This window comes from Populus nigra, chromosome 3, assembly GCF_951802175.1.
Source record: "Populus nigra chromosome 3, ddPopNigr1.1, whole genome shotgun sequence".
NCBI lineage: Eukaryota > Viridiplantae > Streptophyta > Magnoliopsida > Malpighiales > Salicaceae > Populus > Populus nigra.
The window spans coordinates 17,851,057-17,971,865 of NC_084854.1; the positions used below are offsets into that span (position 1 = coordinate 17,851,057).

At 33.4% G+C, this 120,809-nt stretch overlaps 9 protein-coding genes, 1 long non-coding RNA gene and 1 pseudogene across 25 annotated transcripts; 8 read left to right on the plus strand and 3 right to left on the minus strand.

The window, feature by feature from the left end:
• Positions 1-12,099: 12,099 nt before the first annotated feature.
• LOC133689397 (glucomannan 4-beta-mannosyltransferase 9) lies at positions 12,100-17,325 on the plus strand. The gene is made up of 9 exons (XM_062109257.1): positions 12,100-13,099; positions 13,194-13,292; positions 13,435-13,687; positions 15,121-15,231; positions 15,366-15,502; positions 15,882-15,999; positions 16,130-16,325; positions 16,452-16,643; positions 16,741-17,325. The coding sequence occupies exons 1-9, from the start codon at positions 12,770-12,772 to the stop codon at positions 16,901-16,903; spliced, it is 1,599 nt and encodes a 532-aa protein (XP_061965241.1). The 5' UTR covers positions 12,100-12,769; the 3' UTR covers positions 16,904-17,325.
• A 6,443-nt stretch (positions 17,326-23,768) lies between these two features.
• LOC133689788 (enolase 2) lies at positions 23,769-28,068 on the plus strand. The gene is made up of 16 exons (XM_062109829.1): positions 23,769-23,978; positions 24,231-24,294; positions 24,410-24,474; positions 24,582-24,629; positions 24,733-24,819; positions 24,908-24,988; positions 25,544-25,645; positions 25,727-25,807; positions 26,157-26,231; positions 26,339-26,401; positions 26,507-26,584; positions 26,918-27,112; positions 27,269-27,319; positions 27,417-27,557; positions 27,654-27,710; positions 27,789-28,068. The coding sequence occupies exons 1-16, from the start codon at positions 23,910-23,912 to the stop codon at positions 27,867-27,869; spliced, it is 1,338 nt and encodes a 445-aa protein (XP_061965813.1). The 5' UTR covers positions 23,769-23,909; the 3' UTR covers positions 27,870-28,068.
• Positions 28,069-35,300: 7,232 nt separating this feature from the next.
• LOC133689610 (splicing factor U2af small subunit B-like) lies at positions 35,301-38,088 on the plus strand. Of its 5 annotated transcripts, none has more exons than XR_009841326.1 (6): positions 35,301-35,718; positions 35,831-35,912; positions 36,224-36,350; positions 36,441-36,879; positions 37,015-37,348; positions 37,773-38,088. XR_009841326.1 is itself a non-coding variant. In XM_062109533.1 (5 exons), exons 1-4 carry the CDS (start codon positions 35,389-35,391, stop codon positions 36,835-36,837), a joined length of 936 nt encoding a protein of 311 aa, XP_061965517.1. In that variant the 5' UTR covers positions 35,301-35,388; the 3' UTR covers positions 36,838-36,879; positions 37,015-38,088. The 5 variants fall into 5 exon arrangements, 3 of the variants coding, with proteins under 3 accessions (XP_061965517.1, XP_061965519.1, XP_061965518.1); XR_009841327.1 differs by having other exon boundaries at positions 37,015-37,048; XM_062109533.1 differs by having other exon boundaries at positions 37,015-38,088.
• A 4,788-nt stretch (positions 38,089-42,876) lies between these two features.
• LOC133690354 (histone deacetylase HDT1) lies at positions 42,877-45,820 on the minus strand. 2 transcript variants are annotated; one of them, XM_062110621.1, is made up of 10 exons: positions 45,662-45,820; positions 45,441-45,511; positions 45,150-45,361; positions 45,012-45,025; positions 44,868-44,915; positions 44,612-44,787; positions 43,842-43,949; positions 43,641-43,731; positions 43,194-43,317; positions 42,877-43,129 (listed from the first exon to the last, which is right to left on the minus strand). In XM_062110621.1, exons 1-10 carry the CDS (start codon positions 45,672-45,674, stop codon positions 43,069-43,071), a joined length of 918 nt encoding a protein of 305 aa, XP_061966605.1. In that variant the 5' UTR covers positions 45,675-45,820; the 3' UTR covers positions 42,877-43,068. The 2 variants fall into 2 exon arrangements, with proteins under 2 accessions (XP_061966605.1, XP_061966606.1); XM_062110622.1 differs by lacking the exon at positions 42,877-43,129 and having other exon boundaries at positions 43,258-43,317; positions 43,595-43,731.
• A 1,982-nt stretch (positions 45,821-47,802) lies between these two features.
• On the minus strand, positions 47,803-50,539 carry LOC133689609 (L10-interacting MYB domain-containing protein-like; annotated as a pseudogene).
• Positions 50,540-50,589: 50 nt separating this feature from the next.
• On the plus strand, positions 50,590-58,750 carry LOC133689608 (delta(14)-sterol reductase). Its single transcript, XM_062109532.1, has 13 exons — positions 50,590-50,788; positions 50,873-50,990; positions 51,078-51,148; positions 51,281-51,337; positions 52,202-52,293; positions 53,002-53,049; positions 53,421-53,541; positions 53,641-53,687; positions 55,493-55,574; positions 57,613-57,689; positions 57,792-57,911; positions 58,244-58,318; positions 58,410-58,750. The coding sequence occupies exons 1-13, from the start codon at positions 50,747-50,749 to the stop codon at positions 58,561-58,563; spliced, it is 1,104 nt and encodes a 367-aa protein (XP_061965516.1). The 5' UTR covers positions 50,590-50,746; the 3' UTR covers positions 58,564-58,750.
• A 5,866-nt stretch (positions 58,751-64,616) lies between these two features.
• LOC133689369 (DNA glycosylase/AP lyase ROS1) lies at positions 64,617-75,864 on the plus strand. Of its 6 annotated transcripts, none has more exons than XM_062109203.1 (20): positions 64,617-64,764; positions 65,224-65,748; positions 66,149-67,828; positions 67,935-68,345; positions 69,011-69,101; positions 69,197-70,577; positions 70,676-70,755; positions 70,964-71,048; positions 71,147-71,238; positions 71,315-71,383; positions 71,491-71,527; positions 71,623-71,705; positions 72,104-72,586; positions 72,869-72,905; positions 73,004-73,061; positions 74,053-74,192; positions 74,311-74,376; positions 74,467-74,581; positions 74,659-74,697; positions 75,529-75,864. In XM_062109203.1, exons 2-20 carry the CDS (start codon positions 65,373-65,375, stop codon positions 75,648-75,650), a joined length of 5,445 nt encoding a protein of 1,814 aa, XP_061965187.1. In that variant the 5' UTR covers positions 64,617-64,764; positions 65,224-65,372; the 3' UTR covers positions 75,651-75,864. The 6 variants fall into 6 exon arrangements, 5 of the variants coding, with proteins under 5 accessions (XP_061965187.1, XP_061965189.1, XP_061965191.1 ...); XM_062109205.1 differs by having other exon boundaries at positions 66,149-67,819; XM_062109204.1 differs by having other exon boundaries at positions 64,645-64,764; positions 65,246-65,748.
• On the minus strand, positions 69,780-76,493 carry LOC133689370 (uncharacterized). Of its 5 annotated transcripts, XR_009841304.1 has the most exons (7): positions 76,319-76,493; positions 76,053-76,218; positions 75,129-75,175; positions 70,956-73,857; positions 70,628-70,742; positions 70,034-70,190; positions 69,780-69,918 (listed from the first exon to the last, which is right to left on the minus strand). It is a non-coding gene; the product is annotated as an uncharacterized LOC133689370 (long non-coding RNA). The 5 variants fall into 5 exon arrangements; XR_009841305.1 differs by lacking the exon at positions 75,129-75,175; XR_009841302.1 differs by having other exon boundaries at positions 70,956-75,175.
• Positions 76,494-84,994: 8,501 nt separating this feature from the next.
• On the plus strand, positions 84,995-99,533 carry LOC133689366 (serine/threonine-protein kinase CTR1-like). 2 transcript variants are annotated; one of them, XM_062109199.1, is made up of 15 exons: positions 84,998-85,798; positions 86,510-86,811; positions 86,900-87,044; positions 87,273-87,376; positions 87,914-88,122; positions 95,138-95,437; positions 95,582-95,622; positions 96,337-96,405; positions 96,516-96,616; positions 96,763-96,847; positions 96,978-97,076; positions 97,831-97,899; positions 98,013-98,144; positions 98,971-99,065; positions 99,148-99,533. In XM_062109199.1, the coding sequence occupies exons 1-15, from the start codon at positions 85,193-85,195 to the stop codon at positions 99,254-99,256; spliced, it is 2,466 nt and encodes an 821-aa protein (XP_061965183.1). In that variant the 5' UTR covers positions 84,998-85,192; the 3' UTR covers positions 99,257-99,533. The 2 variants fall into 2 exon arrangements, with proteins under 2 accessions (XP_061965184.1, XP_061965183.1); XM_062109200.1 differs by lacking the exon at positions 99,148-99,533 and having other exon boundaries at positions 84,995-85,798; positions 98,869-98,986.
• Positions 99,534-102,742: 3,209 nt separating this feature from the next.
• On the plus strand, positions 102,743-105,603 carry LOC133690096 (heat stress transcription factor A-3). Its single transcript, XM_062110278.1, has 2 exons — positions 102,743-103,495; positions 104,341-105,603. The coding sequence occupies exons 1-2, from the start codon at positions 102,956-102,958 to the stop codon at positions 105,463-105,465; spliced, it is 1,665 nt and encodes a 554-aa protein (XP_061966262.1). The 5' UTR covers positions 102,743-102,955; the 3' UTR covers positions 105,466-105,603.
• A 3,228-nt stretch (positions 105,604-108,831) lies between these two features.
• LOC133688505 (uncharacterized) lies at positions 108,832-116,630 on the plus strand. Its single transcript, XM_062108004.1, has 7 exons — positions 108,832-109,576; positions 110,909-111,010; positions 111,336-111,593; positions 112,545-112,670; positions 112,736-113,203; positions 113,532-115,424; positions 116,203-116,630. Exons 1-7 carry the CDS (start codon positions 109,199-109,201, stop codon positions 116,227-116,229), a joined length of 3,252 nt encoding a protein of 1,083 aa, XP_061963988.1. The 5' UTR covers positions 108,832-109,198; the 3' UTR covers positions 116,230-116,630.
• Positions 116,631-120,809: the final 4,179 nt, after the last annotated feature.

Genomic DNA, 120,809 nt, shown 5'->3' on the forward strand with positions numbered 1-120,809 from the left:
AATTTAAAATGTGATTGAGGATCATCTTATGATAACTTTTAATATCTTCTTTTATTTATTTTTTGACTGTCACATTGCAATATTCATAATTTTCTAGAACTTCTATTTTTATCTTGGAAAGATCTCTTTTACATATTTGTCTTGAGCACTCCTTTCATCTTGGCTAGATAATAACTTCTCATTGCCATTTCTTTAATTTGCTTTTTTTTAATTATTGTTTTTGTCTGAACATGGCTGCTCCTAGCCATATTTCTCCTCTTGTACAACATCTCTTATGAGCTTCTGTGTTCTATAATTATAAGGAGACACTTAATATATTGAATTTTTATTCATTCATGTCTTATTTATCAAAAGGCTATCACAATCTTTTATATATAAAAAAACTTGAAAATCATAATAATACTAAATAAAAAAAATAAAATAGAAAAAACTATTCTTTTTACACACACACACCCACACAAAAAACCATAATAATATAAATAAATTAAGAAAAATATTTATTTCTTAAGAAAAAAAGCTTTTGCATCATATATCAACATAAGGAGTTCATCCATGTTGAGATATTAAAAAATGCGTGGTTGAGGCTTACAAATAATATCACTTTAAAAAAATTGGTAATTTATTTGTTATATTTGTAGTAAAAATAGGCACCTGTTATTAATAGCTCTTGTAAATAAAGGTTGTAGTGACCTAAGAAGAGTTTTGCCTACTCATGTTACCCTAGTGAATTGATTGTAACTGAAAAATAAAAGACCGAAAAAGGGACAAAAGATAACTTGGTATTACAAAATATACTAAAATGTTGTGGTAAAACACTATAATAATTCACAATAGTTGTTTTTGTTTTTGTTTTCACCCTTATTTCTTGTTTTAATTGTATTCTTTTATGCCCGAATTAATTACCAATTTATTAAAATTTATTACAGAAAAAAACAATTCAATAAAAGAAGACTAAAGTGTAAAACAAATAGAAATCTCATAGCCAAACTCAAATTCTCTAGAAAAGGTTATGTTTAGTCCACCTAATTTTCTTTTTCATACTCCTTAGCCCATTTTTGAAATTTTAATTTTAATTTAAAAGTTTATTTTCTTAACATTTCAATCCTTGAGTTAGAGAGATGGAAGATAAAGTCATCTAAAACGTTGTAAGAGAGAAAGTTGGTGGATGATTACTTTTTGGTGACGAAACTTGTCATTCTTGGTGTCAACGAGCTTCATTTGACGAAGAGATTTTAATGGTGGTGATTTTCCTATAAACATGCTTGAAAAAATAGATTGAGTTTCGTTTATATTTTTTATTTGGTTGATTTTCATTTTTTTTGAGTGATTTTAAGGTGTTTTGGTTGTTAAGTGGTTTATTGAGGTTTTTATAGTGTTTTGAGATTCTTTTAGGTGAAAATGATTTGAAAAATAGATTTTTAGGCCAAATCCTCTTAGTTTTCGAACGACCACAGTGGTGCATATATTTTAATAAGTAGCCTATTTAGTGACATGTCAGTTGTAATGGAAAGCAACCTATAAGGTCAAAATAAAAAGAATGCGGGTGTGGACCTTGGATTTTTCATTTAGACCATGCATGTGGACCTAGCCCATCAGCACTTGATTTTTTTTTTATCCCTTATCATTAATTATTTTTATTGGATTAGCTTTGTTTTTTAAATAATAAAATTATATAATTGTCAGGTTTCTCTCATTCCAGAGCCGACCAGTAGATTCTTATAGCGCCACCTTTTGTTATAGAATTAAATATTGTAATTTGAAGATTTTAAATTGATATGTATCATAATTTTGGGTATTTCATTTTGGATTTGTAATCATGTTTTAAAAATTATGCATATTAATATTTTGTAATCCTTTTTAAATTTAGTGTATCAATATTGAATTTTATATTATTTAAGATAAGATCCTAAAGATGACCTTATTCTAAATTTTAATCCCCATTAACCATTTAATGAAGTATGCTATATAAAATTATGTGTAAATCATTTCTATTCAAATTTCATGAAAATTAGATGTATGCTATCTTTCAGTTGTGTTGATGAGAGAAAAGTCCAAGATGATTGGACTTTGACTATAGTATTGACTTATGATATAAAAGAAATTGCTAATTACTTGGTACGCTCCTAGAATAGAAAAAACTATGTCAAAATGTCGAAATTTCAGTAGGGTACATGCAAAAAAAATCTTTGAGTTGTGTTGATGAGAGAAAAGTCCAAGATGATTGGACTTTGACTATAGTATTGACTTATGATATAAAAGAAATTGTCGATTACTTGGTATGCTCCTAGTATAGAAAAAACTATGTCGAAATTTTGGTAGGGTACATGCAAAAAAAAATCACCATGGGTTTTTGCATTACTTAAAGGTCATTGTTGTAGAAAAATAGTTTTTAAAAGTTAGGGATGTTACACCATTAAATTTAAATTTAAAAAATAAAAACTAAAAGGTCTCAGGATATATTATAGTCTACGAGGATATTCATTATGGTTTCATACAATATTTTCTTTCTTTTTTTGTCATTTTATTTTTCTTTGGTTACTTGTTTTTTTAACATGATTCTTTCACCTGTAATTTATCTAGAATTAAGCTTGATAGTTTGTTTTGGTTAACTTCAGAATCTTTTCTCTCAATGTTAATAAAAGGTTCTAGCATTAAATTAATGCTTGATTTGAAAAAATCAAATTCAATTTTATTGATTTGACATAATTAAAACTCTAGGGATTAAAATAGATGCTAAAACAAAATCCCAGCCTCTTTTTTCTTATCTTTTCTTTTTCTATTGTAGCTGAGGCACTTTTTTTCCCTATAATTTTTATTTTTTATTTTTACTCCTTGTTTTCTAACATATTTATATTTTAGTCTAAAAATTTATTTTGTTTATATTTTAATTCTTGAAATAGAGAGATAAGAGAGGGAATCGCTAGAAAAAAGAGAGAGAGAGAGAAAGTAATTGTTAGCCATGTTCTAAAGAACACAAAAAATCATTCATTGTATCATGAGTTCATTGATGTGTTTTTTTTTTAATTTTCTTTTCATTATGTTAAAAAAAAATAGATTAGTTTACTGAGATTTTAAAGTTGTGTTTTTAGTATTTTTGAATTAAAATAAATTAGAAATTATTTTTTTGTTTGAAAAACCTAGTGCATGATTTTTCCACCACTCTGGTCAAAATCTAAGAATATAGATTATATGTCATCTAACAAAGTAAAAGACTTTAAAAAAAATTAAAAAAAAATGAGGGGGATGACACGTTTTTAGTCCCTTAACATTAAAAAAAAAAAAAAAAGAGGTCTGACTTCCTTTTTTTATAGGTAAAGTATGCCGGCCCACAAGTGCTTTATTTATTATATTCACAAGTGCTTTTGTGTGCATTTCTTCGTAATATTTTTTTCTTTTTAATTTTTTATTTGATCACATTCCTACGCATACCTGCTATTTTTCTCTGGAGCTCGAGTAAATTAACTAAAAAGTCGAGACGTCCAAATGGAATGATTACGAAGTATAACTGAATTTGGAAAATAATAATTAGAGCGTGTTTGGCAGTGTGGTTGCGGGTGCTTTTCAAATAACTTTTCGTGCCAAAATACATGCCAACGATGTTTTTTCATTTTTTAAAAATCATTTTTGACATCAGCACATCAAAACGATCCAAAACGTACAAACCATATTAAATTTTAACAAAAAAAAAAACAAAAAGTTTTCAAATTTTTTGGGAACGCGGCCGCAGCCGCGTTCCCAAACGGTCCCTTAAATGATAGCTGGATCCAATTATAGGCCGATACAATGAAAATGTGGATTCTTACATTAACGCCCCAAGTCAAAATAAAACTGATTAAAATAATAAAAAGTCTACACGAAACGCCGCATTGATCATCATGAATACGGTTGCGCCCCCGAATGGCTACGGTTGAGCAGATCCTTTTATTATATGTCCTGCTGCGAGTTTCTCCACGTGGTATATATTGTTTATGTTTTAAATTATTTTTTTTTTCTGATCCTGTATGTAGACTTTAACGCACGCGGTACGTCGGCAGCTGCATCCAAAATTATTTTTTTTTACACTGAAAAAAAAAGAGAAATCTTTTCAGTGGTTAATAGATCGTTCTTCTTGTTTATATTTAATCAAATTAAATAAAATATCATAAAATAAACATTGTATATTTATATTTAATCAATTAATTTAATTTAAAAAAACATCTTTAAAAAAAATCTAATAAAAAACAACAAATAAAAAAATCTAAAATAACATTTGATGAAGCAGAAGCAAAAGGAGTTAAAAGAACAGAACTTAGAGAAGAAGGGCGTCAAGCAGCGCGAACACCTGTAGAGGAGCGAGTGGAACGAGAAAGAAAGAAACTTCCAGCATGAAATCGAGAAAGCCCTCTCTGAAAGCCCTTTCTTTCCGGCTTCAAGCCTTTCCTTCTTACTTCTTAGTCGAGTTCTATTAACATATACCCTCCTGCTTCAAGATCTAAACTTTCCTCCAGCTCAGGAGTAGGAGCGAGGACCTAACGATTTCTCTTTCTCTGAGGGACGCTTACAACGAGAACTCTGAATGAACACGGAGGAGCTCCGGTTCACCAGGGAGGAACTGCGCTGGTTAGAGGAGGAGACCGCGAATTCGGGCACACCAGCATAGCCTTTTGGCGTCTCTATGGCACCACATGAGAATGGCTCATGAAGAAGAAGATCTTATTTTTGTTAAGGGTCATTTTCAAAATCAGTGAAAAATCTTACATGAAGCAAATAAAAATAATAATGGAACCTGATCTTCAATTAAATAAATGCTAAATGATGAAATTAAAAAATATGAGTTAACAAAATATCATGAAGTGAGCATTTCATACTTATTTGTAATCAATTAAATTAAATGATATATCTTTAAAAAAATCTAAATTTAACAATGAACAATAAAAAAAAACCCAAGATAATTCGAGTGAATTTCTAAATCACTTAAACATCCTACAAGAAACAAATATAAAAATTAACAAAGCTCGATCTCCAATTGAATAAATGTTAAAGTCTAAAAAATCAAACAAACCCGAGTGAACCTCTTAAACCTAAGTTAATCTCTAAAACTCGAAATTTATGAAATTCTAAACCCAGACTCAATCAAGAAACTCAATTCCCAACCAATTGAATGTTGAAGGATGATATCGGGAAAAAAAATCAATTTAAAATAATTGTCAAAGTGAAAAAAATAGCAATCAAAAGAATGAGGATCAAATTTTATAGGAAAAAAAATACATAAGAAGGATGGAGTTGTAAGAAAAAATCAATCTAAAAAATTATCTCAAATCAAACAAATAGAAATAAAAAGAATGAGGACCAAACTTGAAAGATAAAAAAATTAAAGAGGGATGAAATTGAAACATAATTCTAAATTTATAAATTATTTCAAATAAAAAAATTAGTAATCAAAAGAATATATATCAAATCTAAAGGAATTACAAATTGAAGGATTGCTTTAAGAATTTAAAAGAACACACAGAAATCGAGGAGGTGAGAGGAAGAAAAAAAAAGCCACCAATAGATTGCGTTGAACTAGATGTCTGATGCCCACGCGTGCCGTCTTATCATGGAGGCGATGTTTAAACGATTCAAACATGCGTAACTTGAAGGGCACGAGGGCTGCTTGGGCGCTAATGCATGCACTGCAGATGTTAGTAGCTTCTTTTCAATTATAATACTTATGTTTACTGAATTACAAAATTTCTCCTAAACAAAATTGACAACAATAAAAAAAACTCCTAGACATAAGCTTAAGAAAAATCAACTTTTAAATGCATTTAAGTTATTTTACTTTTCATAAAATTAAAAATACAAATACGTCACTAAGCATTAGCTTTAAAATCTTTGATTTTAAAAGTATTTTATTCATTTTATTATGCATTGTAAATGTAAAAACACTAATTTATCTTCAATCAATATGAAAATGACCATTCAACCCTAGTGAGAAAACAATATTACCCCACTAACTAGCTATATGATTTGTTAAAAGAAGGGCAAAATCATCTTAACAAGCTATATGATTTCTTGTGACAATTTAGTTTTAATATTGTTAAAAGATCTAACACAACTTCAATAATTCAGGAATTAAAAAAATTCAATTAAACATTTTAAAATTATGATAACAAGTGAATACAACAGGGATAGAAAGAATCACCACCAATTTAATGCATTTCCTCTTTCATGAGTCGTATCATTTTCATATTATTTAAGTATGAAAACTAAGGCCCGTGACAAAAGTCCTCACATAATCTTTCCTCTCTTTTTTTTCTTTTTTTTTTTTATCTCAGTACTTGAGATATTTTTCCATATTTGGAACTCAATTTTTTTTTTTTTATTCTTTGGTGTTGCAGTTTTTTTGGGATTAAACTTTGTGTCTGCCTTGGCCAGGGGATCATGCCATGTCAGAATTTTTTTTTTCTCATTTGATATTCGGTTTGTTGAAATTAAATTAAATTTTATTAATTTAAAATAATTAAAATTATGAGGATAAAATTTTAAAAATATAAATATTCAGCACATTTTTATTGCCAAAATCAAAGACTAAAATGCATGAGCAGGAAAGGTTCATCCCTTTTATTTTTATCCCTCGATTTGATTATTTTTTTCAATATGATCCATTTAAATTGGCTTAATTTAGGATTTGTCTTGATAGTTTTTTGGGTCACCTTCATACTAAGATCTTGCAATGTCGAGGGAAGTTTTTGATGCTTGAATAATAATCAGTTTTGCAAAAAATAGAATAAAAATTGACCAGTTCAAAACAATTAAGTTTTAAAGGATCAAAATTAAAAACAGAACAAGTATAAATACTAGGATAAACGGGTAGGAAAAATAGGTTGGTGCCAGCTAGCTTGTAAAAAGCTTCCAATATCTTTAGATGGTGCCTAAGATGTCATACGACAATAAAAAAATTCCTTTAATTGTATCATTAGAATAGTCACGACATCTTCTTCTTATTAATGTGGCACATGGCAACGAGTGTGGGACGATTTATCACCAGCAATGTTTTTTTTTTTTTTTTTTTTCTATTTTTTCTATCCTCCACTGAAAACTTGTACTAGCCATCCAAATCTCAAAGTTGTCCTTTTATTTATTGACATTTCAAACTTGATCCTTATTTTTTTTATTTTTAATTTTTATTTTTGATTTTTTTATAAAATTTTGATTTATTTTTAATTTTATCCTTGAATCCAAGTTTGTGATGTGCTATTTTTTTTAATCTGATTCTCATTCTTTTAATTTTTTTTGTCCTTAAGTTAAACTGATTTTTCTTTTCAATTTCACGCTTCAATAAAAAAAATCAGTGTCCTCTAATTTATTTATTTTTCAATTTCAATTTCAATTTTTATTCTTTCAATTGATATTTTTTGGGGATCTTTTTGTATAATTGATTATTTTAATTTTTGTTTGAAAAGTTAACATGGATTGATATCATTGTTTTTTTACTTATTTTCTTTTTTAAAATTAGTTTTTTAAGAAAAATTAGGCTTTGTAAAAATATAACATTTTATGAGTAATGTTTGATGCAGTAGGAATTCCATACTTACAATAACTTTATAATTTTCTTTACAAAGTATTATTGTGATTTTATCTTTATTCTAGATTTATTAATCAAATATTTAATGAATATTAAAAATAAATAAATTTTTATTAATAAATTAAAAATATTTACTCACACAAAGACAATACCACGAGAAACCATCTAATCATCTACATGACATATATCCTACCATAAATAAGGTCAATACACTTAAGCCGACACTAAACTAGCCCGCTATTTGGCGTGAAGAGTTAAAATCTAACCGGAGTAATTCTACAATGAAAGTTTCTAGGAAAAAGTTAAGGGCTTGAAAGCTCGTTTTGACAAATAATGACCTCTTCAATGGAGATAAAGATGGTCGTTTGCTGAAATATTTAGCCCCCATGAGGTGTTAAAAGCGACGGCAGAAGTACATCGATCAAGATATTGACGAGTAATCAAATCAAAACCTATGATCTTGTTGGGTTCGAGGATTAGTTGTGGTACGTGTAAGCTGTCTGAACACCCTAAATTAAAAAAAAAAAAAAAACCTATGATCTTGTTTCGGACCAACACAAAGGAAAGATTGCATGGATATGGCCTAGAGTTGTGTAGCGTGACAGAAGCATGGCCTCATTCCTTGATAAGGCCATTCGTCTTTTTTCCAGTGACTCACCTTTGAAAGGAGGTCGTGAATTTGTTGATGGAAGAGTGGTTTTTCTTGCTCTTGTTGTTAAGCATGAGATCTTTTGATGCCTAAAGTGTCTGGTTCATCACACCATCTTGTCACAACATCCATGAGGTTTGAAATAGCTTGCCTATTTCTCACAATAAGGCCTATAGATTTGTTGAGCAAAAACAAATTACAGATCTAAACTCTAAATTTATAATTTATTATTTTGAAATAAAATCTAATGATACATGCCTTATAAAAATGTTTACGATGACTTTTATAGGTTAGAAAACCGATATAAACCAGGTAATAATATCATAATCCTAAAATATTAAAGAAAATAACTTAAAATCCGAAATAACACAAAAAACCCAGAAAAATAAAAAAAAACGTTGGCAAAACAAGATCTTCCTATCCTAATTTTTGAAATCCATGTAGTGGATGAACCCCCAAATTAACAGAGTTTTTCATTGAACTAAATCTCATGAATGTTCTACAAAATTTTTATCTCGATCTATGGTTAGATCAAAAGTTACAGTATCTTCTAGCCACTAGGAATCATCTTCTTCTTTTTTTAATTTTATTTCATTGATTCATAAAAATATAAGTTAGCCAAGATATTTATATAGTTTATTTAGAACAGATTCCAATTTATATGGGTCTGTAAAGTCCTAGTTCGGCGATTCAAAAATAGAAATAAGATCATTTCTTGCATTTTCAAAGTCACCGTGAGAAATCTTGCTACTCCGGACAGATGCGGAGGAGCTCACTGTTGATGGGCGACTAGTATGAGAATGAGCAGCCATCGTTAATTGCAGCATCGATATTCTTGATCTATAAAAGATACAAATTTGATGAGGGCAAGAGAAGTGGTGAGAAAACATTTGTGACGACCTGGTTCCAGTCGTTGTGCCTGGAGCTGGAAGTATTTATATTTTTATCTTGTCCAGTTTATTAGTTTATTTGTTGGAAAATAAATTTTTTAAAAGTAATTTCTTTGAAAAATAGAGTTTTAAAAAGTAATTTATTTTTTGATATTTGATAGTATCATAAAAAATAAATTGAAAAATATTTTCCGGTGTTTGGCTACTTTATGAAAAATGAGCTGAAAAATAAATTATTAATATTTTTTTCAAGTTTATTAAAATAATAAGAAAAAATTTTACAAATTAAAAGGTTGAATGAGAATAAAATAGAAAAAAAAAATTAATTTCATAAATTATCTTGAATAAAATAAATAACAATCAAAATAATAAAAATCAAATCTATCAGATAAAAAAGTTGAAAGATGATGAAATTAAAAAAATTATAATTTCATAAATTATTTCAAATAAAATAAATAACAATAAAAAAAATAAGGACCAAATCTTATAGATAAAAATTTCAATTAAGAAAATATTAAGAGAAAAGAAAATAAAAATAATAAAAATAAGAATTAAAGTTGGTATAAAAATAAAATTAAGTCAAATTCTAAGGAATGAAATTGAAAAAAAAAAAGATTCAAAACAAAATATATAACAATCAAAAGTTTGAAAATCAAATCTGATATAATCAATAAATAACATAATATTTTTAAAATTTTATAATTTCTATAAAGTATTTTTTATCAAAAATAAAATGAAAATATTTTCTGAAAACAAAGTCCATGAAAAAATTTAAAAAGTAATTTTCATAAAATCACAAAACAATGAACTTTAGTTTATTTTTTTAAAGTGAGAGAATAGGACCCACAACTTCCAGTTATAATATCCGGGTGAGAAAATCCATGATAAAAAGGGTGTTGTTTGGATTGAGGGAGAAGAAATTTACTCTGGGACGGTTGGTTTTTCCCTCTTTGTCATCATCTTCACCCATGATATCAAATATTGGTGAAGCATGTTTGGCATTCTTTTCTCCACACTGAGAGCTTGGGAAGAATCCTGGCAAGATTTTTGCACCGACAATGCAACCTAATCTCTAATCTAATCTCTAATGGGACAAAATTAAAGTGCTAAATATTTGTCAAAATCTTAAATTTAGTCTTTAAATTTTTAATTGTTATAAATTAATAACATTTTATTTTATTTTATGAAATCAAACAACGAAATATTCCCTTAATATCTCGAGGTCTTTATTTGTGGACAGAAAAAACAACCAACCAAGCTTAATTAAACCCATATTATTGCAATGTAAAAAGACTAAATTAAAGAAAAAATGATGTATCAAAACATAAATTAAAGAAAAAATATATAGTTTCAAGACATGGCCTTTTTTTATTTATTTAATGAAAAAGACCCACAATTACATGTCGGTAGGTAATTGGGGGCGTATAAACCTTTTGCTGAGGGCGATTTCCATGTATCTTCTCATTTCCGACTGAAATTGTGGAGTCTAATGAAACAGAGGTAAGCTGTTCTATATGCTCTGAAGGTAGAATAGAATGGATTCTGTTTTCAGACTGTATTTTCAGTAACTTGCCGTTCATTTCAATCTTAATTAATCCACTCGATCTCGTAAATAAATAAAATAAAATAGAAACAGTTGCGTAACGTGCAAATAGAAGATTACAGCCAACACATAGAACAACCGGCAGCCAAACATGCACACAAACATGACTTTAGATAGTACATTGACTATGAAGCTTGCACATGGACAGGTTTTGCTCTGCTTTAAAAAATAGAATATGACAAGTCACTATATGTTTTTTATTTTTATTTTTATTTTTATTTTTATTTTTAATAGTTATTGGTGCTCGTCCTACGTGGTATTATTTATTTGAATCAGTAAAGAAACCAATCATGTCAATGTAGATTAATTTGGAGATTTAAAAATTAAATTATCTTGATAATAATTATGAAAGGAATAATGGTAGTCTCCTTTCTCTCTCTTTCAAACTTAATTATTTCCCTTTTTTCTCTTTTAATTTGGTATTTTATGATAAAAATAGATGATTTCTTAATCTAGAAACTATAATATCATGTTCCTTCTTGTTGTGATGATTTCCAAAAAAAGATAAAAATAATAACGTTTATATTTCCAATTAAGAACATGAAATCAGAGAGGGCAAGTTTCCAGCGCATAGAAAATCGACAACCGTAATGCATCGATGAGCCTCGCGGTCTAGATGCTCCGTCCATTTCAATGCTATATTTTTCCATGTGAGGAAAAATCGGGTGACTAAAAGAATGAGGGACTGATCCACCTCCTAAATGATTAGATATTTTAACCCATAAGAGTTATAATTACATTGAAATCTATTTATTAAAAATAAAATCATGAACTGACCCGAGATCAGGTTGGCCCGATACTAAATTGATCTGGATATGACAAAAAACTGAGATGAGTAAAATTTTGATTGACCTGTGAATTGGGCGATCCGACAAAACTTAGCTAACTCGAGGTTTTTTTTTCAAACATGTTTTTTTTCCTAGCAACAGATCCATCTTTTTTATATATAATTTTTAGTTGATTATTAACTATTTTTAAAATTTACTATATAAATATTAAAAGAATGTTTTATTTAACTATATAAAAAAATTATATTTTTTCAATGTAGAATAAAAAATCTTTTTGGTTTAATTACTTCAGCTTAAAAGGATAACATACTAATATAGTATCTTTTCAATGTAAAATTAAAAAAAAATTAAATTTTATTATTTATAATATATCTAATCTATATTCATATAAATTATTTTTAAATTTTTTTATATAAAATATTTAAATATTTTTTTAAATTTTTTTGAAGAATTAACTGAAGTCAACCCATATAATCTGAAACTTGACTTCGTAGCGGGGTGAACCCGGCCAGGTCTGATAAGTATGCTGGAGGCTGCTAGCCGTTAGTTACTTCATTTTCACCCTGTTTTGTGTTTGCTTTAAATAAGCGGTGTAATTGTGGTTGAGGGGGGGAGGAGGACTATACCCTTTACAATGAGAAGTGATGAAAAGAATACAGAGGAGGGAAGTGATTTAAAAATAAAAAACAAAAACTGGGAAGAGAGAGAAATTCAGGGAGACCCTCTTATATAAACGGCATTATTCTGTTCCGTTTTTTCATGCTCTCTTCATTTATTTCTTCTCTCTGTTTCTAGATTTCTATTCGGGTTGTTTCTGCTTCTGTTTCTTGAAGCAGAAATACCTTTCCATTTTGCAAATTTTTATTTTTCTTTTTCTCTCTTCGGAGCAAAAACCACACACACGACAAATTTGTCTTTTCATTGTTCTCTGCTTCTTCCATCTTCTTCTTTCTTTTTTTTGGTGGATTGACAGCTCAAGAGGGTTTCTTCTTCTGGTTATCTTTGGTGGTTGTCTGTATAATAGGGTTTTTTCGAGCAGTGACTGACATCCCAGCTCTGTGTGTCCGTTGTTTAATTGTTGCGTATGCCAGAAGCAAAATCACAAACCCAAAAAAAGAAATATTCTCTCGCTTTTGTCAAAGGAGGTCCTTCGAGACACATTCAGATCTAGCTAGCTAGTGGGTTTCCTCAATAAAAACTGTTTATTCTAGCTTCGCATTTGTTAATCATCCTCTGTTTTTGTGCCCTTGTTAAATACATAATCATATATAGATCAAGAGTAGGCAACAAATGGAGAGGCTAACCTCAACACAAATGATTCCTGATGCATTTCAAGGTGCTAGAGATGACGTAACAATGCAATTTGCTATGATTTGGGGCCAGATCAAAGCACCATTGATAGTTCCTCTACTAAGGCTCGCGGTTGCCATTTGTTTGATCATGTCTTTGATGTTGTTCATTGAAAGGGTTTACATGGGCATCGTTATCGTGTTAGTTAAGCTTTTTGGTCGGAAACCAGATAGGCGATACAAATGGGAGCCCATGAAAGATGATGTTGAGGCGGGGACCTCAACTTATCCCATGGTTCTGGTTCAAATCCCAATGTACAACGAACGAGAGGTCCCTTTCTTTTTCCTCTTTCTTTATTAAGACTACAACCACTAGATTTGCATCATTAAACTTGTGTTTTCATAGTTTTTAATCCGTCTTGCAGGTTTATCAGCTTTCAATTGGAGCTGCATGTGGTCTTTCTTGGCCCTCAGACCGAATCATAATTCAAGTCCTCGATGATTCAACAGACCCAACAATCAAGGTAACAAACATGTAATATACCTATGTGACATTCATCTAGTGATCTTAAGAGGATTATTCTCTTTTAATCCCGTTTCCCAGCGTATTTGTGCACTTGGAATTAGAAAGGTGGAGAGTAAGAAATAAATTATGTCAAAATGCAGGACATGGTGGAGCTGGAGTGTCAGAGATGGGCGAGCAAAGGGATAAACATAAAGTATGAGATTAGAGATAGCAGAAATGGTTATAAATCAGGGGCATTGAAAGAAGGCATGAAACGAAGCTACGTGAAGAGTTGCGATTACGTTGCCATTTTTGACGCAGATTTCCAGCCTGAGCCTGATTTTTTACGGCGCACCATTCCCTTTCTAGTCCACAACCCAGAATTGGGTTTGGTCCAGACTCGTTGGAAATTCGGTAACCTCGCTTTAATCACTATTTTCTCCGACCTTAATTTGGCTGCCATTACTGTTGAATTAGGTGCTTAATTTTGGTTTCACTCTTCTCTAGAAATTGTCGGTGGGTCTTTTGTTTGGGTGCTGTGCTGCACTGCTGGGTCGTACCTCGTAGATCTAACACCATCTAATCCTTGATTGCCATCTGGATCCGACACGTGTTATGTGTGGCTCTGTGTATTTAGTTGGACCCACTTGCCAAACTGCTCCAACTGCGCTTTAAAAACATCTCAAATCTTTATTATACACTACCAGTATTAAAAAAAAAGATGAAAATTGACGTAGGATGTGTTTTTTTCAGTCTTTAAATGTGTTTTAAAATTATTTTTATTTTAAAAAATATTAAATTGATATTTTTTTAGTATTTTTTATGATTTTAATATATTAGTATTAAAAATTAATAAAATATTTTAATATGTTTTTTTAGCAGAAACTATTTTAAAAGTATTTGTCACGTAATCTCAATCGTCTCATTGCATTTCTGTGTTTTTTTAAAATAAAAAAACTTTATTTAATTAATTTTGTTGGCTATGTAAGGTGGGCCACCAGGGAGGGACATTTAATATTTCTAAATCAAATTTAACTGGCAAGTTGCGACAAAATTTAGGTTGGAATTTATGACGTTCAGGGAAACACATTTTTTGTGTTATGTTTTCCTCTCTTCAAATTTTGCTAGGTAGCGGTGCCCTTTAAAACACGTCATATCATAAATTGAAAGCATCCAAAAAAGATAAATGGTCCTCGACGATTAAATTTGTGTTCTTGATTCAACATGAAAAAAGAGAGGCTATTAATTGGTTTTCTAAGCTTTCCTAATTTTTTTATTTAAAATAAAAAAAATTATATTTTCAAATAATTTTAATGTATTTTTTAAAAGTATATTTTAAAAAATAATTATTACTACCAGCACCATTAGAACACATGCATGGTCTTGATTGTAAATGGACCGCCAAGGATGGCTGTCGGTCCACATAATATACGGCAATCTGAATGGATTTTCAGCAGCAGATGCTGCCTTTCAGCTTTTTGCTGCAAAAGCTGCCAATGTGTCTCGAACCAAGGATATGGTTCTTGGTCCTTGTAATATATGGACCCTTGATAAATCTAAAAGAGGAAGCGAGAGCATGGGCATGTTTGGCCGTTCCTGAATATCCCAAGGGGTATATCTGTCTGTCTAACATGCAAAACCAAAAACCCTCTTCTTAATATTCCTAACAGCTGCATGTGCAAACTTAATGGTGGACCTCATGCCCGTCACAATCTGTCTCTACTGACCGACACTCCACTTGATTTTGATGTTTTCTTGAGCAGTAAACAGAATGAGTTGTAATTATTTGCAAAATCTATGACAGCTATGTTGGTGACATGGAAATGGTTTTCTGTGCTGTTTTGCAGTGAATGCTGATGAGTGCTTGATGACAAGAATGCAAGAAATGTCACTGGATTACCATTTTACAGTTGAACAGGAAGTGGGCTCCTCCACGTATGCCTTCTTTGGCTTCAATGGTAAATCATATATACGTTACTGCAGTGGCATTGCTGATCAATGTAACAAAAAGCTTCATTGAAATTGAAGTTAAGCTGCATTTGGCATCAATTAGTTTGTTCTAATATGAAATATATCCTGCGTTATGCTGCAGGAACGGCAGGTGTATGGAGAATTGCTGCGCTTAATGAAGCTGGGGGGTGGAAGGACAGGACCACGGTGGAGGACATGGACCTAGCAGTCCGAGCTAGTCTCAAAGGCTGGGAATTCCTGTACCTTAGCAGTGTAAAGGTAATTTGTAAATTATGTATATAAAAAAAGTTGTTTGCATACATGAAGATTAATCCCTAGCTACCTATATATGCAAAGTGGTGCAAATTATAGAAGTTTACATCTAATTAACTTATTAAAATGACCAATGCTAGTTGTGTCTTGTTTGTCTTAAACAATAGTGGTGCTAGTTACTTGAATAGATTAACTTCTGAGTTCTGACACGCTCATGTGCTGAAAATCTTACAAAAGTTAATTTCATTTTCGAGGCACTTGTATGCATGTCTTATTATAAAATTTGAAAGATGCTTAAATGATTGTTTCATCTTAAAATATCATTAATTTCAAGTATAATAGTAAGTAAATTTAGCGTTCATAATTAATGCAATCTTGACTGCAGGTGAAAAATGAATTGCCCAGTACATTGAAAGCATATCGCTATCAACAGCACCGGTGGTCTTGTGGTCCTGCTAACCTTTTCAGAAAAATGTTAATGGAAATTATAACAAACAAGGCAAGTTAGATTTTTTTTTTTTTTTTTGGCTTCGATATTCTTTTGTAAGTAAGAGATTATGGAGGAAACAACTAATTAAGAGAAGTGATTTGCTAATATTTCATTTTTCGTCTACGTACTGAATATGCAGAAAGTGACATCGTGGAAGAAAGTGCACGTAATCTACAGCTTCTTCTTGGTTAGGAAGATCGTAGCTCACCTTGTTACATTTATCTTTTACTGTGTTGTGTTGCCGGCAACTGTTTTGGTGCCTGAAGTCGAGGTCCCTAAGTGGGGAGCTGTTTATATCCCTTCCATCATTACCATTCTAAATGCAGTTGGAACCCCAAGGTAGGTTATGTATTGCTTTTGTCTATCGGCTTTTCAAGGAGCATAAAATTTCTCAAACTGCAGATGTATCGCTAAAAACTTCTCTATGATATTTAATACACCATGTTATTGTTGTTTTTCTTGCAGGTCACTCCACTTACTGGTTTTCTGGATCCTCTTTGAGAATGTCATGTCACTGCATCGCACTAAGGCTACCTTCATTGGCTTGCTAGAGGCTGGTAGAGTGAATGAGTGGATTGTCACTGAGAAACTAGGGGATGCTCTCAAGAGTAAAGCTAACAAAGCCGCCAAGAAACCCCGATTTAGATTTGGAGAAAGGTATGCACATGTGTGTTAAATTTTCTTCTGTGAATATATAGCTAGCAAAGTTAGAACTATTTATGCGCTCATTCATAATTACTCTGAACGTTGACAGGCTCCATTTATTAGAGCTCGGGACTGGAGCTTACCTCTTCTTCTGCGGTTGCTATGATGTTGTCTTTGGGAAAAACCACTACTTCATATACCTTTATGCGCAAGCAATCGCCTTCTTTATCGTGGGGCTCGGCTGTGTCGGCACCTTTGTTCCCCGCTCTTAGTGTGTTCGTGAGGCTGGGCTAATATTCTTGGCCATCTGCCTGGGCTACTTGTTCAAAGTGAATTTTCCTGCTATTTAGCTTTGTATAAAAAGACGGAAGAAGGTCATTCTTTTAGGTTTCAAGCATAAAAATTAATCAGTCGAGTGGATATGATTCCATCCAAAGATTTAGTTTCCTTTTCCTGTGAATATCCAGAAATCAATTACGGAAATTAAAACACATAAATGTTGTTTTACGTACGTTGGCATAAGGAGCAACCCAAAGTCGTCGGCTTCTGGAAAGTAGATACAAGTTTCTGTTCATTTTTTAACGGGTTGTAATTGTGAGATTTTGTAGCTCTTTCGTCCTCCTCTTTTTTTTTGTCTTGTGTAAGTCGTCGTTGGCTTCGAGAGGGAATAAGCTGATAGAAATGGTGTTTCACAGTTGAATTCTTCGATACTTCTCACGCTCGATATCAATGCTTGCTTGCATAGATTAGTTGTTCTTCTGTTCATATATTTTCTTTTTCCTGCCGTCTGGTCATACAAACTGTTGGAAACAACTAATTATGTAGGGTAGTGAAGATTTGCCCTAATAAAAAGTAAAGGAAAAATAGCCACCGTTGCTAATGACGTTTATCTCTGTTATTTCTAATAGATGGGCTTGTAAACGAACCAAGCCGCGAGTTTACAAAATAATAATAATAAAAAAAAGATGTTAGGGGATGATGGGCCAAGCTCACTCCTATTTTTATTTTTTTTATTTTTTTTTACCTCAAGAATCTTTTTTTTAATTAAACAAGCTATATACTGGCTTCTACCCAAAACTTAATCACCGTAGTAATGATAGCTAGAAAATCTAAAAATTTATTTTTCTACTCCTTTTCACTTGAAACTTTTCAAAAAAAACATAAAAATCTCCATAAATCATCTATCAACCCAAAATCAATAATAAATAAATAAAAATTAACTGAATAAACAAAATATAAATTGAACCAATCTATTTTTCAAGCATGTTTATAGAAAAAAATCACTACTATTAAATTTTCCTCATAAAATGAAACTCATTGATACAAAAAAATTAAGTTTTGTTATTGAAAAGTGATTATTCATTAATTTTTTATTTTTTTTTGTTTTTAAGCGGTTTTCTCTCACATTTATTAAACGTGATGACCATGTTAAAAAAATAAAGTTTTAGATGAAAATTAAAATTGAAAAACTATAAAAACCGGGAGTAAGAGAAGGGAAATAAAACTAAATAGAACTTTTGTTGAATTAAGGAAAGTAAGGGAAAGGAAAGTAGAATTTGATATTACACTTTGGTCTTTTTGTTGAATTTTCTCTTTTCTTAACAAATTTTAATAAATTGATTATTAATTTAGATATTGAAGGTTGTGATTAAAAAAATTGAGGATAAAAATAAGTTTAGGCCTTGGAATAGTATCTAAAGGAGCCTTGCTTAATATAATATCTTTGCGTTGCCTCAAACAATTTTCAATGCGATTTTTTCGAGTTTCATTGTAATTTATCTTTTGAAATTTACTTCTATGAATTTATAGTTTTCAACTCTATGTTTTATTTTTCTTCATAATCTTTTTCTCTTGCATTATTTACTTTACAAACTTTTAATTTATTTAATTGTTTTCTTTACTATCAATTTAACTTTTTTTTTATATAGTTTTACTAGCTTTTTGTTTGATGTAAACTCTCCGTAATTTATTTATCTTAACCTTTATAATTCATCACTTGACTTGACGTGAACTCTTTATTTATTATTTAGTGTTTAAATTTAGGATAGTGTAATATTTTTTTATTTTAAATAGATAGTTTTTTAATAATAAATTATATCTTGAGTTTTGCTTCCCTATCAAATAATCTCAGTTCCGCCTTGATCATACCCTGTCCAAAATAATTATTCAGTATTATAAGTTTTTTTATTTGAACAATACAAATAATTTTTTATTTGAAAAATTAATTTTAGTTGATATTCCTTATTGTTAAACAAAGAAATTAAATTTAAAAGAAACTGTCAACCTAAGCGCATGCGCATGAAGGATGCATCATGCCATATAAAATTTATTAATAAACTAATTAAATGGCCTGTTTTTTTAATATTGCTGTTAAAAAAAGAAGGGGGGGGGGGGGGAGCACTCCCCTAAATCATGAAATTTAATATAGAGTACAATAATTAAAAAAAAAATCTAAAATTTTGCAAGAGTCAACCATTAAGCAAGCCATCACGCGAGGGGAAGATCATGACATCTATGCATTTGAAATATTAATAAAATAGCATGGATTGACTGTATATGTCGTGAATGGGTTATGCTGAGAGGATGATCATGCTATTTTATTTTACATGAGCTTCAAATAGTAACCCAACATAGTTTTTTATTTTCAAGAACATATATATATATATATATATATATATATATATATATATATATATATAGTGTGAGAGGTTAGTTGAGGCATATTAAAAAGAGAATAGAAATACTCTTATGTATAAATAAATGAAATTAACTGCTTAGTTTGTTTTCTTTCTAAGATATTCTAGTTTTAATATAGATAATAATCTTTGATCGTACGTGGTTTGTTTCAAGAAAAATATTTAATTTTTTAAATTTTTATATGCTTGTTTACTATTAAAAAAAATGATTAATGAAAAATGCTTCCAAATCAAAAATAATTTTGACTTGATTTTAAGAAAAATGTTTTTCTTTTATTTTTGACGAAAAACACTTTCTAAAAATTATTAAAAAAATATAAAATATCATATTATTTGTTGATTATATCAAATCTGGTCCTTGATATTTTCATTGTTATATATTTTATTTTGAAATATTTTTTTTCAATTTAATTTGATTTGATTTTTATATTAATTTGGGTTCTTGTTCTTTTATTATTATTTGCCTTTTTTTTTATTATTATTTTTAATTTAAATTTTTTATCTATAAAATTTGGTTCCTATTCTTTTGATTGTATTCATTTAATTTGAACTAAATTAAATAAATTTTGTATTTTAATTTTGATCCTTGTTTTTTTAATTACTATTTTTCAATCCTTTTCTATAATTAAAATTCTCTTTTCAATTTTATCCTTCAATATTTGATTGATTGGAAATTAAACTTCATGGTTTTTTCAAATAGAAAGCTTCGAAACTAATAATCCGGGTCATGTGTTTGAAAAGTTAATATGAGTTTTTTTATTTAAGAAAAAAAAGATTTATAATTCTCTTTATTTTTTATCAGGTTATTCTAATCTCATAATCTAAATCGCGGGTTTAATATGATATTCTAGGTTAGCTCAATCTTGATTATCAGGGTTGCATATTTGTCTTGTTAACTCGGGTTAACCATAACTGATTTTTTTATATTCTATTTTATTTTTCTGTATTTAATGGATTGTGAATTGAGATACATCGTTTGTTTCTTTTTGAAAAAAAAAACTTCTCATATTATTTTAATCACTTCTTTTTTAAAATTTAATCTATCTATTATCGTTTTTTTTTGTTTGATTGAAATAAACACAACTTGTCTGACTCAATCAAGTTTATAATCTAAATTGCATATTTTTTTTATAAAATAAAAATATTTACAACAACTAGATATTATTTTTTGTTAGAAAGAAATGGTCCAACCACATGACAAAATACAACACCAAAGATACTTCTAAACTACAAAGGAAAAGGAAGGCAAAAGAGCTGATTTATGATGTTGAGAAAAACCCCTTCTACCCTTATTTATATTGAATTTTGAAACTACAATTGAAGTCGAATTAATTAATTATCAAAATTAATTCTCACCATCTTTTAACCCTTAATTACCCACCACGAAACAAAATAAAAACATGACTGTTTTACCTTGTAAATAAGATGTTTTCTTTTAAAAATAAATTGCTCAGTCGGTGAAATGTTAATGATCAGGCATGTTAGTTATGGATTGGTTAAAAGATAATATTTCTATTAATCCAATAAATTATCTTACAACAAATTCAAATTCAAGCGAGAGTACATGGTGTTTAAGCTTAAAGCGCATTTAGCCTCTGACATCTATCTTTTAAAAGCTTTAGTGATTAATTCTTTGAACTTTTCATTATATAAATCACAAGGAAATATTTTAATATTGAAAATCAAATTCTAAAACTTTAAATGAAAATGTCAACACTTTAATATAGGGATGATCATTTTCGGTTCGATTCGATTTTTATAAAAAATTATAACCAAACCAAAGTTTTTTTAAAAAAAACAGAAACCGGTTCATACTGACAGGTTTCGGCCGAGTTTGGTTTTTTAGGACAAAAACCTGTTTGGCTCGGTTTTTTCAGTTTGTTTCGGTTTTTCCGGTTTCAAGCTTATAAAACCGAAACCGAACCTAACCGATTGGTTTTTTTAAAATTTTAATCGGTTTAATCGATTTTTTTTACAATTAAATTTTTCATTTTTTTTTTCAGATTTCTCAATGTAATTAGATTTTCAAATTTTTTTTTGCCCCTGCTTTAACAGTCAGAAAATAACGGTAAAGGTATGAGAAAATGGAATCTACGAAGTCAAAAGGTCGAAATGTCCTTTGCAATTTCTTCAATTTTCCTTTTATTTAAATTATTTTTCGCAGAAAGCAAGAGGCATCGTATTTCAGGCAGCAGAGGGAGCTCATCTCACCAAACTCTTCTTGACGGTTACCAAACCCCGTCTACAGACAAACAAGAGAAGGTCAGTTATACTTACCCCTTCATGTTTGAAATGATGCTTTGATGTACAAAGAGTTTTCAGCAACCACGTGTATAAGAAAATATGTTATAATTATATATCATATGTCAATTTAAAAAAAATGAAAATATAACACCATTAATTAAAAGAACTAAATAAAATAATTCTAACAAAAACTTACATTAAAGGTCAAAATTAATTTCAATTTGGCAGGCAGTACAACAAGACTAAAAGTAATTAATAAAAACATATCCTCGCGTGTTTAAGAATATGATTGTTGTTATTTTTTAAAGTGTTTTTCACTCAGAAAAGTATGTTAATAATATTTTTTTTATTTTAAAAAAATTATTTTTGAGATCAACACATTAAAATAATTTGAAAACATCAAAAACATATTAAATTAAAGTAAAAAAAAATTAAAATTTTTTAAAAATATTTTTAAAACACAATGCCAAAAAAAATATAGCTTAATTATCGGCACGAAAAGAAAAACTGTGATGTTTTACCAAGAATCAAGTTTGAAATGAGTAAAATTCAAATTGGATTGAGACGTAATAGATTATAAATACAAGTATAATACTATTACCAACTCATTAATTTTTCATAAAATTACTTTGAGACTTAAAAAATGAATAAAAACTTATCATGTAATTATTTGTAAAAATTGTCATTAATGTATAGAATAAAAGAGACACAAGTAGAGAAAGTTATTCAGCATTTATAGTAAATAAATCATAAATCTAAACATAGTGCTATATTTTTTTTCTTATTTTTTATATTTGAATTTGTTTGTATTTTATTAATATTATATTCATTATAAATAAAATTAATTTTGTTTTTTGTTAGGATTATTTATAATAAATAGATTATAAGGTAAATCCATGTTTGATTTATTTAATAAATAGATTAGCGGATCTAGATCGTAGAAGTTATAAATCAAATCCATTTAATTATATCATATAATTCGAATCAAGATCTAGTCCATTGATAACCATAGTTGCGAATGGCAATAAAAGTTTTGCCCATAAAAAAAGTGGGATAACTTTATTTATAATAAATAAAATTTTAATAATGAATATAATATTAATAAAATTATAATGACCTCTGTTTGAAGGTAATATCCTAACAACGTGTGACAACAAATTATTAATAATATGAATATAATATTATATTCATTATAAATATAATATTAATAATGAATATAAAATTATTTTTCGAGGGATATACTTTTCATTATTAATAATATGAATATAATATTCAATTGTTTGTTAGGATTACTATTTAAAAGTTTTCGAGGGATATACTTACTAAAATCCATGACCTCTGTTTGAAGCCTTGAAGGAGATTAACAATAATTGTTTTTAAATAGTTTTTAATTGATTTCAGTAAACTTTTGGTAATACTATTTCTTTTCTTGTTAAATAGTTTTTTCCATCAGTAAAATATTTATTTTTTATAAAATATAATAGAGTAATTAAGATTTTAAGTTTTTATATAATTTTTATTGGAATTAATTAGAAAACAATATTTCTATAAAATGGGATTGTGTCAAAATAAGAATTATAGGAAAGATACTTATCAAATAAAAATTATACTAACAAATTAAGGGAAAATCTAGTCGATTAATAAAACTTGTATTAAATGGGAAGCAATATTAATAATTTATGGAGTGAAAATAACATCACTCAAGTATAATAACACCATATAAGTTATAAAAAACTCATCAACCCATAAAACATTTATTTAGGGCGATTCTATGATTTATTCATGAAAGCAATCATTATTAACCAAATAATTTTTTTTCTTGACATCAAAAAAGCCAAAATAAACCATTAAAGCCAAAATAAACCATTAAATTCAATTTCACATTATTTCAATGTAAAAGAATTAAATAAATAAAAAACTATGGAGCACTGTTACGTTCCACAATGATTTATGTCTTATACTTTATTAAAATCATGAAATATTTTAAATTTCTCTTAATAATAATAATTTTAAGTTTGAGATTCTCATTTGAAAAAAGAATTATTTTTAAAGTGTAATTTGCTATGCTTTGAAAGAAGTATGTAAACCAAATAATTAAAAAAGAAAAAGAAAAGGAAACGACGTGATTTCTTGTAGTAGAAAAGAAAAAGACCCAATGTCACGTGTGTGTTTGGTACTGAGGTTGAGTCTCGTGTGTGTACAAATACCTGTGTCTCTGTAGTGTTCACTATCTCCTCTCAAGTCCTGAGCAGCTAAACACTTGTCTCTTGCGCCTCCCCCTCAAATCTCTCTCCCCCTCTCTCTTTGTCCAGATCCAAAACCTTATTTAATCAAAGCTATGGCGATTACTATTGTCTCCGTCAAGGCAAGGCAGATCTTCGACAGCCGTGGCAATCCAACCGTCGAGGTATGTCTCTTGAATCAATAGATTAATCAGATCTCTGTGGTTTCAATGTTTTTCTGCGTGAATGAATTAATAGACGTTTCACTTCTATACTGTTAGATTCGTTTATTCCAGTTTAATTCAATTCAATTGAGTTCAAGTAGCTATGAGCCTCCTCTGTTTAGTCATCATCATCCATGTTTAGGCTAAAAACTGAACTGAACTGAACTAATTTGATTGCTGCTGTTGTTGTTGTTGTTGTGGTATTGGGTGTAGGCTGATGTGACAACATCGGATGGCGTTTTGTCAAGAGCTGCCGTTCCTAGCGGTGCATCCACTGGTATGTTATGTTACTTTAGCACGGAGTATTTGATTTCTCTATTTCACTCACTAACAGTAGGCTTTTGCATCATTCATCGATTGTTATTCATTTTTGGGCTGTTGAATGATTTCAGGCGTTTACGAGGCCCTTGAACTTAGGGATGGGGGCTCAGATTATCTTGGAAAGGGTGTTTCCAAGGTTAAATTTGTTACTATTAATTTTCTCTTAATTATGTTTTACCATATTCCTCTCTCTAATCCCTGATCGGGTCTTATTTTTTTTTTTCTATCCTTCTGATTTCTTAGGCTGTTGGGAATGTCAATACAATTATCGGGCCTGCATTGATTGGCAAGGTTTGTTGCTCCCGTGTGTGTGTGTGTGTGTGTATATATATTCTTCTTTGTGATTGTCTTAATAATTTCTCATGCTTTTATTTTATTTTTTCCTCCTTTACAGGACCCAACTGAGCAGGTCGCTATTGATAACTTGATGGTTCAACAACTTGATGGAACTGTAAATGAGTGGGGCTGGTGCAAACAAAAGGTAGCTTAATAGATTGCTGGTACTTCCTTCCCTGTTGTTTTTAGCAAGTTTATTAACTGGTGCGGTGCACCTTTTGTTATCTTTTCAGCTTGGAGCAAATGCCATCTTGGCAGTTTCTCTTGCTGTTTGCAAAGCTGGGGCCCATGCCAAGGGTATACCCCTTTATAAGGTAAATTAAGTTTTTGGATTGTTTTATTTCTTTTCATATCTGTAATATGATCCGTGAGGGTACTAACTATCCTGGTTGCTAAAACAAGTCCTGAATTATGTTCAGGCTCTGTTGTGTCTCATTTGATAGGATAGGTCTTAACTGTTAAACAATCCAAAGAAATAAAGAGAAATACAAAAATAAGAAAGGAGGAAGCTAAGGTTTTATTGATACTGCATAATGCAATCAAATAATCAAAAGGAATAAGTTTTACCTAAATACAAAGAGTATATATAGGCTAAACAAAGGAAACTGAAACGAAAATGAAAAGACTATTCTACCCTTAATAAACAATAAAACAAAATAACCCTATATTTCTTAACATTAACATACACAAAGGCAAAAAAGTGTAAGTCAGGCTAAGCCCTTGGAAACAATGGAGTCAGTCCTGCTCTTGATGGGATCTCACAGACTGCTCATGCAATAAAAAAAACTTGATATATTCTCATGCTTATTCCCTTATTTTGCTACTGGTTCCTTTAGATATTCTCAAAATATCACATCTTTTTGGTGCAGCACATTGCCAACCTTGCTGGTAACAAGAACTTGGTGCTGCCAGTTCCTGCTTTCAATGTCATCAACGGTGGATCACATGCCGGAAATAAACTCGCTATGCAGGCACGCATTTTGATATTTCATCTAATTTACTTTTCAAGGATGCGGCTTGAATTCGAGTTTCTGACTTTGTTTCATCTGCAGGAGTTCATGATTCTTCCAACGGGAGCTTCCTCTTTCAAAGAGGCCATGAAGATGGGAGCTGAAGTATACCATCATTTGAAGGTGATTCAGCCCCCCCACTCACCCACACCCACACCCACACCCACACCCACAAAAAAAAAAGGGCAGTTACACTTCATTTCAAATGTAATTTCTATTTTGTTGTTGCACCTTTTGAGGGCTTAATGATGATAGCATAATTTCCCTGGGGGAGTCAGATTTAATAAATTTGTCATTGTTTTATATAATAGCTTCAGGATTCTGTAGAATAATGGTGCTTTGTACCTTTTTTTTTTTATGTTTGACCTTCAACGGACCCGTGCATTATTCCTCTGCAATAGCTACATCATCTTAAATCTTCCAGTTGGTTGTATAAGTAACACCAGTGACCATGTTCCTTTTCATTTTCCAGTCCGTGATTAAGAAGAAGTACGGTCAGGATGCAACAAATGTTGGTGATGAAGGTGGTTTTGCTCCCAACATTCAGGTAACCTTTTCTGAGCAAAATGTTATATTATTAAAATTATTTGTTGCTAATTTGCTGTCCCATTTTCTGCCACTGTGCTTATTGTATAAAACTTGGGTTGTGTTCAGGATAACCAGGAAGGACTTGAATTGCTCAAGACTGCCATTGCTAAAGCTGGTTACACAGGCAAAGTTAGTGTCTTCTTCACTCTTTCTTAATTGCCAATTCTTCTGTAGTTTTTTGATATTTTGACATAACAAGGGATGCCAGGCTGAAAGTTTTCATCATTTTATTAGGTGGTTATTGGGATGGATGTTGCTGCCTCTGAATTTTATGGAGCAGATAAAACATATGACCTTAACTTCAAAGAAGAGGTGAGTGTTTTTCTAGCATGCTAAATTTTTTTTGATCGCATTATTTAAATTTTAGACAGGAAGATATGATCATTCTATTTTAGACTTGCAGGGAAAAAGTTAACAAATAAATTTACAGTTTTTATTTTTGTTTCTTCTTCCTCTTTTCCTCTTGCATTTGCAATGTCACCATGCTAAATATTGTTTTTAGCGTGGTAAAAATTATCACTGCTGAGAGTGCATATGAGAAAGTAAATCCAGCTGGTTCTGGTCATTTTGTAGTATTGCTGATGTGTATAGTTTGTCTGTAGTGGAGGATATGTGAAATTTCATGCATTAATCTTGTTTTTGCAGAACAATGATGGTTCAAAAAAGATCACAGGTGATGCTCTCAAGGACCTCTACAAGTCTTTCGTGTCCGAGTACCCTATTGAATCGATTGAAGATCCATTTGACCAAGATGACTGGGAACACTATGCAAAGTTAACTGCTGAAATCGGAGAGAAAGTACAAATTGTGGGAGATGATCTCTTGGTCACCAATCCCAAGGTCAGTATGAGGAAGTTTCTCTTGCCTTCTTGGACTGTTTTTTGATTTTTATTACCACTGATTGCATGGAGTCTGTTTGACTGATCAAACAAGAAAACCATTAATAGCTTTCTGTCCTTCCTTTGACCTTGCTGCTGATCTTATTCTTGCTTGCAGAGGGTTGAGAAGGCTATCAAAGAGAAAGCTTGTAATGCCCTCCTCCTCAAGGTACTGCCAGTAATCTTCATATGGATTGTTGCCAGCTTTTCTGCCTTGTGTATGCTGGAGACAAATATGCATAATTTTCTGCGTCATATGGAAACAGGTTAATCAAATTGGATCTGTTACTGAGAGCATTGAAGCTGTAAAGATGTCCAAGCAAGCTGGATGGGGAGTGATGGCCAGCCACCGCAGTGGTGAAACGGAGGATACTTTCATTGCTGATTTGTCAGTGGGTTTGGCCACGGTAATTGAAATCGATTTCAGATCTGTGTTGGCAATTTAAATTTATTTCAATTTGATTTTGGCCCTCACATAATTCCCTTATGTTTTAAATATTCAGGGCCAAATAAAGACTGGAGCACCTTGTAGGTCAGAGCGGCTTGCTAAATATAACCAGGTGAATATCTATGTCTACAATTCTGATTAAATTTCTAGTTGATAGCTTGTCTAAGTCTCTTCACATTTGTGCATGCAGATCTTGCGAATTGAGGAAGAGCTTGGCGCAGAAGCGGTCTATGCCGGAGCAAACTTCAGGAGACCTGTCGAACCCTATTAGAACCAGAGAAGTACTGATGAATGATGATTCTACTGCTGGATCTGAGCGTTGTTACTCCGTATGCAGTGAATAAGTTAATGGAGAACAGGTTATACACCCTGAGACTTTTTAAAATAATTTTCTGAAGAGTTTTGTTCTGAGATTGGAACAGTGTTTTATCGAGAAGATTTTTCAAGTGGAATTACTGTTTTTACCATAACTAGCTTTGTTCGATTGGCTTCTGAGCGGCGAGAAATGGCATGTTGATTGCTCTTTTATTATTTCCGAATTGATATGATTCGCTCTGCATGTTCGACCTGACTTGCATTTTGCCGGTTGTGCAAAGCATGTAATTTAGATGAAAATCCCATCCCCTATCGCCTAAGAACTCGAACCATGCCTAGGGTTGAGTCCAGTCGAGTCCTTTAAGTTCCTAGGCAGATTAGTGTTTATTTTCCAATTTCATGATTTTTCTTCCAGCAAAAAACTAAATTAATAATTAGCCAATAGTGCCAAACACTTGAATTCTTATGATAGTGAATACTAGCTGCCAGACCCGGGACTGATAAATTTTATTTGAAAAAACCGAGTATTTAATTCTTCGAGGGGTATTTAATTTATTTTAAAGTTTATCTAAAATATAAATTATAAAGAGACTTATTTGTTTTTGATTAATATAATAATAATAAATAGACCCTATAAAAAAACTATTTCACCTTCAATAACAAGTTAAATTATTTTGTTTAAGAAAGGTAAATTGATTGTTTTATTTGTTTCAATCCACAATAATATGTGTCATGATAAATAGAGTGTTTTTTTGCAAGAAATGGAAGGGAAATAGTTGTGCTCATAATTTTAAGACCCGGCCCGGTTCAAGGCCCGGGTTCCGGGTTTTGACTGGGTTGGTCAGGTCAGTTTTTATTTTTAAATCAAAACGACGTCGTTTTAGTAAAAAAACAAAAGTCAACGGGTTTGCAATTAGGTCTTGTCGGATTAATCCGCTGGGTTAGCTAAGTTACACTGAGTTTTTTTTTTATTTATTTTTTTTCAATCCAGTTTGGTTTTAGTTCCGGGTTTCAAAACTATAGTTGTACTGTACTTGTTAAGGACAAACAAAGGAGAATGGTATCATAGTTACAAAAGTAAAGGTGCGTAGAGGTAAGAAGTGGAATGAAGCCAAAAGAAATAAGATGAGTTGGACCACCCTTAATTGCCATTTGTTTCCAATATGTAGTTCCTTGTAATCTGTGATGAAAGCTGTGAGTAGCGTTCGATTTTTCTGCATCACAAAGTGAAGAAATGGTGCTAAAAAGAGAGAGTAAACAAATGGCTGCAAAATTGTTGAGTACATTCATAGCAAGCTAAGTTTCTAATGAATGATATGTTAATTAAAAAATCAACATACAATTGCATGTCTTTACATAGTGGGAGCAAATGATAGGAGAAAGCTGGCGATATTTCTTGTTTAATGCAGAAGTACTATGCAAGATTGATTTAAGATGTTGGTTGAGAAGGGGAAGAGTTGCAGATGCTGAGCATAGTGGCAACAGTCAATTGTAATGGTAAAAATAGGGAGTTTGTTGTGGACATAGAATAGATCATTACAGATGGAGCTTTCAAGTGGTATTTCTTCTTATCCATGTATAGAGCCAACGGGATATACTAATTAAAAGCAGCGAAGGTCTCCTTGTGGCTCGAGCACAATAGCCTGCCGAGAGAAAGTGGCATAGAAAAAGGATGCGTACGTCTTGTTTTGTTTTTGTTTCCCGAGGGAGCTAGGTAGATGGTTTGGAAAGTTTGCTATAAAGACTGAGCTGGTATTGAAAGAGAAGATAGGGATCGTTCTGAGCATGTTTTTTTTTTTTTTTTTAACTAAATATGCCATAACCGAACAAAGGGAAACTAAGTAAGAGAAGCTGGAGATAAGGAACAATGCAGTGAAGTGGCATGGAAAAGAGCTTGTTTACAGAGCCACGATGAAGTAAGTTGATGAAGTAAGTTGATGAAGTAAGGTTAATCTACTTGGACCTTGGGCTCAGGTAGTTTAAGGTTGTCAATTCCGTTCCGTTCCGTCCGGAATGGCCGAAACGTTCCATACCAATTCAAAAAACGGAACAAAACGGAACAAATTTCATCTCATTTTAAATCTCAGTCCGTTCCGGATTTTTCGGCTAAATTCCGCCCGAAACGTTCCGGTTCCATTCCACATATTCCGTTCCGCTCTTGAAAAGCCATTGAATCAAATTGAACCTTATTCAATTTAATTAATTAAACCACCCAATTATAAAAAGCTCTTTTTTATTACTATTTTCTATAACAATGATATTAATAATAACATTGAAAATTATTATTACTATTTTCATTAACAATGATATTAATTTTTTAAAATTAGATTTATCACTAATATATATGGTTTATATTCATGTTGTTTTTTTCATGTTTATATTTTGTAGGAATTTGAGTAAACCAAGGGATGCTTTAGATTTCATTAGCCTTAATAACATTGACCTAACTTTATATTTAAAATATTTGTGTTAAAACATTTTACTTTCATAATATTTTGATATTTTGTTTAAGTTGAATTACTTTAAGTTAAAGATCTATTTATTCTTGACTATTTAGAAATATTTTAAATTTTGAAATTATATTTGTTTGGCATTGTGTTTGTATAGCATAATTTATAATTAATTTATCTTGAATTTGAATTATGTTTGTTGAATATATATATATATATATATATGAACAGTACAACCCCGAAACGGCACGCCGAAACACTCCAAAATTGAAACATTCCGTTCCAATTGAAAAAACAAAACACCTACCGAAACGGAATTGACAACCTTGAGTTTAACAGTGATTTCTCCACATGTCCTTGCTTTAGGAGTCGTAGAAAGTGTTAGACCCCAACGAAAATGCAAAGAATGAAAGAGACAAACATCTAGGGGGGCTCTGAATTAGAATCAAACCTATTTTGAAGCACGAAACAGCAGAATGCAAGGGTAAGAAGAAGAAGAAGAAGAACTGCTCAGGCCACGTTCCAATGAAGCATACAACTTGGGTCAACAGGTTAGGTGAATCTATTTGAAATCATAAAAGACATGGCGAAGTTAAGTCATTACGCCTAACCTGAGCTTGCAGGCCTAAGCTATGTCACACCTCAACATCCTGAGAAACTGAACAATCAAATCTTGAGCAGTCGCTCTTAACGAATAGACAGGTGTCATGGGTAGCAAGAAAAGAAAGAAGTCGTCATAGGTAATAGCTGTCTATTGGTTAGAATGCCTCTCCTGGTAAGAGTTATCTTTTTGATATATTGAAAGTGTCGCACATTAGGCTGAAAAACAGTCATTACATAACAAAATAAACAAGGTAGCAGATATCAAGTCGTAGATTCTGCTAACATCCCCTTTAAATTGATGTTTGGTGATCTAGAAGTATCGATTTATCAATAATAAATCGTGATCAGAGAAATCCTGGGTGAAAACATCAGTAATTTAGTGTTTAATGGAAATGTGTGGAAGAAATGAGGGCATGTCAAGAAACATACATCAACCTATAACAAAACAACAAAATAACAAGTATCCACATAATCCACTTAGTGGGTATTATTAAAGCTCATAACGGTAAATAATTCCCTGAAAGGAAGAACAAGCCGTGACTAGATGTTGCTTTAAGATATCAAAGAAGATAGTGAACTAATATGTCTGAGATAGAGGTTACACAAACGGATTAACCTGATGAACAACAAACGAGATATCAAGTCGAATAATGGTCAAATAATTCAAATTGCCCACCAGTTGTCAATACATCAAAGGATAAGATAAGATCATTATCCTTCTTATACAATTTTAAATTTACCTCTATATGAGTAAGAATTGAATTACTGTCTTGAAGGCCGACTAAAGAAATAAGTTCTTGGGTATATTTATGTTAATGTAAGAGCGTGTTATTCGTACAATATTGAACCTCAAGTCTAAGAAAATATTGTTAGGGACCAAGATCTTTCATATGAAAGGAAGATCTGAGTCGTTGTTAGGACTGATCAATTAGCTGGAGATCAGATCCAGTAATCATAATATAATTGACATACATAAAAACATAACGATCCAAAAGGTAGGCCTGAGAAAAAATAAAAATAAGTCAAGACTCTGAGTAAATATGAAATCCAGTGAAATGGTACGAAACTTCTCAGACCATACCTAGGATTCCTTCTTTAAACCATATAGAGACCTTCTCAAGCAACAAACATTAATAGAAGGAAACAAGTCAAGAGGAGGCGATATAAATGTTTCTACCTTTAGGTCACCATGTAAAAATGCATTCTTCACATCCATGAGATGAAGTGACCATCCTTTCAAAATAACAATGACCATAACAATGTGGCCAATAGTCATTTTAGCCATAAAGGCGAATATTTCCTCATAATCAAGCCCATACTCCTGTCGATTCCCAAGTGCCACCAAACAAGTTTTATGTCGTTTGATAAAGCCATCAAAAAGTAGCTTGATGGTATATACCCATTTACATCCAATGAGCTTAACTCTAGTAGGACAAGGGGTTATATCCTAAGTACGAGTGTCATGAAGAGCCTGAAGTTCATCTTGCATAACCTGACGCCAACACTCATGAACAGAAGCCTGGGAATAAGACTTGGACACATAAGTATTATCAAGACGAACCTGAAGAGAGGAAGAATAACAACCATAACAATTTAGGGGTTGGGAAACCTTAGTAGATTGACGAAACATATACATGACAGGATCAAGTGGCGGTTTAGAGGAAAGAAAAGGTAGTGGGCGGCACCGTTAATACACAATACCTGGATTAAAACAAGAAAGAGTACTAGACAGATCATTAAAAGAAGGAAACAAAATAGAGGAAGACACATAATTAGGATGAGATGAAAAGAAGCATTCATTTTTAAGAAAAATCACATTGTGAGAAATACAAAGCTTATTAGCATCCATCTTAACACATAAACTCTTTTATGAGAGTTACTATAAATAAGAAAAGCATATTGAACATATTGAGTAGTAAGCTTGTGATGTTCAATAGGAGGTAAGTGAATAAAATAAACTCAACAAAAAACATGAAGAGAATTATAATCACGAGAAATACTAAACAAATGAGAATATAGAGAATCAAGATGCAAAGTAGGAGAAGAGAAATTATTAATCAAATATACAACTGTATATAAGACTTCTACCTATAATCTAGAAGGAACAGAAGACTCAACCACCAATGTACGAATAATATTTAAAAGATGACAATTATTACATTTAGAGATATCATTCTATTGAGGGGAGTAAAGACATGAATGCTAAAAGAGAATACCTTTTTATTAGAGAAAAGATTGAAAAACATTAGACATGTATTCTTCCTTAGAATCGGAGCATAAAACCTTATTACAAGTAAAAAATTGGTTTCTACAAGGGCAACAAAAGTTTAGAAGGTTGAGAACACATCAATTTTAGAACAAAGAAAATAGAACCATGTGAAATGACTGTAATCGTCAATAAATATCACAAAATACATGTATTAGGCATGAGGAAAAACACGATTCAAACCCTGAATATCAGAATGAATAATTTTAAAACATCTAAAAACTTGACTAACCTCCAAACAAAAAGGCAAGGATTTGCGTTTTCTAAGTTTATAAGGAGTACAATCAAATGGCAACGAAAAAAACTTATCTGTATTATTCAAATAGATATGTTTCATAAGATCTTCCAGAATTACAAAGTTGGAATGACCCAATTTCTTATGCCAAAACCAATTATTATTATTAGCAATGAGAGAAAAACCATTAGAAATTGAACGAGGAAAGAAAAAGGACCGAATACAGAAAAAACATGTCATTTTAGACCCTCTCACTATCTCTTGTCCCGACACTTGATCCTTCACATAACAAATAGAATGATTAAAATGAAAAGGAACAATTTTCTTCTACTAATTGTCCAATAAATGAGATTGACAAATAAATCAGGAGACACAAACACAACAGTAAAAGAAGATCTTAAATTGTCAATCATTGTAATGTGACGAGTACTGTCATTGACAATTTAAATATATTGTTTACCATCATACTTACAAACATTAAGTAAAGCAGCTAGACTTCTAGTCATATGATTGGAAGCAGTAGAGTCAATTAATCAAGGAGAAGTAAGAAGTTGTTTTTTACCTTAGAGATCAAGAATAGAAGGGCATAAATAATCATATATTACTCGGGAGTAATGTTGGAAAAAAAACTCAGAATAACGGGTTATGATGAAGATATAGGTAGAAAAATATATCGAACAACAATATGAAAAGCAGAAATGGATCAATTCTTAGGGCAGACAAAACAATGCTTAATAATATGACCTTGCTTCATGTAATAACTACAAAATTTCTTGTTGCAATATTTTGCAAAGTGCCCAATTTCCATGCAACTATAACATTGTAATGGAGATTTAGATCATCCTCTAACTTAAACGATATAGGTTATATTAATCATCCCAGAACCACCAACATCTTGAGCAAGGCCAAGCTATGAGGCGAGATGTTATTTTTCACGTAAGAGTTCACCCAAGCGAACCTCTAAAGATGGGATAACTTGGTGATTGATTAACCACTTCATGTATTTTCAAACTTATATCGAAGCTTCATCAATAATTGATCCCTCTAACTCTCATAATGAACCGTTTGTAGTAATGCTCAAGTTATTTGGGAACATGAGAATTCACCGACCTAGAATAATCATTCTATAAATTGATAAGTTTATAATAAAGTTACTCAATAGAGAGATTTATGTGGCAATAGTTTATAATATCTAACTCCAATTGAAACTTTTAGAAAAAATTATCTTGATAATAAATTGATAATAAATTTATAGAAGGTAATTTCATATTGTCTTAGCAATTATAAACCCACAAAAATTGTTGATCATATGAGATTTAATAGAGCTAAGAAGTCGGGAAACAATTTTGGTGTCCTTACCTTCCTAAAGGAAGCAATTTTAGCATTTATATATTTCCATTAACTAAGTTACTTGAGATTAGTAGAATTCATAAGAGATTCATTCAAATGTCCAAAACTAAAATTTCTATATAACATTATTCTTGTCACTAAAGTATTTAAAATATATTTTTTTAACTAGAATATCTATCTCACGTAATTCTTGTCACTAAAGCGTTTTAAATAATTTTTTTAACCTGGTCAACTGATAAAATACAAAATAATAGCAGGGGGTATCGTGAGCTTGATGAACATTTTCATGCTTTAACTCATACAACATATAAAGAAAAATGCACACAGTGGGGTTCGAACCCACGCGTGCCTGTGTATAGAAGATGTTAAACCGTCCTCCTTAAACTCTCGGGCAAACCTCCTAACGTGGTCTTATGACGATCTTTTTAATATATATATATGTACTGTCTTAATACACAATATAATTGATCTTTGATTATCGAAACACGCAATTTTTGGTATTTAGCACAAGCACGGGGAAAGGGCAAAAAAAAAAAACCCTAGACTTGAATCGTCAAGAAATAGAGAGAGAATGGCGGAGCACTTGGCATCCATATTCGGGACAGAGAAAGACAGGGTGAACTGTCCTTTTTACTTCAAGATCGGAGCCTGCAGACATGGTGATCGATGCTCAAGACTCCACACAAAGCCGACAATCAGCCCAACCCTGTTGCTCTCCAACATGTACCAGAGACCTGACATGCTCACTCCTGGAGTGGATCCTCAGGCTCAATCCCAGTCCCTCGATCCCCGGAAGATCCAAGACCACTTTGAGGATTTTTATGAGGATTTGTTTGAAGAACTCAGCAAGTATGGTGATATTGAGAGCTTAAATATCTGTGATAATCTTGCTGACCACATGGTACTTTCTTCTTCTTCTTCTTCTCTTTTTTTTCTGAATTAAACAAAGTAAAATCATTGAATTAATTTAATGGGTTTGCTGTTTTTTTTTTTTGGACTTTTTGTGTAAGCAGGTGGGTAATGTGTATGTCCAGTTTAGAGAAGAAGAGCACGCTGCTAATGCCCTTCGCAATCTTAACGGAAGGTTTTATGCAGGTTAGTACTATTCATAATCCCTCCCTTTTTTTCTTGTGAGTTTTTGTTTATTGTTATTCTTATATTAAACGTATGGCTATCATTTTAATTTTAATGGTTGTAAACAATTCCTTGTTAATCATTCAACTTTCAGTTATCTTTTATGTATTGGATTTTCCTATTTTAAATGTTTTCGCAGGTTTGTTTTGGTTCTGCTTCTGTTCTAAGTATTAGTAGGAAATAGCTTACCTATATGATATTTCGGCTGTGTTTTAAGAAGAGTTTAATATGGAGGCACATTTTGATATTTTCATGAACCCTCAACATGCCAGGGCGACCCATCATTGTTGACTTTTCTCCTGTCACGGATTTCCGTGAAGCTACATGTAGGCAATATGAGGAAAATGTTTGCAATCGAGGTGGCTACTGCAACTTCATGCATCTTAAGAAGATTAGCAGGTGGCTTTCTCACCTTAATTGTTTATCCAGAAGATATCCCAATACTCGGGGACTTGGTGGTCTAACCAATTTTTTAATTGTCGGTTTTAGGGAATTGAGGAGGCAGTTATTTGGGAGGAACAGACGAAGACGTAGCCGCAGTAGAAGCCATAGTCCTGATAGGCACCGTGGTCATGAGGAGCGTCCACATGGTGGCCGTGGTTTGAATAGGAGAGAGGATGACAGGGAGCATTACAATGAAAGGGGCAGGAGGCCTAGAAGCCGAAGTCCTGCACGCAGGGGAGGACGAAGTAGCCCTGGGGGGAGGAGAAACAGGAGTCCTGTCAGAGAGAGTAGTGCTGAAAGAAGGGCTAAGATTGAAAAGTGGAACAGGGAAAAGGAACAGACAGATTCTGGTGGTAGAGGTGATAGCAGAAACCCTGAAAATGATAGGGATAACAGTGACTTCGCTGAGAATGGTGGCCATTATGATGATGCCCAGCACTAGTAGGAGCTTGATGGATACTAGGGACCTACCTGGAAACGTCTGGTTTGTCCCTTTGCTTCCCTCTGCTTTATGTTTGTTTAATACAAAACTCGTTATCTTGGACAAGAAATGCTGCAACTTTATTTTATGAGACAGCCCATTCAGAAAATATACCTCACTACCATTTCCACTGTGCAGGTGGAGTACAGGTTCAGTGTCTTGTGTTATGAAAGTAAATTCAATTTCTTGCCCCTATCACCATCTTAAATTGAAAGGAAACGAAACGGAATGAACTAAAAAAGAAACAACAAAGGCATAAAATATATTTAGATCCTTCTAAGATCTCTCCTTTTAAACTGGAGTTGATTGTACATGCATGTTGGTGCAAGTTATTTCCACTGTTCAAAATTTATTTTATCAAGTATGATACCTGATTTTTTATGTAGATTTTAAGCTGATGTACCCGCATTGTCAGTGTTGTATCATAGTGGAACTGTTTCTGGAGTAAATTCAAAACCTCAAAGGTTGATAGGTACATTGATAGTTCAATCTCTTTTATACAAGAGGTTTATTTTAAAAAATAATTAAAATTGTTTTTCCTGCTTTAGCAAAAACTTCCAAACAAAATACCTGTTTTAATTGACTGCTCTCTCTAAAACCACAGAGTATTGTTTGCTCAGAGATGTTTTGAAGCTCTATATAACTAATCTTTGTTAAAAAAAAAAACCAAGGAGGAGGCTTTATCTGATCAAATTAACTCATATCTCCTTGTAGTCAGGATGGGTGATCAAATCTTACAGCAATTTGGAATTGTCTTTTGCCCTTATATGATTATTTCATTTTCTTCTAAAAACCCTCAACTTACCTACTTTACTAGTTTTGCAGGTTCAGGCTTTCCTGCTTCCCAGGATCGGCCTCAATCTCTTTTGGCAGCTTACAATGATATTTGTATACAGGTTGGGCTGTTGTTTACCTGCAGAGCGTTTTAGTGGAGTTCCATTTTAATGTTGTTGAAGCATCAAGAAAGCTCTTGGATCTTTGTACGATGAGGAAAACTCTGACACTTCCATACAAGGTGAAATGGCTCCAAATCATTTGTCATATGTAGATTCTTCAAATGAAATACAGATTGAGTTCTTTGGGATATTGGTAATCGTGTTTTTGTTTTTATCATGCACTACTGTCAAGTTCGTGGATTGTTGTTTTGCCACATCGAGTGGAAATTGTGTTGTGAGCTTATGATCAAAATAGTTATTTTATGCTTGTTGTTCAGTGTTTGCTCTTTCACCGGTCTGGAACCCTTTACCTCATCAATTATCATTTAAAAGTCAGATGTTTAGAGGGTAGAAGGTGCCGCTTCTGGCCGTCATGATCTAGTTGTAGAAGTGAATTTGGGAGCAATGGAATCCTGAATAAACGTGGGTTTTAAATCGAGTCCTTCAGTTAGGTCTGATTAGTTCCCTTTCCAATATTTAACAGAGGCAATACATGTAGTTTTCACATGTTTTATAAAAGAAATCTATTTGTATTCATCCTCTCACTCACCAGTGGCGTTTGTTTTGCATGGAATATTGTTCTAATTTTCCCCTGTACTTGTCTAAAACATTTTAGGAAAATTGTAAAATATTTTATGGTTAACCTCTACCGTTTAGTGTAGCTTGTTGAAAATTATTTTTAGTTCATAATATATTTTACCACAATCACACGACCCTACCTGCTACAACATTTGTCATCGCCACCATTATTGTTAAAACATCACCTTATCATCTTTTGCCACCGTCTGTGTATTTTGTGCAAAATAAATGCCCTAGTCTCGTATGCATATCCTTCTACAAATAGAAAACAAAGTCCCGTTAATCTAGCTTTACAGATACGGTCATACATGCAAGTCGAGTTTGCACATCCTTCTACCCGGAGAACAAAGTCGGCCAAAGGAATCAGCACGGGTGTTGGAACTTCATCTTCCCTTGTGTCATGATAATCATTTATGCTATCTTTGCCTCTCTTCTTTGTCTCCTTCAACCTTTTCAAATCATCTCTCTACTGCTTCTTTTGGAGTTTCACCTGATACTCGTACTCAAAAAAAACTTACCTTTGCTCTCTGCTAAGCTTCTGAACATGAGATTTACTCGAAGGTTTGAATGGTGGGAGCTGGTCCTATTCATGCTCATCTTCCCCATCGAAATCAAAGAGACAACAAAGTCCATTTCTGAATCAATGAATTTGAAAACCCATCACTCAAAAACCTATAGCAAATATCATTTACTTGAAAGATCTAATGCTGCATTAAATTCCCAATTCATTCCGATCTACAAAAACCTTATCAAATCTTTTGCAACTGTGATACCAATGAATCTTTTCACCACTAATCTGAAACAGAAATCAAACCGTTCAATCACCATCAAACATGAGCGACACCAGCAGGAGCAGCGGCAGAGGAGGCATCGCCACCGAGGAAAGACAAGAAACCAGCATTAGCAGGCTCTTGGTCATCAAGAAACAAATCATCAGGAACCCTAAACGCACCATGAGCATAAAGAAGAGCAAACCCAACCATTAAAGCGGAGATCAAGAGCGATCCTGTGCTTGTCAAGAAAATAACAACAATCGTCAAAACAACAAGAATCCCTAAAGTTTCACAGTCCGAGGATGTACGACCAACAATAACCAAAGGCTGATCTGGTGGTCGAAAGGGATAGAGGGGGTCGGGGTCGGCGATTGGGATTGTAGGAGGGGGAGAAATGATTTGTCATTTTGTCTCTCATTGTTATATATGGGGTACTGTGGTTATTTTATTCTACTATTTGAATTATTATTTTTATTTAAGTTGGAAACTGTTATTTTTTAAAATTTACTAGATAAATATAATTTTAACTAAACTATAAGATAGTAATTTTATTTATTTATTTAAGGTTAGCACCTTGGTGCATTGATGCCAATAAAATCTATTCATCGTAGGCGCAACATCACCGAGACTGTTGGGAAGAAGATTTTCAGATTGATTGAGAAGAGGAGAGAGACAATAGCATGTGTTGCCGGTTGTCGGTAAAAAATGGAATTGTTCAAAACTTGTTCAAATAAAATATAAACAATATATAGCAAGTTATATTAATTTCAAGTGGTTAGAAATTTTGTTCTACAATCTCAATTTTTACTTCCAAGCCACTACTATATAAACCACTTTAAAATCTTATAATCTTTCACTGTGGGATGGAATTACAGACCAACTATATAAATTACTTAAAAATCTTATAATCTTTCAATGTGGGATTATGATTCTAGATTTAAATTTTTTTATCAATCAATGATTTTTTATATCAATTTCTCATGCATTCATAATTTTTAGTCTTAAATTACTTATCTTGAATAACATTTTCTAACAAAACCTTAACCCCAAATATAAGTGAATTCTAAATTTATTTTGGCCTTAAATATATTCATTACCGATGTCAAAGTCAATTTTCAACAATCCCTTATATAAATGAAAATTGTTTGACCAATGTATGAAGACGTGATGATTTTTAAAGAGGAAATGAATTTGTAGATCACTATATTAGAATAGGTAGCTTTTAGCTTTGAACATTTTTTTATATAGTGCTATCAAATTTTCTTAGCTAATTAGTAAACACTATGTCTTGAACTATTTGATTTTTTTTTATGTAAATTATGATAATAATACTCACATAGCTCTTATTCTAAATATTTTTTTAGTTCTCATGATTGTGTTTATTTTGACCCTGAACATCTTCTGATTTCATGAGTACTAAAGTGAATTCAACCTTTTAAAATTTTTAAAGAAACAACTATATTTCTCTCATATAGGTAATCTCTCTAAGAATATTCTACTATACTTTACTTTGTAAACCAAGATATGAGAATCATTAAAAACATAACTCATCCTTGTCATGTTATAGCTAACACCTTCATTAATCATAGAAATAAATAGAGAATTTATTATTTCTGAATGATAATGAAAGTATCATATGAATTAGTTTTTTCTTGGACCATTTTTCATCCTGGTAAATCTAGTAAACTAGATAGGGTAATTATCACATCGTTTTTATCTTTAAAGGCTTTGAGTGCTTTCTCCTCAATAAAATATACACAAACTCTCTTATTAAACTTTTAATAAGCAAATCCATAATATTTTCCTTCGATCTCACATAGTCCACGAAAATAACTGCATTCAAGAGAAAATGTTCAATAATATTATGTCTATAATGTATATCATTATACATGTTTCTCTGTGCTCTTTCAATTCTATACTAGCTATCACATTGGACACAAATTATTGTAACTAGCTTTGGCTAACATGAAACATCCTCTTATAAATTTTAAAGTCACTCAGTTTCCTCTCTAACTTTGTCAAGAGCTATAAACTCTAATTTTATCGTGGATCTTATGACGCACATGTGTTTAGAGTATTTTTAAGACACAATCGCTCTACTAAGCATAAAAATATATCCACTAGTGGGTTTTGAATACCTTATTTATAGATTTATAATAATTTATTTGAGAATTTTACTTTATAATTTATTTCAATTTGATTTCTATGAGGTTATCCTAGTCTCATAACCTAGGTCGCGGTTTAACACGATCTTAGGTTGATTTTTTTGTCCTTTTGTATTTGAATTTATTTTCGATTCCATCCTTCAACATTAGGTTGATTGAAAATTGAGCCTTATAATTTGTTTCAATTTGATTTATATGAGATTATCACAGTTTTATGACCTGGGTCATGTATTTGAAAGATTAACCCGAGTCAATTCAATATGTTGTTATCTCACTATTTTAAAAAAGATGTTTAATTTTTTTTTTTTGTATCAAACTACGTTTTTACTTTTAGTCTAGATTCTTTTGGACCCGCCAAGTCAACCAAGTAATATTAGTTCAACCCCACACAATTCATTGTTTTTTCTATTAGAAAATATGTTAACAATACCTGAACGTTTTTCTTACATTAAAAAAAAATATCCAACTCTAACATTGCATGAGCCAAAGATCTAGCATACTAAACATAAGTATTTTTCCTATATACTATCATAGTTGTTTTCTACCACAAACCAGTAGCCTTTATTTAGAACATGCAGAAAAATGTGAGGCTATAATATGTGTTTCGTAATGCATTAGCTGCTTTTGTAAAAATGCTTTGAAAATATTATTTTTTTCATAATATTTTGAAAATTTAAAGAGCTGAACATGAAAATCAAGAAGAGAGAAAAAAAAAAAAAAAAAAAAAAAAAAAAAAAGAGAGATTGCCAGTATCAAACTAAATATCCATCAAAAACACACATCGACCACAAATGAAGGGGATGCCGAGAAAAATCAAAGATCACCCCGTAAGTTATTGCTTAGCCATCATGCGATATCACACACTCCATCCAAAGATAACAACCAACCAAATATCTGACAAGTGCACGTTACAGCTACTATTTTTTAATATTTATTATAACATAAGAGTTAGTCCATTTAATAATAACAAAAAAAAAACCTTAAAATACAACTCCTCTTGGACCAAAGGCAGAGGGGGTTTTTTAACTGAAAAACCCAAAATTTTCCCTATACGCAAGGTCTTTAAGGGCATTTTTGTATTTTTACTGATCTAAAAATACTAAAAACTAAACTTCTACCCAATCAGCCAGGCCAAATATCTTTGGTTATAGTAATATTTGCAATGTTTTGACTCCCTTTCCCTTTTAGCTTATTCTGTTATTGTTATACCAGGTATGAAATATAACAGGCAAAGAGGGAAGATGCTAAGAACTTTAAAGAACAAATGTTCTTATGCAAAGGCTGGCTAGAGAAGAGCGGCCACCACCCAAAATTCCAATTTTAAGTTTACCGCCCGAGGAGCAGCAAAATTTTGCAGCACTCGTTTAGTAAGCTTTTCATTGATTTCAAACCACGCAAACAAGTTAGAACCTGCTCCACTAAACTACCATGAGCACGCTCGAAGGTGTGAGATGGATTTCGCTAGCATTGAATGCGCCATAATTACGTGCTTCACTTCATGTATCCTTGACAGATTCTATAAATAAATCATCTAATTTCAGTTTCGGCTTCCGCAACTAATATATTGACATTGATTCTTAACCAGATCGTTCAAGATACCGTCCACCAAACATGGAGAATAAAACCGCTGAACCAAACATAATCAACGACTACCACCTTTCACATCTCTACTAAATCTAGCTCAGTCTCATAAGCAACACCCGAAAACATCAAGCTGATCGAGCAAATTAAAAAACCATCCTATGCAGCACTGTGCTTAGCCTTTGAATGTGATTGTAAAGCGTTTTCCGAGCCAAATGACCTGCAAAAATTTCAATGTAAGACTCTGGAGAGGATTAATCTCAGAAGTAGACCATGTAATATACCTGTTGCAGGAGTTGCAAGAAAAGGATTTTTGAGCCTGCTCCTTCCTCTGACTGTTAGCAGATGTTTTTGCAGCTTGTTTAGAAGGGTGAGGAGTTGCTATATGGACACCTGCTTTCTTCAAATCTGCACAATCAGTCAGCCAGTCATCTATAATTTGAAAATACTAACACCATGGGTATCGAACTAAATCATGCACATTTAAGTAGGCAAAATTGGTTAAAACATGATAGCACCCAACAAAAAGAACAGATGAAACGAACTGATGTATAAGCACATGAAATAAGATCGCAAACCAATCCCCCATCCAAGGCATCAATATTTACATCTGAGACGACAATTAAATGCTATCCAAAGGTAATCAATGCGAAAAGGCTGAAAAATGAATAAGAAAACACACTACCATTATCCCTTGAGTAAGAAGGACAGGCAATGAGACAGAAAATCACCGGTTTTTTGAGGAGTTACAAATTTAGCCTTCTTATCAGGTACAGGGTTTTTTGAAGCAGATTCTGCGGATCTCTTCTTGCCAACTTCAGCCTGCAATAGTAAAAATCACAGACAACCCCAATCAGTATAACCTCAGGAAAAACGCAGGAATATTGTTTTAAGTCAAACATATTGACATGCAAGGATACAAGCACTCCGACCTTCTTTGGAGTCTTCACATCCCCATCATCACTGTCATCATCTTCTTCATCACTTTCATCATCCTCGTCCTCACTACTCTCATCCTCATCATTGGCCATCATCATTGCCTGAAAGAATTACCATGAAAATTAGCAAAATCAAAAGATGTCATAACTACAATCTATAACAAGCAACTAAATGCAGTGAATGGTTAGCCATGAATTCAACTCAACATAGAAAAACAAAAACTCCAAAAGGCAAAACAAACCATTCTAACTAAGCAACTCTAATAAACAAACGTTGCTCTGGAAAATTAATCTTGAAAAGATATGCTTGATTACCAATACAGCAACCAAACATGACCATGAATCAGTTAAGATTAGCTAAAACAAATACACTTCCATATAGGTAACTAATTAATAGTCATTGCACCAACAACAATTAGTTCTCTAATGGAACTGGTTAGATAACTGATAATTTGATTGATTTCACACTCAGCAAAGCACCATATTTTGTATCCATGGGACAAGTCCTCACACAAAGATTGAGCAATAAATGCAATTGGATGGATCACTCGCAGTGAACATAAATGGGTATCAGAGATCCTTATGCAGCTGGCACATAGTTTTCACTCTTCTGTAGGTCATTTGCAATTTTCTCCGCAATTAAGCAAAGCCTACTTTAACTGGTGTGTTCATGTCAGTGTTTCAGCTAATGTTGCCTTAAGAGGTCAGAGATGTGCAAGCAGGAAGCCAAACTCAAATAACAGCCTACAGACAAAAATCACTACCTGATCATCGCTTGACTCGCCATCATCAGATGAATCATCCTCTTCATCACTGCTATCATCATTCTCTGGTTTGGGTTTCCCTTCTTTGTTCGGTTCCACGATCTTCACCTTCTGCTTAGAATCAGGTTTTGCAGCATTTTCGTTTTCAGGCTTTGGTTGCTTTGCCTCTTCTTTCCCTACAAATTAAAAAAGATCATCACATCAAGTCAGGTGGAAATGAGTACAAGACAATGCACAAAGCAAACATTAACACTACCGTTATCAACAGGGACTGGGAGATCCTCTTCACCATCAGAATTAAACTCTGAAAGGTAAAAAAAAAGGTGCTGATTCAAGGACCATTGAAAAAACCCAAATTCAGAATTGAAAAAAAAAATGGAAATGCATCAAAATGACTCACCGTCGCTATCACTCGTAACGAAATGACACGAAGGCAGTCAAGGAGACAACAAGAAGAGAAAACAGAAAACCAGTAACATGAGAATTATAAAAACTGAAAAAAAGGCATTATGAAACATTAATCTGTGTAAAAGGATATTCGGGTTGAGCAACTTTATATCCGCTGAAGAAAACACTCCCATTTTTCAAGTTATGTGAGAGCTCGAAGTCTTTCTCGAAGACAAGATCAAAAGGTATTTGAGGGATTTTCTCATGAGACAGTGTTCCAAGAACAAGCTTCTGATCATCAAAATTCACATATAGGCAGACAGATTCATTCCCTTTGTCCTTCTTGGCCTCGCCAAGGCAAGCCTGTCAAGAAAAAAACAAAGAAGAACAACTAAATATGTAAAAATGTCAAACAAAGTTCACCGGAAATCCCGTTCAGAACCTGCGAAAGATGGAGGATGAAGCCATCACCACTTTCAACCCTAAGGGGCTCGCCACCTTTGACCTCAACACCTGAGCATAACAAACGGCAAAATGGCGAAAACATCAATTAAAAGTCAAGATTTCTGTTATTTTCAAGATGCAAAATTCGAGAACCAAAAATCACACAAGTAGAAAATGGATCCATCGATCGAAATGCAAGCAAGTTTGAGATTGTTTTACCCCAGAACTCCATCGTTTGGCAACGAGAGAGAGATTGCTCAGACACGGTTAGGGTTTTTCCTTTTACCTTTTCTCTTCTAAAAGAGCCTAGAAAGAAAAGGTTATATTATTATTTCTTTTTGTTGAGAGAGAGAGTTTCAAGAGTGTTTGGGACAGTGTTTTAACGCGAGTTTTTAAATCAATAAAATTTTTTATTTTAAAATTATTTTAATACGTTAATTTTAAAAATAAATTTTTAAAAAATATTATTTTAATATATTTATAAATAAAAAATACTTTAAAAATTAACTATCACAACTACAAAAACACCCCTGAAAAATTATATTGCTACACGGTTGGGCCCAATACTATATATTTATAGCATAGGACACAACTCGCGAAGCATCAATTTCAACTTTTCTTTACATCTTTATTTGTTCTAATAAGATTTCAAGTTAATTAAAATTATTAAATTAATTTTTAAAAAAAATAAAAAGACTTGGAGCCTTATTATACATCACATTTCATATGATCAAAAAATTTCTATAAATTTGGAATTTAATATATATAATTTCTTAGAATAAATTGTTCGTTTGATTTTGTGTTTTTATTCTAGTTTTAATATGATCACAATTAAAAATAATAACTTAAAGATCCTTTACAGCTTATTTTTTTTATTTGACTTTGTTGCCTAAGCTATAATAATGTTGTGTTTGTTGATCTTTGAATTGTAAGCAATTTTTTTATATGACTCTTAGCTCTAATCTCTTTAAGAATTAAATCAATTTTAATTATAACAAGCGCATTGTTAATCTTGGCTAATTCTTTCATTAATCGAACCATATTGGTCTTTTGAGACAAGATTTTTATTGAAGAGATCTTTAAAGTTTTGATTAGCCATTTAGGCAGTCAAATATTTGACTTTCTAAATTAGCTTCTAGAACTACATGAATTTCTGAGTTGTTTATATTAATGCATCTCATACATTCTAATCTATTATATCATAAGATTTTTGGGATATGGTAACTTATAGAAAATATTGAAGATGATTAATTATAACTTGGCAAGAATGGTAGAATCCTTTATATAGGACAATAACATTATTTTTTTAACCGATCCTCTTCACTCTCCACTTAGCTCTGCTCAGGGATGGAAACTTCTATTGTGTGGTGCAAACATTTAGGCAAATAACTTGTCTAGAGTTTCATGATTAAGATAAATAAACAAAAAGTTTTCATTAGGACCAATTAAAAAAAAAACTAAACGAATGATAAAAGATTATATTTTAGCTTGAAGATGGAATGGTAATACATAATTAACCTAGGGACAACTTCTTCATCATCCTTAAGTATAAAAGGTAGAATTTCCGGTCCTTTTATCCTCTACTGCTATAAAAAAAAAAAAAAGGAGGTTTCACCTCTTTCAAATCCTTGAAGAATTACAAATGTTGGTGTTATTCTTTGTTGATTGATGTAAAGTGAATCAATAATTGATAAAAATCCTTCTCTTAGGACATTCTCCACGAGGTTATCTTGGATGAATGTTTTATACCATAGTTATAGTAAGACTTGTTCACCTGTATCTTCATAAAATAAAGGGATTATTATAATACTTTGGACAATTATTTTAGTTTCTTCACCTGTTACACCCTCTTTTCGATCATTTCTTTCTCTTGTTTCAGACTATCAAATGTCACCTTGTTTGTATGAACTTTTTGAAATATAAACTAGTGAATTAGGAATGGTAAGCATTAAATGAATCTTGATTATATAGCTATGAGTGGGAGTTATATGACTCGTAAGAATAATAATTGTTTTTTTGGTAATAAATCTATCATTAGTTCAAAGTGACAATCCTTGCAAGTTAAGATATCGCATTAAACCGTAGTGTTCTCTTCTCTCTTGGTGTTTGTCTTTTGATGTTGAAGGAGTAATACACTAATACCAATTGAGGTCATATCTTTATTGATGCAAGAGATGTTATAGCCATCTCACTCTTATTTGTGAGGCTTAAAAGAATTTTTACACATTTTTTGAAAAAAATAGTCATAGAATGTGGATTTTAGTAGGATTTCTCTTTAAAAATAAAGTTTAGGTTAATAAATGAATCTACGTTGATAAATCCTATAATAACAACAAGCGTGCATGTCTGAATCCACTATAAAACTTCAAAGATGTTTCTCTTTATTAGTCATACACGTTAGAGAACTTAACAGCTGTTCATTATGAACTAAGTAAAGAACAGAAAATAAAAGATTCACAGCCTGATTCATTCAATGTGAAGTTATCATGCCATTGCGATCCTTCCAAGAACACAGCAGTAGACAGCAATAACATTGTTTTCCCCTCTAACAACTGTTAAAAAATATAACTTACATTAACATATGGTTCACATAACATATTTCTTAAGGATAAGACAAACAACACACAAACAATAGTAATTTGAAGGAATAAATTGTAAATATCAACATAACTTAAGGAATTATCGTATGTAAAATTAGGAAACTCAAATGAAGAGATAGAAATTGACCTCTTTTTTCTACTGTTTTGATTGTCGTTCGTACATTATTTTCAACCAAGAGTACTTTCTCTCAAGATTTCCCATTACTTTCCACATCTCCCTTTTGCTTCTTCGACGGAAGAATTCTGTTGCGAAGATGTGTATTGGACTTCCGAAGTCAACACCATGTATTGAATGAAACTCTTCCATTACCTCCTCAATGCTACATCCTTTCTTGTCTCTTGAATTCACTGTCAAAACACTCTCAAGAAGTCGATCTAAACGTGAGAATAACTTAGCTCCCATTCCAGACCCCCGCTTTTTTTTTTGAGGTCGAGGTATGGAGGTTTCAGTAGCTTTTCTTTTAACACTACTGTGGTTGCTACTGCTGTTTGGGACATTACAACCAGCACCATCCTACTAACATCTTCCACAAAATCAGGAAGAACATCCACCTCTGAATCACCAATTCCTTCCTTGAGATTTATGACAACATTACTTGAATTTCCCAATCCATCACCACCTTGATCTTCTTCAAAAATCATTCCTTGAGATGGGGCCCATGCATGTTGTCCAGTCGCGACAATGTTATTGAACATTGTGTCATATTTTCCACACAATGTTGGCTCTATGCCGACATGCCTAAACTTCTTTGCTCCTCTAATTTCCTAACAATAATAAACAAAATATAGTCAAATACAAGTTAAGATTGCATGATTTTAAAGAAAACAAAATTCATTTAAGATAGTAAGTTACTAAAAAATAGACCTGTATTTTAGTTTTCCACCACTCATCAGATGCAGAGATTGTACCAAGTTCAGAGCTCCATCCAACACCAGTTTCAGATATTAGCCTTTTTTAAATCCTCTAGTCCTTTTTAATTCCGTCCCATTTGTTCTTCAGTTGTGATTTAGTGAACGAATGTCCAGTTTGTTCTTTGAATGCAGTGATAATATATTTCCATCCAACTTTGTCGAAGTGAGTATTAGGCCTCATCCCTTTCTCGATAGCTTTGATGCATATATCACAAAATGTGTGCAACATTGCCTTGGTCCAAGAAGCTTTGTCGTGACTTTCCAACCCATCCATATGTTTCTTATAAAGACTAAAACAAAATACAATTAGTTATAGTATGTTAGGATGAATGTGCAAGCAATATGCATGTTACTGTTGGATTGCAATACACACGAATGACATGTATGTAGCTACCAAAAGCTTGACAGAACAGGAAAATGGTATTCAGTATTTGTGAGATGTAAAATTAGAAAGACAATATAGTTAAAACAAAAGGTATGAAGAACTTAAAGAATACAAAGATGCACACATAATGACATTTAACTTGCTGTTAAACAATTCAAAAACAAAGACAATCATAAAAGAGAAAAGAAAGCGGCAAACATTGCATTAGAGTAAAATAGAATAAAAAATGGCCAACTCTCCAAGCCATTGTAAGCAATTTACCAAACTTTCTTCTTCTAATTCCTGACTGCCTTAAGAATATAAAACCAAAAACATGACATCCGTATGAAATAGTGATGGTGAAACAAAAGTAGTCATTGCCTGCTACCCTACTATTTTATATTAAAATTTCAGTCATGTGCTACAGGTTAATCATTCATTCAGACTCGTAATCTCTCAAGTATTAATCATTTTCCCTTGCACCAGGTGAGTTAGAGTAGCATTGCAAGAGTGTAGATAAACCGACTGTAGTATTGGCATGAAATGACCAATTCAATTGTCGGTGAAGACCATTTGAACTGAAGATAATCAACTTCTATGGAGACTATATGACATCAAATGTCAACATTTTGATGGCAGATTCACTAACTACATTAATGATAAATAGTTTCAGATATATTACGAATCATGACAGGAATAAATAAATAAACAATTACAGTAAGAAAAGAAAAAATTGGTAGAACCCATTCCAGAATGTATACAAAAAACTAATTAGTCATTGCATTCTATCATGAATTAATAAACCAAAAATTACATGCACAGTAAATTCCTTGAAGCAAGCTAAGGAAGAAGATAGATTTTGAACATGGCAACAACAGATCGATAATTATAACAAATAAAATGAAGTAATTAATGGCAGTAAACAACAAATGCATCGAACTCACTGAAATAAGGAAGAAGTCTGATGTTGTCGTTCTGGATGTAATTAACGTTGAACAAAATGTTGGTGTTCAGTGCCTTTTCTGCAGGCTTGGGGAATGCTCTGTAGATCTAGGTGCTCTGGTTTCTCTATAGAGTCATAGCTTTTTAGAGGACGTCTCTGCAGGCTGGTTTCTCAGGGAAAGAAGGGGGTCATTTTTTGCCTTTCTTTACATACGGTGAAGGAGACCAGCAGGGCAGCCCTGACATTTTATAGTAACTCTGGGCAAACTTAAGAACCCCAACCACAAAAGCATGTCTACACTGCTGCGCAATTAACTGCGTTTTAAACTCAAATTTGTTGTGGGTCCCACAACACAAAACTCAACTCTTTTCGGAACCAAACAATGTAAAACTGTGGTTGACCGCAAACGTGAAAGCCACCACGTAAACAAATACAGTAGAGCAAAGTAGAAAAAAGCTGCCCTAGACAGAGAGACCCATTTCCAAATGGATCTGGATTATCTTCTTGTAATTCCCTCTTGGAAATCTGTAAGTAAACTGGCTCTTTTCTTTATCATTATGTCATGGAATCTTGTTCCGACTTTAACAAAATGGATTTGATTTGATGTATAGGTTGGTATACTTGTAACATTCTTTACTTACCTCGCTATTGCTGGATCTGTACTCCCTGCCAAACTGGTTCCCGGTGTCACTTTACAAGACGGCTCTCGTCTCCATTATCGTTGCAATGGTCGTTGCTTGTTCACACTTTTTTTCATTTGCTCTATATTCCTTCTTCGTCGAAATGGGCTCATTGTTTGTGTCTTTTCTTCTACAGGGCTGTTCTCAATGCTGTTGCTGGTTCTGCTTCTTGGTGTTGGTGCTAAGATGGAACTTTTATCACTTACTGTGCGTTTTTTTTAGCTCTATTTTCCCTTTCTTTTCTTAACTTTGCCATTTGTTTTTAAATGTACACTCACATTTTCTTGCTCTATTTTGACTCCACATATTAGTTAGTTAATGTTCAAATAATGTGTGCAGGTGATATCAGAAAGAGGACTCGAGCTCCTATCGGCAACATTCATTTTCAGTTTTCTAGTAAGTTATATTTTAATTAGATTTCTAGTTTTATAGCTTTCAGGGTATAAACGAATATCCATTTTAATATTCTTGAGTGCAAGTCTAGCTCTTCTTCCTTTTTTTCATATGAAAGGGTTTCGCAGGTCAACATACATCATGAATTAGACATGTTTAAGCATTGCTGAACTTGTCTACTACTTTTCAACTTTGTTCTCAATTCTCAAATTGTCGAGCTTCATGCGGCACTGCCTCGACCATGCATAGATAATGACCATGATCTATTTCTCAAATGCAAACAGTGGTCAATGTTTGAAACCAGAATGATGTGATATGATGTGGGCAATTCTCTACACCTATCGATTTCTATAGAAGCCCTTTCAGAAAAAGAAAAAAAACAGAGATTTAGATTCAGAAAAGCAGGAGGTTAGGAGGGCAGTGCCATCCTTTGGCTTATTGAGTTCAACCCCATGAGACTAGATCTTATGTTATCATTAAAGGCAAACATACATTAATTATTCAATCATTATGCTGAAACAGAAAATCTTTATCCATATGAAATGCATTGGTTATGCACTGTCATTGGTGTCCATTACTAATTGTAATACTCCTTGGCCTTTTTATCTTCAAGCCTCTAGATTTTCCTTAATATATTTTCCACCAGACTAAAAAAATGCACTCTCTGTTGTCCAATCAAACTAAAAGAAGTACACGTGCCAATTCAAGCTCAATGTGTTCTAGTGATTAGTTTTTGGATGCTTCAGCATGAACCATACCTTGCTATTGACAGAATTATAGTTGCTGCTCATTACCTTTTCTTTATTTTCGAAGTAACAATTTTTGTTGCTTTCTAATTGTTCCTCTAACTCTCTGTTTTCATTTTAGGTGACGTTAGCACTCTATGCTGCTGGTTGCAAGTCACGAAATCAGAGTTCTTCCCTTAAGCCTTGTGTTACAGGAAACCTAATACATGACTGGTACTCCAGAAGAATAACTCGATTCAAGAGATTCCAATTTGAGTAGCAGGATTTGATCAAATTTATTATATGAATGACTTCAGGGTCCTTTTTTTTTTTGCGTTTTGTTTCCTACCTGTAGTTAAAAGAAGATCCTCATTTTTTGTTAGTTTACTGCACATAATTGTGAATGAGGAAGAGTAAACTTTGAAGAGGCAGGCTTAGTCCTAATATTACTATCTTACACGGCAACAGAATCCAAGCTACATATGTATTCCATGATTAGATAATCTCACTGCTGCCTGGTTCTGTCATCCAATGCAACCCAAAATATGGCTGCTAAAGGGGTTTTTTATTTTTATAATAACATCAAATTCAATTCTGGCTTTTATATGTCAACCTTTGGTCAACAAACTAAGATTAATGGGACTGCTCAATTTACCACCATTGTTTCTACCCAACCTATTTGTTTATAATGAGCACAAGGAATTGACTCTTGAGCATAAAGTTTCCTGTTCCCTCAACAACCCTTGCATCATTGAATTTTGTCTTCATTGTGGCAGCTCCCGCTGTGCCTGCTTAATTAACTTTCGATGATTTCTTCAATAAATTTTCAGCATAATGTCTGTGAAAATAAAAGGTTCATCTCCTGTGTATCTGTTAGCTTCCCTGATGGAATACTTTTTTGATCTATTATGTTAACGTATTACCCTTTTTGTCATTCAATAGGTGGTTTGGAGTACAGCTCAATCCTTCTTTTTTGGGCATTGACCTCAAGTATGTGATCCTGTCTTAAATTGTATAGGCCTTTCTTCTGTGGAACCTGATAAGAATCTTAATCAATGCTCATGCAATTCAGCAATCATATGATGATAGTCTCTAGGATTTTAATCTTGATATCAAACTTTATGTTGCTATATCTGTTACTGTACTTGGTGCTTTTCTTTGTTTTACTGTCTCATTTAATGCAGTAATAGCATGGATATTCTTTGTTCCTAATTGGTCTGTAGGTTTTGTTTGCAGCTGATAACAACATAGATAAGATGGTTTAACATATGTGCAAATCATTGTTTGCGTCTTGAAATTTTGATGTTAGTAGCAAAGAGATGACATGATTATGGACTAACAATGGTGGTTCTCTTCTGTAGATTCTTCTTTGTTAGATCTGGAATGATGGGATGGTTATTTATCAATCTATCAGTTCTAGCAAAAACTATTCAGGGCACCACCTTGAGCCATTCGATGATCCTCTACCAAATTTTCTGTCTGGTAATTTAGCAATTCTTGGGAGTACATGATTTTATTCTCATCTCTCTTCCACATCAAATTGGATGCTGAATGTCATTTCTGTCTACATCCTGCTTTCAGATATACATCCTGGACTACTTCTTTTATGAGGAGTACATGACCTCCACGTAAGTACATGACCTGTGCCTCTGCTGCAGAAATTGTTTCAAATACTCTTCTTTTCTCTTTATACTTGTAAACCTGCAGAAAACTGGTAAATAGGAATGACAAAGCTTGATTGTGGTTTCCAGTTCGAGTTTTGTGCTCAGATTGGAAGACTTAAGTTCAAGCTTGTTTATCAACAGGAGAGAGAGAAAAAGGGCAAGGGAAGGAGAGAAAACAGAACTTTTAGTGCAAGTGGGCCATAACATTATCACACAATATTAACCTACTTGTTCTGCTATACAAACTCAACTTATATGAAATCTGAAAGGCATATGTAAAAGTAGAACAATAGGGAGATCTAGTTGATGTATCAAAACAAAGAAACAGAGAAAATGATTTGGAAATCTAGTTGATTGACTAGAGCACTGAGCAGTGCAAAGATTTTCCTTGAGCTCATCCGATGTTTGTATATATTACATAAGCTCTCCAGCCGGCCTAAGCCAAAGTCCCTTGTAGGAATTTCTAAAATATGGCCAACTTTAGTCCCCCTTAAATTTTACAAGGAATCCTAGTTGTGAATATTGGTATGTGAAAATAGCTATCATACAGACCCTAACATAAAATTTTTCCAATTAATGCTACTTCTGTTTTTATGAATATCAGTTCGTGAGTATTATATGCAGATACCGTTAAGTAATTCGGGATGAGTTTTAGGCAAAGGGTAGGTAAATTCCAAGAAGCCATACTTATGTCCCAACTTTCACTTTAGTTCTATCTCATACTTCTTAAATTATCTGTTGGATTAAAACTTCAAAGTTTCCAAAGTGAAAGCTAAAACTCAGGGAAAGTTTGTGAACTACTAGATTTATGTATTTCAAGAATATGTGGTTGGTAGAACAGGCTTTCTAAAAAGCTGCACCTGACTAATAACACCTTGTAGCGTAACCTGAAGGTTATGAATTCTTTCTTGGTTTTTTTTTATTTCTAGGAAGATACAGTCTTCAAGTGTCGCAATTGTATGGCCTCTAATAGTATTTGTGTTGGCAAATAGTCTTCTCAACTATAATAATGAATTTGGAGGAATGATGAAGTTGATCTGATTGTCCTCTTCTTTAAACCATGCAATTTGTGATGCTTCGATTTTTTTCCGGTACAAAATCTATTGCTTTATCATCTTCATTGAATTCATCAACTTGTCTTACAATGCCTGCCAGTTGTTCCTGCTCCTCTGCATGTGGTGTTGCTAAATCTGAAATTTACTTTCAAATGCTAGCACAGGGTTCATTGCTTTGACTAAGATTTCTTTTCACCGTTTCCAATACTTTTTGCACCTTGTAATTTGCTCTAAAATTCTCTTGTCTAAAATTCGTTGTAATATTCAATGGAACTTGATTGCATGCATATTGTGACAATCAGACTTTGGGTCAGCAGCCACACTCAATGCACTTGTTTCCTAACAAACACCACACATTTGTTCTTTCAAGTCATTAGAGATTCATGATCTCATCATATGAGAACATAGCATATGCAAGTCTAGTTGGGTGATCACCATCTGAATTGTAATGCTACAAATGGTAGCGTAAGAAATTTTTACCCTGAAATTTACATCACTAATTCCTGACACTTGACAGAAATGAGGATTTTAGGGACTATTCATGCGAATTATACAATGAAATAAAGTAAAGATGTGTCCATAAACTTGCCCTTTCTTATTGAAGCACTAAAAGTTACAGAACCCAAAAGTTTCCTTGTTATTAAATTCAATTTTAGGTTATAATTTTAAGGTTCTTTATTTGGTGTTCGCATACTAACCTATTTTGTTTTACAGATGGGACATAATTGCTGAGAGATTAGGCTTCATGTTGGTGTTTGGAGACCTGGTCTGGATTCCTTTTACTTTCAGCATCCAGGCAAGTGACTGTGAGCTTGACATTTATGTGGAAGAACTTTGTTTGTTTCTTGTTGCACTGCAATCACTGTTTTTTGGACAATTGCTTAAGCTAATAATGAAATGTAATATTTCCATTTTCATGGATGACTAATTAACCCATCATAGTCAGAGTCTCTGTAGTGTCAATCAATAGATGGTTATTGCATATTGACCAGGTTCTGGCAAAAGATACTGCTATGTGTTTTGTAAAATAAATTGAATGTTTTATAAAAAGGGAAGTCATATGCCCAACTCACACTTGGCTGTGGGATTGAAAATTGAAAGGTGCATCCTACACTTTTAGTATACATGCTTCATAATTTATTAGATGTAAAGAATTCTACAAGTGCATTATGGGTTTTATTTAACTAGGTCGTTTGTTTGGCTTAAAGTTCTTCGTTGATATTTGTATTAAATTCCCATTTTTAGTATGATTTCTTATTGTAGAGAGCTTTCTAGTTTAATGCGGATTCTGTGTAATATGATAGATACATGGTTGGGTTTTGCTTCTCTGAAGAGAGGCCTGTAGACTCCTGTATGAGGTTGGTTTTGGCCGATGAGTAAAAGACTTTTGTTATGGGAAGATTTTTTTAAAAGCTTTGAGGTGTTGTGTTTTAAAGCACCTTTCAGAAGTTTTGCAAGTAATAGAGGTATCCTTTTTGTAGTAGAAGCAGTTCCTTGGTCTCTTTTTAGAAGTAGTTTGGCCCTTTTTGGCATGATGGTATGCATTTTAGTTGTTTGTAGGAGCTCCAAATGTGGGTCTGTTTGGAGATAGTTGTGTGGTGAGAAATATTACACTGGGTGTAATCGAATTTGGATAGTGGGTGCGAGTGCTTGATCAGTGACTAAAATCCCTTTTTGATAGTGGGAGTTAATTTGAGTAGTAAGTGTAGTGGAACCACACTAAATTCATATATGATTGTTTTATTGCTTAAATTCATATATAATTGTTTTATTGCTTTGTGGTAACTTGCATGACAACTAGTATTAGAGTGTGTAGTTTATATGGATCATGAAATTAAAGATAACGGACATTGTAGCCTTAAGAAGACATGATTGCTAATGATCATTATACTAAGTTTTCAAAAGAGTAAATTTTATTTGTATTTTGTTGATGGCTTCTATGTTGATGATCATGAAATTTGAAGATGCACGAAATTCAACTTGAAGATGATGTGATGATGCATGATGGAATTTGATCCAAGATGGGGTTTGTCTTGAATTCCTATTCTAAACAATATTTCAGTTTTCCTATTTATTACAAGATTATTTGTTGTGGATGGATTTCTTATTTAATGTAAGATTTCTTATACAACAAGAAATAGTTTGGTGTTGCCTCGATAAATAGAGATAGTAGTAAAAGATTGTTGGCTTTGACCCAGAGTAGAAGACCCTTGTTATGAATAGGATTAAATTTGGCCCAAGAGAAGATGAAGTCTCATATTTTGAGAAGTTTCTGTTGGTTACTTCAAAGCATCTTTGAGAAGTTTTGCAGGTCATGAAGGCATCCTTTTTGTCGTAGAAGCGATAGAGGTGCTTGATCTCCTTGCAATAGTTGATTGATAAATTTTGTGCATAGAGGTATATTGTTTTGTAGTTTTGAGGAGCTCCAAATTGTTGGATTTTCTAAGTGAGGGGGATTGGCTGGGTGCATTGGATTTGGGAGTGGGTGTGTGAGGTCTTTGTTTGTGCATGTAAGATCAGTGGCTGTGATCTCTTTTTCGTAGTGAAAATTAATTTGGTGGGGTAACTGAACGACATTAAATTCATGTGTGCTTATTTTAATGTTTCCATAGTGAGGCACAAACAACACTTTTAGCCTTACGGTTTGTTTCACCTTTCCACTTGATGCATGTTTAACGCCTGCAAGATCAGTGTTACTTTTTATTATTGTGAGGCATTGTCTTCAATAACTAAATTGCAATTACTAAGCCTGCTACTACCACTTGGGAGGTATGGCAAAGCCTATACGAGACTTAAAGGACACCATTCAGTTTGTGTATTGTCAATGTTTATAGGGCTGGTGGCTTTTGGGTAACAAAGTGGAGTTGACAACTGCTGCTGTTGTAGCAAATTGCTTTGTTTTCCTGATTGGGTAAATTTCTGGCAATGCGTAGTTCACTCTTATTGTGACTTATATTTGACTTCTTTCAAATCATTAACTAAAGTTACAGTTGTTTGGCATAAAACTGGGCAGATATCTGGTATTTAGAGGAGCTAACAAGCAAAAGCATGTCTTCAAGAAGAATCCCAAAGCACTTATATGGGGTAAGCCGCCAAAGGTTGTTGGGGGGAAGCTGCTTGCTTCTGGTTATTGGTGAGATTTCAATTTGATCGTCGATATCTTCTTCATTATCTCGTATTGCCAGCATAACTGTTTCCTTTTTCTTTTTCTTTTTCTTTTTATACCTTGGGGGAGAGGAGATTTGAACTTATAATGTTCTCTTCAGAGGAGAGGTGTAGTTACCAATTAGGCTATGCATCAACTCCTGTACTGATGGATTATTATTACAACTGCATTGTTGCTGTTGTTGAGGGATCTGGGTGTGGGGTGGGCATGAAGCATCACATTTCCCATGGGTTCTGGCAACAACATCCATGATGGTTCATCTCATGCATCTTCTTGACGTTACGTTTTTTGTGTTCAAGGGGGGTTGCAAGGCATTGTAATTACCTGGGTGACCTGTTGTTGGCACTATCCTTTAGTCTGCCTTGTGGAATAAGGTAATTTTCCAATTTCTTTATATGAATTTCTATAGAATTAGATGATTCAAAAGTAAACAGCTTCCAACAAAAAATGCTCACCTTTTTGCAGTTCTCCAGTCCCATACTTCTACCCGATTTATCTTCTTATCCTTCTAATATGGAGAGAAAGGAGAGACGAGGCTCGCTGTGCAGAGAAGTACAAAGAAGTATGGGTGGAATACTGTAGACTTGTTCCATGGAGAATACTGCCATACGTTTACTGAGACAAAGCTTCTGCCGTAGTGCTGGAGAACTCAAGTGTACGAGCAACCCTGTGGTTGGTGTTTGTATGTCATGTTTCTTTGTAGGATTTACAACCAGCAATTTGGCGATCATTTTGCCTTTTCAGCTTGAAACGATCAACACAATTTTGTGTTTGTTCTGAAGATGAAGGGAGAAACTTTTCCATGATTTGATTTAGTCCCCTGGTTTTGATGCTGGAAACTAAGAATTCAAAAAAAATGAATCTTGGCCTCCAGCCAAGCGAGTTTATATCCCCCATTATTTTTTGTCAGATAAAAGCAAGAAAAGAGTGTAGGGTATTGCTAAAATTCTGCAATAATGTAGTATACTGATGTCCTACTTACATTTTCACCAAATTTTAACAGCATCATATAGAGATAAAAATGTTTGATGCCTCTTCTTTCTCAAAATTACGAGTCCATATCATTATTCAATGAAACAGGAAAGCCCTGGATAGAAAGTTGTAAATATAATTCATGTATTTTACTGTTGTACTGTTCTCTAAAAACAGATAAAAATTAACTGCCATAAATTAATTGTAGATATTTTACATGTATAAAACTCTTCAATTCTAAAAAAAAACAAGCTGTAAAAAACGAACAACAACAAAGGAGAAGAGGGGAAGGTCTAACCGAGCCCAACATTAGCAAAATCAAACAACAACATAGAGGTCCAACCGAGCCAGAGCAGCAAAAGAAGGAGAGAAGGAAGAAAAAAACGACCCAACCAAGGAAGAGGGAAAAGAAGAAAAGAAAGAAGAAAAAAGAAAAAAAGGCCTAACCTAGGAGGTAAGAAAGCCCAGCTAAGAAGGAAAAAAGAGCAAAGAAGAGATCAAACAGAAAAGAAGAGGGCCCAAAAGAAAGCCCAATCAAAGAGAAAATAAAAGCCCAACTAAAGAGAAGAAGAGAAGAACGAAGAGAAAAGGCCCAAATTGAGGAGGTGAAAAACAAGGACCAACCTAGCCCAAACGAAAGCCCAATTAAAGAGAAAAGTCAAAGCCAAAGCCAACCAAAGATAAAAAGGAGGCCATCTGAGAAGAAGAAAATAACAAATAAAAAAAAGGGAGAAAAAAATGCTCAAACTGAGGAGGTAAAAAACAAGGCGCAGCCTAGCCCAATCCATGAAGAGAAGAGAATGGTAGCTAAACCAAGCTCAATAACGCCAAAACCCGTCAATCCTTTTCAACGAACATGGCACATCAAACAATGTTTAAAAATGTTCAAACCACCATAATTGTCCACTTGATTCTTTGGTTTGCAGGTTACTAATTTAGTGTGGCTTATTTAAATGTCTTATTAATTTTATAAATTAACAATGTTGACATCTACCTGAATTGTTCATCTTACAGGTTAGTTGTATGGTTGTTCATAATAAAACAATTATTCTCCATTATTAGTTTATGAGTAAAATGTATAATAAAAATATATAAATACCCAAGAATCATCATCAGGTACGAAACACAACATCCATAATCACCAAAAGAACATTCTTCTTTATTTTCTTTCTCTATACTGCATTTTTTTCCTGGTATTTTGCTACCTTTTAAGAGGTCTTTTATTTTATAAAATAGACTTGTTTTACAGAAGTTGATAAATCATGAGCAAGCCCAACTTCAAAAAAAAATTCTTTAAAAGCCTATCAAATAGTTGTGTAACGACCATAATTATTTGAAGTTTTTATTTATTTATTTATGGATGTTAGAGAATAATATAAATCATATCTTGAGACAACACCTAACAGTTTAAGCTATTGGGTTGAGATGATTCCTTGACATAGTATCAGAGCCCTAATGACCAAGTGGTCACGAGTTCGAATCTCACCATCTTTATTTATTTGATAAAAATTAACCACAAAAAATATGGGTATATGCAAGTTTCAAGCCAAAAAACTTTTACTTGAGGAGGTGTGTTAGAAAATAATATAAATCATATATTAGGATCTCACCTAACAGCTTAAATTTTTGGATTGAATTGATTCTTTAATAGTAGAATCATATTTGAGTTGGTGAGAAACTAGAATAAAAATATAGTTTATTTCTCTTCTTATATATTCCTAATTTCTTCTATATATAGATACAATATAAAAAGACACAAAAGAGTAATCGACCTCCCCACCACAAATACATCAACTCTTCTAGAACTTCACTTAATAGCCCTCGTGCAAATGAAAATGTTTGTTAAGGTTGTTCTAGCCACACAAAAATATCTCATAGCCTTGCCCCTTCCCCCATTGCATTGCACAACCACTAGCTTAATCATATGTGCCACCAATCACACATATACAACTTTAGTTTCTTAAGAAAACATAGCAAAATGACATGCATGAAATTAGGCAAGCGTACCACCTTGCTCCAACCCTACTTAAAAATCACTTTCATTACCAAGATGAATATTTTTAGATAATTAATCAAAGTATATGTAAATTAAACTAAATATTTACGATTAAAAAAATAGAACATTCTCAAATTAGATCTCTCATGTTCAAAAATCTAAAATTAAAGCGTCAAATAGCCATAAAAATATACCCATCACCAGCGCTGCCCTTTAAAATCCCACTCGGACAATCATGAGCAAAAAATACCATGATATGAGGAGATTATATGCATTTTAGAGGATGAATATAATCTCTGCCATGCATGTGGGGGAGACTTTTTTTATGTAAACAGGAGATAGACACCACCTGTCTCTTTAATTAGGGTTTTCATCTCTATAAAGATGGCATGCTCATTGATACGAGAAAACATGTATAAAACATATAAAATCTTATCCTAACCACGTTTTATATAGATCTACCCAGGTGGTATCGTTAACTTGGAGACTGGTTCCACCAAGTTTATTGCCCATTTCAGCATGATGAAAAAAATCCAAAAATTCGTTACATAATTGCCTATCATGACAGGGAACTTTTAAAACCATGATTGAAATTGTATTACCGCAAGACAATACAAAAGCCATTAATTTCTTACAAATAATTAATTGGTTGGTTGCATGGTTATATATATATAAAAAAAAAAAAAAAACAGTCTACACAAGTTATTTTTTTAAAAAAATAATTTTACAAAAAATTCCTTGGAATTATAGCGTAAATTATGGAGTTAAGTTTAGTAAAAGGGTGTTTGAAAATGTGATTACAGCTATTTTTTAAAGTGTTTTTCACTTGAAAATATATTAAAATAATATATTTTTATTTTTAAAAAATTATTTTTGACATTATCACATTAAAATATCTGAAAACATAAAAAAATATTAATTTAAAACCAAAAAAAAAAATTATTTTTTTTAAATTCACTTCTAAAATTTTAAAAAAATAAACAGAGTTTTAGTTTGGCGTACATTCCAAAAGTATTAGAACACAAATCCAAAGTACAAAGTCCACACTAACATGTAATTAGCATTCACCACCCTTGGTAAATCACCACTAACGGTGTCACTGATTGTCCTGTCGAGACTTGTGACTTGACAGAAGAAGACAAACACTGTGGCCATCTGGGTACCATCGCCAGCCCTAACGGCATGCTGACGGAATCTAAACTGAAAAATTAACAGTCCTTGTTTTTCGCGGTCTCACGCTCTACAAGTCAAGTTATTGTAACCACGCACTTTTTCGGTTTCAGTTTGCTCACGTGTTTCCGTCCTTTCCTTGACGTTTGACACGCCGGGTCATACGCCTTTTTTATACAAAAGTTCACTCTTGCCCTTAATAATTTCATCCATGTTTCATTTCTATCCTTGTACTTTATAATTTCACAGTTTGCCTCTATAGTTTTCAAAAAGTTTAAATTTTGCCTTTTTTCCTAAAAGAAACTCGCAAAAGTTTCAATTTTTTATTCTTTTCTTTTCTGATTTCCCCCCTGTAATCCCATGAATATTAAATCATATAATACAAAAAGCTTAAAAAACCAAATTAAAAATATGGATGGTGATTCCACTCTATGAGTATATTATACTATATATAAAATAATATTTGGGGTTTTTCCCTCAAGTGCTTTACTCCCACCTGCTTTATCGTTGCTTATATAAATAAAGAAACACCTTATATTTGTTTTATATTTTTAATATTTTTTATTGCAATTGAATCCTTTTATAGCCTAATTCAATAGAATTAGACTTGAGATTATGAAAAGAAATACCAAATTAAAAGATATAGGATTGAAATATAAAAGCAAAGAAACAATGTCTAATCCCACAATCTTGACAATTTTTATTTTGATTTAAAAATTTATTTTTTAGTCTATGACTTTTTCATTACATTAAATTTTTTTAATTTTTTTAAATATAATATTTTTAATTTTTGTAATTAAACTCTCACCTTGTTATTTTTAATCAAATGATACATTTTTATTGAGTTGGGTTTTTAAATTTAGTTTTTTCTCATTGCTTATTTATTATTTATTTATGTATTTTCATTTTTCAAGTATTAATCTGTATAGAATTCATAAAATATATTTTATAAGGAAAAAATCCATAAATAAAATAAGAATACAAGGGCAAGCAGGTCAGTGACCTATTATTATTAGTTAAATATATAAACAATTGAAGCTGGCCTCTTAACTAAGAAAAACAGATAGAAATATATAAATTTGAACAAAAATAGTTTTTTTTATATATGAAATCCATAAAAATTGGTATAAAAGTAGAATATCAAACGCATCAGCAATTGATAAAAAAATATATATCTTATAACATAGGCAAAAATTTCCCCATTACACACACATACGAGTTCCTGTTTAGTACTGTGGCAGCGAGTAAAAATAATTATATACGGCAAATATTGATTTTTAGTTAGGTTTAAAAATAAAAAAAAAAATTTATGAACCCACAATACTTGCGGCTGTACCTCAAGTTTAACAAAAACAAAAAATTTTTGCTTGCGTTCAGTCAGGCAGAACTGTGCAAAGTGAGTTTTTAATTCATTTTGTACTGTTTACTTTAACAAAAACAAAAAATTTCGCCCGCATTTAATCTCAGCAGAGCAAAGTGAGTTTTTAATTCACTTTGCACTGTTCACTTCAGTGCAAAGTGAATTAAAAACTCACTTTGCACAGTTTGGCTTATTCATTAATAATAGTCTGACCGGATCCAATCTGAACCTAAATATTTTGGATCGGGTCTGATCTAGTAAAAAAAACATTTTTTTAATTTTTAATTATGTTTTATTTGAAAAACTAATATTTAACATTATTCAATGACATTGTATCAATTAGAAAGAGATCGCATGATGGTTTAGCATTTACAGAATTTGATCGTAATCCCAATTTTATTCATGATGATATTTTACCTGATTTTGTTACATGCTAAAAATACTATGTAAATTATAGTCCTTGTCGAATGAATTTATATAAAGTATCATTTATTTCATAATGTAATACTAATAGTTAAATCTACAATATTTAAATTAAAAAACATTAATATTAATATATATCTTTTATATTTATTTTATAACTTCAATTTGAAAAGTATTTTTGTAACCAAACACATTAAACTACTTTTTATTCAATCTCAATTTCAATTACAGTTTTAACCAAACATATATTTTTTAAAAACAACCTCAACTAAAAATATTTTTTATAAAATAATTTTTAAAAACTATAACCATAACAGCTACTATAATATCAAATACATTCGTGCAACATGGGGACTCGGAAAAAAGATAAGGCGGCTAACCGTGACATTAGATCTTTTGGGGAAATCATGAGGGCATTATTGAGAAACTTGAACTGTAGGGGTAGAGGAGTGAGCACTCACGAATCTATAAGGGCAAAAAAGCTGAAGTTCAGTCATCTTTTAATTGGTCGCTTTGGTCCCCTCCACTCTCTGTGCGTGCATGTTTCGTATACCCGACAAATACACACCTATCTTTTTTCTGCTGCTACTTAAACCTTGCAAGCTGCCAACGATATATCCATTTATAGCACAAGAAAATAAATTTAACAACAAAAGCACAAAAGACAGAGGTGATTATAATAATAATTAAAAATTAAATTAAGGCTGGAATGTTTACCGGGAAAAGAAGTTATCAGTTAAAGGAGCCCTACCTGTGTACGTGTCTATAAAAAGCTCTGGTTTTGATGCTAGGTTTCTTTTTTACCTATCCTTTCTCTGTCTGTCGCCTGCTTACTAACTTATTATTTTCTTGGCATACAAGTGACCAGAACAGATCTCCGGCATTGACTCAGTCCACAGGTATCTTTGACTACTAATGGGATTCCTTTTTTTATACATATATATTTCTTTTCCTGATATATTAGTCTATAGCAACAGAAGAGAGTAAAGTGGCATTATCTGTGGAGAAATGGTTTTTCTTGTATTTTTTATTTATTTTTCTGATCTTGAATGGCTATTGATTTCTTTAAATTCTTTCCGGGAATATCCATTCGGGTATATATAAGATAAGATACATTTTTTAGACTGAAAGTGTCCCACTTCATTGTTTACAATTTTTGGCGAAGCAGCAGAGCCGCTCCCAGCCCCAGGTCTTTTAGAGATCTGCTGTTTCTAAGAAGTGAATTGGAGTGTTTTAAGGAATTGGGAAACTGGGTAGCATTGCTACTCGTGTTTTTAAGTTTAATCTGTTGAAATTTGTTGCTGTTTGTCTTGTGTTGTTTGTCTTCAATTTTTTTTTAATTTTTCCTGTCTAACTAGCTCCAAAAAATGGGGGCAAAAGGAGAACGATATTATCCACAATTCACCTTGAAGGGAGTTCCGACCGAAGCCTGCTGAGCAAATTGAAGACAATCTTGCCTCAAAAGGAAATGAGCACTGGAAGAGATTGAAGTTTCTGAAAATCAGCAATGGATGTCGGCAGGCAGAACCAAAAGGAGTCATGGATTCCACAAAGTCATTTTAGGCATATCCTACCTCGTGTGATCTACACAGACAGGCAGGGAAACCAGCTAGACCAAGCAAGTAGTTCAGAAATAAAGGGGTTATCTGGATTGGGTGAGTGTTGTCCTCCCTCCAGTTCCAATTGGGAGGCGGCTGCTAGAGGTGCAGAAAAGGGCAGCGCCGGTAATGACTGTGTCGAAACATCCAGAGAGTGCTCCACTGGTAATACAGCTACATGGAACCCTATGTCTTTGGACGACCCTCTGTTGGCTCTTGCAGATGCAGCTTCCAGGGAACATTTAAATCCATGGATTATTGGCAACTACACCCAGGAACCCAAGTGTAAGCATAACCGAGTTGGCTTTAGAAAAAACTCATTTCTGTATGCTTGGCTTTTATTTCACCAAGGCAGTTCCCTCATGTGCATTCATTTAGCTGCCAAGTACCTGCAGGGTGTAGCAATAGAGATAGAGAAAATGATTATAACAACAAATGGAATTCATTCAGACATCAATGATATAATCAATCAATAGTAAAACACACAATGGACAGAGACTCCGCGTGTCATTTTGTCCAGAAAAAGGAGAAAAAAAAAAGTCCTTCTGGATGTAGGAACTAGTTTCCAGTATCATTCCCAAGAAAAGCTTTAGTAATTTTAGTTTCTTCATCGATCTGGAAATAATTTGTCTCCATGAAATTTCTATTTTTTACTGAAACTGCATGTGGTGATAATTTCTTCCAGGGGGGGAGGCAAACGCATTCCCTGCCGAGACCACCTCCCAGTTTGCTCCTGTAACGCCAGACAAGGGCATGAAAGTGGAGTCCAAAAAGATCATAGAAATGCAAAATTTATGCACACATTCAAGAAATCAAGAATTTAGTGATGATGGAATTGTTTCCAGGGGAGCTGATGCCAGTGGCCTCCAAACTGATGAAGAACTCCTGCAGCGAGCAACAAATTCATCGTTTGCTGTTGGGTCCCCTGTGTTGAAGGAGAATCACAACCCTGACAGGAGAGACAGCGATGTTATTGACCTGAACAGAACACCACAGCAGAAACTAAGGAGGAAAAAGCACAGGCCCAAGGTTATCAACGAAGTCAAACGCAAAGGGCCACAAAAATCAACGACCCCCAAGTCTGCTGCTTCTACTGAAAAGCCAACTGGTAAGAGAAAGTATGTTCGAAAGAAGGCGCTCGGTAAAGCACCAGCAAGTTCCCCAGCAGAAGCAAATGGACAGTCTGCTGATCCAAAGATAATTGAACCGGCCAAGAAGTCTTGCAGGAGGGCCTTAAATTTTGATATAGAAAGGCAGCCTGGAGACAAAAGCTCTAAATGCAGTCCACCTTTTGACTTAGATTCTAAACCAGAGGCACAAACAAGCGCAGCAATAAATCAATCAAAATCAACAGTGTTTCTTGGTTGTGGAATTGAAGTGATGGTGGAAACCACACAAGCAGGCATTGCCTATGACCTTACCCGTTCTATAAATCAAATGCTTAAAAATTACGTATCATTGCGGGACAAAGAAGCACCAAGCACATTGTTTCCTGCCCAGACTAGTGAACAACAGGGCAAACAGGATGGAAATTTACAAGAGAAAGGGGTAGATCAAGGGATTGCTCATGATGTACAGGAAGACACGGCACAAATCACTCCAATAAGTCTTAACGGCTCCAATTGCAGCACCAGCACAACTTCGACTTTGGAAGGACAGGCTAGCAGATCAAAGAGGAAGCATTCTGAACAACCAGACACCTGCAGCACAAATCTAACTGGGATTCACTATAATTCTTTGAATGCTTACCAAACCATGCCTTCACTACTATTTCGAAAGAAAAAGAGGTCAGAAAAGGGACAAACTCCAGCCACATCAAGCGCATCATCCTCAGTGACTGCTGCAAAGGACATTGCGATAGTAGAAACAACATGCCCACAGAAGGATCCTGAAAGAGATCCTTTCACACCCAATATCAACTGTTGGATTTCTGCTGCTCATCGTAATGGACTTCCAGGCAAGCATGTAGAAGAAAGAATAGATCTTCTCAATGACCTGCAAACTTTTGGCTATAGCATAAACCAGACAACAAGATCAACCAAAAAAAGGTCCAGATGTCCTACTAAAACTCGGGATCTGGTTTCAGTGACCAGAATTCCAGGGTGTGCATTGCACCCAACTAACCGAAACAGACTTGTACCAGTGGATTGTAATGGGCAGCAAGTAGGAAACTCACACAGACCTCACGTGAGTGTAGAAGCCCTGCTGGCAGAGATGAATGGGACATGGACAACCAAAAAGAGGACCAAGAAGAGAGCTTCTCTGGTTAATTCAGGTTCCTACAGTATAAATGCAGTGCCATATCATGGAAAAATCGTTGTATATAATCAGCACAAATTCTCAGCCAAGGCATTAGGTACTTTATGTAAGAACTTCAAATTTAGACCAAGCTCGTATAAGAATTTTTGAAATCTGAGGAACCTAGCAAATCCGCAAAGTGCCTTTTTAACTTTTACAGCTATTTAATGCAGGTGCTCATCCAGAAGAAATGTGGAAACAAATGTTTTCTGTTGATTCAATAGTCGAGCAATTAAAGCATCTCGACATCAAGAGGGAAAGCAATGACATTGCATTTGAAGAGCAGAATGCACTTGTCCATTATAATATTGGAGATGATATGCAGAATGCACTGGTTCTTTACAAAAGAGATGGCACCGTTGTACCCTATGATGGTTCTTTTAGATCCATCAGGAAGCGACGCCCACGCCCAAAGGTTGACCTAGATCAAGAAACTAATAGAGTTTGGAAGCTTCTAATGGGAAACATCAATAGTGAAGGCATTGACGGAACAGATGATGAGAAGGCAAAATGGTGGGAAGAAGAAAGGGCAGTGTTCTGTGGACGGTCAAACTCATTTATAGCACGGATGCATCTTGTACAAGGTACAGATACAATTTTCTTAAATTTTCTCATCAGGCTTCTCAGTGGAAAGTAGCCAATCACTGATTCAGTAACTTTATAAAATAGAAAGTACTTTGTTCCTGCTGTCAACTAATGCTTAACAATAGTACAAGACCAAGCATAGAGCTGTTAGGATTTCTTGTACTATAAAAGTCTCATTGCCAAGGTTGATAATTCTATCCTCGAATGAGATTTTTCTACCATCAAATTAAAACCAGTCCATCTAGCATAAACTGAATCGTCTAGAAAATCAGAAGAATATTGAAGGTCAAAATTTAATTAGGAAGAGAAAAGAGCCAAGGTCATAAGCATGGAGCATTTTATATATCTTGATAAATGAAATCTAAGATGTGCAATTAGCACTTTCACGACCAGCATGATATAGTGACGCTAGTCCGCAGCAAAAAATAAGATAAGACAATCCACTATCAAGAAGGAGATATTATTGAAATTAAGAAAGTGTAGAAACAGGTAGGAGATAAAACATCTGCATATTTGAAATTCCAAACAAATTAACCTTGAAACCTCATAAGCAATTCAGTTGGGAAATTCCAGTTACATTTTTTATCATAAAACTTTTCCTCCAAATTTTGGACTCAAATTACTCTTGAACTCATGCTATATCAGTACAATATCAATTACACAGGGGACAGACGCTTCTCTCCGTGGAAGGGATCAGTTGTGGACTCGGTGATTGGAGTATTTCTTACCCAGAATGTCTCAGATCATCTCTCTAGGTAAAGTTGAGTTTCCCATATAATTTTGATACAGTGCATAATTAGAGAAAAGGCAAAAGGAAAACCTCTTATACCATTTATTCATTTTCCTGCAGTTCCGCATTTATGTCACTTGCCGCACGGTTTCCCCTCAAGTCAAAGAACAAGCCATGCTATGATGAGAGGACTAGCTTAGTGATTGAAAAACCAATAGAATTCATACCAGATTCAGAAGAGGGCATAAGATGGAATGAGGTGTCAAATCAATCAATCTGTGGCCAGAGTTCGTTGACTATCCATGACATCGAGCCTGATGAAGAGCAAGAGGTAGTCAAAAGCAGTGAATCCTCTGAAAGTAGTACCGGCATTGTCACCTCTGAAACTGAACCACATACATTCAGTCAATTGATGGCGAGCAGATCAACTGTTGAGACCTCCATGACCAGAAGGGTAAGTTACATAGTAGAAGAAGGGACACAAATAATTGATGGAATCTCAAGTCAAAATTCAGTGATTTCTGGTCAAAACTCTGTGAATTCTCCAATTGGCCAAGCTTCTGAGAAAAAAGAATCATGCTCGGAGAACATCTCAGAAGGAGAATATCTCACTGGTGGATCAAAGCTCAACAATTATAACGATTGCAGATCTTTCATGGAGCTTCTGCGGAAGGTTGGATCTCCCTTGATGCAAGATGCTTACAGCCAAGGAAATGGCAAGATGGACAGTTTGAATGATCATAAAAGCCCCATAGGAGTGTCCATGGTCGCATCCAGTAATTGTTATTGGCACCTTACTTCTAACTCTGGAGCTGTGAAGGTTGACTGCTTTGATATGATCCCTAAAGAAACACAATATGGTGATATAGCCAAAAACAAAAAAGAAGACAGTGCAAAAGATCACAATGCCCTTGCAGTGGAAACGGCCAGTCAAATTACTGATCAAAATAAGCTGACCTTGATCAATCAAGAAGCATCAAGATCTCCCATGTCAAATAATCAGTCATGCATCGACATTCAAAAAGACAAGCATACGAGTGTCCAGTCTACAGCCATGCCTGTTGAAGACCCCAAAGTCACTGACAATTCATTGATTCAGATGCAAAATAACTACCTGCAGAAAAATCAATGCTTACAAAACCTTTCAGGAGAAACCACACATATAACTGGAAGTGCCAGTGCACTTGATAGGCAGCAAAAGAATCCACAAAAAACAACAGAGTCTGAAATGATTGAGCTAGGTTATTCACAAAGTAAGGAGCTCAATGAGATGAAAGCTGCCACCAGAAAAGCAAAAAGCAGAAGAGTTGGAAATGAAATAAGAGATGACGTTGACTGGGATGCTTTGAGAAAAGAGGCAGAAGCAAATGGAAAGAGAGAGGGAACAGAAAACACAATGGACTCACTGGACTGGGAAGCTGTAAGATGTGCAGATGTTAATGAGATTGCCAACACAATCAAAGAGCGTGGGATGAACAACATACTTGCAGAACGGATAAAGGTATACATGTCACAATCAATAACAAAGATTTCTAAAGCATGGTTACCCACCAAAGCTAGAGCCTATCTTAGTTGATACTGACTGAAAAATCCATGCAGAACTTGCTTAATAGACTGGTTAGAGAACATGGAAGCATTGATCTGGAATGGTTGAGAGATATTCCACCTGACAAAGCAAAGTAAGCCGAAAGGATTAACCATATAGCCTGCATCAGTTGAATGCAGTAAAATACTACTTCTGCAATTATCATATAAACATGGCATTACTCCGTTGCTAAGCATATGATATAGTGATTGCATTTTTTTAATTAGAAATATTAAATGCAGTTGCTTGGTTTATAAAACAAGACAAAAAAGTATATACTTAATTACAGCTTACTACTGCAGAGAGTATCTGCTAAGCATTAGAGGATTGGGGCTGAAGAGTGTGGAGTGCATACGGCTTCTGACACTTCATCATCTAGCATTCCCAGTAAGCTTTAATCAGTTGGACATACTTCATAAACAAAACAACATACGGATCTCAACTTTTGGCTATTAGAGATCTCAGCCCTAAATACTGCATAACAGGTTGACACAAATGTCGGACGCATAGCTGTACGACTGGGATGGGTCCCCCTTCAGCCACTGCCTGAATCACTTCAGCTGCATCTTCTAGAGCTGTTAGTATTATTAACTGAAAGGCTACTGATGCTAACTAAATGCTTATGACACAAGTACTAATGTGCTGATGTGCAGGTACCCTGTGCTGGAATCAATTCAAAAATACCTCTGGCCTCGATTGTGCAAACTTGACCAAAGAACACTGTAGAGAAATATTCCATTTGACATTACCTCGACCGTGAATACACTTAATGTACAAATAGAATTAATTATGAATACATTTTACTAATCCATTGTTAATGCATAAACAGGTATGAGCTTCATTATCAGATGATCACATTTGGAAAGGTGTGTTTCATATACTTTAAACTTGAAGTGATATGCTCTTCTTTGTGGTTAATGAAAAGCTCAAGCTAAGGAAGCACTATTTTGAGATCATGCAGGTATTCTGTACAAAAAGCAAACCAAATTGCAATGCATGTCCAATGAGAGGAGAATGCAGACATTTTGCAAGTGCATTTGCAAGGTTTGCATATAATTTGTTCCATTTCTTACAATGGCACTGCCGTGTGGTTAGCATGGTAGCAAACAAATGCAGGAATTAGTTCCATAAACCTACCACCATCTAGAACCCTCTTTAGTTTTCATAAAAACTGGAGGTTAATTTTTTTTTAATTGGATCAACTAACCAAAGCTTCAAATGGTTATGGATTATTCAGTTAAGTAAAAATGATGATTTTAAGAAAAAAACCAGCTATAACTTCATAGTTTGATTATACCATGGACATCCATTTCCATGAAGAAAATATTGCAGTGAAATTAGCATTTACAAATCCCAATTAAGAAACATACCCTGAACAACATTTTCCTTAACATGCATGAAAAGCAAGATTTGTTAACTTATCATAAACTTATTGGATGTAGTGCAAGGCTTGCCCTTCCAGGACCAGAAGAAAAAAGCATAGTGAGTGCAACCGAGAACATATCTGGCCAAAACCCTGCTGTGGATGCTGCTCAACTGCCCCTGTCCCTGCCCCTGCCCCTGCCCCAAACAGCTAAACAATCCGAAGGAAGTCAACAGCCAGAAGCAAGCAGGCTCGCAGAAAGCAAATCCAGAATCACCGACCATGAACCTATCATTGAAGAACCATCATCACCAGAACCAGTGTCTACACAAGTAACAGAAAATGATATGGAAGATACATTCTGCGAGGATCCTGATGAAATTCCCATCATCAAACTTAACATTGAAGAATTCACTCAGAATTTACAGAACTATATGCAAGAGAATATGGAACTTCAAGAAGCTGATATGTCTAAGGCCTTAGTTGCTTTAACTGCAGAAGCTGCCTCCATTCCCGTTCCCAAGCTTAAGAATGTTAGTCGGTTACGAACAGAGCACCAGGTGTAAGTAGCAACCTCCTCGCTAAAACTGTTTTCTTATCGAAACAGTAGTAGGCAAAATTTAGCTTAAGAAGTAAATGTCACCAGCCCCATACAAAACTTGTAACTTTTTCTAAGGGAATCAAAATTAGAACATGATAAAATCTCACCATTCAGCATTGAAGCCAAATGCTTTTCAACACATTTCATGTTGGCCATGATAAAAATAGGCAAAAATCTTTTGCCAGAACTAAAAGGTAAAATCTTCTCGTACGTTCTAATTTTCTCTCTTTCACCATCATGCAGATACGAACTTCCAGATTCTCATCCCCTTCTGCAAAGGGTTAGTTAATTCTGCATCTACTTCATCAGCAATGTTACATGAAATGTGCCCACATAGCCAAACTTCTTTCCTAATTATGTGTTTTGCTTTTGAATCAGTTGGATAGGCGAGAACCTGATGATCCATGTTCATACCTTCTTGCCATATGGACACCAGGTAGGTAAATAACAAAGAGAAACTGCTATGACACATTTCTTTCTGCATAGTGTCAAATTAGCTGAGTTGCTGATGAACTATTCAGGTACTCTATGCCCAATATTAGCTGGGGTAAACTCAGAAATCAAGCAAGCCATGTCAAAACCCTGTGAGATGCTTTTAGGAAAATGATCTGAGTCCAAGCTTTGCAGGGTTAAAAGCTCAGAAGCATGGGTTGCTTCTTAATACCAAGTCATGATTAAAATACTCACATATAGGTTTGGATCCTCGCATCCTTGGGTGTGGGATTCATTAGTTAAGAACGAAAACAATGGTCAACAGAAAGAACAGAAAATCTACAAACAAGCAATCCATTCAGTCAATGATATTGTCCCTCAACAATCATAGTGAAGTCCAGCATCAAAAAGGAATGACTTATTTAAATCAGTCTAATGACCATCTCTCTTTTAAGAGAAATGTGGAATTTGTAAATTCCTGCATCAAAAAGAAGTAAAAGATGAGGGATTCAGGAGCTGCACCTGGTGTGTCCCAATCTGTGTCTTAGGCTTTCCATCTGAGGCAAGCAGGCCTGTTTGGATGACCATTAATCTTTCTTCCTCTCCTCTTCTTTTACAAATTTTCATAAAGACCAAAGGTAACAGGTTTGGTTGCATGTGGTTTGCTGCTGGCCATGTGGCAAGCTCAAGCTTGACTTGCTTGTCACTGAATAGACTACTAGCAAGCTAAGTATGATCTCGCAATTCAGGGCTTGTGCCAAGATCAAGAAAAGCTCTTTCAATTGTGGGAGTAGAATAACCTGAACAGTCCAACAACTCAACTCAGCTCAATTGAACACCCTATGCATTTCCCATTATAGCATGAGCAGGCACAAATCACAGGTTTGAAAAATACATGCGATGTTCAATAACAAGTTAATGCAGGCAAAGTTCAGATATGTCTAGGCTATAGTTCTGTAGGTATCTGATCAATTGTGCAAAATCACCCACATTAGGCGAAACAGCAAACTCCATTCAACCACTGGAAAGAAGTTGCAGCTTACATGAATGTGGCAAATTGTGTGATGAGAAAACATGTTTCTCATGCAACAACATACGTGAAGAAAATTCTCAAATTGTTCGAGGGACTCTCTTGGTGAGAATAAGCATGCCAATATTGCCAATATAACTGTACTCTTGAAAAGACTTCTTAGTGAAGGTTGGAATCCATATAAATTAAATATTAACCAATTGTTCTAACATGTCAAAAACAGATACCATGTCGAACAGCGATGAGGGGAAGCTTTCCCCTCAATGGCACATATTTTCAAGTTAACGAGGTAATAAGCTAGCAGGACACCTTCAGGTGATATAAAGCATCTTTTGAGTTTTGCAGTTTAGATAATGTTAATGACATGTTCTCTATGTAGGTATTTGCTGACCATGATTCTAGTCTGAATCCAATTGATGTTCCTAGAGCATGGATATGGAACCTGCCCAGACGAACTGTGTACTTTGGAACCTCCATACCAACAATATTCAAAGGTATATATATAGTAATGCTGTTATGAAAAATGATATGAAATCAATAAATGGCACTCACTGCAAGTTTGGTCTATCAGGTTTGACAACAGCAGGTATTCAGCATTGTTTCTGGAGAGGTAAGTGATAGTGTAGATTCTTCCTTTCTCTATAGCTACCTACTGGCTACTTTAGTTTCAAAACTAGCCATTAGTTCTGCAGTTGTTGCTTTGGTTACCCTTGCATTCTTTTATTGGAAAAGTTATGGCAAACATGGTGACATGAATATGCATTATTTCATGCCAATGCTTCTTCACTTTAACCATTAGATTAATGCACAAAATCCTGATATGATATAGAATCCTAACATTCTGGATTCCTCAAGGCAGCCTTGTGCTGAACGCTAACCAGCAATAGGTTTTGAGAATATCTCCTCCAAAAACCGATAAGTTTCTCATGTCGCTTTTCTAGTTAGTAAATGAAACTGTTAGATTAAGACTTTATGATGTTTTGATTTCCGTGCTTGAGATCTGACAATTTAAAAATGCTTGAGGTGGCACATGGACTTCACCTGTAGATGCAATATCAAGCTTTAGGGATTCTCAGTCATATTGAACTCTGTAATTCAAAAAAGGCAATTAGTTCCCTGAGATGATCATGTAAGATGAATGCACTCGGAAAATGGAGAGACAATTGTACTAACAATAGAATGAAGAATTTACATGCAGCTCTGAAGAACAGCATCTAACAATGGTACACTTAACCCTTACACGCAGACATGCAAATAAGCCTTATCTTTCTTTCTGCAAGAAGTACACGTTATGATAGATTGTCCTCAAGACTAGACAATATACAAATGTTCCAAATATTCATTTTTGATTTATTGCAATTCCCCTTTTTTGTGGAACTCGCTTTAAGATTTGCTCATTCTCTATTTGTTTTTTTTATATAAAAAAAAATGAGAAATGCAGGATATGTCTGCGTTAGGGGATTTGACCAGAAGACACGAGCACCCCGACCACTGATGGCCAGATTGCATTTTCCAGCTAGCAAATTAACCCAGACAAAAAAGGATGATATTAGTGGTCGGTAGATTACACTCATAATTATCTGCACCACAAGCAGAGTGTGACAGGTGACCATGTTTGAGCAACAATAACCAGCGGCAACAAATTCACTCGATTCATAAAACGAGGTGAAAATTTTCAGCTTATGTTGTATGATACCATAACGTAATGTGCATTTGTTATTGACATGGCAATTTCTTAGTGATATGCTTGCATTCAAGCACTCTTCACTGGGTATCACCGACATGTGTAAAATAATGCTAACATCATAGTAGCTATGCTAGCCTTTACAAGGACAAGCTTGTGAGGAAGCCGGAAAAATTGATATAACCAGAACTAGAACAACAGATTTAGAAATACTACTAGTCCTGAAACATCTTCAAAGCATTTCCACAAGGGATAAATAGCAAGATTGGGGCATGGCTTACTGATCATGTTTTGCACAGAGCCGTCCAGACATCCATCGCAAAAGGCATGTTCCAATTTGGGATAGATTATAGCTGAGTTTGCCTTGCACATTACTGATTATGTTTTGCACAGAGCCGTCCAGACATCCATCGCAAAAGGCATGTTCCGATTTGGGATAGACTATAGCTGAGATTGCCTTGCACGTTAAACAGATATTTTGTTAACAAAAATCTATCATTTGCGTGACAAAGATTTATACATAAAACAAAAAATCTACAACACCCACCAGAGATGAGAAATGTGAAGATGATGGAGAAACACAAGATCAGATCCCAGATATTGGTTCAAGGATCGGACTAGTTGACACGGTTAGGATTCGAGAAACAAGAGAGCAGAGGATGATAATGCAACCTTAGCCGCCTTACCGCCCTGGCCTTTTCAACTTCTCTTTCCCTCCTAAACCTATCTTTCCTTTTTAAAAATGTTTGTTTACCTGAGGAGTTTGAGAATAAGAAGAAGAGTATTTTTTAAACTAATTTTTAAAAATAATATCTATTAAAATAATTTTTTTATTTTTAATATTAGTATATTAAAAGCATTAAAAATGATTAATTTGATATTAGAATGTAGAGTATTTTTTAAAATAATTTTTTACTTAAAAATATATTAAAATATTTTTTATTTTTAATATTAGTATATTAAAATCATCAAAAGCATTAAAAACAATCAATTTGATATCAGGATGTAGAGTACTTTTTAAATAATTTTTGGTTTAAAAATATATTAAAATATTTTTTTTATTTTTAACAATAATACATTAAAATTATCAAAAGCATTAAAAACAATTAATTTAATGTCCCAAAAATATTTTTTAAAACACCTAAAAACAACAGCAAAAATTGTGTCGTACACCTCCTTTTTACATGAATTAAGCCTGTTTGTCTAAGTGGTAGTGTTTGCGTTTCTTGAAAACACACTAATATACATGTTTGGTTACCACATACTTGCAAAAATCTAAGACATGGGTTCCACCATTTATTGAGGCAGGACCGTGATTTTTAAAAAGCAGTAAAATCCTGCTTCTTGCAAGTTTAACCACGGGTTAAACTTTCTAGAGATAACAGAGAAGGAAAATTTATCAGCTTATCCTTTTCTCTTTTGTTGCTCCTCTCGTCCGTTCTTCGCATCTCTTCACTGCATACAACAACCCTGCAGGAAAACCATTAGTGCTACACGACAAACAACAATTAAACTAATGGTTGCATGACTTTCTACAAGAAACCATTGAATTATGAGGAAAACACGAGGAGGCAAAGGAAGGGGGCATGAAAGAGTTAGAAATGCAGGGCAGTTGTAAAGCCATTAATGTCTGTATAAAGACTAAGTTTGGTCAATATTTGTAGTGAAACTCTTTTTCAATGGGTTTGAACATGTATCCCATGATATTTTATTGGCTGTAATATTTTTTTACGTGATTGTTTATTAATATTATGAATGAAGTTTTTATAAGTAATTATACCATAATATTAAATTGAAAAATAATTTTTAATCAAATACATTAAATTATTTTTTGTTCAATTTTAATTTCAACCACAGTTTTAACCAAACAAATATTTTTTCAAACCAACCACAACTAAAAGCACTTTTTATAAAACTACTTTTTTAAAATCACAACCACAACAGCTACCACAATGCTAAACACACTCTTAATTGGTGCAGTGCGTTGCTATTTGCGTTTTGTCTTGATCATGTATTTTTGATTGGTAAACTCGCATTATAGTTTTACATAAATTCATTGAAAATTCCTTTTTAAAATCTTAATTAAGTAAAAAACTATAACTTATAATTTCTCCTAAATTACCTTTTCATAATGCCAAATAATAGGTTTACTGTGTAGATAGCTTGTGCTCAACCATGGTCCGAGTTAAAATCTTTTAACATAAAAAGGGATGTGCGAGCAATTAGTGGGGGAGCAGGGATTAAGAAGGCAATTGCCCCTTTATTCCTTTTATTTCAAAATAATTTTTATATTAGAATTTTAATAAAATAACTTGACAAGTTTAATTTTTATTATTAACTACTAATTGATCCAAGCTTCTTTTTTTTTTTTGAATTATTGTTCCTGCCTCTCTTTCTTCTATAAAATTTTTCTTCAAGTCCTAAACTATTAATTAGTTAAGTGAGTAATCTTTTTATGCTTTATATTTTAGGTGAGTTTCCTTCATTTTTTTTCTATTTATTCCATTGTTTAATTTTAGTTTTATTCCTTGATAATTAGTTATTAAAAATATTAGAGTTTATGATAATTTATGGATTTGTTAAATTAATATGTGTATGGATATTATTATATGCATATGAATATGAATTGAAATGAGTTTTGATGAATTAATATGTATTTTGTTCTGAATTTCATATGAAAAATGATGGTGATCAACTTACTAGTGATTAAAAATGAATTACTGAACAACTCAAAAAATTAAGGACATAATAAAAAAATATATTAATATTTATATTTAATCAACTTGTATAAAACAACAAGTCAACAAAGAATTGTTGTCAATAATTTCACTACTCCCCGGAAGATTTAGAAATAAATGAATGAAACTTTAATTGTATATATTGAAAAAGAATATCTTTAATGAAATTAAGAATGAAGTCATTATGAAACAGTTTCAAAATATGAAATCTCAAAAAGAATAATTATAATGTAAGTTTTTTCATTTTAAAAATATTCTTAAATTAAGTTTGCTTGACATGAGTTAGTACATGCATTTCAAATTGATTTTTTTATATACAACGCATGTCTATATAGTATATAATATCAAGTATCTATTAGTAATTTACCCTCTCATTTAAATTTTTTTGGCTCCATCATTGCGAGCAATGATAGTATTTTTAAAAAAACAAAAATAAATATTGAATTCAAATCATCGAATCGAATGTGTTAAACAAGCTCGTTGATTTAATAATTTAATCATATGAAAAAAAAAGTTGGTGACAATAAAAAAAATTTAAAAAAGACAATGACTAATCAAAAAAAATAAAATTTTGTTAATATTATGAAAATATACCCTCTAAATATTCTTAAAATGCCTCAACAATACCATTCGATAATAGAGTAAAATTTAAATGAAAACAGGTTAATCTTGCAAAGAGGAAAGAAAAAAAAATGAAGCTAAATTACCAATCAAGATAACAATAAAAAAAATAAAGATTAAATTGGATATACAAATTAAATGAAATAAAATATTGAGAGATAAAATTAAAGAAAAAAAATCAACTTCAAAAGACATTAAAACCAAACATAAATAGTGATCAAAAGAACGATACCTGAAATTGATACAAATACAAACTAATATGACACATTTGATTTTTAAAATAGCTGACATGAAATAAAAAGCGAGAAGAGAAAAAAAAGAAAAGAAAAGAAAAGAAGTCTAGTAGTACTTACTCGCAACCTCTCTGTGCACACATGTCTGATCACAAAAAAAAGAATGACATGACATTTCCAATATCATTGTTGGAGGCAATGTTTTACTACTGGAAAGTGTTGTGCGTTCTGTCTAAAGAATGTAAACGCCTCTCACTTGTCGATGTTATTTTTTAATTATATTTATATTTTTTAAAAGATTAAATTGTCCCTCGTTAAAATTGATTATTAAAAAAACATTAGAAAAAATATAAAAACACCCATTGATGTATATTTAGGTTTTTTTTCCTTACTTTTAAGAGCAATTAGTTATTACATTATGTAATCAGAATGTAAAAAACCTAACATCCCTTGGATCTTAATTTTATTTTTTAATTTATCTAAGTCATTGTATTTTATATAAAAATATCAAAAGACTAATGTATCCATGATTAATATAATAATAACAAATAAACTACATAAAAAAACATCATTTTACCTTATAACTAGTTTATTATTTTTTACTGGAATAGGTAAAATAATTACGTTTACTTTAACGAAGAAGTATTTTGGCAGCCTGGTCCCGAGCCCATTTATTAATATGGACATGGCTATGAACCTTTGACTGGTAGTATTCTCAGTTATGGCTGCAATAGCTGTGGTTGTTGTAAAAGTGCACGTATTATTTGCTATTGACATAATTTGATGCTGTTATGAACTTATGATATTTAATATTTTTATTTTTCGAAGTTTCATTTTTTATGGCTTTCAAGGGATCTCCGACGGCAGAGCCAAACGGAAAACCATAAGCAATAGCTGCTAAAATGGCTGGTCTTCGATTATTTTTGTGTCTCCGACGGGATAGCCAAAAGAGATACTAAAATCCCTTCCGTGTATGTTTTCTTTCGCGGAAAGCTATACAATTGAAGGAAAATTTTATCTGTTTTTCCTCTTTAAACTTTCACTCTCTTTTCTTAATTTATGTAAAATACAAAATAACTTGTTAAAATACCAGAGTACCACATAAGAAAAAAAAATTAATTACACTATTTAATATGTTATATTGATAATTTAGCTGTTTTAAATTGTTATAAATACTGATGAAGTGTTGGTTTTACAGTTAAAACATTATTATATCTTTATAAGGATGAAAATACAAATTCGATTTTTAAAAAATGTACTTATTGGGAGGGGCAGCTATGAACCTCTAACGAGATTAGTCTTACCCTTTAAAAAGATGTAAGGGTACTTGAATAAAAATAAAAAAATAGTTATAAATACCCTTAAAGCTCTGTTAAACACCCTTTTTTTTGTTTTTTTAAAAAGTGCCATGGGTTAACAAAAACAGAAGATAAGGGACAATTTATGTGGTTTGTTTGTCATAAATTATTTCTATTTCTTTTAAAAAATTGATGTTTGACCTTGCACTTTAAAAACATCATCAACGAAATCTACTCTATGATAAAGTGTGTGTTTTGCAACTCGGTATATGTGTGTGTGTATATATATATATATATATATATATATATGTTTGTTTAAAATGTTTTTAATTAAAAAATATATATATTTTTATTTTTAACATCAATATATCAATTATAAAAATTATAAAAATATTAATTCAATGTATTTTAAAACAAAAAATATTTTTAAAAACAAATTAAACTACAATGTCAAGCACACTAAAAAAAAACACATAAGGTTCAGAGTGAAGAAAATGTTTTTAATTTTTTTTTTAAAATCACTTTCCCTGGACAACTCGACAATTAAAATTGTGCACCACTCATTACTTTTACATACACACACATAAGAAGGAAAGTCTACATAGCATAAGAAGGAAGACGAGAGAGCTGTAAATTTAGCTTGGAAGGTGTGGGATTTAAAATAATTTATTTTTCAACAAGGATACAAATTAATAGCAGTTTCGTAGTTGCTTGGAGTATTTATTAAATTGTCGACACTTGCAATTTTAAATGTTTTTCATTGATTTATTTTTGAGGTTTTTTGTTGGTTTATAAAATTCATTTATTAGTAATTTTTATTTGGAAGTTGCAAGTGTCACTAATATTTTATTTTATTTTATTTTTTACGGATGTTTACATGTGCGTGTGATTTTTTTAGGAGGGCATGGTTGTCAATTTATATTATATATCCTAGAAAAAAATAATTTATTTTAGAGGGGTAATTCATAATTGTCCTCTGGTTCCATCATTGCATTTTGAAGTGCACGCGAGAAAGTAGAATTTTATAATAAAAAATTACCCAAAAAATCAGCTTTTCAAAAGAGTTGCCAGTGGGACTACGAGATTGGATTTTGCGGGCAGTAGTATAGTTTGGACCGGGCTTGTGGAGTTGTGGTGGTCATGAAAGGTGAGTTGTGGTATTGGAAGTTGAAAAAAAAAATGTGTTTTTTACTATTATGTAAATTTTTAATTGAAAATTAAAAAATATATATAAATTAAAAAATTATAAGAAAAATTATTAAAACTAAAAAAGTGAAAAGTTAATATTCCTTGCCGCCAGCCAGATCTACACTTATAAATATTTGACCTCGTATTTACACGAAAGAAAATGATTTAAATTTTGAAGAAGTATTTTTCAATCTATTTTTTTTCTTATTCATATTTTATTTTGTGAAACATGTTTTTTTTTATAGACAACATGGTTTATTGAATAAAAACCAAAGATAATTAAAATAAATATTCAAGAAAGTTCTAATTGTTTGAAACATGAAGGAAAAAATTAATCTCTTTAATCAAAACTCCCTTTCTCTACTCACGTGCCTCTCTTTTTATAAAAATATATCTTTTTTATCAAAATAACATCTTTAAATAAAAACTTATCATAAATTTAAAATAAAGTTTTAATAGATAAAAAAATCATGAATCAATAATTTTTATTTACATTGAATATGATTTTTTTAAAATAATAATAAAACAATAACAAGGTATATATTTTTATATGCAGTGAATATTCATGGGTATGTTTCTTAAAAACAATTGCAAATTAAATTTAAATATAATTATTTAGAAAATAATTACTAATATTATAATAAAAAACTATAATATTATTCAATGACATAATCAAATAATTATTTAAATGATACTCCAGTAAATTTATTTAAAGAGAATCTCGTTATCGAATATAAAGAAACAAAAAAAATAATGTATATTAGATGAAATACTTTTAAAATATCGAGTTAGTAACATATTGGATGATATACTTAAAAAAAACCCAATATTAAAGCGACTTCATATTGGCTTGACCAAGACAAACCACGATTAACCTATAATTTAGGGTATGAAACTGTGATAACCTTATGCAACTTAAATTAAAATAGATTAGGGGATCCAATTCTAATCAATCAAATATTGAACGTCGAAAATGAAAACAACATTTAAATAAAAAAAAGACAAGAAAAGCTATATTTAAGCAAAAAAAAATACAATAAAGTAAGCATAATATACTTATATTTAAGCAATTGATTTATTTAATTCAAAACAAAAACTTCTTTTTAGAAAAAACTAAATTTAACAAAGAATGACAAATAAAAAGACCTAAGATAACCAAAATTATTTTAAAAAATAGTGAAAAATCTTATAGAAAACAAATAAAAAAATAACAGAGTATAGTATCCAATTAAAAGCCCTTGTTAAAGGATAAAATTGAAAAAAAAACATGAGATTAAAAATATTAAAAGAAAAAACAAATGACCCGGGCAAATCTCTTCAATTCGGGCTCATTTTTTAAATTGACAACCTGTTAAATTGTAGACCCGAACTCAATCAAAAAGTATAATTCAATGTTGAAGGATGAAATCATAAAAAAATCTATTTAAAAAATTTTTCAATGTAAAAAAAACATAAATAAAAAATAAGGGAGGATGAAATCGTAGAAATCTAATTTTTTAAATGATCTAAAATAAAATAAACAACAATACAAATAATGAGGATGAAATTTAAAAAAATTTTAAAAAATAAAAGAGGATGAAATTAAAAATAAATTTAATTATGTAAAACAATTCAAATAAAAAATCAATTGAAAGAAATGAATTTAATTAGAAGAAAAAACAAATAACAAATATTATAAAAATTTAAAAAATTAAGCGTGAAAATTGAAAAAGAAAGAGAAAAAAAGAAGAAGCAAACTTATCAAATCAAAGCCTTGCAGTTATAAATCAGAAAACATAAAGGACTGCCGTGTTTTGGTCGTTGTAAGCTTTTTAAACATGGTGGGGTGAACTACTTGCCGGTACGTTTAATGCATAAGCCAACATTTTTTTATGTATATTTATTAAAATATAAAATTACTTGTAAAACCACGAATAATAAAAAAAAATAAAATAAAATTACTGAGTTGGCCATAATCAATTATAAAATGAACAATAAATCCATTAAAAAAATCCAATTATCCCCATCTAACATTTGTTTTTTTTTTAAAAAAAAACAAACAATAATTTAAAAAACTAAAATAAAATGATTGAACTGGCCATAATCAATTTCTAAAACGAACAATAAATCCCTTACAAAACAATTATTCCCAACTAACATTTTGTTTTAGAAAAACAAGACAATAATTTTACTGTTTTAATCCCCAATAAATCGATGCATTTCTTCGTGATTTTCCCACACCACGGGCCTTAGGTTATGCTAATTAACGTTGCAGCAGTGATTGAAGCGTGACGCGTGCAGTCAGGTTGTCTACCCTTTCACGGAGGACACCAAAAAGGAAAAACAGGAAAATCCCAATCAACATTCCGCCAACGTGTGATGTGAACAAAGTATCCTTCCCTTTTCTAATTTCCAACAGCCTCCCCTCAAAAAGTAACAACCTTAACAAACAAAAAAAAAAGACCATCCCTCGTACTAGTCCTCTAACTGTATAAAGTCTCTCAATTGAATCCCCTAGCTACCAGTTTGATCAAATGGACTTGACCTCTATGTATTTCTTCTTTATATGACGAAGCTCCTGTTTGGAAGTGCGGTTCAAATGGAGATTGATAAAATTAATTATTTTTTATTTAAAATTATTTTTTATATTTTTAGATCATTTTAATATGTTGATACAAAAAAATAAATTTTAAAAAAATATTATTTTAATTTATTAAAAAAATATTTTAAAAAACAACCGCTGGAACTATCAAACACCTTCAAGTCATTAAACATTTCACAGTCATGTATTTTCTAATCTAATGATATATATATTTTAAATTTTAAACATAAAAAAGAACACATGTGCAACTGAAAGATAAATTATTTCAATCATGTCTTAACTTGCCCTTCTAAAATTAATTGAAAGTAATTGTATAGTAATTTCACATGCAAAACCCGAGAGAGCACGTGACTAGTATGTGCATTATTTAACGATATCTCCTGTTATTTTAACAAAAGGACCCAATGTGGGACGCAATTGAGAAAATCGTTAATGGGGTGGACTGATATGAGATTTGCCCTAAATTAAACGATACTAATAAAAACAATTAACTTCTCACCCATGGAGAAAAAAAAAAAAAAAACCAAAGCATATTACGATCACACCACCAAATAAATCGCACCGCTTTCCTTTCTCTCTCCGACAATGGAATTCTAGAGAGAGAAAAATTGCAAAAAAAAAAAAAAAAGGAAAAGAAAAACAAGTTCAGGTTCAATTCACCTGTACCAGACTTTGAAGTCAGTCTCTCTCTCTCTCTCTATCTAAAGATGGCGGTTTTACTCTTTTTTTAACCTCTAAAGAAAAGAAGAAAAAAATTTCTCCATGGAAATGCCCGGTCGAAGATCCAACTACACTCTCCTTAGCCAGCAGGCAGAAGAGCAACAGCAAGCAGCGGCAGCATACTACGAGTCGTCTCTCTCAGGTGACTCGAAAAACAACAAACTAACAATAAAGCAAGAGAGGAGCTTCGTGGATTGGGAGTCGGATCATAGAGCAATAGCAAATCAACAGCAAGGAAACAGTAATCGAATTGGTTTGTATCCATCCTCTGCAGCGATCGGGTTACAAAGGCAATCGAGCGGGAGTAGTTTCGGAGAGAGTTCGTTATCGGGAGAGTATTACCCGCCGACGACTCTGTCAACGGGCGGAGGAAATGAGATTGATCAGGCGTATGGGTACGAGGATGGGAATTTTGTGAGGGCGGCGGCCAGACCTCCCATGGATGTATCTGCTAATAATGGATCGTCAGGGAAGAGTTGGGCGCAGCAAACTGAGGAAAGTTATCAGTTACAGCTGGCTTTGGCTTTGAGATTGTCGTCCGAAGCCACCTGTGCTGACGATCCTCATTTTTTGGATCCAGTTCCGGATGAATCAGCCTTGCGCTCCTCTACCTCTAACTCGCCAGAGGCCTTGTCTCATCGATTTTGGGTATGCTTTCTACTTTATTGCCTGATGAGAATAATGTATGGGTGATATAGAAACGTTGAACTCTTAGATAGCTAGGGAGATGAGGGCAAATTAATTTAGTCGATAAATAATGTTTGAAATACATTCTAAATGATCATGCAATGAAAATGAACCAATAACATGGAAGACGGGATATGTTGTTTGAGATAATTTGGGGAAGGATTAAGTTTATCATTTTTTGGTTCGCTCATGACAAAAAGCTTAAAGTTCAGTGGTTGTACATCGTTAAGCTAGATCAAAATTCCTTTCTTTTAATTAGCCCTGCTGCAAATTCCTTTCTTCATCATCCCTGTTGCTCTTGGTGGATGATTGCATGGAATTGCTCTCATTTAGTTTTACTGATACTTCTCAATCTGTACCTTTAGATTGAACTTGTGACATGGAAGCAAACTTTACATTAAGCTTGCAGGAGCTGAGTAGACAACCGTTGTCTAACTGTCTTCCAAGTAGTTTCTTCTAGCTTTTGCTTTTGGCGGATCAAAACTCTCTCATCGTTGTATCTATCCTAGCCTAATAATATCACGCATGTTAGTTCATTTTAGTTTACTAAAGGGAAAGATCAAATATTCACAGTTCCCCTTTTTATTTGGTTCCTCCTATTACAAAATAATAAACCTTGATTATTGGCATTCACTGTGAAAAGATGCTCGTTAATAGTGTAATGCACATCAGGTGAATGGTTGCTTATCATACTTCAACAAAATTCCCGATGGATTTTACCTAATTCATGGAATGGATCCATATGTGTGGACTGTGTGCACTGATTTGCAAGATAATAGTCGTATTCCATCAATTGAATCACTGAAGTCTGTGGATCCCAATGCTGATTCTTCAATGGAAGTGGTTTTGATTGATCGACGTAGTGATTCGAACTTAAAGGAACTCCAAAATAGGGTCCATGGCATCTCTTGTAGCTCTATGACAACAAAAGAGGTAGTTGATCAGCTGGCAAAACTTGTTTGCAACCGGATGGGGTGAGTTCCAGTCTTTAATTGTGCAAAAATCTAGGTGGTAGCTTTTTAAATAATACTTTGTTCATCACATTTTTATTGCTATCATAAGGGGGCCAGCCAGCAGAGGAGAAGATGATTTCATTTCCATCTGGAAGGAATGCAGTGATAATCTAAAAGATTGCTTAGAATCTATTGTGGTTCCAATAGGCAGCCTATCCATTGGTCTATGTAGACATAGAGCTTTACTATTCAAGGTAAGATCTTTCATATTTTCATGCACTAATTTCTGTTTTTGGTTTCAACAGCTAACAAGGTTATTATTTGCAACTTTTATGTGAGTTGCTGTATTTTAATATTCATCTCAAGTATACTGAAGCATGTTTCTAAACAGTCTGGCTAAAGATTCCTGATTGTGAACTATTTTTCGTAATTTTTTCTTGGTAGCAGAAAGGGATTGATGGAAACTTGTATGATTTGTGTAGGTGTTAGCTGACACCATTGATTTACCATGTCGAATTGCAAAAGGCTGCAAATATTGTAAAAGGGATGATGGTTCCTCCTGTCTTGTTCGGTTCGGGCTTGACAGGTTATTATTGTTTCCTTTTTGCCAGATTGTGGTGTCTTTTTCTTATGATGTATTCCAATTCAACAATTTATCCAACTTAGTCAGTTGGTTTAAATGAAAAGCTAATTAATCCTGGTTAATTATGAGTTATTGACATTCTCTCATCATTGTAGATTTTTCCTTTGCATTCTTGTGAACACAACCTCCCTTTTTCTGGGATCTATTCAACTGCTCATTCCTTATTACATGTTAAGAACACTGGAGAAATTCATTTTAAGATTAACAAAGTAGAAACACTGCATACAAATTCAATGTAATCAATATCTTGTGTAAAGGTAAACAAAATTTTTTATATCAATAAATACTAAATTGCCAGTTGCTTGCTCTGGGTTTTTTTTGTTCTCCTTCTTTCTTCCTTCGGGTGCATCAATTGGATCATTCTTTTAATGATGCAATCATGATCTTTTTGGCAGTCTGGGACTTTGGCAACTGCATGTTTCATACTTACAGCTACAAGTTGCAAGCACCATCTGACAAAGTATGTTTAATTCATTTCAGGGAGTATCTAGTTGACTTAGTTGGGAGGCCTGGTTTTTTATGCGAGCCTGATTCCTTGCTTAACGGTCCTTCTTCCATCTCAATTTCTTCACCATTGCGCTTTCCTCGAATCAAATCAACTGAAAGTACTGTTGATTTCAGGCAATTGGCCAAACAATATTTCTTGGACTGCCAATCACTTAATCTTGTATTTGATGATGCGTCAACAGGTAAATATTTTAAAAAGAAGTTGTATAAACTACACAAGTCCATATTTCTTCGACTTGTCTCTGTATTTGTTTATTTGGCTTCAATATGCAATTTTTATTATCTGCTTGCATTGACGAGGGTGTCATTTGTGTTTGCCAATTTCTCATGTCATATGCCCTTCATTGGAAGCTTTAATTAATTGCCCAAAGTGATCGTTTTATAAGAATTTGCTACTAGATTCTTATATACTGTTATTGCTAATTTCTTTGTTTTGCTGCTAAAACTTGGTATTGGTTGATAGATTTGCTTTAGAGCATTGTGTCCTTGCATGAGGCAATTCAAATGCATAAAAACCCTTATAAAGTTTTTTTCCCCTACCAATGGAGAAATTATTAATTGTACCTAGTTCACAAGTGAGACCATGAACCAACCAACTATGTGAGGACACGATCATTTTTGTCTTTCCTTTGAATAAAAATTGTTTGTTTATTTTAAAGTTGATGATGTTGTCAAATAAGATGATATATCCTTCCACAATTGATTGGTCCCTAGTTGTGAACATGTTCATCTAATAATTTCTCTGGTAGAATACTCATACTTATCAAACCAAAGAACTGTACAATTATTTGTTCATTAAAATACTTAAATGTATTGGATGGATTACATTTCGATGACCTACTTTACTGTAGACATTCCTGATTTAATTTTATATATCCCATCTTGCACAGACTCCTGACATACGTTTCATATGCTCATTGCTTTACAATTCAAGAGTTTTAGTTTTTTAGCTATGAGGAAATTGTTGCAACTACATTTATGAAGCAGATAGACAAGACTGGTTTTGAAAAGAAGTTCATGAAGAAACTCAGAAGCTTCTTATATGAAGCTTCAAGTTGTTTTAATTATTTGTTTACTACTTAGCTTAAGACTTATAATTTAATTAGTATTTTATTATTGAAGAATCCTAATGCTAGATGTATTGTATTAATTTGGTAAGTTTTAATTATGAATTCTTTTCTATAAAGGATTTTAGGATTAATATAAATAGGTATATCTAGTTTATTTTGAAATTCAAACTATTTAAACTTTTGATAAAATATCAAAGATTTTCTATATTTCTCTATAGTGTTAGGTCTATAACCTTTGAGCTTGAGAACTCTAGTTTCTATCCAACTATTTGCCTCGTCAATTGGTATCAGAATAGGTTGGCCTCTTTGATGGATGGAGACGATAACAACCCACTAGGCAATGCATGAGTGGAGGCCCTCTGAGGTGTGTGATCGTTTGGAGCAAGCCATAGTAGATCTAACTCGGTTAATGGGTAACGCAAACAAGAATCGCGAGGAAGAGAGGAACTTGCCTGGAGACTTACCTTAAGGTAGGCTTAACCCAGACCTATTCTTGAAATTCCACCTAGACAACCAATTGTCCATGTGGATGGTATTGGTGGAGACGAATTTGATGAGATAGACCATCGTAACAAACACATGATTTTCGCATCAAGATATAAATTACAACATTCTATAGAGATTTGGACATAGAAGAATTCCTTGATTAGATTGCTGAATGTGGTAGGGTTAAAGAGTACTTAGGTTTCTTAGAAGAGAAGATGGTGAAATTGGTCGCATATAACCTGAAGGGTGGAGCTCCTTCCTAGTATAAACGTCAAACAAATACATGGTTAAGAGAAGGGAGACAACCTATTATGTCATGGATGTACATGAAGCGATTATTGCATGAGAGATTCCTCTCTCCTGACTATAAACAATATTTGTTTTAACGATACTAGGATTGTTCACAAGATAATAAATTTGTCAATGGGTATACCGTTGAATTTCAAAGGTTGGCAGAACATAACAAACTCCAAGAGATAGATAATCAGTAGGTTGCAAGGTTTATCAGAGATTTAAAGTTACAATCCAAGACAAGATCAAAGTATGGATGTTTACGCTCTCAAAGGTAAGTAATATGACGTTAAAGGCTGAGATGCTAATGAAAGAGAAGGTTGGTAGTAGTGAAAGATTTGATAGGTCCAATCCTTCTAGGAGACCATATAATGAGATAAGTAGATTCGGTCCTACTAATAAGGGGAAGGCAGCAAGCCAACTCTAAAGAGATAATGAACAAGTTGAAACAAACAAATTGAATAAACCCTATGCCATGCCAATGATAGCTAAGTGCTTTAAATGTGGAGAACCAGGACACCGTTCTAGTGATTGTAGGAGAGAAATCGGTCAATCTAATTAAAAGGCAATATGAGCCAGATCCCTACGATGATAAGGGTGAGCTGTGTGAACTTGATGGGTATGACAAAGAAGATTTTTATAAGGATGATGATGAGAGACAAACCTATGTGGTTAGAAAGATGCCGCTAACATTAAAGGTTGTTGCAGCGAAACAAGTTATTTCATAACCGTTGCACTATAAATAAAAACCTGTTTGACTTAATTATCTATAATGGAAGCTTTGAAAATATTATTGGTAAATATACTGTTGATAAATTGAAATTACCATAAGAACCTCATCTTGAACCTTACAAGATTGGATGAATTAAGTTAGTGAGAGAGATAAAGGTAAACCAATGATGTAGAGTACCTTTTTCCATTGGGAAGTATAGGGATGAAATGTATTGTGATGAGGTCAATATGGATGCTTGTAGTTTGATTTTTGGTAGGCCTTGACAATATGATGTGGATGCTAAACACCCGGGTAGATGTAATTTGTATAAAATTAGAAAGAATGGTGTGAGTTATACTCTTGTGTCTTTGAAGGGATAATCCAACCCTAAAGCTTTTAAAGTAGAGGGGAAGACTTTCTTACCATAACTAATTCAGGACTTGAGATGCAAGCAGGGGTATGGAAAACTGGGCAAATTCATGCATTGGTTGTGAAGACATTAGTGGATGAACATGCAAAAAAGAAAAGTACAAACATTCCTGAAACAATTAAGCCTTCATTTGCTGATTTTAAGGAGATTCTACATGATGAATTGCCAGATGGGTTGCCATCGATGAGAGACATTCAACATCATATTGATTTGGTGCCGGGAGCTAGCCTTTAAGTCTACCACATTACTGAATGAGCCCTAAGGAGGGTGAGATATTAAAGAAGGTAGAAGAGCTGTTGAGAAATGGTCAGATTCAAGAGAGTAAGTTCTTATGCATTTTCAGCATTGTTGACTCCAAAGAAGGATGACAATTGATGTTTGTGTGGACAATTGCGCCATTAACAAATAACCTTGGGATACAAGTTTCCAATCCTCGGTTAGATAACATGCTTGATCAGATACATAAGGCATCAATCTTTACGAAGATTGACTTGAGGAGCGGTTACCATCAATTTCGGATTCGGCCAGGTGATGAGTGAAAGACAACTTTCAAGACAAAAGAGGGATTGCATGAGTGGTTGGTTATGCCTTTTGGGCTATCTAATGCGCCAAACATTTTTATAAGGGTGATCTATTTTTTCTACGATCTTTTATAAATAAGTTAATGGTTGTTTATTTTGATGATATCTTGATTTATAGTACATCTGAGATTGATCACGTGGGACACTTGAGGAAGGTGCTTTAAGTGTTGCTAGAAAACAAATTATATGTGAATATGAAGAAGTGTAGTTTTATGACTGCTAAGCTACTGTTTTTAGGCTTTATTGTTAGTATAGATGATATACATGTTAATGATGAGAAGGTCCAGGCCAACCCCTAAAACAGATAACGAGGCTTGTAGTTTCCATGAGTTAACTATTTTTTATTGGTGATTCGTTAGAGATTTCAGTAATATTACGAGACCCATTACTGATTGCATGAAGAAAAGGAAATTTGATTGGGGGAGAAGAGGCAGAAAAGAACTTGGCTTTAATCAAAGAAAAATTAAGCAATGTTTCGGTTTTAGCACCTCTAAATTTTGACAAACTGTTTGAGGTAGAATGTAATGCTTGTGGTGTTGAGATTGGTGGAGTTCTATCCTAAAAGAAGAGACCCATGACATTTTTTGGTGAGAAGTTTAGTGATGCTAGGTTAAAGTAGTCCATATACAACAAAGAGTTCTATGCTATTTTTTTTTTACTCTTATGAAGTGAGAGCATTATCTGATTGGTAAAGAGTTCATGTTGTATTCTGACCATGAGGCGTTGAGATTTTTACATAATCAGAGAAGAATAAGTACTGACATGTATGCAAGATGGGTTACTTACCTCCAATGGTTTCCAATTAGAATTGTGTATAAGGTTGGGGTTCAAAATAAAGTTGTTAATGCTTTGAGTAGAAGAGCAACCTTGCTGGTTACTCTTAAGGTATTACTGAATTCAATTGTTTGAAAGAGTTGTACGAGTATGATGAGGATTTCAGTTAGGTATGGAAGAAGCGTTAAAATCTGCTTGCTGATGACTTTCACATTCATGATGGATTTTTGATGAAAGGTAATCAACTTTGCATCCCTCAGCCTTCATTACAGGAGAAGGTGATTCAGGATTTGCATGGAGGAGTTCTGATTGGTCACGTGGGGTGACATAAGACTACTAATGCTGTCCTTGATGATATTATTGGCCTCACTTGAAACGGGATATTGGTAAGTTTATGCAAAAATATTATATTTGTCAAACTACCAATGAACCAAGTAGAGAATACAAGTCTATATATATATGCCTCTAATTATTCTTAAATACATATGGAAGGACATATGGAAGGACTTGTCTATGGATTTTGTACTTGGATTACCTCATGCATAAAGGGATGGATTCTGTATTTGTTGTAGTTAACAGGTTCTCAAAGATGATGCATGACACATTTTATTCCTTGTAAAAAAATGAATGATGTGTCTGCTGTTGCTCAACTTTTCTTCCGAGTGGTGGTTCATTTACATGGGTGTTGAAGACCATCACTTTTGATTTGGACAGTAAGTTTCTCGGTCACTTTTGGCATACGTTATGGAAATGGTATGATTCTTCATTAGAGTTCAGTAGCACAAATCCACAGATAGATAGGTAGACCACTGGATTGAACATTTGTTAAAGAGCATTTGCGGTGACAAGCTGAAACAATGAGATTATGCCCTTGCACAAGCACAGTGCTAGACACAGTGCCACAGTAAATCACAATTTGAGATTGTATTATCTACAGTGTCCTAAGCATTTGCTAGATCCGATGCCAATTCAAAAGGGTGTTGGGTTTAATAGGGCTACGAAGAAGATGACTATGGATGCGCAAGCTACTGTGGAGGATGTGAAGCAGAAGTTGATGAGGTTCAATACCAAATATAAGGAAGTTGTTGATATACACTGCCTAGCTAAAGTGTTCAAGGAAGGAAATAAGGTGATGGTGTTCTTTCACAACAAGAGATTTCCGATGGGATCGTATAGCAAACTACAACAAAAGAAATATGGTCTTTACACTGTCTTGGCAAAGATTAGTGACAATGTTTATGTTATTGATTTACCTGATTATAGGAGTATTTCTAGAACTTTTAATTTGTCATACATTTATTATTTCTATGATGATCAACCTTTGTATCTAAAGCTTAGAGATGACTCAACGAGTCTTTTGCAAGTAGAAGGATTGGCGAGAAGCGTGTTGCAACAACATTTATGTACCAAATAGACAAGTCCAATCTTGAAAAGAGTATGTGAAAAAATACATAAGCATGTGACATGAAGCTTGAATTTGTTTTAATTATTTTCCTAGTTAATTTTGGATTTTAATTATTTATTTTCTATTTAGCTTAGAATTTATAATTTAATTAGTATTTTACTTTGTAAGAATCTTAATGCTAAATAGATTCGATTAATTAGGTAAGTTTTAATGAGGAATTCTTTTCTATAAAAGATTTAGATTTTTAATAAAATATCAAAGATTTTCTTTCTTTCTCTATTGTGTTAGAGCCTTAACCTTAGAGTTTGAGAACCAATTTCTATCCACGCTATTTGCCACGTCACATGAGACTTATTTGATGGTTCTAATCTGCATGCTTTAGCTTCTTTGTAACTTTGATAACCGAAGACCAAGCAGATGGTTGTGTGGTATAATAACCTTCTCTCTTCTCATAATTGATTTTGGAGAAAAAGCCTTGATCTTGGGTGGCAATCCAATCACTTTTGGAAGGATAGGAAGCCATGTTGACTTCTTATGTGTATTTAAGAGACCTCCTTTGTTAAATTAGGTTTTCTTTTTTACTCTTTAGCATGATAAGTTAAATACTTCATCAGTGTTAATATGTGTTTAAACAAACGGGTGTTTTGCTTTGAATAATTTAGTTTGGGTTTGATAGAGTATAAAAATAAGTTAATGGTTTGGTTAGTTGGAAAATCTTGTAAGGGTAAATTGTAAAAGTTGGTCAAAGTAGAGATAATTACTGAACAAATTATTCAGTGCAATTATTAAGAGAAGACACATAAAGTACAAAAAACCATCTATCTCTACTTTTGAAGTAATGGTTTTTCCTTGTGCTTATATGCTTTTTCTAATTTTGGTTTAAGAATTACGTTTAACTTTAGATGGTAGTTGCTGAGGTGGTGTATTATCTTTATGGTTAATTTGTTACGAACTTCTTAGCCAGAAGCTCACCTCATTTTTAAGTTTAATGTAGATTGATAATTACTAATTTAGGGAATTGCACCTTTTTAAAGTCTGCTAACCATGTGCTTGTCATATGAGCATAATAAACAGGTCATGTTGATGTGGTTTGTGTGCATTTTATATTTCCATATTATTTCCATTAGTTCTTGTCTTTTTCTGTTTTTTTCCAATCCAATCCAATTACAATCATATACACATTCATTTTGATTTCCTTAGTTCCATTATCCATATGTGATGTATGATATGCTGACCATCAAATTTACTAAACTTTGCTAAGATTCCCCCCTCTGCTAGGTAGTATATATGTCTAATTATTGAATTCCCATGCGAAACTGGAATTTGATTTTGATGTTTCTGTTTTTCTATCGAATCCAAAGTGTAAAATTGGGCTTTTGCATCCATTAGTTTTCCATGTAGAGAAGAAAATGCTAAGTTTCCATTGTTATTGACTGCTGTAATTGCAGGTACTGTTCATGATGGTGAAGCTCCTGGATTTTCCATGTATCCTAAAAAAACTGACAGGACAGACTCGGAAATAAGTAACCATGTGCAACTCCCAAGTAACAGCAATGAAATTTCTCAGTTACCTCTGCCACCGAAAGTTAGTCGGATAAGTAACCATGTGCAACTCCCAAGTAAAGATTCCATGTTTTCTGAAGGTAGTCAACTGCTTTCTGGTAAAACAAGTAAAGAACTTTCAATTGATGCGGAGGATTCGGATATTCCATGGAATGATCTTGTTTTAAAAGAGAGAATTGGAGCAGGTACTTTTCTTGATAGACTTGGAAAGAAAAAAACATGATCATGGTATATTAGCATAGCACCCATGCTTCTCCCATGCCATTATGCTATTGGCCCCAATTTTCTTGGGGAGACTGCACTTATTTTGTGAATGGGTGTATTTTCAGGTTCTTTTGGAACTGTCCATCGTGCTGACTGGCATGGCTCGGTAAGCTTTTCGTATTTTTTTATGCAGTTGCATCACGATAGAAATGGTGAAGACATGTTTTGCACTCTGATTTCTTCTCTGGTTTCTGAATGTTGATCACAATCCATGATAGGTTAGTGTAGGATATGTTTATATTTATTTGGGGTGGAGATTTTAAGAATGGTTATTTGCCTGACCACTTGATGGAATCTGAAGGAATATGGAAACTTAAGCTATATGGGACAATGTTTAATTTCGGTAAAATCCAAATTAAAAAGGAAAACGAGTTGAATTTTATTATTTGCTTGCCTTTTATCTCAACATAGCATCCGAAGGACTATAACATTCACCTGATCAGATAGTTCTATGGGCCGCAGCTATGGTGTTATGTTCAAGCAATATTGGAGCCTTCAAGTTCTTGCTGGGACTGCAATCAACATACCTAGGATGTATTTTTTATCACCCAATATTTTTGCATTTTTATTTGCCAAGAAAAGCCTGTCCTTATCTTGTTCCAATTTTTCTTTTTTATCTGCACTCCTCTCTTGCTGCATTACTGTCATTCTTGCATTTGAAAATAGAAGGATGCACATTTATATATAGTCATTTTTTAGTGGATATTTAAATATTGTTTGCCTTCTCCATTGATTGAATTTTCTTGAGGTCATTTTTAAACTAATATATTCTATGATCCAATCAATTGCACAACATTTTGAATATATGTGGTAATTGCAGGATGTTGCTGTGAAAATTCTCATGGAGCAAGACTTTCATGCTGAACGCTTTAAGGAATTTCTGAGGGAGGTGTGTTTTATCTAGAATTGAGCGTGATGTGCACTAAGCTCAAGAATTTTTTTTTTTTTTCTATTTCTTCGTTTGTATTTGATATGTGAAGCTTCATATCTTTTGTTCAGGTTGCAATAATGAAACGCTTGCGGCATCCAAATATTGTTCTTTTTATGGGTGCAGTTACTCAACCACCGAACTTATCCATAGTGACAGAATATTTATCAAGGTTCTGTTATTTCTTAGAAACACCCCTCCTATTTCTTGTATAACGTGGTCTCTGTAGAGTAAAACCGTTGTCTACTTCACTTATTTGAATGTAAATCTTATCGCTGTTGAAGTTAAACCAACTAAATATTTTTGTTTGCACTGCAGGGGTAGCTTGTATAGGCTTTTGCGCAAGTCAGGTGCAAGAGAGGTGCTGGATGAAAGGCGTCGGTTGAATATGGCTTATGATGTGGTATGCATGTGAAAACTTCATGTTTACTGTAATCTCTTCCTTTTCTATATTTAAACTTGTCATGGGCATTCAATATCAATATCGTCTCCTTGTCTGGGATAGCTAATTGAGTTTTCGTTGTTGTTCACAGGCAAAGGGTATGAATTATCTTCACAAACGTAATCCCCCCATTGTCCATAGAGATCTAAAATCTCCTAATCTTTTGGTTGACAAAAAATATACAGTGAAGGTAAGGCTGATAAATCCTTGCATGTAGGGGTAAGACTGCCAATTTCCCATTTTATGATTAGAGAGGAGGGAAACATAATTAAACTCTGTTGCCTTTTGCAATCATGAATTTAATTTGTAATATATGAAGCCTTGGTAGGCGTTGAAGAATATACTGTTAAACAACTGGATCTAGGTAATTCACAGGGCTTGTTATCTTTTTCCCTACATGGTTAGATGCTATCATGTCCTGGTATTGTTGCTTGCTATGGTTTTGCTTTGATTATTTCTGGGTTGTCTGGTAGATGAAAGCTAGCCTGTTCAGGATAGTCATTTTTCTTGCTTGTATGATGCATCACATTGGCAATGCTTTGCAAAAAATTTTATTGACAAGTTCCAATTCAACATGAGTGTTGATTTCATATACTGCATGATGAAGTTGCGAACTTCAGCACAGTGAAGAGATAGTAGCATCACTTTTTTTCACTAACAGAATTTCTTTAGTAGATGTAAAGATTAATGCGATATTATTTTATGCCTCAATTAGAAGGATATGTGATTCTGTTAACTAGCGAGCACGTTTATGAAGGAAAATTTGCTTGGCATCTTTTGTTTTCTTTTGTAAGAATTGCTGTGTACCAGGGTGTGTCCTGGGGCCTCCAAATGTTGTTTTATTTCTTTTTTCCCTTCTGTTAAGATTTCAGTTTTGTTATCAAGTGCTTCTTTTACTTTGTTACATGTCTTTCCCTTTTGCTTGCTTTGTCTGATCCATTCAGGTTTGTGATTTTGGGCTTTCTCGTTTCAAAGCAAACACATTTCTTTCATCAAAGTCAGCAGCAGGGACTGTAAGTGCAGTAAAACTTAACAACAACAACATGACTCGATCTTTGTTTTAAGGTGGCATGGGACACTCTTTATTAAAAATATATGCTTAACAATACCTTTTCCAATTTATTAGCCTGAGTGGATGGCACCTGAAGTTCTCCGTGATGAACTTTCAAATGAGAAGTCTGACGTATACAGCTTTGGTGTAATCTTGTGGGAGCTAGCAACATTGCAGCAACCTTGGAGCAATTTAAATGCAGCACAGGTTTGTGTTATGATAGTTTCATTTTTGATTTGGAAATGATAGAATTTGAATGGGCAGATTATCCCATGTTGGCAATTTTACTCATTATTGCAATTAGGATTAAGAAAAATCTTGGAAATGGATACTCAGAATATTATTAAATGAGACAATATCCCACAAGTAGATGTCTGCATTAATAACAAGTCAGTTGAAACTATAAAAAAGACACCCGCCAGTTTAGGCCTCTCTAATTTATAGGACCCACATATTGTGTTTTATCCTTCCTCAAGGTCCTCAGTTGGAAAGTTGCTTTCTGACGCTAGCTTTTATGCCTAGACATCCCATACAAAATAGATGCCTTTCCCTTCACGTTCCACGCATTTAGCTGAAGTTATGTGTTCATCATAAATGGGCACATGACCTATTTTTAAGGTGTCCACCTCCAGGCTGCAGCAATGGGCTAAAATAGGGCCAGTTATATTGCTTGAGAGGTGTACAAGCTGTTTGTGTGTTTTTTATTAAAGCTTTTAGAGCTTATTTAGGAGCCAGACTGCTGCATGTGTGTGGTTATTGAAGTTGTTTCATTTTATTTAAGTGTTGCAAAATATACCCTCGTTTTGGTTATTGTGGTGGCCGCCAGTTCTGCTGTCTCTCATTCACATACTCCAGCACTCCTATGTGGGATGATTTTATTATGCCTGTATTCATCCTTTTCTTTTCTTTTCTTTTTCATGGCTGATGCAAGTTCGGTTCCTTGGTACATTGTGTTTTTGCAATCACTGGTGACAATACATTGTTTGGAATCGATTACAAGATATAGATTATGGATATGGATACTATCTTATAGGTTGTGGCAGCTGTTGGTTTCAAGGGCAAAAGGCTTGAGATTCCACGGGATTTAAATCCTCATGTGGCTGCTTTAATAGAAGCGTGCTGGGCCAAGTAAGTTGCAACCCTTTTCAGTTAGTTGTACACACTATTTTCACCCCCATTGTTTTTTATTTATACGAATGGTTTCCTACAGTGAACCATGGAAACGACCTTCCTTCGCCAGCATCATGGATTCATTGAGGTCATTGATTAAACCTCCGACATCCCAGCCTGGTCTTGCGGGCATGACTTTGCTTGCCTGAAGGATTGGAACACCGGCAGTCTGATTTGTGCACATAATACAGCATTCTTTTGAGATTGGTGTCTGACAGGAATAACCACTGTCTAATCGCCTTAGGTGCAATCAGCTTGATATGCTAACATTGAATGATGCCTGAATCTAAAGTCAGCATTACCTTTTCTGCTGCGACGTGTATTGTTTGCCTAGGTGGGTAAATTGTATAAAGTCTTGTAATTTTGCATGTAAAGTCTGTAACTTAAATTAGCTTTAATGAGAAGTAGCTTCCTCGGCATTCAACATTTGAGAATTGAGCACGAAAAGGTAATCTTCATTTGCTATCAGATTTCAATTTTTCACCCGACTTTGCTCGAACAGCCAAACAATACAACAATTCAAAGTAAAATAAATCGATAGCTTTTTCATTAATCAACTAAGTGTAAATTTATTTCCACACATTTAAAAAATCTGTACAACTTAACAAATGCTCTATAAATGAAGGTTTTTAGAGTCTGTTTTCAAGAGGGTGAGAGTGGTAGGATTTGTTTTTTAAAGTGATATTTATTAGATAATATATTAAAAAAATATATTTTTTAAAAAATATTTTTAATCAGTATAATCTAAAAATTTATATATAAAAAATTAATTTCACATAAAAATAAATTAATTTTTGTGAAATGCAATTAGAGGCATGATAGGTGATCAAATGTTAACCATCCAAATTGTTTCCTTTTAAATTTATTTATTTTAAAGATTTTATTTTAATTAAAATTTAGCTATTCATCATATATGAGCTAGTGAAATTATAACGGATGAATTCTCAGGTTTAATTTCTATGGATGAATTTTTCAAGAGCACCTCATTGCATCCAGGTTGAAAAGGATAAACTGTATAAGGTATAGTTGTCCTCTATTGAGTTGAGCTATTACAACAATATCTCAATCGTGTGGGGGAATTACTGTTCCCCCCACACATATTTTACTGTGAATTATAATAATAATTTACAGTGATTTTTCTCTTTATTTTTTTTTACTCGCTAACTTTTCTCTTTTTTTTTCTCTTCTTTTTCTTTTTTTTTCCTAAATTTTTTTTCAACTTTCCTATTTTTTTTCATTTATTTTTTTTGTTGATTTTACCTTTTAAATATTGACCTGGTTAAAATTTTTGTTTTTAAATTTTTTTTCTTTAAAATACTGTAAATTGCTGCGATGTTTTTCCACATAGTTTTTCTATTTTATTTCTTTATTTTTCAAAATTATATTTGTCGATTTTTTTTAATATTGAGCTGATTGAGAATTTAGTTTTTAAATTTTTTTCTTTGAAACATTGTTGATTGCTACAGTGTTTCTCCGCATGGTTTTTTTCTTCAAAATTATCTTTTTTTATTTTATTTTTTAATATTAAGCTGGTTAAAAATTACAGTTACAATATGTTAGGAAAGCACTGTAACTTTTTTTAAAAATTACTGTTGATTGCTACAGTATTTTTTCCCACATGATTTTTTTTTTATAATGTTTTTTTCTAAAATTATCTTTGTCAATTTTTTAAAAAAATATTAAGCTGGTTAAGAATTGCAATTACAGGTAAATACACGTTTTTCCTCACAAAACACTATGGATTGATACAGTTTTTCCTCACATGGTTTTCTTCCAATTTCTTTTGTGTTTTTTTTTTTTGATATTTTTTTTCAAAATTATCTTCGTTGATTTTTTTTTTAATATTGAGTTGGTTAAAATTTAACTTTATAGTAAAGCTTAATTATGTGGGGAAAACATTATAGCTTTGTCCATAAAATATTGTGGATTGATACAGTGTCTCTCCGCATAATTTTTTTTATAATTTTTTTTAAATTATCTTTTATAATTTTATTTTTTTTAATATTAAATTGTTTGTAAATTATAATTATAAGTCATTACAAATAAGGCTAAATCATGTAGGGAAGCACTGTAGCTTTCATCACAAAACACTGTGAATTGCTATAGTGTTTCCAACATGATTTTTTTTCTTTTTTTTTTGGTGTTTGTTTTGTTATCTTTTTTTCTAAAATTGTCTCTGTCGATTTTTTTTTTTAATATTGAGCTGATTAAGAATTTAGCTTTGTAATTTTTTTTCTTTAAAACACTGTGAATTGTTGCAGTGTTTTTCCATGTAATTTTTTTATGATTTTTTCCAAAATTATCTTTGTCAATTTTTTTGAATATTGAGTTGGTTAAAAATTATAATTAAAATAAAACTAAATCATATGAGGAAAGCGTTGTAGTTTTTCTCACAAAACACTGTGGATTGCTACAATATTTCTCTAAATGGTTTTTTATTTTATTTTATTGGGAAAAGCGCTATAGTTTTCCTCACAAAACATTGTCAATTACTACAACGTTTTTTCTCATGGGTTTTTTTCATTCCAAAATTATCTTTGTTGGTTTTTTTTATATTAAGTTGGTAGAGAATTTAGCTTTATAATTTTTTTTTCTTTTTATTAACTGAAAAGTTAAATCATGTGGCGAAAGCACTGTATTTTTCCTCACAAAATACGGTAAATTGCTACAAATTATTTTGTTCAGTCTCTAAGTTTTTGATCACCAACAAAATTTTTTTTTTCATCATGAAATATTTACTCCATCATACCTTTAATTTCTATTACTTATTTAGCGCTAGTTTACAATTATAACGCTATTAAATATATTTATTTTATAAACTCGCAGCAGCACGCTAGCATATCATCTGGTTAAATCTAAATTAGGGTTATCTGTAAAGAATTATGATAAGGTAGTCTGTGAATATCTACGCGGAGAGATGATGATATCATATTATATGCAATAAAAAGGGTAAACTTGCATATATACGCTATGAATCTAAATATGACCATCAACATCCAAGATAAAATCTCTGCATAAAGATCCAAAAAAAAAAAGACATTTTTGCTTTTTAAGAGGTTGGAGAATCGTAAAACAATTTATCTTATTTATTTAAATTATAAATTGAAATTTTGATATATTATATATATCCCACTTAAATAGCATATAAATAAAATATTAAAAAAATGTGAGTGTATATTAGCGGCCAGCTAGTGGCTAGGTAAGTTAATAATGGTGAGTTTTTGCAAGGAAAATAAATAGTTCGAAGAAAGGTTAAATGCTGTCATATGCTCAGGGTGGGTCAACCTCTATCTTTGTCGTATGGCGTCTATGACAATGACATAACATAAAAATCTTATTTCCCATTGGCCAACGAGTTAGCTTCGCCACCAAGCATTACGACCAGCCACCGCCCCCCTTTTCAAACCCTAAACAGTAATTTCTTGGAACATCCCATCAAAATTATAGACATCGAAGAAAAAAAAAAATTAATCCTATATTGGGCTCCAACTGTCTCCTCATCAGCCACAAAACCACAACTGGCGTCACTGTTTTGGTTTGCTCAGGGGATGTACCTTGAAATCATCTATAAATAAATAAATAAATAAAAAGTATTAATTAAGAAATAAAAAGATAAAAAATAGCTGGGTATCATCATCATAGGGGGCCCTGACAAAAATAAAATAAGATAAAAAACTATGGTCGGGAATCCCCAGTGGAATTTGAGAAAAAAGAAAACAAAAAAAAAATGTTTGGAATAACTGTGACCGTGGCCGTGGAAGATGAACTGAACCTTCACCGCCTCTTCCTGAAGATTTTTTTATCGAACAGTTTGTCGGCGATACACAGCCCCACTCCTGTATATATTCATGCATGCATATTCGATCCTTGCTTGTTCTATTCAAATCTCATCTTTCAAATCCCACTCCTTTTCTGTCAAAAACCAAAGCGTAATGAGCCCAGAAGAAGACGATACATACCCAAAATCACCTCACAAATATTCTTCAGTAATGGATTGTCAGCAGTCTTCTAGTGCAGGGTCGATATTTATTGAAGATTTAAGCTTCCCTGCTGCCGCATCTTCTCCTTTAATGGACCTGGAGGCTTTCTCCTATGTAAGCCCGACGACTTCAGCTCATCCAGTATCATCATCGGGGACTGCCAACGAGGTGGATGAGGAAGAGGAGATGCCACGTCCTCTTGCGTGCTTACAGGAGAATCCAGTACCGCCTTTTCTATCGAAAACATATGATCTGGTGGATGATCGGATGCTGGACCCAATAATTTCGTGGGGTTCCATAGGGGAGAGTTTCGTGGTGTGGGACCCCGAGGAGTTCGCCAGGCTTGTTCTCCCTCGGAATTTCAAGCACAACAATTTCTCCAGTTTTGTCCGACAACTCAATACTTATGTGGGTATCGTTTTATATAATAAAATACATACATCTATATTTTACCAGGCCTCCATTTGCCTGCTGTGCTATATAATGCTGTACCGTTTTTTGTATATCTTTGTTTTTTTTTATGCTTCCATTTTGGATATTGGGTTTGACAATCTATCTTTTGTAGATGTAGCTGATGAAGGTATTTTGTTTTTGTAAGACCTGGGAATGGAATTTGTGTATTTATGGGGAGCATACATTAGTATCTGTCTGAGGTTTCTGAAAAATTCAGTTTGTATAAGATTCTTGTGCAATGGAAGGATTTGTTAATTTATATGTGTAGCTTTGCTGTTCCTTGTCCATATCATTAATGGAATACAGGTGGACTTTTGTAATGCTATATGCATATCTGGTTGATGTAATGTTTGGGGTAGTAGACAGAACCAGAATAAAAGTTAGTGAAGTAGGATTGTTGTCTTATGTAATATACCAGGTAGATTTAGGAAAATGATGAAAGGTTCTGCATTCGGCTAATATGTATCCCCGAGGTTTTCATCTTCGTACTGCCAACAAATGGACATTCTTCCCCTCCTAAGCATTTATTGGAGCGGGGAGTTGCTTGCATCTTGTGCAGGTAGAATTTCAGGTTCATATGTTATTGCTGTTTGCCAGTTTGTCAATACTCTCTTATTTATAATTTGTAGCTCATCTATATAGTTGAATCAGCTATTGCTTGCGCATGAAAATTGACAGCTTTAAATTCTCTTGCATGAAGCACGCATGTATTGTGCCAATAATTGTATCCATATCTTTTTTTACATGGACTTTTTTTCTTCGTTCATTCATTCTTGAGTTGCTCTGGGTGCTATATTCAGGGATTCCGCAAGATTGATACTGATCGATGGGAGTTTGCCAATGAATTTTTCAGAAGAGGCGAGAAGCATCTGTTGAAGAACATTCATAGGCGCAAATCAACACAGTCCCAGCAGGTTGGGAGCCACACGGGGTCTTTAACTGAAGCAGGGAGGTCTGGATTGGATAGTGAGGTAGAAAGATTAAGGAAGGAGCGGAGTGTGATGATGCAGGAAGTTATAGAACTGCAGAAGCAGCAGTCTGGGACTGTTCACGATGTGCAATCAGTAAATCAGAGACTTCAGGCAGCAGAGCAAAGGCAGAAGCAGATGGTTTCGTTCTTGGCGAAGTTGTTTCAGAATCCAGCATTCTTAACCCGTCTCAAGCAAAAGAAGGAACAGGGAGAGATTGGTTCATCAAGGATGAAGAGGAAGTTTGTTAAGCACCAGCAACACCAACACCAACACCAACATGCCCTACCTGAATCATCAATGGAAGGGCAGATTATGAGATACATGCCTGATTGGAGAAACATCACATTATCTTCTGTGGTCCCAGATACAAGTCCAGCCTCTATTGATCAATCTCCTGATTATGTCTCAGAAGGCATGGTAGGCCTGGGTCTTGGCAGTGAAGCAATGCCATTACCTGAAATTGTTGCACCTGATGAATTTGCCATCTCAGACGAATTAGGATTGGGACAGGGATTTATCAAAACACCAGAGCAGGTTGGAGAAGGGCAATCAAGCATGCAATTTGAAGACCCCGAGCTCAAAGGAAAGATTGATATGAGCCCGCAAAATGAGGCTGGTCTTGAATATTTTGTCTCTTTTCCTGAGGATTTGGGGATGGAGAAAAGCTTTCCAGAATTATCTTCCCCTGGCATGGAAAGAATTGTTAAACAAGAGGATGTATGGAGTTTGGCATTTAACACTAGTGCTGGTATGTCTAGTTCTAGCAATGTTTCATGGGATAATTTTGTCGGATATGATATGCCAGAGTTGGGATCAACAGGTGGCTTCTCAGATATCTGGGATATAGGTTCTGGACAAGCAGGAGGAGGTTTGAGCATGGATAAGTGGCTGGCTGATGAAAGTCCTGTTGATGAGCCTGATAGTCAAGCTGGCCAGCCAAAAGATGATAAATAAATGAATATAGACCTATTGGGTTTCATTTACACCAGCACGGTGTGACCCGTGTAATATAGTTTATAGATCATAGGGTCTAATAATTGGACATCTCTCATAAATATTATTTGATTGAGAACCAAATCTCATTATTTTAAAGATCCACAGGTTTCATTATAATAGTCTTTGGCTTCTTGTATTAGCTAATTCATGTTTATCCATATTCTGTTAGAGTTGAATTAGGTCAGTGTTGCAGATTTTCTCTTCTTGCTACGGATACTCTCGAGTTATGAACATTGCAGGACTGCAACCAGAGACATAGAGCTTTACTCTCCTGTTGGGTTTATTATATTTTTGAACATCCTGGTAAGTTTTGGTAATTTGGTTATGTTGTTCCAGTGTGTGTGAAAATCATGTAGTTTCATTTGTAATGGTTTATGAGCTATGACCTTGTAGACGATTCATGTGCTTGGTTATCCGCAACTTCAAAATATATATTCTGTCCTGCATGCATTTTTCTTCAAAATAAGTAGTTTCAGTTGGATTAAGTGTGAATTTATTATTATAATCCTGGTTTATTCAGTGTTATTAGCATTTTTTCTGTATTTTAGATTTTTCCCTTGCATTCTTGTGAACACAACTTCCTTTTTCTGGGATCTATTGTACAGCTCCTCTCCTATTACATGTTAAGAACATTGGAGAAAATCATTTCGTCTTTGACAAAAAGAGAACCCTGCATGCATTCGATACCTTGTTTAAAGCTAAAAAGAATTCTTTATATAAAAAACTGACTAATCCCACTTGCCAATTGATTGCTGTGGTTTATTATGCCTTTCTTTGTTACTGCCAGTCACTTAATCTTGTATTTGATGACGCTTCATCTGGTAAATATTTTTAAAAGCAGCTGTATAAGCTACAAGTCCTTATTTCTGTGACTGTCTCTCGACATGAATTTTTGGTTTTCACACACAATTTTTATTATCCATTTGCATTAACAAGGGGTGTAGCACTGTAGCCTGTGTTTGCCATTGCTCATGTTTTATGCCCTTAACTGCAAACTTGAATTAACTGGCCCAAGCAATCATTTATATAAGAATTCATTACTTGGATTCTGCAAACAACATAAAAAAAATAGGAGTTCATCCCTTAAAAATATATAAAATTAAGATTATGTTTGGAAACATGGTTGAAACGATGTTTTCTTAAATTGTATATATTTTTTACTAAAAAATATTTTTTTATATTTTCAGATCTTTTTGATGTGTTGATCTTATAAATATAATTTTTAAAAAATAAAATAAAATTATTTTGATGTATTTCTAAACAAAAAGTACTTTGAACCACAATCGTTACTACAATGATACAATCCCCAACAAGTCCTAAGTTGACGTGTCTGGGCTTTTTTTAGACAAACCATGCATATTGGGTCATTAGGTTTACACAAGAAAAAATCATATATTTAGATAAAAATATATAAATTGAATACAAAATTTATTAAATTTAACTGAGTCTATAACTTAAGTTACATATTTGACATGTTAATCTGTAAAGTTTGAGTCAATCTAATAATTTATCATCTAATTTTTTAAAAAAAATATGCTAGATTGAGGTTTTTTTAAGAATTTTATTTATTTTGAATTTTTATTATGATGTATATTTTCTTTGGGATTAATTTGTTCAAATTTTATTTTTACATGATCGTTATCCTCTCATGATCCAGGTTTTGATTATAACATGTTGACATGGTTTGACTCGGGTCACTTTATCATGTCACCGTATCAATTTTTTATATATATAAAAATAGTTATTATGTAGATATTTAATAAAAAAATCATTAAATCCATGTGAGTCCATAAATTAGATCACGGATTTAACGAATTAATGTACAAAGTTTGGGTCAATTCAATATTTTATTGTTTACATGTTTTTTTAAAAAAAAAAGATGTTAGATTGAGTTTTTTAAAGCATTTTATTTATTTTGAATTTTTATTCGTGATGTATTTCTTTTTTTTTTCTTTTTAGGATTAATTTGTTCAATTTTTTTTTAATAATTGTTACCCTGTGATGATCCAGGTTGCGGTTATAACATTTTGACATGGGTTGATTCGGGCCACTTTAAAATGTCACATGTCAATATTTTTTATATGAAAATAGTTATTTTGTAGATTTTTGTTTTCTTCTAGTTTCATCATTTAGCTTTTTTAAAATAAAAAAATATTCTATTTTTATTTTAGTAAAAAATAATTTTGAAAGAAAAAATAAAACCTATTGGATTTCATGACCCGGATGGAGGGCTTAACAGATTAGCCCTTCAAATCTCGATCAATAAAATATGTTATTGTCTAAATTTTTTTTTAAAAAAGAGGCGAAACTGAAATTTTTTAAAGCATTTTTTTATTTGAATTGGTCTTCATTATATGTTTTGTTTTAATTTCTATAAGATTAATTGATTTCAATTTGTTTTTTATAAGAATTTTTTATCATCTTGATTTTTTTAAATCTAAGAAACCGTTTGGGAACGCGGTGTAAACTGTGTTCCCAAAAAATTTAATTTTTTTTTGCTAAAATTTAATATGATTTGTATGTTTTGGATCGTTTTGATGTGCTGATGTCAAAAATAATTTTAAAAAATAAAAAAACATCATTTGCATGCATTTCGGCACAAAAAGTTATTTGAAAAATAACCTCTACCACACTATCAAACATACTATAAATCATATTATTATTGTTCATTCAATTTATCGAGTTGAATGATATTGTCAAAAAAAAAAAACCATAATCTAAATATTTTATGTATAAAAAAAAAGACCCGAGAGGTTAATGGACTAGTGATAACTAAATAATGTATTCACATTAAGGTTGAGAAATAGATATCTACAAACGAGTGACTCAAGCAGCAACGCAACCATCAAAGCATTTCAGACCACCTCAATTGTTGAAAAATAGATTAAACTCATTAACATGATTTCTAACACTAATGTGTATTTTGTGAGGCGCCTCACCATATTCATGCCTTTCATTTTTATGTTTTGCTTGAGAAAAAAGCTACCATGTTGGTTTTAGCTGAATGACCTCCTAACTTGAATCTTCTACCATGTCAGGATCTAGGTTGGCTGTGAAAATAATAAGAACAATTGCGTTATTTTTGTAAAAGAGCTTTTCATTCAAACAGTGTTTGCAAATTCACCCTTTCTATCAAAGCTTGTGAGGCACCTTGCTGAAATTCATCCAAACAGTGTTTGCGAATGCGAGGGTCAAACTTGAACCCAAATCCAATCGTAATGATGAATTTGTAAGAAATCCAAAATCAGAAGGACAAAATTATAATTTTCGAAATCACAGTCTAATGTTAATGAATAGTGGAACCACAGGGACCTTCGATGACCAAAAACCATTATAAAACCAAGCAACTCTAGTCTCATCGCTCTCCGTTTATTTGCGCTGCGCTCCTCCGTCTTGAAAAAACCGAGCTTCGCTCTCGTCCCTCACTCCACAAATCACCTTCTCAATCTCTCTCTCTCTTTTTATATGTTACTATATGTTTTTTGTTTTCTTTTAGTTTCTGTCTGAACAATAGTAATACCTCCAAGAGCTTGTATCCAAATTAATCTTTGTACAAATTAGGGTTAGGGTTTTTATTTTCTTTAGTTCGATTGTTGTATTCTTTTAGATTTGATGATGGTTAACGTGTAACGAAAAGATTGATTTAAGGGTAGGAATTGGGGTTAGGGTTTCGATTTTTTTTTGCACGGTAATGGAAATGGAGAGTACGCGTAGATCCTTCGATAGATCAAGAGAACCAGGCTTAAAGAAACCTCGATTAGCTGAAGAGCAAGCAAACCATAAGGGCCGCCCGTTCACGCAGAGACCGGCAGCTGCACCTTCTGCAAGATATAGGCCTGGAGTTGATAGAGATTTAGAGAGTAATGATTCGAATCGCAGCAGTGCATACCAGCCACAGCCAGTGCCACAGCCACAGCAATACCAGGAGCTAGTGAGTCAGTATAAGACTGCTTTGGCGGAGCTGACTTTCAATTCAAAGCCAATAATCACTAACTTGACTATAATTGCGGGTGAGAATCTCCACGCCGCCAAAGCTGTTGCTGCGACAATCTGTGCCAATATTCTTGAGGTGAAACATCAGTTTTGACTCTAGTAAATTTTGGTTATGGCCCCATTTGTTGTTTTGAATTAAATTGTATGAGAAAGCATTGGGCAGTTCCAAAGAAATGGCGGTAGTAGTAGTAGTATTACTGGTTGGGTGTAATTACAGATTAATGAAAACTTTTCTGATCAAGCACAACTTACAATTCTCGAAGCCTTTTCTTTTAAGCCTTTGTTTCACTGTGGGTTTATAAGAATTATGGGGAGCCATAATATGGCATGTCTGCAAACCATCATCAAAACTAACCATAAATTCAATCGTTGATGTTGCTGTATCTCCTGTGAATTCTACTGTCACTCCAAGTTTTATGATTGTCCCATTACTTAAATTATTGGAGTGGATATTCTGTAGTTAATGAAGGTTGTTTTATGTTTTTGAGAAGCCAGCGTCATTGAGAATATGGATGGAAAAATTGTATCTGAATCCCAACTGGATAAATTTCTATCTTGTGGATGAAATGTATTGATGTATAGTTTTCTGAGAGTTTTTATCAGGATATGTTGTCCGTCTCTTGAAAGAAATTAACAAATATAAGTTAGCTATCCAGGAACATTTAATGTTGCCACTCTTTTGTAGTGGTGTTTCTGTTGTATGCATGATTGTTTGTGGATGCTTTAGTTGTAAATTCATCCAAAATAAAAGGAAGGAAAAGCAAGGAGCGCACCTTTCTTTGCCATAGTTTTCTTGAGGCCAGCAGGACTTAAAAAATCAAAGTCTGAGAACACAAGGCAATTTGTGCCCGATGCATGGAAGTTATTATGGTGGAGCCTGAGATATTCTGGGGCTTGCAATAACTTAACTACAAGTGCAGCAAGTTATACAAGAGAGCTGGAATTGGATCTAAAAGAAAAGGCAAAGGGAGAAGGATTCTTCAATTTGGCTTTGTATATCAGTTTGGAGTTGGGTGCTGTATGATGCATATTTTAATGCTATAATGAAAATTTATAGGTTCATTTTGACTATCGCGGCTGTCATTGGACATCAAACATGAATGCCATTTTTTTTTTAATTGTATCATTCTTTATTTTCTTCTTTTTTCAATTTTGTTTGAGACTTTTCTGTTGCGCAGTAGTCTTCAAGTTATTTGCAGATAAAAATAGCTCTATGGATATCATAGTGAGATAGTATACGCGCTGACAGTTTTGAGACATTGCTAATATTCTGAGCAGCTCATAAGTCTGAATGTTAATTTCTTTCTTCTGTTTCTTGCTTCTTGGCTGCCATTTATGCTATTCAGTTATTTGTTTCAAAGAATATTGCCCCTGGTGTATTGAATCTCATTACGAAATTAACGTGCAGGTTCCCAGTGAGCAAAAGCTTCCATCTCTTTATCTTTTAGACAGCATTGTGAAGAATATTGGGAGGGATTACATAAAATACTTTGCTGCCAGACTGCCTGAGGTGAGATGTTTGTTCTGCATGTAGACTCTCATCACTCGATGTGGCATTTTTGTAAACGATACGTGTAAAATATGGTGTTTTATTTAAAGAAATTAGTTAAGAATTCTGTCATAGAATTTCTATAATGGTCTTTGCCACTCTGAATTGTTTGGATGTAATTATTGTCTCGTGTTTTAGTTGTTTCATTTGGCTACAAGTAGTGCATGCATCCTTTCACATATAGTTTACTTGATCACCTATTCACCAATGCTATGTTTGTAGGGGGTTACAAGCTCCTTTCTCCATTTATTATTTGGTAGTTATCAATTATTTCTGCGTCTTTTAGGTATTCTGTAAGGCATATAGGCAGGTTGATTCCTCTGTACATTCAAGTATGCGGCATCTTTTTGGAACTTGGAAAGGAGTTTTCCCTCCTCAGCCACTTCAGATGATTGAGAAGGAACTTGGCCTTGCTCCTGCAGTGAATGGTTCATCTGCAGGTGCTGCAGCGTCTAGATCTGAATCTCAGTCTCAACGGCCACCAAATAGCATCCATGTCAATCCCAAGTACTTGGAAAGGCAGCGCATTCAGCAGTCTAGTAGGGTAAGTGGAATTTCCTAATCAATTTTGGTATTGCTTGACTTTATTCAAAAGTTTTAGTGGCTAGAGCAGACTTTTTTGCACCTCCTTTATTTCTTAGTCTTCAGTTTGAGATGTTCTTGTCTTGCTGAATGCGGAGTTTAGACTGCTTCTGTTGCTGTGTCAATGCATTAATTGTTGTCCATAAAATTACAGTCAGTGATGGATATTTTTTTGTCGGGGTAGAGTAAATTCCTACAATAAGGATAGTTCTCTAGTTGAATCATAGAGAGGACTGAAATAGGATTTATAAATGGAAATATCTATTCTTCTTTTCTATCTTCTGAGTATTACGTGGGGTTTAAAAATGCTAGGCACGCCTTTGCCCGGGGATTGATATCTGATACAATATTTCCAGTAAGTGATGCCAGCTAATGTGGAAATCAGGTGTTTGGGCAGTGTAGGTGAAAGTGTTTGAAGTTTACTGATCCAAGAATGGATTCAGTTCAGAGAGAATGAGGTGAAATTAAGCCAGAGACAAGAAGTCAATATTATTTCCTCTCATGACCATTTACAGTCAGAGGTCTTATCTTTATGATATTGGTTGATTACCTTGGCACTCGCTTTTCCTACTAATTAACTACCAATTTGTATTGTAACAATCCCACACTTCCCAGCAGGATATTCTCCCTGTATTGTAACAATCCCAGCAGGATATTCTCCCTAATGTACTAAGATAAAGAAGCAGATTGATTTTTGCAATCAGTTGAACAAATTCCCATATATTTACTACAGATAAACAAGCAAATAGAAGTGTGTTGAACCATAGATACGTTGAATGTTGTGCTTGTGATAAATTCTGGTGCAGAAATTCTAATGTTGAGTTGACTGACAGATTAGTCAATTCCTTTTCTAGTGAAGTGTTACCTTCCTACTGAATATATCTCTTTCTTTGTCTGGTTTCATATGATAAAGGCAAAAGGAGTGTCTAATGTCCTGACTGTTCCAGTAGCCAACTCAATTGAGGATGTGGAGGGCCCAGACAGAGCTGTCGGTATTGATACTCGACGCCCATGGGTGGATCCTCCTGTTAAAACACATGTATGTAAAATAATATAGTCCATTATATTTAACATGAAATCGTGCTAATTTAGTTAGTTTTGCAGACTCTTCTACGCTCACATAGAGAAGCATTAAGTGAGCCTGTTCATGAGAAGAAAAAAATTGGTGCCATACATGGGGACTTTGAATATGGTCCTGATGTTTCAAGGAAGTCTGGCTTGGGAATTGGAAGAGCAAGTGGAAGGGTTGCTGAGCAAGGGCAAGGGCAGGAGAACCCATGGTATGGAACTAGCAGCAATGCGGCAGAGCTAATATCTGGGCAAAGAAACGGTTTTAATATGAAGCACGGATTTCCAAATTACCCAGCATCCAAGTCTTCTATGGTTGATTTACATCTACAGCCAACACAGAGAATTGGAAGAAGTGAGACTGGGATATCTGCTAACTGGAAAAACTCCGAGGAAGAGGAGTTCATTTGGGACATGCACTCTAGATTATCAGATCACAATGCAGCCGGTCTTTCCAATAACTCAAGGAAAGATCATTGGATTCCTGATGATTCGGACAAAATGGTAAGACAGAACAGATAAGATTCTTAAGCTGAGTATTGATACTTCCTGTTTGAGAAATCTATTGCCTGAATGAAAGGAGTAAATAAAAGAAATGTAAAAAAGTTGCATTGGATGTTTAAAATGGAAACCATCATTTTAAAAGTTGCTATTTGAAATGCTATTGGGCCAAGATGTAATAATATAAGGTATTCTGGTATGTATATGTTCAATTCATTTTTGATTGACCATGAAGATTTTTAGAAATGGTAGTTTAGATGATTTTGGTCTCAGCAGTTTGTGAGGAGGGTCTGATCCAAATCCTTGTCTCCCACTTTGTTTTAATGTTCAGGATCTTGAAAGATTTGATGGCGAAACTTCTTCAGACTCGTTGTCTACCGAGCGGAAAGAGCATGCTACCATTGGGCTCCGTTCATCCTCACCATGGAAATTGCCAGAGCCCCACTCAACTGATGGATTGATCAATTCTGGAACTTCTACTACTAACACAGGTCACTTAGAGGGCTATTCAGCCACTATCGGTGGTGTGGCTACAAGTTCAAGGTCTTCATTGGGCAGGATGGCTGTTCGACCACTCTTGGGTTCGTCTCATATTGGAAAGGCAGGCTTAGCATCTTCCAAAAACACATCATTGTTGTCCACTGAAACCTTAGGGCAACAAAAGTTTCAGTCTCAAGGTGCTGCATCACCATCTGGACAGTCACCCATACACCAACGACCATCCTCGCCCGCATTTCAAGCATGCTATCCACAATTGCAGAATTCAGGAGAGCAAGATTACCATCAATCCCAGTCAATGACCCAGCCTGATTATAGGGCTCAATTTTCAGGAAATTTGCTGCCTTCAAATGTTCAGCTTGGTAACTTGCCAAAATTGCAGTCTGAAGATTTACAGGCTCCTTCATTGCCCTCTTTTCAACTAAGCCACCAGCATCATCTTTCACAGCCACGACAACCAGATTCCAAAGAGCCTGAAGCTTTTGGTCAGATCCAGAGGCCACACCTGCCCCCAGTCTCCAATTTTGGAACTTCATCAACTTCTGTAAGTTCTGCGGCAGACCATTTAAATCCATTTACTGCAGGAACTTCAGGACAAAGCACAAGTAGTTTGCTGGCTGCTGTTATGAAGACTGGAATTCTCTCCAAAATAAATTCTGGTGTCGTGCCTGACCAAAACTTTCAGGATATTGGGAAAATGCCATCACAGTCAATTATTCAGCCTCCTCTTCCAAGTGGGCCTCCCCCTCAGTTTTCGTTTTCAGGAGCCGGGATTGAATCTGCATCTTCAGCTGCTGCTCAGTCACAAGATAAGTTGCCAACAGTGTCGAATATTTCTCAGAGGAAAGACGAGCGGCCACCACCTCCACTTGGTTCTCCACCTTCATCAGAACAAACTACTGATGCTGTTAATAAAGCCCCAAACCCAATTTCAAACCTTTTGAGCTCGTTAGTTGCGAAGGGTTTGATATCTACATCAAAGTCAGGGACATCATCTCCTTTGGCAACCCAGGTACCTAGTCAACTACAAAAGAAGAACCCAAGCATCACTTCCCCTAGCTCTGAACCAATTTCCTCTGCCACTCTGCATTCATCCACAGTAGGTGAAGCATCTATCCCAGAACCTGATACCAAATGTTCTGTTGCACTGTCTCAAACCACCAAAGTGGAAATAGATGATCTCATAGGATTGGAGTTTAAGCCAGAAGTAATCCGAGAACTGCATCCACCTGTGATCAGTTCACTCTTTGAGGACCTTCCTCATCGATGCAGCTTATGTGGCCTTCAACTTAAACTTAAAGAACGTCTTCATAGACACCTGGAGTGGCATAACCAGAGGAAGCCAGAATTGGATGGTATAAATGGGGCAACTAGGGGATGGTATGCTGATTTAGGGGACTGGCTTACTGAAAAGGAAGGACTTCCATTGGGAGTTGAGTCTTCTTGCCCTATGGATGGTTTTGAAGAGACAATGGAATGTGATGATAAAACGGTTCTTGCTCATGAAGATCATTGTGTTTGTGTTTTGTGTGGTAAGCTTTTTGAAGATTATTATTGTGAAGAAAGGAATAAATGGATGTTCAAAGGAGCAGTTCGTATGACGTTACCATCCGGAGATGGTCAGATAGGAACCGCAAAGGAGAGTGCTAAAGGTCCCACTGTGCATGTGAATTGTATATCTGAAAGTTCACTTTGTGACTTGGGACTAGCAAGCAGCATTAAAATGGTAAAGGAGCTTAAATCTCTTGAGGTGATACTTGATCTTAGCATGTGTGACCCTTAAGATGTTCTACATCTCTTGAAGGATTGGACCCATTATTTTTCCCTTCTCTAGGGGAAATGTATGGGCTTATTTCTGATTTTGTTTGATTATATCGCCCTTACAATTTGACTGTTGACTTGGGTTATTAGTGTAGTTGGTGGAATACTGTGTAGTGATGTCCTGATCGTGGGTACTAGGTGTGTTCTAATGGTGGGATCCAATCCTTTCTTTTATAATTGAGTACACATCTAGATTGGGTTCAAATGTCTGTCAGGCGCTGCAGCCATTTGACTTCATTTATTTTTCCAACTTTACTTATCATCAATTATAACAGTGGCCTTGCTTGCTGCTTCTCATGTAGCAGTTCCTGTACCCATCACTAGCCTTTTTTGGCAGATTTGCTGTTGTTACTGTACTTTTCTCGATGCATTAGAATACTTGTGTGACTGAGATTAGTATAAGAAAGATGGCTTGCCAGTTGAAAATATTAAGCACTTTGAGCATTCCCTCTTTCGCTGATGTTTGCGAGGACCATTTTGTCACAACCTCACCCATCCACATACTTCTAACACGTTATAATTAGTCGGATTACTACTAATAATTAAACTTAGATAATAGCGCTGTCCATAATATACATCTGTTATGACCACTGAGTACTGAACTGTATTTTCTTATTTTTCTGATTTGGTCATCATTTGTCATTTTCTGCTGATTCATTGATGGAACCATAATTTTTTTGCAGGAAAAGGATGTGTATGCCTCAACCTGAATCAGAACACCCTGCAGATTGCTCCTATAGAGGGCATTTAGGAAGTCCAGGTTTACAATACATCAGTTTTGTGATTGGGCATGTCATTCTAATTTTGTTTCGCACCAAAATGGTGCTGAGAATTGTCTTGTACCTTTTGTGCTTCTGTATTTTTGTCTTAGTGTTAATTTATAGTCCAATAGAAATACCTAAATCAGTATTCTTCGCCAATTTGGTTTGTGTGTTCTTTGTATGTTTTCTTTTTGAAATTGCCAAGGCTGGTATGAACTTCCACCACCATCCAATGTCCGTAACGCAATCGCAAGTAACTGTGACCAATCCCCGTTCAGCTTCGCATTTATCAGTCATTGTATCATTAGATTGGAAATAATGAAGTAGCTCGGAACTCTTTTATCTTTTCATGCCTTTTGTCAGAAATGTTTGGTGTTGCTATGTTAGTAGTGCTGATCACATGGACATTGTTTGGTAGATTATGATGCATTACCTGTTCTATTCTTCCAGCTTTATTTGTTTCATCGCCTTCCATGCATTGCTTTTCATTTTTGTTATGGCTTTGATTTCCACAAATTGGCTGTTCGTTTCCCATGCACCTCAATTCTTTCGCCTTGAAGAGTTTGTGGATTTTTCTTATTTACTTGGATACTGGTCATGTTCTTGGATTGATTTGGCCAATGATATGTTCCAGTTAAATCCAGTTCTTATTCGATCTGAATTTATGTTTGATTTGTGCTATAAACACAAACGATTTTATCTACGTTTGATATCAAGGTGAGCTCTTATGACTTGCCATGCGGTTATTTGCTAAGTGTCAAAGACATGTCATCACAAACTCATGTAGATTTTGTAATTCGTGGGATCAGTCTTACGCGGTAGCTGATACACAAGTCATGGATCTTTGGGCGCTGTAGCATTTATCGTGGGATCCCATATTTTTTCTTAAAAAAGAAATTATGATGATGCAATACATTAGATTTACTTTAGAGATGGGATTAGTCAGGACCGTGTAAAATAAATAAATAAACGATTTCGTTTCAATTGGCTTTTCTGCCAGTTGAGTCCAAAAAACTGTGTCAAAGTTTATAACTTGTGACAGTTTTTTAGGCTCCACGTGGCTCTTGAAGGCTTTAGTGTTGTTAGATCGCAAATTAAGCTGCTTGTTTTGTAGCTTGAAGTGGATTTCTTACCCATGGAAAAATGCCTCGAGTCCATTTGGCCTGCATTCCTGCTGCTTCGCATAACATTGTTTTCACTATTTTTGCCCCTTCAAATGTCTACATCAATTCACTATTTTGAAAAGAAGCCTCCAGACCCTACTCAATGTGTGGTGAAGGCAAAGAAGGCCTCAAATGAACATGTCTCCCTATTCCGATCGGTCAACAGAGCAGGTTTTAGCTTATGGTAAACCCTACGTCTTGGTCCCCTCGGCTTGCCTGCAGGAATGGGAGGGATGCCCTTATTCATAGCCATTGTGAATTAGCAAATTCAGCCTCCAATTTGCAAAGCTGAGGCAATGGCCCGTAGGGCAGCGATCAGATGGATAACAAATAGAGGTTTAAGTGATGTTCGGCTGGAATGTGTTTGTGAAGGCCATTACTGTAGCAGAGAAGCACAGGTTCCTTGGGAAATAGCTGTTATCGTTGAAGAGATAAAGCTCCTTGTAGAAAACTGTAAATTGTTGTAGTTTTTGTCATGCACCTAGAGCAACAAATGCAGCTGCATGTTGGGGTGCAAGCAAATAATTGTACTTCTCTTTTGAGCATGCATGCTGGGGTAGCGTCCCTCCTTCAGCCATGAACTCTATTTTGTACCAAAATTCAGTTTACAGTTAGTTGAATCATATTCAGATTCTGAAGTTATTGCAGATTCTATAACTGAAGATTTTGTTGAATCTTCTGCAGATTCTGGAGTAGTGCGGATTCTGTAACTGAAGACTGCACAAAGAAAGAAGACTGAAATCTTGGGATCCAATCTCTACTAAAATCTGTCACCATTATACTGCTGTAATCTACTGTTATTATATTGTTGTAACTGATATTGATCTCCTGTACAATATATATATGTTTCTGTAATCTTAGAAAGAAATAAGAGAAACAATCTTCATTCTGTGTAAGCTTCTATTGTTAAGCTTCTATCAACGTTCCCCAAAAAAAAAAATAACAACAGAAAGTGCTCAAATTGTGGAAAACGAGCAGCTCCAATCTGATTATGATGAAAATTATTGTGATAATTTAGTGTCTACCTCCAAATGATTAGGAAGACAGTGGAGGAAGAGAAGCTGCTCATGATATTTGAATGAATGCTACATATAATATCCTCTTCTTTTGCTTGATATGTAGGGAACCATGATTGATTAATGCTTGAGCTTATGAGTGCTCAGTTATGTGGTTGGTGTGTTTGAATCCAAGACATAGGCTTTGTTCCTCCATATGAAACTCCATGATCTGCTGGTTGACTAAAAAAACTGTAGACGAGTCTGGATCTAGATGGGTTCTGCTGGGTTCCATTTTATCAAATTAAGGGGATGGATTCAGTATGGTTCCTTTACAAGAGCAGGTCTTTCAACATTCTTATTGTGCTCTTTTGCGGGTGGCCCTGAACAGAACTTGACCGCCATGCCGTGGTCCCGCCATGCCGTGGTCCCACCATGCTGCTCCTGTGCTGTGCTGTGGGAATTTCCCTACTAGCTAGACGGTGGCTTGACTCCATTAGACTCCTCTTGTGCTCTTTTCCAAGGTAAAACGCTACACTGTGAGGTGGTCTTTTTTTCACGAAAAAAATCAACGTTTAAATTATGCAAACATGTTTTAAAAAAAATAAAAGAAACTGCTAATTCGAATTATAAGATTAGGTGAGATTAATAAGTTGGTTTTATTTTAATTAAATAATAAAAAACAATAATATTAATTAGAGATTTAAAAAATCATGATACCTTGAAAAACAAAAATAATGAGAATACAAAATTAGATAAAAAAAAATTAGACTAAATCAACAAACGTCAAAGAACATAACAAAGAAGAAGGTTAATTATATAAAATGATATAAAAAAATAATAATTAAAATAATATAGGTGATAATCAAAATAAAATATAAATTATAGGGCAACTAATGTTTTTTGATTGGAGGGTTAAATAAAAAAAAATAACTCAAACAAAAAGAAATAAAAAAAGAATGAGGAGAAAAAATAACATATCATGAGCTTGAATTGAATAGTAAGATTAAAAAATAATAAAATTTTTATAAAATGATTAAGAAAAATAAATCCACAGAATAAGTAGCATATAAAAAAAATACATGAAAAAAATGAAATTGAAAGACTAAAAAAAATAGCACTCATACGAAGAGCAAAGGATTAAAAAAAAGAAATTAAAAGAATTTTTTTTTTTGTTTGGACAGTTAAATTAAAAAGAAAAATAACTCCAATATTAAAATCAACAAAATCAAAGTTTTTGATCTTAGGATATTTACATCTTTTCAAGTTGTGTTTTTTTTGTTATTTTTTTTATTTTATGAAGGATGTTATTTTATTTTACTAGAATAATATAATATTAAATTTTAAAAAAATGATAACACGTGTTATTAATAGTTGGGTGGTTTATCACCGGCGAACCTTTTTTTTCTCTTTTCCTTCAAAAATTACAGATTGGTTTTTTTTATTTTTGGTATTTATGCTTTGGTTGTTCTTCTTTTGATTTTTTATTTTTTTCCTTAACTCTTTAATAAAACTTTTATTTACTTTGAGTTTAGTCCTTTAATTTCAATTTATAATGTATTATGCTTTTCATTTTGATTCTTATTTTTTTGATTTCTGATTTTTTTAATTAATTATTTTATAAAAATTTATTTTGTGTTATTATTTTCAATTTGGTCCACAATTTTTATTTTTAAAAGTAATTTTATCGTAATCTAAAATATAAAAAATCCATAATACTTGAACTAATTGTTTTTTTAATCTTCAAGAATAATTTAGTATTTTCACTATTCATGTACAAAAAAGAACCCTGACCACGTGTTATTTAAACAAGAAACAAAAACAAAATAGTTATTTCACTGTTACGAAACGTGTCTTCTGCTATTCCCAAAGACCCCCACCCCCCGGTTTTAGTATATTTGTAATAAATACGTCGTTGGAAGTTACTTGTACGTTTTCTTTTTATATAAGAATAATTACTAGAGCGTTGACCATGGTGGTGGGATGTGACTTGGTCAAGGTCCGATCCCGTTGGTCAATGGTAGGAATTAAGAACTTGTAGCTGTACTTCCTAGTATAATTAGGACTTCGGTGAAGTTGTACGGAGCTGGTTTGATCAGGAGCTCCTTCGGTTCATTTTCTAAACTCCACCATGCAAAAGCCTCATTTGGTTTTTTCTTAGAGAGTGGAATTGGAGATCAGGACGGTGATCGTGAGTTCATGGCCACAACATCATCATCATCATACGGAGCTTGGACCTGTCTCAAGTCTACTTGTCTGGAAATCACCACCGCTTCTTTTGGTTCCGGCTCTCCTGAATGTAGAGATGGGATTTCCTGGGTAGCGACAGCTGCTCCTCCGGTTGTTAGCCTTCCTAAGACCATACTAATTA

Excerpts from the sequence above, each read along its gene's own strand:
- LOC133689366 (XM_062109199.1), top strand. The coding sequence starts at position 85,193 with ATGGAAATGCCCGGTCGAAGATCCAACTACACTCTCCTTAGCCAGCAG. Across the intron at positions 97,900-98,012 it reads CAAAGTCAGCAGCAGGGACT|CCTGAGTGGATGGCACCTGA; the intron begins GTAAGTGCAGTA and ends CCAATTTATTAG. Across the intron at positions 99,066-99,147 it reads ATAGAAGCGTGCTGGGCCAA|TGAACCATGGAAACGACCTT; the intron begins GTAAGTTGCAAC and ends GGTTTCCTACAG.
- LOC133689397 (XM_062109257.1), top strand. The coding sequence starts at position 12,770 with ATGGAGAGGCTAACCTCAACACAAATGATTCCTGATGCATTTCAAGGT. Across the intron at positions 13,100-13,193 it reads CAATGTACAACGAACGAGAG|GTTTATCAGCTTTCAATTGG; the intron begins GTCCCTTTCTTT and ends TCCGTCTTGCAG. Across the intron at positions 15,232-15,365 it reads TGCCTTCTTTGGCTTCAATG|GAACGGCAGGTGTATGGAGA; the intron begins GTAAATCATATA and ends GTTATGCTGCAG.
- LOC133689608 (XM_062109532.1), top strand. The coding sequence starts at position 50,747 with ATGGATCTGGATTATCTTCTTGTAATTCCCTCTTGGAAATCT. Across the intron at positions 50,991-51,077 it reads TCTCCATTATCGTTGCAATG|GGCTGTTCTCAATGCTGTTG; the intron begins GTCGTTGCTTGT and ends TTTCTTCTACAG. Across the intron at positions 53,050-53,420 it reads TTTTTGGGCATTGACCTCAA|ATTCTTCTTTGTTAGATCTG; the intron begins GTATGTGATCCT and ends TCTCTTCTGTAG.
- LOC133689788 (XM_062109829.1), top strand. The coding sequence starts at position 23,910 with ATGGCGATTACTATTGTCTCCGTCAAGGCAAGGCAGATCTTCGACAGC. Across the intron at positions 24,295-24,409 it reads TCCTAGCGGTGCATCCACTG|GCGTTTACGAGGCCCTTGAA; the intron begins GTATGTTATGTT and ends GAATGATTTCAG. Across the intron at positions 25,808-26,156 it reads AAGTATACCATCATTTGAAG|TCCGTGATTAAGAAGAAGTA; the intron begins GTGATTCAGCCC and ends TTCATTTTCCAG.
- LOC133689610 (XM_062109533.1), top strand. The coding sequence starts at position 35,389 with ATGGCGGAGCACTTGGCATCCATATTCGGGACAGAGAAAGACAGGGTG. Across the intron at positions 35,719-35,830 it reads ATAATCTTGCTGACCACATG|GTGGGTAATGTGTATGTCCA; the intron begins GTACTTTCTTCT and ends TTGTGTAAGCAG. Across the intron at positions 35,913-36,223 it reads TAACGGAAGGTTTTATGCAG|GGCGACCCATCATTGTTGAC; the intron begins GTTAGTACTATT and ends TCAACATGCCAG.
- LOC133690096 (XM_062110278.1), top strand. The coding sequence starts at position 102,956 with ATGCATGCATATTCGATCCTTGCTTGTTCTATTCAAATCTCATCTTTC. Across the intron at positions 103,496-104,340 it reads TCCGACAACTCAATACTTAT|GGATTCCGCAAGATTGATAC; the intron begins GTGGGTATCGTT and ends TGCTATATTCAG.
- LOC133689369 (XM_062109203.1), top strand. The coding sequence starts at position 65,373 with ATGGATGTCGGCAGGCAGAACCAAAAGGAGTCATGGATTCCACAAAGT. Across the intron at positions 70,756-70,963 it reads ATTCCACCTGACAAAGCAAA|AGAGTATCTGCTAAGCATTA; the intron begins GTAAGCCGAAAG and ends TTACTACTGCAG. Across the intron at positions 73,062-74,052 it reads TCTTGCCATATGGACACCAG|GCGAAACAGCAAACTCCATT; the intron begins GTAGGTAAATAA and ends CACCCACATTAG.
- LOC133688505 (XM_062108004.1), top strand. The coding sequence starts at position 109,199 with ATGGAAATGGAGAGTACGCGTAGATCCTTCGATAGATCAAGAGAACCA. Across the intron at positions 111,011-111,335 it reads TTGCTGCCAGACTGCCTGAG|GTATTCTGTAAGGCATATAG; the intron begins GTGAGATGTTTG and ends TGCGTCTTTTAG. Across the intron at positions 112,671-112,735 it reads ATCCTCCTGTTAAAACACAT|ACTCTTCTACGCTCACATAG; the intron begins GTATGTAAAATA and ends TTAGTTTTGCAG.
- LOC133690354 (XM_062110621.1), bottom strand. Across the intron at positions 43,732-43,841 it reads ATGTGAAGACTCCAAAGAAG|GCTGAAGTTGGCAAGAAGAG; the intron begins GTCGGAGTGCTT and ends TTACTATTGCAG. Across the intron at positions 43,318-43,640 it reads TGTAACTCCTCAAAAAACCG|ATTTGAAGAAAGCAGGTGTC; the intron begins GTGATTTTCTGT and ends CTGATTGTGCAG.